The sequence below is a fragment of the Nylanderia fulva genome, unplaced genomic scaffold (assembly GCF_048542155.1).
Source record: "Nylanderia fulva isolate GAGA-0341 unplaced genomic scaffold, ASM4854215v1 Scaffold320, whole genome shotgun sequence".
Lineage (NCBI taxonomy): Eukaryota > Metazoa > Arthropoda > Insecta > Hymenoptera > Formicidae > Nylanderia > Nylanderia fulva.
In genome coordinates this window covers 5,393-123,669 of record NW_028190391.1, presented here as the reverse complement: position 1 = coordinate 123,669, position 118,277 = coordinate 5,393, and the positions used below count along the sequence as shown (strand labels likewise).

General features: G+C 38.7%; 6 protein-coding genes and 1 long non-coding RNA gene across 8 annotated transcripts; 4 read left to right on the top strand and 3 right to left on the bottom strand.

The window, feature by feature from the left end:
• Nucleotides 1-552: 552 nt before the first annotated feature.
• On the bottom strand, nt 553-2,009 carry LOC146722386 (uncharacterized). Its single transcript, XR_014925195.1, has 4 exons — nt 1,710-2,009; nt 1,561-1,620; nt 888-936; nt 553-803 (listed from the first exon to the last, which is right to left on the bottom strand). It is a non-coding gene; the product is annotated as an uncharacterized LOC146722386 (long non-coding RNA).
• A 29,330-nt stretch (nt 2,010-31,339) lies between these two features.
• LOC114943506 (uncharacterized) lies at nt 31,340-32,445 on the top strand. Its single transcript, XM_029319140.2, has 4 exons — nt 31,340-31,412; nt 31,486-31,742; nt 31,985-32,114; nt 32,285-32,445. The coding sequence occupies exons 2-4, from the start codon at nt 31,551-31,553 to the stop codon at nt 32,443-32,445; spliced, it is 483 nt and encodes a 160-aa protein (XP_029174973.2). The 5' UTR covers nt 31,340-31,412; nt 31,486-31,550.
• Nucleotides 32,446-37,474: 5,029 nt separating this feature from the next.
• Nucleotides 37,475-39,217, top strand: LOC114939886 (uncharacterized). The gene is made up of 5 exons (XM_029314325.2): nt 37,475-37,536; nt 37,753-38,218; nt 38,569-38,592; nt 38,702-38,836; nt 38,971-39,217. The coding sequence occupies exons 2-5, from the start codon at nt 37,803-37,805 to the stop codon at nt 39,215-39,217; spliced, it is 822 nt and encodes a 273-aa protein (XP_029170158.1). The 5' UTR covers nt 37,475-37,536; nt 37,753-37,802.
• Nucleotides 39,218-64,520: 25,303 nt separating this feature from the next.
• Nucleotides 64,521-66,231, bottom strand: LOC146722385 (uncharacterized). The gene is made up of 2 exons (XM_085484883.1): nt 65,768-66,231; nt 64,521-65,088 (listed from the first exon to the last, which is right to left on the bottom strand). Exons 1-2 carry the CDS (start codon nt 66,229-66,231, stop codon nt 64,521-64,523), a joined length of 1,032 nt encoding a protein of 343 aa, XP_085341009.1.
• A 31,422-nt stretch (nt 66,232-97,653) lies between these two features.
• Nucleotides 97,654-98,152, top strand: LOC146722384 (uncharacterized). Its single transcript, XM_085484884.1, has 4 exons — nt 97,654-97,667; nt 97,741-97,803; nt 97,892-98,029; nt 98,113-98,152. Exons 1-4 carry the CDS (start codon nt 97,654-97,656, stop codon nt 98,150-98,152), a joined length of 255 nt encoding a protein of 84 aa, XP_085341010.1.
• A 14,459-nt stretch (nt 98,153-112,611) lies between these two features.
• Nucleotides 112,612-115,074, top strand: LOC114930370 (uncharacterized). 2 transcript variants are annotated; one of them, XM_029302134.2, is made up of 6 exons: nt 112,612-112,711; nt 113,383-113,514; nt 113,799-114,011; nt 114,099-114,285; nt 114,383-114,561; nt 114,780-115,074. In XM_029302134.2, the coding sequence occupies exons 2-6, from the start codon at nt 113,511-113,513 to the stop codon at nt 114,998-115,000; spliced, it is 804 nt and encodes a 267-aa protein (XP_029157967.1). In that variant the 5' UTR covers nt 112,612-112,711; nt 113,383-113,510; the 3' UTR covers nt 115,001-115,074. The 2 variants fall into 2 exon arrangements, with proteins under 2 accessions (XP_029157967.1, XP_029157965.2); XM_029302132.2 differs by lacking the exon at nt 112,612-112,711 and adding an exon at nt 112,720-113,203.
• Nucleotides 114,419-118,244, bottom strand: LOC146722383 (uncharacterized). The gene is given in 3 exon segments (XM_085484882.1): nt 114,419-115,369; nt 115,371-115,841; nt 117,594-118,244. Coding segments are annotated over 3 exon segments (1,347 nt in total). The 3' UTR covers nt 114,419-115,144.
• Nucleotides 118,245-118,277: the final 33 nt, after the last annotated feature.

Below are 118,277 nucleotides of genomic sequence, written 5' to 3'. Positions count from 1 at the left end.
AAGTAAAATGAGACAATCGTTAAGAAACATAATGAAATATATTATGGAGCGAAACAAGATCGCACGTCTTGAACATTATTTTTAATTGTTTTTTAATGTATTATTACTGCTATTTATTTATACCTATGCGCTGAAGAAGGCTCAAAGAAAGAGCCGAAACGTTCGCACTTTAATGTCTTGTATATTAAATGTATTTCTTATGATTATTAAAACCTAATTAATCCTTTAGAAAAAATACGCGCCTCATTAACTGCGCTTGGCTCCTATAGCTAACTCATATCCTGAGACTAAAATATATTAATTATTATTTATATAAATATAAATATTACAATTATTATTTATATGACTAATAATAATTGTAATGTTATTATTAGACATATATAGTATTATTATATATATATAATTATATATATAGTTATAATTGTGTTATATATATATATATAAATGTTTTATAATATAAATATATATGTGTATACATATATGAATAATGATAAAACATTTTAAACATTTTTTTTTTAATAATAATTAAACATTTTTTTTAATAATAAAAAAATTTAATATATGTATGTTCTTGATGTTTCTTCTATTCCTCATTCCTGCTTGTGATTATAATAATATATTATGGCCATTGGTGATTCCTCTACTCTTTCTTCAGATAATAAGGCGCAACATTGCTGCCAACATGCACATTTAGAATGCGGCGCAACTATGTTGCCCATATATGTACCGCAAGCTTCCTGCTACTCTTCTTTTTGCTGTTCTTATGCTGTTTCTTCATTCTTTTGTCTCTCTGCTTCTTCATCCTACACATGTAAAAGTTTTTATTATGTAATATATATATTACAATGTATATAATATAATAATAATAATAATAAAGACACACATACACTCACCATGTGACTGCAATGTTCTATATTCTTTCCAAATATTTTTCTGCTACAATTTTTTTAATTAATATAATATAATATAAATAGAGAGATAAATAAAAAAAAAATAGCTAGATAGATAGATTGATAGATAGAGAGAGACAGATGACAAACACAGATGACAACAATATCTTATATCAAATACGTAAACTTGTACGCAGTTATAATTATGGCTTCGACAAATATATTAACTTTCTTATGGCTATATAAGTTTATACATTATGTAATTACAAGTAAGTTTATATATTTGTATAGCCTTAATTATTATTACATATGTGAATAATCTTTTGTAGTAGATAATTGGCTATGTAAGTTAATATATTTGTCTGCATTGCCATAATTATTGGTGCGTAAGCTAATATCTTTGTATAACTATAAATATATTTGTATACATATTTTTAATTAATTATATAATTATTATATAATATACAAATAAGAGAGAAAATAACTATATACATTTATACAATTATATATGTGGATATTTATAGCAATGTGACTACGCAGCAAATTTAATAGCAAATAAGTGGCTACGCAGACAAATATAAATTCATATAGCCATGTTATGACTACAACAGATTAATTATATTATTAATTATATTATATATTTTTATTAATTATTAATAACAAGACTTACTCGTTTTCTATTATTAATAATGTTTTCTTCTTCAGATATCTCCAAGCGAGTATCTTCTTCCTACATATAAATAAAGAAACAATAAATAAATAATAATAACAATATCCTAAATAAAGAAAAAAACAATAAATATAAAAGAAGAAACTTACTTCTTTATTTATATCTTCTTGAGATATATCCATAATAATACACTTCACTTAATATTGTTGTTGACAATAACACGCAACAGGTGACAGCTAACCTATCCTATCAGTCCCGCCATTATTACTTCGAGATGTATATACCAATGTCACCAACATTCCCTATCCGGATACTACAACGAATCTCATTGGTGAATCATTTTTTCCTCTTAGGTTCACACAGCAGCCAATGAGAGACCGTATTGACGAAATAATACTCATTTTTCACTTTTTATTAATAGAATAAATAACGATAATAATACGCTTTAAACCTTCCTTGATTAATAAGAAACTTATGTTCCAAAGTTGATATTAAACTATGCAGTAGTTATCGAGAATTAAGGTCACGACCGATCCGGGCTCGATGAAACGCATACTCCCTCTCTTTTCGCCAACCTACGGTTGGCAGCAGTCAGGAGAATGAGTAAAAAAATATAAAATATTTGAGATTACTAAAGCACACAGTTAAAATAAGATAATTTTCTATGATACATAAATTCTATCTGTAATACACAAATTAATTAATGTTTTAATTATATTGATAATACTTCTTGTGCAATGGTTTCATCATTCATTGGTTCCCAATCAATTTCTTCATATAGAATTTCTTGTTTAATCTGTTCTATTAATTTTTCTTTTGTCATATTATCGACATTTAATTCATTATTTTGTTGAATCTGTGATTTATTACCATTTAATGTGTTTCTATTTTTATACAATGAATCCTTTAGAATTTTGTTATATAATCTCGTAAATCGAACATTTTTATAAACATATGTCGATCCTAAGCTGTGATTGTCTGTGAAAATAAAACAATTTTTGCAAATATTATTGATATTAAAATATTTATTAACATATTTATTATTTTTTTTAAATATTTATTATTTGCAAATATTATTACATCAATAATACCGAAACACAATGCTGTAAATGACAAAACAGTTTGCAAACAACGATCAAGTAAGAAAATTTTAGAAACACCATAAATGAAAACAATTTGACAAAAAATGCTGTAAAAGTCAATTGTTGGAGATAAATCTCATCAGCAAAAATTTCAGCAAAGTTAACAAAAAATAAAATGAGTGTGATGTTTCTTTAAAAAGAACATCAAAATTGATAAAGAATGATGACTCAATATCTTTGGATAAAAATGATAATGAAGTAACAATAAAATAAATAAATAACAATAAGGTAATTTTTGGTATATTTTTAGATTCATTGAACTGGTAATTGCACAAAAAAATTATTAATGCTTGAATTTTTTTTTACATATTGCTCTAATACCCAGCAAGTTTTTCATTAAAAATCATACACATTTTTCAATTTTTTTATTTTTAATATTTTATGTACATTAGTAAATAATTTTTTCTCCGAGTAATCAATCATACACGTACTTGCTAGATATTAGAGAAATATGTAAAAAAAATTTAAACATTAATAATTTAATAATTTTAATTAATAATTACATTCACAAACATTAATAATTTTTTTGTGCACTTACCAGCTCACTGAATTTAAAAATATACTCAAAATCATCTTCACAAGCATGTATACAGACACAAAATAATTCAATTTTATTTTGAAAAAATTTTAAAATAATAATAAGTATCTGAGAAAAAATTTTACATTGTTAGAACTTGTAAAAAGTGAATATTCATTTTAGAAAAAAATAAAAAACTGAAAAACGTTAATTTCCATGATAAATGCAATTTGAACATTTGAAGAATTATTTTTAACCATGAGGAAGAAATAGTCAGAAAGGCAAATAAAAAAAATATTGTTTTTTTAAACCATCCTAATATAGGATAAATATATATATATCCTAAAAAAATCATAAAAATGAAAAGGTCAGGCCATGTTCAAAAGAAGGTACTCAAAAATTTAAACGATCTAATAATAAATTATCACGAAAAGTAACTGATATGTTATTCAAGGTGCCAGTTCAAAGTGAACATACGTAAAGTGTATATTATCTAAATTTAGTAATAATATATTACCATGAAAAGTAACTGTGATATTTTATTCAAGGTGCAAGTTCACATTGAATATACATACATATAAGTAAAACTGATTACAATTTGATTCTAGAAAATAAGTGCGATATGTTATTCTTAGTGCACAAAATATAATAGTCGTTTATAGAGATTTGATTTGAAATTCATACTAGCCCGTACAATGAAAAATAATTGCTCGTAATGCCAGAGTACCAATTTGTTAATGACTCAGAAAAATAACATGGCGGCCTGCTCTCAAAAAACTATGATGTTTCTCGATGTCCATTTAGAAATAATGTCAAAGCTCTTACAGAATAATTACTACAACATTTGAAATACGAAAAGTATTACATTAGAAGAAGATTAGATTAGAATAAAAATTCAACGTATTTTTAAAAGCTCTACACACACAACGAAGTGAATATACAAAACTATATACAAATACCTTTTTCTTCTGTGTTTCTGAAGAAAATTGTAAGTCAAATGAAACCTTGCACTTTGAGAACCATGTCACTTACTTTTCAGAGTCAAATTGATATATTTTTTTTGTATATTTTAATGATATTTATTTCTCACTTGTATCTTGAATAATTAATATGTAATTTTTTATTGTATATTACGACAAATAATCAGTAAACTTTTTAAGCGTATAGCTTTATTGTAGTTGACCTGAGAACTGTACATTTATAAATTTTACTTAATATACACCCGTTTCGAGCAACAAGGCAAAGTTTTCTGATCAATAACTTACTCCCTGAAAATACGGTATAACACAAATCGGAAGTTGATACGAAAATTCGAAATTTTACTAAAGAAAGATTGGAGGTTTTTAATTTATACAATTTTCACAACTCTTATTTCAATTATTTATTCTACCCATCGAAAGTTTTTTGAGAGCAGGCCGCCATGTTATTTTTCTGAGTCATTAACAAATTGGTACTCTGGCATTACGAGCAATTATTTTTCATTGTACGGGCTAGTATGAATTTCAAATCAAATCTCTATAAACGACTATTATATTTTGTGCACTAAGAATAACATATCGCACTTATTTTCTAGAATCAAATTGTAATCAGTTTTACTTATATGTATGTATATTCAATGTGAACTTGCACCTTGAATAAAATATCACAGTTACTTTTCATGGTAATATATTATTACTAAATTTAGATAATATACACTTTACGTATGTTCACTTTGAACTGGCACCTTGAATAACATATCAGTTACTTTTCGTGATAATTTATTATTAGATCGTTTAAATTTTTGAGTACCTTCTTTTGAACATGGCCTGACCTTTTCATTTTTATGATTTTTTTAGGATATCACTTACTTTTTAAAGTACAGATATATAGAGCAGCTTTCTAGTAATTCAAGTATTACAAATATATGTATTTTCGATTCTTATCACATAACTTTGTATAAGTAACAATTTATGCAATACAGTTCAAAATAATTGAAATATATGGTATATATGTACATATATAAAATATATAATTATATTATAGTATACATATATATTTTATTTAATCATATATGTAAATGTTTGTATAATTGTAATAACTTTTAACGATACATTGCACATTTATTTCAATTGCAACAGAATGAATTTATATTCTTGTATGAATATTGAAAATAAAGAATGGGCCCCTCCATCGCCCATTCTCGTGAGAACGCAACCATATATTTTTCTTCGTCTCTCCGATTTTAACACGACATACATATTTCTGTCTGATAATTTTTTTCTTGATGATACTTTTTGAAATGTCATGAAGCCTAGGTCAAATTAGAAACTTATTGCACTCGTTTTAATGCAGCGCTTACAGCAGCTTTTATAAAGCGCCAGAGCAGCCGATATTTTATTTTGGCGCTTACGGCAACTTTTATACAGCGCTAGAACAGTTGATGTTTTAATGTAGCGTTTACGGCAGCCTTTATACAGCGCCATTATTTAATCTGTTCTAAGAACAATATTTATGCCCCTTGTGCTCCTTTGGGCCATTTTTTCTTGAACACTTCCATATCATTAGAGTAATACCATTCCGATTTTGTGTCAGCTCTCAACATACACGTGTAGTGACCACGATTCATTTCTTCACCTTCGTGAAATATAGCGCTTATTAGCTTGTACTTTTTTTTATTAATCGTGATATTACTCGTCGGCACGGCGGTCATTCGATTGTTGATAATTTTTTTAGAAGCACCGTTTATAAAAGTATATAAATTGAGCTGTATTACTACGACGGATAAAGTTGATTCGATTACGGTTTTCTTTTTCAACACGGTGCCCTTACATTTGTTACAATTGCCGTTTATCGTTTCCCATTTAGAAAATTCTACATTAATCAAACTTTGTAGAGTGACACCTTTTTTCCTTTTTAATGTCGAATGTATAGGTAATATTAACAAACTACTGCTTTCCAGCTTAGTTACATTGTAATTACATTTGACATTCGAGCAACATGTTACGTGCTTTAATTCGAGTTTTAATACATCATTGATGTCGGAATACGTCGACATTAGAGCCGTAAAAAATTCCGAAACATCTTGTTGTGTTCGTTCCTCGAAGCGTTTTCCGACAGATCTTCTAACCGCTTGAATGTTGCAATATTTACGTTCACCATACGCGCAGATAGCATCAGTCAATGCATTCGATGCTTTATTTTTCAGTATTTGTTGCCTAATACGTACGCAATGAAACGCACATTGTAATATTACATTAGCGTAACACGAAACAGCATCGTTATTGCAAAGGCCATATATTTTCCACGTAACTATACTTTCTGGTTCCTCACAATCATAATTCTGCATATCATCAATGATATTAGGGATATCCCATCGACGATCGTACATTTTCACAACCTTTTTCTCGGACGGATTGATTTGTGGCAGTTCAGATTTGAATATAGATCTCAGTCGATTATATTCTACAATGGCTCTCGAGTTTGCTTTAACTGATGCTGGATTGAAATTTATCAAATGTAGGCCTTCCAATTTACTTACTCGTGACAAACCTACATAGGCTTGACCATCACTGAATACAGTCGTTCCTAAATCCATCATTGCATTGTTACATGTAATTCCTTCGATTATAAATAATTCGACATTCTTTAATTTGTCTCTCAAAGTTTTCAAGACCATGTCTGACAATTGCGTATATTTTGGTGTAGATTCATAACTAACCGGTAGTTGAAACATTCTATGGATTGTCAAGCCATCGATATTGAATGCTGCGATACCCGTGGGAGCAGATATGGCAGTCGTTTTTTCCAAATTTATTCTGATCCAATGTTTAATCGTTTTAATTAGAAAACTTTTCCCTGTACCACCCTCGCCACTTACGTACAGTCGCAGAATCTGATTCTTATCTTGTAAAACTTGGCATACTCCATCAAAGACTCTTTTCTGGTCGTTGTTCAATTGCGACATCATTTGCGATAAATCAATCGGGTCGTCAATCTTACCAAAATCTTCCAGATCTTTCATCGCGTCGTCAGCTTCTATCGGATTACAATCCAGTTCATCGTCATCGGATTTGTCTCTGTCTGCTGTTTTCAGATCATTTTCGCGCTTCTCGATTAATTCAGCAACGTTCTCAAAAGCTTTCTGTATTTCTTCGAGCCTTTCGTAATATTTCATTACCTTCGTTAAAACAGACTCTGAATTCTTAAAGGCATCCGTGTAAGTCTCGAATGTACCTTTGAGTTCACTCAAATCTCTCCATGGTTTGAACAGAAGAAGCAGCGAGTAAAAGTATTTTTCGGGCTCAGTTTTTATATTAAATCGATAATGGTTAATTAAATAACCCTTTTTTCGTTTTTTTAAAAATAAACCCGATGCCAGTTTGTAACACTTGACTTCGTCATTATTTGACATCTGTTTCGTAATTTCCCAGAATCTGGCAAAATCGTACAAATTCAATGATTCTAATTCCTGAGGTCTATTTGGATAGTAATCATCGATGAGTGACGAACAGTAAATATTCGTAGAATTTTCATCAAGAGCTTAAATTTCATTAAATGTTTTAACTTTTCTATTTCTCACCTCATTAACATCGATCCATTTGACCATGGTATCATTATCCGTACCGTACAAGGGATTCCCTAATAGTGTATCCGCAGCTTCTAAAGCACCGCATTCTCTGTTATTTAATGAACGCATTGCAAAATTCCACAGTTTCGATGCCAAGGACTTATTCGAATCTATCACTTCAAAGTCTGTATTGCATTTTTCCGACTTTGTCGTGTATTTTGTTAAATATGAGTTTAAAAACTCTGATTTTTCTCTAATAAATTGTATGTCCATATTTCCCTTCCAGGCTAATTTGATAGACGGATTATAATCATTTATAAACCTTTCCGACTCCTTGCGAGGAAGATCGTACAATCTGCTCTTACTGCGTAAATTTTTTCTACCGACTATCGAAGTGATAACGTCTCTTAAAACGAAATTCTCAGTAACTGGCCGAGGAAAATCGAACCGACACTTTCTGTATATATTAGTTTCCGTTTTTTTCGTACGCATGCAATACGAGTTATGTTTATGATTCTGATCACTTATTACCGTATCGTACAACGTTGGCGAAACATTTTCATCTGGAATTTCACACGTTACGTATTTTTGAATAAACGTAGCAACTTCTTCATCCGGCGATTTTCCTAATACTGGAGCATCTTTTATCCAAATCATACAATGCATGTGCTGCATACTTCTACGTTGATATTCCAGTCGCCAGAAGTAATGAATAATCCTTTCCTATAGGATTATCGGACGAACAAATAAAATCAATCATGGCTTTGAATTTTATGCACATGAATCTAGAAGTACTTACAGGATCGTATGCGATTAGTTCGTTGATGCCTAACTTCTCTTTATCGGGATTCATATCTCGTAAATATTCACCCAAATCGGACCATTTCCATTCACTAGGACTCAAAGTCAAAAACCACGTCGCTGGACCGTAATGCAAAGTCATGCATTTTACATTATTGGACGGTTGTCGCCAAAATTGATCCGTATTTCTCAATTTTGCGAAAATACTCATTAAATTCGATTCTAATTGGTAACCTTTCAATTCGTTCAAGTATCTACCAGCAGTGTATCTCTCTCGTGGGTTAGTAACCATCATCGTATAATAGATACCACTTTTCAACTGTCGGTAGTTAGCATCATTGAGAAGGAAGAACAGATACTGCAGATTCAACCTGAATCTACTATGTTTCGACATCAATCGTGTTCTAATAAATAAATATTCCGGCAATGCAAAGTTTCTATCTTCTCGTTGTCCATTGACACCATCAGGATATAAATCAGGGAAACACATGACATCCAGATATTTATAACGATTATCCATTGGAAAATCTTCAATTTTCACCATTTGATAAAGCTTCAATGCAGATTCGTTATCGATTCTTTTCGCGTGTATTGGGTATATTGTATACTGATCGTTAATATCCGAATGTTCAGTGATTTGTGTGAGAAAAGCCGTACGTTTTAAAACGGTTTGATCATTATTATTTTTGTTTTGCTGTACATTGTACAAATTCAATGCTGGTAATTCCTCAACCACCTCATTTATTTCGTCATTGTCGCTTTCCTCATCGACAATCCTATATTCTGTTTCCTGCAACTTATCCTTTAATAGATCATCAGATGACGCTGGAAGACGAATTTTTGAGTAATGAGGATTATTTTCTTTCAACCATTGTAAAGCCTTATACATTTTATTAATATCTACCAAATTTTCCCAAACCACTTTAGATTTCTTGGGTATACCTCGAACGAGAATGTGCAACTCGTGATTCAAATTTATAGGATCTTCCGGAGGACATACCTTATCCAATGTTTCTTGTAAAGGCAGAGGCAAATGAAATGTTCTACCTTTTTCTAAACAGAGTTCGATTATATAAGTTTCTTGATTTAAAATGTGCTATATTTAAATCATTTAATTATTTTTTTCGTTCAAGTACAATTAACAGCAAAAACTGCATATACGTAGGTATGTATTTGACTCTACTGCCATTACTTGAAACAAATACATTATTCGATATTAACAAATTGGAACTCTGGAATTACGAGTAATTATTTTTCATTGTACAGACTAGGTTTAAATTTTTGAGGACCTTCTTTTGAACATAGCTTGACCTTTTCATTCTTATGATTTTTTGAAGATAGGGTGAGAGAGGACGAATGAAGGTAAGAGAAGACGAGATAGGCGAAAGAGGGTGAAAGAGAACGAAAGAGGGTGAGAAAGGACGTACGAGGGTGAAAGAGGTGAGAGAGGGTGAGAGAGGACGAAAGAGGGTGAAAGAGGACGAAAGAGGTCGAAAGAGGGTGAGAGAGAACGAAAGAGGGTGAAAGAGGACGAAAGAGGGTGAGAGGACGAAAGAGGGTGAGAGAGGACGAAAGAGTGTGAAAGAGGTCGAAAGAGGATGAGAGAGGGCAAAAGAGGGTGAGAAAGAATGAAAGAGGGTGAGAGAGGACGAAAGAGAGTGAAAAAAGGTGAAAGAGGACGAAAGAGGGTAAAAGAGGGTGAGAAAGAATGAAAGAGGGTGAGAGAGGACGAAAGAGAGTGAAAGAGGTACGAAAGAGGGTGAAAGAGGACGAAAGAGGGTGAGAGTTGGAATGAAAAGAGGGGTGAGAGGGGAATGAAAAGAGGGTGAAAAGAAAGGGTGAAGAGAAGAAAGAAGGGTGAGGAGAGGACGAAAAGAGGGTGAGGAGAGGACGAAATGAGGGTTGAAAAGAAGGAACGAAAGGGGGTGAGAGGGAATGAAAGAGAGGGTGAAATAGGTAGGACGATATGAAAGAGAGTGAAAGAGGACGAAAGAGGTGAGAGAGGGCGAAAGAGGGTGAAAGAGGGTGAGAGAGGACGAAAGAGGGTGAGAGGACGAAAGAGGGTGAAAGAGGCGAAAGAGGGGTGGGAGTGGGGGTGGGAGTGGGGGTGGGGGTGGGTATGGGGGTGGGGGTGGGTGGGGGCGGGATGTGGGAGGGAAAGGGGTGGGTGGAAGTTGAGGGAGGTGTGAGTGAAAGGTGAGAAGAGATTTATACGCGGACAGAGAAGAAGAAGAAGAAGAAGAAGAAGAAGAAGAAGAAGAAGAAGACGACGTTACTTCATTTTTCATGAAAAACGTCACTTTTTGACCGCTTGTATCTCCAGAACGGCTTGACCGATTTTATTTTTTCTTGGCTCAAATTACTCGTGGCGATGCCGCCTTTCAGGATATATTACGTGCAATTCAAAATTTTTTATATTTTAGTAGTTCTACACCCCCAAAAAATGGACTTTGATGGTGCAGGATAAGGAAACTTGTAGTGTCTTTTAAGGTCTTTTAGGGTTTGAACATGGCCGGAGACACTACCGCGTCTCCTGATATATATATATTGATATATGTATGTATATATATGTATGTATGTATATATATATATATAAAGAGAGAGAGAGAGAGAGATATTATAATAAACTGGGTTGTTTTTCAAAATTGAATTTTTTAATGTTTGAATAATAAACATACCTTTTTCTTCTTTTCCTTTTTCCTTTTTTTTTATATTTATTTTTCTCTCCCTTTTATATTTATTTTCTATAACATATACCTTCTTTTTTCCTTTTCTTCTTTCTTCTTTTTTTTCTCACTATCTCTTTTTCTTTTTTTCTATCTTGAAATAAATTTTAAAAAGTTAATACATATTTATAGTGAAAATATGTTTTAATGTATGTATGTAATGTGTATGTGTATATGTATACATATATGTACATATATATACATATACCCAGTAAACGTTAAACATTCCTGAAATATTCATAGAATGTTCCTAAAATTCAAAATTAACATCTCAAGAATATTCCAAAACATTCTGAAATATATACAGAATGTACAAGGAATATTCAGATAAGCACAAAATGTTCTAATTTTTTTTCACTTTATATTCTGTTTTATTCCATTTTTTAAATCATTTTTCAATTCAATTCAATTCTTTATTCTTCCCCTGAGGGATTGAAGGCGCTTTTGAAGGAGCGTTCCCCAACCTTACACAAACTCTTACAATCTTTACTATCTACTTTTATCTCTACTCTTACATCTAATTTACAAATAACTTAATTCTACCTTAACCTACTTATCTACTACTTCAGAGAGAGAAAGAGCCGTCCCTACCTATCGCTTCGGCTTCCGATTTCCCATATATTCTCCACCACCGCATTCATACCTCACTCATTCTCCTCCTCATACTTCCTTCCTCCTTTTCCCCTCCCTCCCCCTTTTCTTCCGTTCTTCCCTCTTCCCTCTTTTTCTCTATTTCTCTCATCCATCCTTCCCCTTCTCCTCCTTCCTGCAATATTTCCTTCATTCTTTCCCACCAGTTTCCCTTCTCCCCTTCTCCCCCACATTCTCCTATCACATGCTCCCATGTTTCTTCTTCTATCCCACATAACCTACATCTTCTTTTCTCCTCTTCTTCCCAGTATCTTGCCCCTCTCATCTCATTGTTCCATTCTGAACCTAACTATCCTTCTCCATCTACTTTCCCCCCATCCCTTTCTCAGGTATTCCGGTAAACCCTCCTCCTTCCATTCCCCATACCATCTATTATATCTCGACTCTCTTATCCTCTCCCATCTTTCCTCCTTTTGCCTTTCCCTGTCTTTCTGCTCCCACCCCTCATATACTTCCTCTCCCCTTCCCCTTTTTTCCTCCATCTCTTTCCCTTCTATTCCTCTTTCTTCCCAGAATTTCTCCCTCTCTTCCTCCCACATCGTTCTTTCCTTTCCTCTTCTTATCCTCTCTTTCATATCCTCAAAACATTTCCTCGCTAAACTTCCTTCCCTTCCTTCCTCCAACTTCCTCTCATACCCTACCGCCCTCCTTCCTGCCCTTATCCTAAATTTGTCTTTTCCTATCTCCTCTCTTACCATATACCCCGGCGTGCACCAGTCTACTCCTAACGTCCACCTAATCCATCGCTCCTGCATTGCCTCCACCTCTCTCCTCTCCTTCCATCCCCATATTTCCGCCCCATATTCCAACACCGTCCCCACCAACCTTTCCATTAGCCATACTCTTTTCATTCAGTCTCCTGCAAACCTTCTCTTTCCCATTCCCCACACCTGTCTTATCACCGCTCCTGCTTTCCTAACTCTGTTCTTTACCTGCGCCTCCTGCCCCCCGTTCCTCTGTAGCTTATACCCTAAATATGTGAATTCTTTCACTTCCTCTAACCTTTTTCCTTTCCATCTCCACTCTCTTCATTCTTCCTCCTCCCTTTTTAAACCTCATTACCTTTGTCTTATCCACATTCACCTCTAACCTTTTCTTGTCCATATAACTTTCCATTTTCCCCAACATATGTATCATCCCTTCCTCATCCTCCGCCAACAGTACCATGTCATCTGCGTACGCCAAACAATGCACCTTTTCCCCTCCCAGTTTCACCCCCCCCCCCAACCTCCTTTTCTTAGCACTTCCTCTATCCGCTATCAGCAGACTGAATAAGTGCGGACTCATTGGGCAACCTTGCCTCACCCCCCTTGCCGTCCAAAAATTTTCTCCCTCCTCCTTCCCCACTCTTACCTTACTCCTCGTTTCCCTGTACACCTCTTCTATCCTACTCCTTAATCCTTCCCTCACTCCCCTCCCCTTCATTGCCTCCATTAACACCTCCCTATCTACCGAGTCAAACGCCGCCTTCAGGTCCATAAATGCCGCAACTACCTTTCCTCCCTTCTTATTTACCCTCTTATTCACCAGATAGTTCAACACATAGATACTATCCATCACCCCCATTCCCTTCCTAAAACCTGTCTGACTCTCCGGTATCATATTCTTCCCCTCCATTTCTTCCTTTAACCTTTCAGTTAAAATCCCCACGTATATCTTGTATAGCGTTGGCATCAATGTCACTCCTCTATAGTTTTCCACTTTATTCCCCGTTCCCTTTTTCAACAGTGGCACTATTATCCCTTCTTTCCACCTCTCCGGCCATCCTTCTCCTCTCCATACTCTGTTGCACATTTCCCATACCCACTCTTCTACCCTCTCCCCTCCATATTTCCATACCTCACTCGGTATCCGATCCTCCCCCGCTGCTTTTCCTTTCTTCAGTTTTCCCAGCATCCTCTTCACTTCCTCCTTGCTTATCTCCTGCTCCTCATCTCTCTCCCTTTTTTCTTTTCCTCCTCTTACAACTTTTACCTCTATCCCTCCCAATAAGTCCATGAAGTATTCCTTCCATTCCTCCGCCTTTATCTCCTCATTCACCCCTGCTCTCTTTTTCCTTTCCCTGTTTATAATCTTCCATACTTCTCCTTCCGTTCTTGCCTCTATTGCTTCCTTGTACCATCTTAGCCTCTCCTCCTCCCTTTTTCCTTTACACATTAGCCTATATTCCGCCCTTACTTTTCTATATCCTTCTCCTCCTCCTCCTTTTTTCCTCTATTCCCTTAACTTTTTCCTCACTTCTTTCCTCTTCTCCTCACATTCCTCGTCCCACCACCCTTTCCTTTTCCCTTCTCCACTCTCTTTTTCTCCTTCTCTCAATTCCTCTTCTATTCTTCCTATTTTTTCCTCTAGCTCCTCTTCAATCCCCTCCTTCCACCCCTCCTCTCCCCACTCTATTTCCTCTCTTATTCTTTCTCCTCCCCTCTTTGTCCATCTCCCTCTTTTTCTTATTCTTTTTCCCTCCCCCCTTTTTCCCTTTTCAGCTCCTCCTCTTCTTTCTAGCGTTACAATCAATGGGTGATGGTCCGATTCTATGTTATCTCTCACCTCCATTCTCTTTATCCTTTCCTTTACTCTATCCTCTCCCACCACATAATCTATTACCGATTCCCCTCTTCCTCCTGTATATGTGTACTCCCCCTTCCTATCCCCTCTTATCCCTCCGTTAAAAATTCCCCATCTCACCTCTTCCAACTCTTTTATCAACTTCTTCCCTTCCTCATTAACTTTCCTGTCCTTCGATCTTCTTTCTTCTTCCTCCTCCCCTCCTATCACTCCCCCCTTTCTACCTGTCCTTGCGTTGAAATCTCCTCCCAAAATCGTCCATTTATTTTCTTCTTTCTCTTCCATCCATTCCTTCATTTCCTCCAATTTCCTTTCCATGTCCCCGTTGATGTATACGCCTATTACCCTCCACTTCTCTCTTCCTACTTCTAAATCCGCCATCATTATTCCCTCTTCCTTTTCTCCCATTCCTGATACTTTTATCTTCCCCCTCTCCTCCCTTACCCCCATGATCATTCCCCCCATCGGTCTTCCTTTCTTCTTTCTCTTCTTTGTTGCTTGCTTCTCCCATCTATATCCTTTCGGTAACCTCTTTTTAATCGCCTCCCACCCCCTTTCCTCTATCCATGTTTCCATCATCACCACCACCTCCCAATCTTCTATTTCCTTCCAGAACTTTTCTTCCTTATTCTTCAGCCCTGCCCTATTCCAAAAACCTATCTTCCATTCCTCTCTTACTTCTCCTCCTTTTTCCTTTCTCTCCTGTTCCTTTCTCCTTTCTGCCTCCGTCTCCCTTTCTCCTTCCTCCTTTCTCCTCTTACTATTGTTCTCCCCTCCTCCTTTCTTCTTTCCTCTCTTCTCCCTTCTTCTATCCCTTTTTTTCCTCCATTCCTGTCTTCATACCCCCTTCTTCCCCCCTCATTTTCTCTATACCTTCTCTAATTTCTCCTTTCCAATTTTTAAGCACACCTTCCTCCTCTTCCCATCTCCACCATACATCATTGATTTTTATCTATATACATAATATAAAGGTAGCAAAAAGTAATAGGAAATATTTTAAAGATTAATTTGTAGTGCATTATAATGCACTACAAATTAATCTTTAAAATATTTCCTATTATTTTTTGCTACCTTTCTGATAAGTTTCCGTTGCGAAAAAAAACACATCTCGGTTTAAAAGCAATGAAATTGTCAAGTCATTTTTGTTGACATTATAATGCACTACAAATTAATCTTTAAAATATTTCCTATTACTTTTTGCTACCTTTCTGACAAGTTTCCGTTGCGAAAAAAAAACACATCTCGGTTTAAAAGCAATGAAATTGTCAAGTCATTTTTGTATCTCTGCTGACATCTCACAAACTGTCCAGCTAAAGCATGCTGCATCAACTGGAATAAATGATAATCCGAAGGCGTCAAATCAGGTGAGCACGAAAAAAACTTACCAGCTTAAGTTAAAGATAGTTTACTGAGTGATTTGAGCAATATATGTGACTTATTTTATTAGTAATTTTTTGGTCAATGCGGCATGCTTTAGCTGGACATCATAATTAAAATAAAAAAAAGACTAAAACTTTTGCATATATGTCTATAATGCTTTTCTGATTATTTACATCTATTTTATTTCTAATAATTTAATCTCTGCGCAGAAAATATTTGTAAAATCACAAATATCTTTTTAGCAAACATACCTTTGCACTGTATGTAATGGCCGCTCTCTCGAGAATCAACGCTCTATTGTACTCTAACGCTCTCTCCAACGATTCGCGCAGAAACACCCTTGTAAGTCCGAGCTGATATTGTGACTGCGCCTCCTTTGGCGCGGTTCTGTCCAAGATTATCCTGCAGAGCTCCTTGTTGGGCGATCCTCTAGGCAAATGCGTCAAAATGAGGTATCAATACCAATCCACAAAGTGTCCGAATGCGAGGCAAACCGGGTAGCCAGTCTTCCTGATGCGGATTGTTTCTAACATTCCAGTGTATCTCAGCTGCTCGAGTACACAAGGCATGTTAAATTTCATTGGTGCTTTCTCGGTGTTTGGCTTAATGCAACGGACAAACCACGGGTTACATCTATAGGCAAAATGAAAATTTTCACAACTATTCGTCTTTCCTGTCAGTTTTTAATATCTCACCGATATTTAATATCAATTGAAATTACTTACTAAGATATAGATTCCAATAGCTGCTGCAAGCTATCGTGAAATAAGAAGGGTTTCCATAAGAAAGATTTCAGAAGAAGAAGAATCCAAAATGTCCGTCTCTCACTATCTCACACTGCACAATGCCAGGCAGCCGGCCAAGCGAGAAGAAACCGGAACAGGAACATAAGCAGATAGCGTTGTACATACGTATGTACCGTTTCCATATTTAGCGTCAAACCTGAGATTATACGCGCGCGATAGAAAACCGAATCATACTATAAAAGATATTATAGGGTTGTTCTTAATATCTTATGGATGATCATAGTACAATAAATATAAAAATGGGATGATACGCATATATATTATGTATAAAAATATCAAAGTGATAAGATAATTTTCTATATAATTTTTATTATATTTTTATTATATATTTTAATATATAATATATTTATTATATTTTATTATTTATGGTATATTATATTTTATATATTATGTATATATAATTGATAATTTTCAACACGTCCAAGGAGAAAAGAGAAATCTTTAACTTGATTTTTAACATAACCTTCCATTTAACCCGGCTGTTACTATTAACCTTCGATTTACATAACTGTCAAAACGCGCGATCTTCGCTGCGACGACAGTTGCTCACGAAGTAAGCCCAACGAAAGAACCAATCAGCATCGCGGAAAAGCGACAACAATACTTTTGAGATATGCGAGAATCGATGTCATGCACTTTTTCAGATAGGAGGATTAGAGAGATTTATAACTCCGTTAGATTTGGGCATCATCAAATTTTCAGAGTTTCACATGATATTTTTAATCTCGTTCCTGAGTTTGTCTGTAACGCTTTCTTTATCAAGCAAAATGGTCCACTATTTTCATATTACATAAAAGAAAGTAACAGATCAAACAAAAAACTTGAACATTTAATTTTTAAACAACATAATTTCAACATTCAGAATATTCAATACTATTGTCAATACACGAATCAAAGGAACAAATCGGACAAAAATAAAAAACAATATTATTTTTTTTTTAAAGAAGAAAAACAATTAGTTAACAGGTCAAACAACATATTAGAAATTAAAATAGATCCTAACTTATATTCAAATAAAGAACATAATATTATGGAGGTCAGAGAAAATTGGTTTATAAATTTATCTAATGTTATAATTCCGAAAGACATGAGATGTTTATTGCAACTGGGCGAAAGTTTTAGTTTGCCTTTTACCAATAAAACTGATTTAACTATTGACTTCATAAAAAATTTAGAATATAATTTAAAGAAACTTCCTATTGACAAACGCATTACTATCAGAAATAGAGCTACACAAGTTTTCAACTCTATTCCTAATTATTCTTATCCGCGTAATAACAACAATAACATTTTAATAAAATTAAATTCGATAACTAACAAATTCTTGAAAGAAAACCCAAATCTCATTTTGACCAGAGCTGATAAAGGTAATGTCACTGTCGCTTTAGACAAAAATGAATACATAAATAAAATAGAAAACATGCTACAAGATGACAGCACATACGTTATTGTTAATAAAGATCCGACTAGGGGATAGGAAATTAACCACTAGCCTACGAGACCTATTACTTAGATGGAAAAATAAAAAATACATTTCTGTACAAACTTATAAATCTCTACTATTTACTGACGGCATTCTTGCAAGAGCATACGGTTTCCCGAAGATCCATAAAAATAATTGTCTATTCAGAATTATAGTCTCCTCAATTAATAGTCCACTCTACGATCTCGCTCTATTTCTACATAAAATTATGAAAAACAGCTTTCCAAAAGCTAACAGCCATATAGAAAATAGCTACGAACTGGTCAACAAAATTAAAGATCTTAATATTGACAATGATTTTAAACTAATATCTTTAGATGTTGTTTCTCTTTTTACGAATATTCCAATCGAACTGGCATTAAAAAGTGTCTCTGATAGATGGCAATATTTGGCTGAGAATTGTGACATTCCGAAATCAGAATTTATGACAGGATTAAACTTAGTTTTAAATTCATCATTTTTCACTTTTAACAATAGTTTTTACCGACAATCGTATGGCACTCCTATGGGATCGCCACTTTCACCTATTATAGCAGACATAGTACTTCAGAACATTGAAAAACAAGCGCTCAATTTTTTAACATTTACACCACCTATTTATTTTAGATACGTAGATGACGTTATATGTGCTGTTCCATCTCATCAAATTCAACAAACTTTAGACATTTTTAACTCTTTTCACAATAGAATTCAGTTTACATTGGAATATAACAATAATAATAGCCTGGATTTTCTCGATGTCACGCTCATTTTAGAAAATAATTCTATTAAGACTGATTGGTACCATAAATCAATTTTCTCTGGTAGATATTTACATTACTTTTCACAACATCCTCCTTGTCAAAAAAGAGGAACAATAATTGGATTGGTTAACAAAGCATTTTTATTATCGCACCCAATTTTCCATACCAAGAACTTAAAGCTGATAATTGATATATTAATTAATAATGGCTACCCTACTAAATTAATTTTTCAAACCATAAACCATCGTTTACAATTACTGATTAATAAAAACAACAACATTAACAATAGTATTTCTACTCTAAAATCACCTAATTCTTATTTTACCATTCCATATCTACCAACCATATCTGAACAATTTAAAAATATCACAAAGAATCTTAATACGAAACTCTCTTACTTTAGTTTAAATAAGTTAAGCAAACACATTAAAGTGCATAAAGATAAAGTTCCAATTTTTTCCAATACCAATGTTGTTTATAGAATTGAATGTGCTGACTGTAATGCATCATATGTGGGCCAAACGGGACGTAAATTAAGTACTAGGATTTCGGAACATAAACTTGACATTAATAAAAATACAATAAATAAATCTGTTATAACTAACCATAGGCTCGATTTCAACCACGAATTTAAATGGAATGAAGTAAAAATTCTTGATAAAGAAAGTTTCCTCGGAAAAAGATTAATCTCCGAGATGATTTACATTAAAAAACAAACAAATAGTTTGAACTTGCAAACGGACACAGAATGTTTACCTGACACATATTTAGACAGTATTGACAAACTACCGAAATTCTGAAAATAGATACACAAATATAATAAGTTAACACCGCTCATTTTTCACCTTTCGATCACTTTGTCTGTGACATTATAAGTGTGCGGACCTCAAGAATCGATGTTCCTCCTACACTACTGCTTTTACGGTGCAATCTAATCATATGTAAGTCTACAAACTTCTTAATTTTCGTACAACCTATTAAGCTTAAATAAATCAATAAATATCGAATAATATTATAGGAAAATCATTATGTGTCTATCGGGTCTAATAACCGGAGTAGAAACACAATTTAAGATTTTGAACCATTACATTATTACTATGTTGGAGGAATATCGCTTTTCTGCATTTTTACATCATGTTCTCTTTTTTTCTTACGATAATAATTGTTAATCATTATTGTATTTTAATGCGTTACATACTTTATGACGTTTTTTACTATACTTGATTTATATATTACCGTTATGACACCGTTTATTATTTATTAAATTCAAAATTTAATCAGCGTTGATAATGGTCAAAATATTGACCGAAACGTTCGCTTTATATTTGTATTTAAAGAGTACTTATGTTTAATTCTTTTTTGTCACCTTTTATTGTAATTTATTAGTAAACATTATATTAAAGAATACTATTTTTATATATGACTTTCTGTCTAATATAATTTAAATTTTTTTTATTTTTACTGCTCTTAACGACCTTTTATCAAATTTATTAGAATTTAATAAGAGCCTTGACTTACTACGATTTAATTTTAATTTTATTTTTTAATTAATCAAGAAAGTTATATAAAATAATTTTTTAATTTCCAACATCCTACAAAAAATAATATTAAAAATTTGCAATAATTAAAAAATAAAAAATAAAAAAATAAAAAAAAAATATATAGAAATTAAAAATTAAAAAAAATAAAAAAATAAAAATTTATTTTTAAATTAAAAAATTAAAAAACGTAGCACCGCTAAACTTTAATTGAAGGACATTCAAGCAAAGAAATACATTAATTTTGACATATTGTTTGTTTAATTACGCAGTGCTAAGTTTTTTTAATTTTTTAATTTAAAAAAAAATTTTTTTATTTTTTTATTTTTTTTAATTTTTAATTTCTATATATTCTTTTAAATTTTTTTAATTTTTATTTTTTTATTTTTTATTTTTTTAATTATTGCAAATTTTTAATATTATTTTTTGTAGGATGTTAGAAATTAAAAAATTATTTTATATAATCTTTTTGGTTAATAAACAAATAAAATTCAAATAATTAAAAATTTTTATTTTTACTTAGTATATTTATCTAAAAAATGAAACACACAGAATGTCTAACTTTTTATTAAAATATTATTGTTTTTATCTTCAAATAGCACAACCTTTCATTATTATTTTTTGTTTGGATTTGATAATATTTTGTAACTTATTTGATATATAAGTAACCTGGTAGCCAATTTTGGGTATTAGGCCAATTGTAAAATCCTATAATGTATAATAGATAAACTCTAATAATTAACCAATTAATGAAAGGTGAATATCCAAATAGGATATTATAAATGTAAATTATTTTATATTTAATTAGAATATTGTATGTTATAATTAACGATAGGTTAACGCCCGAAATTTAATGATATAAATATATATTATATTCTATTTAGGTAAATTTTATTTGAAATTTTGAATTAATATTTCAAAAGCAGAGGCGAATGTCTAAATATAGATAGTCTAAATATATTATTATTTAATGTAGCATATTGTAAAAAGCGGATAAATACAATGTCGACGATTTATGCATGTCTAAACATTATTGTTATAATAAATGCATATGAGTGAGTTGGATGAATGAAAAAGAAGTTAAATAAAGTAAAATAAGAACCCCTAAGGAGTGTTATTGAGTTACGGCAAAATAAATCTTTGATAGAATATGCGAGCATAAATAAACCCTTTAGTCAATTAGAATTTACGTAACAGAAAGTGATTTTTATATTGCCCATATCAAGAATATGTGTTATTAAAAAGAGGAAAAATTTTTAATATATATTTTATATATTAATAGTATATTAGCTAACAAGTGCGGGGGATCGTAAATCGGCCGAGAGTGCGGAAGTTTGGCGCACGAGGCGAAGCCGAGTGTGACAATCCGCATGATCAGCCGATTTACGATCCGCACATGTTGGCTACGATATTTTGTGTGACTGGTGCGTGGAAAGAGTCCTTTCTAAAATCCCATCAAAGGGCGACTTTCCGCGCGCCGGTTGCACAATAACTTTTTTTCTTTCTAACTCTCTTTTTGCTGTCACTATCGTAATCAACCTTAAAAGGATTATAATATTTTATACAACAAATTAATATTATAACATTACTATTCTTATTGCTCATAACACAATATTTCTTTTTAATTATATTGTTCAATAAAAACTTTTATTACCCTGAATGATATTTTAGAAGTAGTTTCTTCTTACTTGAGATATTTTCTTATATCTGGAGAGAGACATGCTAAAGTCATTATATATTATATCTATCTTTACAAAAATTCTATCAATAAACGTAAAATAACTTGATACTTTTAACAAATGTAATATATCGACTGCAGTATACCTAAAAGTTACCACAATCAAATAAATCAGTATAATGTTCTTATACAATACACATTTTAAAATAATCAAAGGAATAAAAAAAATATCCAAAAAAAGACAAATTTTAGAGAGTTGACTTTGGACGGTATTCATAAGTCCAAGCTTAAACATCGTCTTAAGATTTTCTTGATTAAGATCGTCTTGTTTGTATAAGTATGACTTGAGACTTCATGTATTCATAGTTTTAATTAAAATGAAACGATCTTCATAAAGAAATAAGCACTTCTTTTTATTTAAGATTTTTTTACTGAAGTTAGTGCTTAAGATGATCTGATTTACTTTCAGTAATCTTCGGGATTTTTCTGATGTATCAGCCAATGAAATATGTGTTTAAATATAGAATTTAACGAGTTGTATGTCTATACCATTTATTCATGTATCAAATTATTGCAGACTCTAAAGTATTGTTAGAAAGTAACTTTTTTGTAAAAAAAAAATGTCAAGCAAAAAACATTATATAGATCCCGAAGAGAATTCTTCCTTAAAATTTTAACAAAATATTTTCCTTGAAAAAAGTGATGCTACAACTTTGATGTGTGTGAAGTTAGCATCTCAAATGTCAGCATCTCACAAATAAACGTCAAATTTTCTTGCATCCAGCATAGTTCTACAGTTCTTGATAAGTTTTAACAATAGTTCCGTCGAATTAACTATTAATATATAGATTTGACGAAATGAGATGCCAACTTCCAAAAACACCTTATAGCATCTCATCATATTTCAAATATTTGGTCACAAAGCAGTAATATTCCGCAGAGTTCTATCGCTTACACACATTCTGTCAATAGTTCTGTCGATAAAACACCATAGAAAATAATTTGTCATTACAAAACGAATTTACGTACAGGTGTAAGATGCGTTTCGATAGTTCTGTCGATTCTAAAACAGTTCTGATATTCTTACATAGTAAAAGAATTAGTTTCTAAAGAGTTCCGAGCGATGGTTGCTTGAAATTATTTACAAAAAATGTTTTACTTGCGCGCGAGATCGCATATACGTGTACAGATGTGAGATGCCGGTCGATTTTCAACAGTTCTGTCGATTTTAAAATAATTCTGATATTCTTACTTAAACAGAGAATTAGTTTCTAAAGAGTTCCGAGCGATGGAGGCTTGAAATTATTTACGAAAAATTTTTTACTTGCGCGTGAGATCGCATATACGTGTATAGATGTGAGATGCCGGTCGATTTTCAACAGTTCTGTCGATTTTAAAATAATTCTGATATTCTTACTTAAACAGAGAATTAGTTTCTAAAGAGTTCTGAGCGATGGAGGCTTGAAATTATTTACGAAAAATTTTTTACTTGCGCGCGAGACCGTATATACGTGTATAGATGTGAGATGCCGGTCGATTTTCAACAGTTCTGTCGATTTTAAAATAATTCTGATATTTTTACTCAAACAGAGAATTATTTTCTAAAGAGTTCCGAGCGATGGAGGCTTGAAATTATTTACAAAAAATTTTTTACTTGCACGCGAGACCGCATATACACGTATAGATGTGAGATGCCGGTCGATTTTCAACAGTTCTGTCGATTTTAAAATAATTCTGATATTCTTACTTAAACAGAGAATTAGTTTCTAAAGAGTTCCGAGCGATGGAGGCTTGAAATTATTTACAAAAAATTTTTTACAGGCGCGCGAGATCGCATATACGTGTATAGATGTGAGATGCCGGTCGATTTTCAACAGTTCTGTCGATTTTAAAATAATTCTGATATTCTTACTTAAACAGAGAATTAGTTTCTAAAGAGTTCCGAGCGATGGAGGCTTGAAATTATTTACGAAAAATTTTTACTTGCGCGTGTGGCCTTATTTACGCGTAGAAAGTGACAGAAGCATTCGGACCGTCCGTTCGGACGTATCGTACGCCAACGTACGCTTGTGCGCCCCTCCACTCACGACGCGGCGGCGCGATTCCTTTTTTCTGCTTCGACTTACGGACAGCGGCGCGATTCCTTTTTTCTGCTTCGACTTACGGACAGAACACTCGTCCCACGAGTCTCATTTTCACTATCTCTCTTAACGTAACCTATATGTTAAATTTACTAATTTACATTTGATAGATTCACCGTACACAGAATACTTGTGTCCGTGAGCTGTCGAGATGTTCTGAGATTGTTTTATACAATATTATTAAAACATTATCTTCAATGTTCTTCCTAATTACTTCTTTGTATGCTTCAATTCACGTAATTAATTAATACAGTTGAATTGAATTGAAAAATATCAGTTTATTATACTTTTTAGTTCTAATATACATTTTATATCTGTTGTAAACTGATAAAATGCCGTACGATAAACTGATATTAAAAGAAATTTTATTGCAGAATGAATGCCGAACTCTCGATATTAATGGCAGAATCTTACCTCCATCCAACTCTGTTTATCGGTTGATTGCTAATCGTATGGCGTTACGTGGTTCACATATTGAACCACGTCACGTATATACAATTGTAAATGAAGATCGCAATGGGTTCAAAACTTTAATTACGACGACATATAACGTAAAACCAGAGGGTAAAAAAAGTTTCGATATAAGCGATAGTGTCGATGATTCTAATAATGTTGGTTCCATTTCCAATTCATCGGGGAGCGTTTTTTCCAAAAAAATAAAATTAATTCTATCGCCCCAAAAGTGGTTGGAAATTTGTCCAAAAAAGAAAATTTCTAGTGGGCGAGTTTATTGGAAACTTCAAAAAGGATGGGCTGATATTATTGCAGAGCGAATATATCAACAGCATGAATTGATTGACTGTGTATTCTCATTCAAAAATAATTTAATAACACCAGCAGCAACTGCTAAATGCTTTGCAAGAATTTTTGGTTATTGTACGGAATGCAAGGCCAAATTAACTGGGCTATTACACAAGTCCCCGATGGATGATGTTGACGTGATATTCACTTGTCGCATAGAAAATATTCGGCCGCACATCCATACTGGAAAACGAAAAAGACAATTGAGAGGCAAACGTCGCGAAAAAATCGCCAATCAATTAATTCAACAACGGAAAGACGCAATTACTTTCCAACGCGAAGAGGCAAGACGTTTGAAAAAATTTGGAGGAAAAAATCTTGCAATCATTCCGAATACTGCTACCTTACGCAAAGCAAAGGAACATCAATTATTAAAGCTACATGGACTGGAGTTCGTAAATCCTCTTATAAATCTGCTCCATCAATCGGAATGCGGAAAATATGCGGGTTGTATCCATAGTATAAGTTTATTAAAATTTTATTGCATCTATTGGTCGCCAGAACAACAACAAATATATACTTCTCGGTGTAAAAAAAATCGAAATGCTATCTTAACAATCGATGCAACAGGAAGTATAGCGACACGGATAACGAAGAGCGACCCGCACGTGTTTTTGTATCAGTGCATGCTTGTAACAAAGGAAGGCAGTGTGCCAGTTTTTCAGATGGTTTCTGCAGATCAAAGGTCGTTCATAATTGCCCATTTTTTACGTTTCATTTTAACAAAAAATGTGCCACGACCATCTATAGTTGTGTGTGATTTTGGGCGAGCTTTAGTAAATGCTGTTGCAGAAGTATTCGGCAGATGTTCCGATTTGCGTGACTATTTGCAAAAATGTTATGATGTAACTGTACAGGGTTCATCGGTATTACCAGCGGCATATGTAAGACTCGACGTGAGTCATTTTATTTCAATGGTGTCTCGGTGGAAATGTTTGGATAAAAAGATAATAGCGGCCCGGCGATTTTACATACGCTGTATTTCCCAAGCGTATCAAATGCAGGATTTCGACAAATTAACAGATTTTATAGAGTCGATGTTAGCTGTGGCGTTAAGCGAAACGATTGGCAATACGAGTGATGGAACGCCTGTACCAGCTGATATATGCATTCAATCTCTCAATAACATGATTAAGGGAATAGTTTTGATAGAGGACGAAGATAGTGCCCAAAATTCTAATGAAGATTTTGAAGAGAATAGTGATGAGAAGGACGACATCATTGATTCGGATTGGCAGATATGGACGAATAAAATATATTCTAATGCGGAGAATATAGGTAAAAAATCGAATACCGGAAACATAATTAACGGATGTTACAATCCCGAATTCGCTCGTTGTTTGATAAATCGTTTATTACCATATATTCCACTATGGACTGGCATTATGCGACGCTTCTTCGAAGATAGTTCGATAATCGCAACGTCTGCGTCAGTTGAATCCGAGTTTGCCGATATAAAACATCGAGCTTTTAACATTAAATTGCCAATGCGTATTGACAAGTTCGTTTTCCAACATCTTGATTATCTTGATGGGAAAATAAAATTGGCTTCAAACGAACATGATTTATCAGAAAAAAATGAAACGGACTTAAAGAATAGAATGATCACTCAAGGAGACGAATCTAAATCAGAAATCCACAGTTTTCTAAAATCCGAAATCGATTCTGCAACTGATGTGCTAAGCATATCATCCGTTAATGAATCAAAAAAAGATTTGGAAAACGGAAGATATAAAGAAAGCCACATATCACAAAAAAATGATAAGTCACCAGTAAATCAACATGAATCGACAAACAATTTTAACAGTAAAGTTTCTACTTTTACTAATGACGACGATGCTGATGAAAAATCGATAAGTGATTTGGACATGCACAGCATTGATATACATTCAAGTACAGCCAATGATTGTAATATATGGAATACATGCGAAAACTGGCGTGGAAAAGCCGAATTAAAATGTACTGCTGAATTAAATAACTCTCCGATAAAGAAAAGAGTAAAGCCTTCATATTTGGACAAATGTCCGGAATGGGAATTTATCAAGAACACAAAGGTATCAAAGCAGCCGGCATTTAAAAATGGCTTATTTTGTAATCCCGTAATTCTCGGAAAGCTTAGGCTTAACGTACGAAACACCTGCGCATTTGACTCTTTATTTCAAGTTGTTATGAGTGCAATAGCATCAAATCAAATTTATCGCGAAATAATTGATAAATCAGCGAACAAAACCGCACAATTAGCTATGAAAATACTTACAGATAAACAGAAACTAATGGCGGATGATAACCGAAAAAGAGCACAAATACTTTCCGACATAGGATTATTTAAAGTCGAATCATTCACAAGAACAATAAAACGGTTAGATGCTGAGTGCAATGTAGTCCATCTAGCACAGTACCTTTTTAGTGACCTGCCAAGCTATAAAACAGAAGTTTTCTGCCAATGCGGCTATAATTTCAATAGACAAAACATTACCCTCAATATTAACGTGGACCTTATACTGTCCCAAGGCTTTGGTATAATGCAACAGGCAATAGACGATGGACACAAAACTAAACGTACATGCTTAAAATGTTCTACACTGATTGAGGACAAAAATGAATACGGACCGCACATAATTATTGACACAACAGTTTTAACAGATGATAGATACAAAATCCCAAACAAAATTCTTAATCACACTCTTGGATCAATAGCTCAAACCGTCGTTGTTAACAACAGAATATACATATTAGCCGGAGTTGTAGGTTGAAAGCCGGGGCATTATATTGGTTATGCCAAATCTGGTTTGTACTGGCATGAATACAATGATCTTGGACCAACTTGTGAGAGCGTAAATCCAAACAAAAAAATCCAACCACATTTAATTTTTTATATATTTTCAGGCGAAAAACAGTAAGGGATTGTATGATGACACAAAGGTAGCAGGTCTCTTGCATTTCAGATCTGAGATTAAATATGAGACTTATGAAAAGATCACTATTATTATTTTTACTGAAATTACTATTGCTAATGGTACAATTTATATTATAATTTGTTTTATTACGTGATTTTATTTGTTTTATTACGTGAATTTTATTTTTGTTTAATTACGTGAATTTTATTTTTGTTTTATTACGTGAATTTTATTTTTCATTTATTACGTGATTTTTCAGTGCAAAATTTTAAGATAGCTAAAAAAATTTATAAAATATTAAAGCATAAAATAACACTAAAAAGAAAAAAACAAAAAAATATAAAAAATTAAAAAAAAAACAAAAAAATTTTTAAAACCCCAAAAAAACGAAAAAAATGGAGCCAAATCTTACCACGTCCCCGTCGTTGGTTCCGGGTAGTGCCAAGAGTAAGAAAATCCGACAAATAAAATATCAAAACATGCAATACATAGAAAATTTTAAAATACAAGCACAAAAATCAATTGGAGCATCTCACATCTATACGCGTATATGCGGTCTCGCGTGCAAGTAAAAAATTTTTTGTAAATAATTTCAAGCCTCTATCGCTCGGAACTCTTTAGAAAATAATTCTCTGTTTGAGTAAGAATATCAGAATTATTTTAAAATCGACAGAACTGTTGAAAATCGACCGGCATCTCACATCTATACACGTATATACGGTCTCGCGCGCAAGTAAAAAATTTTTTGTAAATAATTTCAAGCCTCCATCGCTCGGAACTCTTTAGAAACTAATTCTCTGTTTAAGTAAGAATATCAGAATTATTTTAAAATCGACAGAACTGTTGAAAATCGACCGGCATCTCACATCTATACACGTATATACGGTCTCGCGCGCCTGTAAAAAATTTTTTGTAAATAATTTCAAGCCTCCATCGCTCGGAACTCTTTAGAAACTAATTCTCTGTTTAAGTAAGAATATCAGAATTATTTTAAAATTGACAGAACTGTTGAAAATCGACCGGCATCTCACATCTATACACGTATATGCGATCTCGCGCGCAAGTAAAACATTTTTTGTAAATAATTTCAAGCAACCATCGCTCGGAACTCTTTAGAAACTAATTATTTTACTATGTAAGAATATCAGAACTGTTTTAGAATCGACAGAACTATCGAAACGCATCTTACACCTGTACGTAAATTCGTTTTGTAATGACAAATTATTTTCTATGGTGTTTTATCGACAGAACTATTGACAGAATGTGTGTAAGCGATAGAACTCTGCGGAATATTACTGCTTTGTGACCAAATATTTGAAATATGATGAGATGCTATGAGGTGTTTTTGGAAGTTGGCATCTCATTTCGTCAAATCTATATATTAATAGTTAATTCGACGGAACTATTGTTAAAACTTATCAAGAACTGTAGAACTATGCTGGATGCAAGAAAATTTGACGTTTATTTGTGAGATGCTAACTTCACACACATACAACTTTGAAAGACAAAGAAGAAGCATGGAATCAAACTTGCGATGCATATATCTATTGTTACAAGTAAGGTAAGAAATCTATAAATTTTTTCTAATTAGGTATGTTAAATGCTTAAAATAAAAATGTTAATTATATCTGAAGAAAATCTAATATGATATTTGCGGTAGATAGCTTCATTTTTAAGCTAGATTTTAAATACTTTTTATATTCAAAGTAATTTAATTTTTAACATTTTAATGTGTAATAAATTATTACAGAGAAGCGTTCAATTTAAAAAATTATAGAGTAATTTAAAATCAGTACAGAGAGATGTCCTTACGCAGGAAAAACATGCACGTTTATCAACAGGTGGTGGACCTGAACCTAAATCTGCAGATTGACCCGGACATTGCCGCAATAGCACCCAATTTAATGACAATTGCACCAACATTATTTTCATCAAATTTATCAGATAAAATATTAGAAGGTAATTTCATCGTTATTTTATTTATTTATATTATAATAAAAATTGAAAAAATAGTAACAATAAATATTTTTCAGAACGACAACAAAGAATATTAATCATTGTATTCCTGAGGAATTAATTGAAAATGTGGAAGGCATAGACTTTATTGATGATGATTTCCAAGAAGTTAATAATGATTCTATTATCACACTTCATACAAATGATAAAATAACTAATTTTATTGATATTTTCTATTAACATATTTGTTTATGAATAAGAATTTAGAATTGATGACAATGACAAAATTGAATGTTACAGACTCAAGCAGTGATGAGACTGATGATGCTGAAAAAGAAAATAATCCAGTAAATGCAATATTAACAAATAATAATAAAGATAAATTTTATTAATATATTTATATTTATTTTTAGACACACCTCTCTCTCTCTCTCTCTCTCTCTCTCTCTCTCTGTGTGTGTGTGTGTGTGTGTGTGTGTGTGTGTGTGTGTGTGTGTTGCGTAGTATCTTAAGCATATTAACAATTTGTATTGTACTGGTGGAACCGACAGACCACCGATTGTTAATTTTTGCTAATCCTTCTTCAATTTTTGTTAATATTCCATATAGGAGGAATCCTTATTAATCTATAGCGTCTTTTAATTGTAAATTATTATAAAAGGGTTTTAAAGTCTATCACGAATGTATCGTTTTCGTACACGTTCTCTACTTGAAAATCACGATCAATCAATATTTTCAATATCATCAATTTCTTCCATTAATTCCATAATATTTAGGGTATGTTCCAAAATTCACTGCCAGCACTGCCAGTGCTACAAATTGCGTTCCAAAATTCATGGCAGCATACTGCGGCAGTACTATTAGAGAGCAATGACATCATTAATTCTGTCGTCACTTCCTGCTGCAGTTACTGCGGTCAGAGAGGTGAAGCAGATGACGTAAATTACGTAATAAAGATATCTTTCTAACTGGCGAAGATCATGGAAGAACTGACATTAATCGATGCAGAAAACAACAAAGAATACAAAATTACAGTGTCAAAGGAAGATGCTGCGAGAACAAAAAGAGGTGAATTTTAAGTTTTTGTAGAATTGTTTTTATTTCAGAAATTCAGAATAGAAAAATTACATAACCTATAATATTTGATCAAAATTTGATTCAGACTATAAGTGTTCAAACTTATTATTATTAATTATAATGCAATTATAATTTTATTTGTAATTTTTTACAGATCATATATTTGCATATATACTCTCTATTGCAACAAGCAAAAAAATATGCAGCTGGAGAAATAAAAGATATTATAGATTCAGAAACAGGTTTATTTTAATACTTAATTTAATAACAATAATAATGTTCCATTTGTGATATCGCATTCATAAGATTGTCTGATGTATAAAAGATATACATGTTTACAGATGACACAACTAATTGCAGCACTGCAAGTAATTTAGATATGAGTGAAACTTCAGATACGAAAGGTAGTAGTAAAAGTAAATATAAGTAAAAGTTAAAATAAATATTTTTTCAAGAAAACAACATTATTCTGTTTAGATCAACATATATGAACTCGTGCTGAAACACTGTTACTTATTACTTTATATAAAGAACACGAAGAAATGTTCAATAATCCTAAGATGTTTGCAAAACAGTGTTGGAATAATATTTCCAAGAAAATGAAAGATGCAGGATATCATATATCTGGAATTAAATGTACTACTAAATTCCAGTGTTTAAAAAGAACATATAAATTTGTTACTGATCATAATAAAAAATCAGGAAATAATAGGAGGAAATGGGAATATTATGAGGTATTACTAATTAGAAGTACTATTTATAATTTATATCAATTTATATATAATTTTTAACTTTAATTCATAAATCATACTGATTATTCTAGACATTCTTTTATCTATAGTGAATGTGTTTAATCACATTGTGTCCAAATGTAACTTTTCTTATTAAAAAGCAATATTTTTCTTTTTCATCTTTTTTGAAATTTTTATAATTGTACAGATAATTAAATTAATTAAAAATAATTTTTCTGATATAGGTTATGCATGAGATATTTGGAACAAAACCTTGGGTTGAACCAATAGCAACAGCTGGAAGTAGCGTTAATACTTCTGCTAATATTAATGATACTACAAATAATACAGAGAACAATGACGCAATAAAATCAGGTAAACACATAATTACATTACATTTAAAATATATAAAGAAAAATAATAAATAAAATATTTGCACTTATATATACATTTTTGTTTTATATTTTCTATTAAAATATTTTGTAGTACATGCATTTTTTAATTTTTTCTATTTATTAATTTCTTAATTATTTTTTTATTTGCAGTGCCAAAGAAACGAAAAATTCAAAACGCAGTAGAAGATTATTTAGAAAAATCTTTAGAAATGAAAGCAGAAAAAGAGATAAATGCTAAAAAAAGACATGAAGAAAAAATGACTCGTCTAACAAGTATTGAAAATTTAATAACAAAAATACTTAAAAAGTAATAACTTTTATATAATTAATATTTTATTGGTTCTTATAAAAATATATAAGACTGTTATGTATTCTTAAAATATATAAGACTGTTATGTGCATATAAGACTGTTATGTCACTTTAATATAAAATTATGATGAGTTTAATTTTATTTTAAATAATGTAAGAAAAATTGTGATAGTTTCTTTAATAAAGTTTATTGTACATACAAATTAAATTGTGTATGTAAATTAATTTTGTATGTGGATAGATCCCGTAAAGTATTTATGCGTGCATTTATCTATAGTATATGTATTGTAAAAGCTCTAGTATTATTTAAAAGTAATAGAAATAGGATCACGGAAAGAACGTAGGAAAGTACTCTCTTGCTTTCCTATGTTATTCCTTGTTCCTGTTATTTTTTATTGTGCAAAAGCTTTTTACTCAGCTTCCTTATGATTGTATGCATGTGTGTGTAAATATATACATAATCTTATCTATTTTTTAATTGTATATTATATGGTATAGGGATCTAAAAATATAAAGATAATATAAGAAAAAAAATGTTTTATAACTTCATACAACTTTATTCAAAATAATTTTCATTTTGCAAATGATATACAATAGCGTTACGTTTCTCAATACCTTCTTCTCGTATAATTTGAGGTATATTTTCGATTTCATATTGTACAGGTTCATTTGGCTGTACAATAATTGGAATATCATCAATGTAATCATTTCGTATTAAGCAAATATTATGTAAAACACAACAAGCACAAATATATTTAGGTATCAAATCAGTTCTTCTCATAGGTAATATATCCAAAAGACTTCGAAATCTTCCTTTTAACAAGCCTATTGTTCTTTCTACCATCATTCTCGCTTCAGACAAACAAGTATTATATTTTACTTGTGCATCTGTTAAATGTCCATTATCTTTAAACGGAACTATTATATATTTTTGGATGCCATATGCGGCATCACCTAATAAATGGCTATTCTCTGGGAAGTTTTCTGCGGTACACATGTCTTCAAAGCCAGATAATCTAAAAACTCTCATGTCATGCACTGACCCTACTTGTCCTGCATAAACATGAGTGATTTTTAATTCATTATCACATATTATCTAAAAAAAGAGGAAATAATATTATTATTACATATGTCTGCAGAATTTTTATTCATAAAAAAATATAATTTAACATTTTTACAAAAATACTTGTGTCTGTATAGAGTGATAGCCTTTTCTATTTATGTAAGCTTCTGGATGTAATTTCGGTGCTGCAATTTTTATATGAGTACCGTCTATCGCTCCTATCACTTTTGGAAATTTGTATTTGTTTTTAACATGTGTCCAAATATTTTCTGCTCTTGCTCTGTCTGGCCATGTAATGAATGTATGAAAATGTGAATATAATGCATTCACAACTTTGTAAACACATCTCCAAGCCGTTGCTTTTCCGACATTGAATCGATCAGCAACACATCTATAGAGTTAATAAATAAATGCTAAATATTAATATAAATTATAAATGTTATAAATTAAATGCTAATGTCATTCAATAAAACTTACCTATACGAATTGGGAGTTGCCATCATCCATATTGCCAAGAGTAATGTCTTCTCTGGTGGAATAGTATGCCTCCCACATTCTTCAGACTGTTTCAATAATTGCGGAGTTAACAGCTCCAATAAAAAAATAAATGTTGGTCGACTAAGGCTATGGAAAAACATTAAAATATAACATTTTCTATTTAAATTAAACGTTATATAGTTTATTATGAATTATTATTTGTTATTATTAATTATTAAAAAACATAGTAAAAATATTTTATCTATTGTTTATTGCATAAATTAATAATAACAAGCAATTAATAATAATTTATTTTTATTAAATAAATAACTTACCGAAAAATGGCTTTTAAAAGCATTGCCAGTATAATGCCACACTACATTTTCAACATAATTTTGGCACCGTACTTTAGGTACACGTTTTACATTATTTTTCACTAATTTTAATACTTTGCCGAATCTGAATCATCGTTTGATGATTCATCAGATTCAGCTATTAAATTTATATATGTTGCAATCAAAAATATTTTCTGATCATTTCTCTCTATTTTATAGGTTAATCTGTTGTTTACTTTTGTGTTCACTGCCAGCACTGAAAGTAATGTTCCATTTTAGACATCGTATACGCATTTACAGCACGCTCACAAAAATGAAACGCTGTTGATAGCATACTTTTATGACGTCACGCTCACGGCACTGAATTTTGGAACATACCCTTAATCATAAGCTTATCTTAAAGTCATGTACGACTGACTTGAAAACAAACTTACTTTCTAATAAACACGATCTTATTTGATTCAAATAAGGCCATCAAGATTTGATTATGAATCTGACTAGTTTTGTAGATATGCTTAAGAAGAGAAAGGCATCTTAAAAGACTTTGTGCTTAAGACAGTCTTAAATATAAGAACGGACTATGGAATACCGTCCTTTATTTCAAAAAATGAGAGTTTAAATTTCAAAAGAGTTAGCTAAAATCTTTACTTTCGAAAAGTCACAGTTGTTTTCCAACATATTTGCTGACCAAAAATTTCTCCAAGTGATCTTACAATAAAATTCTGCGCTAATAACATAGTGTCCAATAATAATTTAATGGCACTCATTGGTCGTACATATGTATACATATATATTCACAAATATGTTTCGGCAATGCAACGCGTGGCCTTATATCCTCACTCAGCGGAATTCTAACTGCGAGAAAAGACGCCGCGTAGCGGCGAAAGCACGAACAAGTGCACGACTTTACGGACGGTTTTCCGCGAGTGCTTTCGCGCGCAGTCTTGTCTGGCGGTGTAGCATATGTTACAGGCGTTTTACTATGAAAATATAATTGTGGCTTAAGGAGATTCTGAACGCCTTTGAGAAGTCTGTTGTTTTTTTTCTGTTTTATCGTCAAAATGTGATGTTAGATAAACTATAAATCTATTTATTGGCTATATGGATTGTTTTTTACATAAAAATTGCTCAGAAACGTATATAGTGCTCGCAAAATTTAAAACTACACTGACTTTTTTCTTAAGGGTTTGAACGGCCAATTTCACATTTATTCGAAACATGATATGCTTTTTTTATTTTTGTGTTCTCCAATCCTCAGGTTGCAAAAATATATTTTCCTAATAAATTTTTTTATAACATAATTCTATTAATTTCACAACGCAATCGGTTTTAACATTTCCACATGAAAAAATATGTATGTAAATATATATTTGAAATATATGTATGTATATTTATATTTTTTTATTTGTTATTGCTTTATAATCATTACTATATTTGCAAAATATAATTTATATATATAAATTATATTATAGAATTATATGTATTTATATTAAATTTTTTTATTTGCTATTATATTTAAGTAATAACTCACTTAATAAAGTAATAACAAATAAAAAAATGTATAATTTAATTTTATTATTATTCGACACATTTGGATAAAAAATGAGAAATTCTAGAACAAAGGAACATTTTACTTACAGACAAGTGACGCAGTTTACTAAACTTATATTTTATTAACGCTCGTATTTTCATTTCTGATAATAATTCTTTCTAATTTGATAATAGATTTGTAATTAGCAGAGAAGTGCGTATATAAGTACAAATATGTTAGAAGAAATTCTGCTCGAAATTTACAGTACAAATACTCTTCTTTCTTCTGCAAGCGAAGGAAATGTTATCACTTTATCTTCTTTTTTATACTTCACATTTTACATGGTAATTTTTTATATTAAGAATTTAATATATTCGATAAATTAACAAATATTCTTGGAAAACTTGACTTCGACGTAACTAGCAAATTTTATTTAATTATTTCACGACGTTTCGACCATTTGGTTGTGGTCCTTTTCAAGTGAAATTTCTACAACATAATATTACACAATAGTTTTTAACATACGAGAACTCATTTAAGTGTTAAATTAATAAAATAAATATAAATTTTGTAAACAAATTTTGCTCTAAAATAAATGAAATTTTAAGTACATTTAATAATTATCATGAACGTTTAAAATTTACACATGAAAGAGAGACCAATTCTTCTATTAATTTTTTAAATTCTACAGTTATCCGCAATGGGAATAAATTGACAACTAATTGGTTTAGGAAACCTACATGTTCTGGCAGATACATCAATTTTCTTTCGAGTCATCCTATTAAGTACAAAATTAATACGATTTACAATTTAGTAGACCATGCAATTTTACTTTCTAACGAACAATTTCATAATACGAATATTGAGATTGTAAAGAACATTTTAATTAATAATTGTTTTCCGGGTCATATTATTAATAAGTATGTAAATAAAAGAATTAATGTACTGAATAACAACAGGAATGTTAACGGTCACAATGCGGATAATAACGACAGTTTGAGTAATAATTTAGATAATAACGTTAATGTGAATTCGGCTCAAGATAAGAATTATGTAATTCCACTCCCATACGTTAAGGATGTTAGCGACAGTATTAAAAGGTCACTTAAAAATGCTAACATAAATGTCGTTTATAGTTTGCCAAAAAAGTTGAATAGGCTGATAAAACGAGGTAAAGATTTAATAACTAGATTTGTTCGTTTTACCTACACTTTCTCCACTTTTGTAGAAAGTGTACACTATCACGTTTCTTTTAGAAGAAGTGACGTCAGAGTACGCTGTTTGTTTTGCGAGTGTAGCTACACTATAGTGGCGATTTCCCTATACTTTTTACACTTGGTCTTGAGGAGGTGTGAAAAGTGTATACCTACGATTCCCGCGAAATATAACCTACATATGATTAACACCAACGAGACCTGAACATAATTCTGAAGAAATATTTACCGGTAATAAACCTTTATAAAATAGCTAATGTATTACATTATTAAAATGAATGCTTTTATGATGTTAAGAGATATTCATAACATGAGATCATTAATAACATTTTTAATAATATTTTCTGTTTCATATTTTAGCTGTTCACTATGCAAAAAGAAAATTTGCAAGTAAAATTTGCAAACATTGCTCAAGATTCCAAAGGAAATTTTATTGTCGACGGTGACAATAATATTCTCTGCACATCCAAAGGTGGGAATATATATTATTCAATACAAATTATTCAATATGGCTAATTTAATTGCAATTTTAATTATTATTAAAACTGGTACTTTATTTTTCAAATCAAGATTTTTATTTTATTATTATTCAATTTTATTATTTTTTTATTGTGACAAATGAAATAATTGTGTGTTTCAGTATTTATAATAATTGCTTTACATTTTTTGGTATATTTAAATTGTTTAGATGGATTGAAGTTTATTTCTAAGAATTCATTATTATTGGACACTAATGCAATGATCTGCCCAGTTGAGGACGAGTTGTATCAGATTGAATTAGATAATTTAAATGATAAAGCAAACAATGCCTCAAATATTGACACTACTGATGAATCATCCACTTCAGCAACAACAAATGAATCTGCCATAATTAAAAAGAATCATGATACTGATTCTTCATTTTCATGGAATGATGAATCTACCAGATATTTTTTATCTTTATATCAAGAAAATAGAAAACTTGTTTCGTCCAGGAAGTTGAAAACATTAAAAGCAATGTGGATTCATATCGCTAATACAATGACAAAGTCTGGATATAATGTATCTCCGCTACAAGTTGAAAACAAATTTAAGACGATGGAACGAGCATATAAGAATATGGTGTCAAACAATAAAAAAACAGGAAGAGGACGGGCAACATGTAGTTACGAAAGGTACATAGTCAGTAGTTTTGAACTCAGGGGAAAATAATGATTGGAAAGATATCGAATTGATGTAGAATCAAAATGTCAAAGATATCTATTTGACATCAATTCGACGTCTTTTCGATTATCATTTCTCCCTGGGAAGTTCTTTTAAAAGTGAGTAGTATTATATAATTTAATACTTGACCTAATACTGACATAATACTTGACCTAATACTTTATCTAATATTGACATTTTATTAACAGTGAACTATCCGAAATACTGTGGGAAATAAACACAATATCTTACCTCTCGTGACTTCTTCAAATGATGGTTTAAGAATTCGCACGAACACAATAGATCTAACTACTGGTGTAAGTGCACCGCAATCAATACTCCATCCGTAAGTATTGCAGTACCTTTCTACTGAAGAATAAAATTATTTCTAAATTGAATTGATGAATTTCCAATTAATTATTAATTGTATTAATGATTTCATTTTTTATATATAGACTGCAGTCATTAGCATACAAGAAAGTGACGGATGACGTAGCAGTGACTAATGAAAATCCGATAGTTGACGAACATTATCTGGTCGACGATTTGTCTTGTTCTAGCAATGCCTCTTCCTCATGTAAAACAGTCCAGTTGAGTTAAACTTTTGTTTTTAAGTGCTAAAATATTTAAAATTTCTTTTGATAACGTACAATATTTTGTTACAATACTTTTGAAATTACTATAGTGTGAAAAACAATTTTTAATTATGCTTTATATATTACAGAAAACAAAAAACAGGAAGCACAGCAAAATTAGTAGCTTCATGCCAAAAAACTCTACAAGATTTAGCAGCTGACCGACGGGAAGAGACATTAAAAAAGGAAGATTTCTGCAAAGACTTTCGTGATTATATGAAAAAAACTCTTGAACAGCGTGAAGTCGCAAATAATCTTCGAGAACGCAAAAACGTGTTAGTAGAACATTTGATTAAAATGTTTGATAAAAAAAATGAAAACTTAGATGAAAAGTGAAAGAAACACATGTTATCATACTTTATATGATTTTTTAATTTTATTACGACTGTGATTTTAACTTGCAAACGCAATGAAGTTCATAAACATTAAAAGTTATAAAGTTACATAAAATAATGTTACATTCAAAATAATGTTACATTCAAAATAATGTTACATTCAAAATATTTTGTATTTAGCAAGATTTTTTTATTTAGCAAACGATTTTTTTTATTTAGCAAAAGATTTTTTTTATTTAGCAGAAGTTAAAAGAATGTAACAAGCAATTTGACAAAAATTTACTCTAAGTCTCATGTCTAGTAATAAGTATTGTGGTTGTGATGAATTTTATATTCACATTAAAATATATGATTTTCTTTTTATTTTTAGTTACAAAAATGTGATAAAAATGTTAAAAGTATAATATTTTATTGTAATAAATCTTATTTTTATATTAAAGTACATGATTATAAAATACATGAATATACAAGATTAATACACATTTTCTTATTGTATATTGTTGTCTTTTGTATATATTTATCGCATAGCTAGTTGACGGCATATTTCATTTTCTAAGATATCGTCCTTCACAATTATCTTCTATTTCAATGTTGTCGTTAATTGGAAAATGTCTTGCTTCGTCATCAGGATAATCATCTGCAATTGGATCTTCGAATAGTCTCAAATCGTTTTCGTTTGCTATATTATGCAGCACACAGCATGCGTGGATGACTTGAACAATTCGAATCATATTTCTCAATTTTAAATGGTACAGTTGACGGAATCGTTGTTTTAAGCAACCAAATGCATTTTTGATGATGACACGACAAGAACTTAACTTCTGATTGAAGTTTCTTTGTGCTCGTGTAAGATGACCGTTGTCTTTGTAAGGTACCATCAAACGTTTCATGCAGGGATAAGCGCTGTCTCCAAGTAAAAAACCATTTTCTATAAACAAATAAAGTATGTACATATTGGCTGGTAGTCATTGTTTGGGTCTTATATTTTTCTAATTCTTTGTCCTTGACTTTAAAAAATTACCTACCTCCACATATATCATCTAAGCTGTTAAATAAAGAGGATTCTCGTAACACTCTGGCGTCATGCACCGAACCTGGGTATCCTATAAAAACGTCAATGAACTTTTTTCGGTGATCTGCCACACCTTGTATTTGAATTGAGAAGTATTGCTTTCTATTTACATATGAATCTTTGTCATATAAAGGTTTATCAATTCTAATATGCGAACCATCAATAGAACCTAGATGAATGATAAATTGAATAACATTATTGAAAGTAACACTTAAAGAATTACAAAAGATATATTTCCAATTACATAATTGGTTTTATCTAAAGAACCTCTAGGAGAGAGAGACTTTCTAGTTTTACCTATGATTCCAGGAAATCCGTTTTTTTGTAAATAATGTTCCTTTGTTAGATTTCTCTCTTCCAGTGAAGGAAATTTTATAATATAAGGTGCAATTGATATTAAGAATGTCGTTACTCTGGATATTATTTTGTACAAAGTGCTCAAAGTAACACCAAATCTATCTGCCACATCTCTGTAAAATGCAGTTTGGTGCCCTACAAACCACAAATAACACAAAATGTGTTTCTCTGGTGACGTAGGCTCAAAACCAGCAGGACCTTAATAATAACATGAAATAGAAGAAAACGTGTTACTACAGTTAAAAAATATCTTATAAATAATGTGTTGTCTACAATGGCAGCAGGCAGTACAGAGTACAGCAGTATGAATTGAGATTTATCCATTTTGTTACTCCCGCTGAAATGGGTGAATCCCATTTTGTATTGCTCATTGCTTACTTTGTACTCTGTACTGCCTGCTGCAATTGTAGACTACACATAATATTTTTTTAAATACCTCTTAAAGATATGAATACTGGAGATCTTTCAAAGTGATTAATCAATGTGTATGCAACTTCTCGTGACAATCGAAAGTGCATGATGAAATCATTTTTGTTGTAATTTCTTGCCTGATTTTCTACATAATTCATTACCTTTATGCGTTGTCTTCTTACAATTCCTTGTATGACTACTTGCATCAAATTTTTAATCATGTCGAAATCTGTAATAAACATTGTACGCATCTACAATATAATAATTGTGTATCTTGTCCCAAGTGTTATATTGTAACAATGTAAAATATAAGTAAGAGTTTCACTCACTTTAAACATATACACAAAAAGGATTTTTTTACATAATTAAAAATTTTTTTATTTATGTGTAGTTAATGTAAACTTATATTGAAAGAGCTAATATTACATAATGATGTAAATAAGCAAAACTCTTGTTATGTGAACTGGGTACCTATTACGGTTTTTTAGGTGAGTTTGCTCACGAGGTGAAAATCACAAAAGTGAGAGATTCGCTAAGTTGTCTACGCTTTCATTGTCGAAATCTAGTAAATCTTACATTTTTATAATTTTCACCTCGTGAGCAAACTCACCTAAAGAACCATAATAGGCATCCTATTGCAGCTTAATAATTTTACTCTCACCATCATCCTCGATCATGAAATGTGGATCAGGAATGTTTTCATTTTCGTCATCGTCGTCGGAAGAATCCATTAGTATGTAACAAATTTCACGAATTCCTTCCATTGCCATTGTAGAGAGAACGTGTTATTTAACTTTGTTTTTCGTAGGTTATAACTTTGTTTTTCGTAGGCTATGTTTCGCTGTGTATGCAAACCACCATTTTTATTTCACACTTTCGCGTTTGTGCTACCATCACTACACTTGAAAATTTATTCTGTACTTAGTGTACACTACCCTAAATCTCTCTACACTAGTGAGTGTAAAAGTGTAAAACAAACAAATTAAATGATATTAAAACGAATGTAGTATACAAGATTAATTGTGAAAATTGTAATGCATCATACATTGGACAAACGAAAAGACATTTATGCACTAGAGTGAAGGAACATGCCAGCAATATTAAATTACATGAGTCTAATCATTCGGTTTTGAGCAAACACAGATGTGATTTTGGGCATAACTTTGATTGGAAATCACCGACCATTTTATTGTACATAATGAGGAACATGTAAGAAAGAGAGAGATTGCTGAAATGTTCTTTATAAAGAAGCATGACAATACGGTTAACCTACAGAAAGACACCGAGAATTTGACAAACATTTATGACAAAATAATAAAGATTGTTTAGTGGCGCGTTTCAAATTTAGTCGTTGACGAAACATCATAACGATGGGACGTGTTCCTCTTTTAACTTTTAACTTTCAACATCATAACGATGGGACGTGTTCCTCTTTTAACTTTTAACTTTCGATTTTAAATAACACCAGTGTGATGTTACGTTAACCTCGGTTTAATTGATGGGTATGTTTATAATATTTATATTTATTTTATTAATTTAACACTTAAATAAGTTCTCGTATGTTAAAAACTATTGTGTAATATTATGTTGTAGAAATTTCACTTGAAAAGGACCACAACCAAATGGTCGAAACGTCGTGAAATAATTAAATAAAATTTGCTAGTGTGCGCAACGGAAGGCAGGATAGGAAGGTCGGAAGCGAGAGGACAGCGAAGCACTGCACTCAAACACACACGTATCGTTTGATATAAAACTATATTTAAGACTAAAACAAAGAAAAATACAAGTATTGAAACCGCACAAAAATTGCCCGAGAATTAACTGACAGGAATAAACCAAAAGAAATAGCCGAGTCGGTAATTAATAACTAAATGTTCAGCAAGCAACGGTAACTAGACGTGATAAAACGAAAAAGACAAGCGATCTTTTTCGTACAGTAGAAGCACACTCTTGACGCGACGAGCAATCGGAAAAGAGCGCCGCGATCACGAGAGAGGAGGTTTTTATAGGCCCGTATTTCTAGAACATTCGAGAACAATTCTATTTATTTTATAGTTCGGCTGAGGGCGAAAGAGCGTTTAGTGTAATTATTTACTTTCAGGAAAATAATCGTTTTGTTATTATCGGGACTAAAGTGTATCTCCTCTCGCGCGACCGCGGTGTTTACCATTATCGGTGATTTGACGTAAGCGCTTCCTTTTCGCAGGCGCGGGGTATACGTATACCAGTGCGGCCGAGCGCTATTTGAAACAATATTAATTTAAAATTATGCATGATGCATGTTGCATGGAAATGAAACGGCGGCATGAAATTTAACGCAATAATGTTTTAAGCCTTTTCAGCTTTTTTGACGTTCGATTTTCGAACAGCTAGTTACGTCGAAGTCAAGTTTTCTAAGCTTATTTTCACCACTAGCGACCAATATTAATTTTGATTAATATTAATTTTAATTAACAAATATTGTTTGTAAACAAATCAATTATCAATTTCCAAAAAGTTATTGCATGCTTAGTTCAAACTCAAACATATAAAATTACGGAATATTAAAAAAGATATATTGAGATAAATAATTATAATATAATAAGAAAATATATAAATTAAGTAACAAAAAGCAAAAATTATAAATAGTGTAAAGTTTAATAATTTTATAGTTTAATATTTTAATAATTTAATCATTTATATATATAAGTTTAATAGTATATAATTAGTATATTATATGTATATATATATATATATATATATATATATATATATATATATATTGTTATGTCCGTGTCCCGCCCGTTTGACGATACGTCCCTGTATTATACGATCGTCAGGATTTCCTATTAGGATCTTCTATCAGGGTCTTCTATCAGGGTCTTCTATCAGGATCTTCTATCGTCGCTAAGAAGCTGTTTATGTCTATCGATGCGTTTTGTTCTGGTCTAGCTGTCGTGCGGTGAGGACGTATCCTCTGACAGCTGATCGGCGGATATATTTGCATTAAGATTAATGCACGTAATATTATATTGTATCGTTACGGTTTATTGACTTCTAATATTAAAGTTTATTGCTTTACTACGCGAGTGTATTCATTTCCGGCGTGTGAGAGTTTGAGTGCGCGCGACATTTCTTGAGATAATCCGAAGGGTGGTCGCGGACGTAACATTTTGGGGGCTCGTCCGGGATAGTTCGGACGTAACACGAGCCACGAGCCGTAGTGAAAAAGACAAATATTTTGTGTGTGTGTGCGGTGAAAAGGTTACGATGTCTTTGGTGCATTCTCCGAGGATTACTCGTTCGCAAGCTTCGTCACGAGCAATGATCGGCGAAGAACAACAGTCGACTCCACTTTGAGCGATTAACAGCGAGGAAACTTCCGAGCGCGTGGACGCTTTACAGGAGGCGTTGGAACAAATTAGAGAATTGCGAGAGGAACGCTCACAACAGCAGGCTCAATTTTTGACGATGCTGCAACAGCGAGACGAGGAACTGCACCGATTACAGGAAAGACTCGTCTCATCGGAAAATAACCAGCTAAGTCACATACATAATAGAATTCCGAACAACACCACACGTAGAAATAGCGAATCGAACAATGTTTTACACAATAATTTTGAGCTCGGATATAAGCTCAAACCCGAGAATTTTGACGGGAGTGTACCCTTGCGCGAATTTATTGCCCAGTTCGATTTTATAGCGCGAGCTAATGGTTGGAATTCGTTTCAAAAGACCTTGGCTCTTGCCGCTTGTTTAAGAGGGAAAGCGCGGACCGTTTTGGATGGAATTTCGGAGATTGAAAATTTAGAGTTCGCGGATTTAAAGTCAAAATTAGAATTACGTTTCGGTGAAGAGCATTCGGCTCAGTCTTATTACGCGCAATTTACGAATCGTAGACAAAAGAATTCGGAAGATTTGGCTTCTCTTGGCACAGATTTAGACAGATTGTCGCGATTAGCCTATCCTGAGTGTTCTCACGAAGTTAGAGATAAAATTGCTTGCGCACAATTTACTGCAATATCCGATGGCTTTTTGAAGAGAACTCTTCAATTAGAAAGCGTTATTTCATTAAAATCTGCCATAGAGAGAGCAATGGCAGTAAAAGTCATCCAAGAAAATAGTTTTCAAAAAAATAAAAATTTCCCAAACCAAAATTTTGAAAAATATAACAAATATAATAAATATAATAAATTTAATAAATTTAATAAATTTGAGAACAAAGAGAAAAACAAAGAGACAAAAGAGAAACATAACGAGAAAAAGAAGTCGTATAATAATAAATATTTTCAAAGGAACGGTCCGAAGGCGAAAAAGGAATGTTGGCATTGCGGCGCTGAGGGGCACTTCCGTTCTGAATGTCCGTCATTTACGGAAAACAAGGTTTAGTCGAACTTCGCGGGGCAGGTTCGGCTAATTGCGTGATAGCCCCAAATGTTTTACAATGTGCTAGAATAAGTAGAACTAGAAATAATTTTTATTATAAAGGAAATTTGGACGGAAAGATTTGTCGATTTAAAATAGATACGGGTTCCGATGTTTCTATTCTTAGTGAGAGATTTTTGAAAGAATCGAAAGAATATTTGGAAATAAACAATTGTTATCTTAAATATCCTACAGGGGAATTAATTGAAGTTAAATATAAAGTTAACGTTTTGATTGTGTGAATTAGGAAAGCATGAAGTAGAGATTCCTATAATTGTTGCTAACATTTCTGATGATTGCATTCTTGGGATAGATTTTCTTGAAAAAATAAATCTAGAAAAAGTTTTTGAATCCCAATTTGGAAATATTGAAAAGAATAATAGAAATGAATTTTCTTGTTTTCGAATTATTAAAGGGAAAGTCCCTGATTTTCTTGAGACATTTTTTGGGGAAAATTCTAAAAATTTGAATTCCTCTCAAAAAGATATTTTTGCCAATTTCGTATTAGAATTTCAGGATGTATTTTCTCAGGATTTGATTGCAGGAAACTGTGGAATTTTAAAACACGATATTAAGGTTACGGATTCTAGGCCGATTAAACAAGCTCCACGTAGAGTTCCGATTCATTTAAGAGAGGAAGTCAATAAAATCATTAAAGAAATGAAGTCTCAAGGAGTTATTGAAGAATCTAAAAGTCCGTGGGTCTCTCCTGTCGTAATGGTAAAGAAAAAAGATGGATCATTAAGATTTTGCGTCGACTATAGGAAGCTGAATTCTGTCACGGTGAAAGATTCATATCCATTGCCTCGAATTGAAGATATTTTGGATCAACTTTCAGGAAATTCTTGGTTCTCTACTCTGGATCTAAAGAGCGGGTATTGGCAAGTAAAGCTGGACTCCAAAGACAAGGAGAAGACGGCTTTCTCTGTGGGAAATGGATTGTGGCAATTTACTGTCATGCCATTTGGACTTTGCAATGCCCCCGCTACTTTTTGAACGGTTGATGGAGAAAGTTCTTCAAGATGTTTTATCGAAGATCTGTTTAGTTTATCTTGACGATGTGATTGTTTTCAGTGAAACATTCGAGGTGATAATGGAAAATTTGAGGAAAGTCTTTTTTCGCTTTCGCTCAGCAAATTTGAAATTGAACCCTAAGAAGTGTTCGCTTTTTGGAAGAGAAGTAAAATATTTTGGTCATGTTATCTCTGAACATGGAATTACGACGGATCCTAAAAAGATTTCTGCCGTCAGAAATTGGCCTGTTCCTCAGAATAGGAAACAAATTCGAAGTTTTCTAGGATTTTGTTCCTATTATAGGAAATTTATTAAAGGCTTCTCTTTGATAGCTAAACCGTTATTCGTTCTTACAGAAAATCAAGTGAAATTTGAATGGAATTCATCTTGTGAAGAGGCATTCAATGAATTGAAAGAGAGATTAGTTTCTTCGCCAATTTTATCTTTTCCGAAGGAACACGGACAATTCATTTTGGATACGGATGCTTCGAATCATGGGATAGGAGCGGTATTATCGCAAGTTCAGAATGGTTCAGAAAAAGTCATCGCTTATTTCAGTCGAGTCTTGAATAAAGCAGAAAGGAATTATTGCATTACACGAAGGGAATTATTAGCAATTGTGGCATCAATGAAGTCTTTTCATCATTATCTACATGGAAGGAAATTCCAAATTCGAACGAATCATATTTCTTTGAGATGGCTTTTGTCATTCAAAGATTTAGAAGGACAATTAGCTCGATGGCTAGAGAGATTGCAACAGTACGAGTTCGAAATAATTCATCGAAAAGGACGACTGCATCAGAATGCTGATGGTTTGTCAAGACGCCCTTGTTCAAAACTCGGTTGTGTTTATTGTGCCAAAGTAGAATTGAAAGAAAATTCTGTTGCTAGAATTATTCTTGGAGAAAATAGTTCAGAGAAATGGCGGAATAAACAATTAGAAGATCCTATTATTTCAATGTTCCTTCAAGGGAAAGAAATTAATAGACGTCCTGATTTACAAGAAATTAATAGAGATATTTCTGCGAAAGTTTATTGGTCCTACTTGGATGCTTTGGTTATTAGAGATGGAATTTTATATAAAAGATGGGAATCCCCTAACCTTAAATCAGAAATTTTCCAGATTATTGTTCCTAAGAACTTCATCAATCAAGTTTTGGAGGAGGCTCATGATTCTGCGTCTGGTGGCCATTTTGGTGTAAATAAGACGTTAGAGAAGATCCGAAAGCGTTTTTATTGGGCCACATGTAAGAATGATGTGGAGGATTGGTGTCGTTCCTGTAAGGTTTGTGTAGCAAGGAGAGGTCCATCAGGAAAAGGGAAGTCACCTCTTCAAGTATTTGATGCTGGATTTCCATTTGAGAGGGTACAAATAGATATACTTGGCCCTCTTCCGACTACCACAGCTGGAAATCGATATTTGTTAGTGATTATTGATTGTTTTACCAAGTGGGTAGAGGCATTTGCTTTAAAAAATATTAAAGTAAAAACGGTAGCTGATGTTTTCGTGAAACAATTTGTTTCTCGACATGGAGTTCCGTTGGAAGTGCATACCGATCAAGGTAAAAATTTTGAATCTAAAATTTTTCAAGAAGTAACACATCTTTTAGGGATTAGGAAGACGAGGACTACTGCTCTACATCCTCAGTCAGATAGGCAGGTAGAACGTCATCACCAAACGATTCTTAATTACTTGGCTAAATTTGTTTCAGAAGATCAGAAGGATTGGGATGACTGGATTCATATGTACTTGTTGGCATATCGTTTTTCGAAACATGAAGCTACGGGTGCTTCCCCTGCTGAATTGTATTTCGCACGAGACTTAAGACTACCTTTGGATTTATTACGAGGGAGTCCTCCAGTAGATAAAAAAGATAATTCTTCCGAAGAATATGTACACAGATTGAAGGAAAAGTTGGACAATATTCACAGAAGTGCTAGTCAACGTTTGAATCTTCAATCTCTTCGTTCTAAAATACGACATGATCGTAGAACTAGGAAGATTAATTTTAATATTGGTCAAGAAGTATGGTTTTATAATCCTCATAGAGTAAAAGGCAAATCTCCTAAATTACAAAGTAATTGGGAGGGGCCTTATAAAATAATCAAAAAGCTTAGCGATGTGGTTTTTGGAATCATAAGGTCAAATAAGCACAAATGTAAAATTGTGCATTCGGATAGATTAGCTCCTTTTTATAGTCGAAACTTGCATTAGAATCGGAATCCACGATAGGTTACTTATACTTTTAATAAAATTGTGTATTCTTCAATTTTTCTGCCGTAAGATTTGTTTTTCAAGAAAATCTTATTCGGCAACAAAAAGAAAAAGGACCTGATGAAGATGAGAGAGATAAAAGGGATGAAGACTACCTCACAAAAGGAACAAAGACTGCCTCACCCCGTGGTTATTTTGATCCGTGGTTTTTCCCGGGGGCTTTGGGCAAATGCCGAGACAGAGGCTTAAGGAGTCCTTTAAAAGGGCGTTGGGTCCACGGAATGTTACCCCTCTCTTGCCTGAAGAATTTTTGGGACTTTGAGGAAAATTCCTGGAATCAGTGAAGTCGATTGGACCCAAGATGGTGTGCAGTTCGTTGTACCTGGAACAGCAGTTCGGGGAGAACATGGAGTCACATCGGGGACTGTAATTCGGCGAGGTTCCTGTAAGGAATTGTTCTGGATCTGTCCTATTGAATTAATTGTCGGGACGACAATTTTGAAAAGGAGGGGGCAAGTGTTATGTCCGTGTCCCGCCCGTTTGACGATACGTCCCTGTATTATACGATCGTCAGGATTTCCTATTAGGATCTTCTATCAGAGTCTTCTATCAGGGTCTTCTATCAGGATCTTCTATCGTCGCTAAGAAGCTGTTTATGTCTATCGATGCGTTTTGTTCTGGTCTAGCTGTCGTGCGGTGAGGACATATCCTCTGACAGCTGATCGGCGGATATATTTGCATTAAGATTAATGCACGTAATATTATATTGTATCGTTACGGTTTATTGACTTCTAATATTAAAGTTTATTGTTTTACTACGCGAGTGTATTCATTTCCGGCGTGTGAGAGTTTGAGTGCGCGCAACATTTCTTGAGATAATCCGAAGGGTGGTCGCAGACGTAACAATATATATATATATATATATATATATATATATACATATATATATACATACATACATATATATATATATATATATTTTTATCATATATTTTATATATATATATTTTTTTATCAAATATTCCGATTTATATTATGTACGTGAAAGTGCGCGTCAGATCTTTCGTATTCGCGCGGTATCAGTAGTATGTATGTACCACAGTAATCCGCGCGTATTATACGTTGATATGATCTACTGCGCGACGCCTCACTTACGTCGCGGTGCTATACACGTTCATACGCGTAACAACAAAGCAGCGTATACTTGAGTTTATGTGTTGTCCACACCATGGGACGAAAATATGACGCCAAACATTTGCCCCTTTCGAAACGTAGAGTTTCCTTCAAGAAGAGCTGGATGTACAGGTTAGTTTATTTATAAACATTTTCTATATATGCATACATACACATACATACATATATATATATATTAGACTGTTTAAAAAAAAACATATTGTTTTTTTCATAAATAAACATATTTCAAAAGTTTCTTTGATTAAAAAAAAAAATTCTCCCAAAAATTCAGCTCGATATCTCAAAAAATGAGCTGGCGCATGAGGGGGTCCCCTTTTCCATTTAAAATACATTGAAAAAAAAAATTTTTTTTAATTCTTAAATAATTATACGTAAAAAAATTTTTTTCGAAATTTACCTTTTTATTATTTTGTAGAAAATTAAATTCTCTACAAAATCGATCTCTTATGTTTTTTACTCAAATTTGATAGGGAAAAAGTTATAGAGTGTCAAAGAATAGAAAAAAAAAATCAAATTGTTGAACCTTAAAAATAATTATCTTCTTAATTTTTAATGATTTGTTTTTAGCTGTAGAACATTTTAATATTATTTTCAGTCACTTGTATTCAATTGTAAGACCAATATCAATATTTATATATCACCGTCGATAAAATCATTTTCTTAAGTCACGACATCTATCAGGAAAGATAAAAACATTTAGCTGAAAATTGAATTATTATTCTTAATCGCTGATTGGTTCATTTTATTTTTTTTTCAAAATATGAATTCTCATTTGCTGAATTAAAGTTTCAAAATATAGCTTGATTGTATTGGTTTATTTGCTGCTTACGACTTTAAAGACATTTTCTATTAAGGTGATAGCTCTTGAATATTTTTTAATTTTGCTAATTTCTTACTATGTCTAACCTTGTATTACATCATTCGAATGTTCGTAGTCTGATATAAAAGCATTATTTATTAAAAATAGTCCAAAGTGCTTATGAATTAAAATTAATTTATTCATTTTTATATTTGTATATTATGTTAAAAATGACCAACAAAAACAAAATCGTTTATTTAATTGGTCTTTGCAGTAGTAAAATCAATTGTCGTAAATTGCCATCGAACCGACAAGTAATGAGTTTATTTTTTCATAAATATCTTTATTTAAAAAAAAGTATCCGTGAAAGTGCTATTGACGTTACTAAAGATGTAATTAATATTTGGAATCCTATTGGAATAACAGTTATTCATACTCAATTTATCATTGGTAAAATAGAAAAACTTTTTTATGAATGGAAAAATATAAAGAAAAGTTGTTCACGAAAAAAATCTCCAACCCAAAAATTGTAATGAACAAAATTATTGTACGAAATTAAATGAATTATTTAACATATGTTCAAAAAACAATTTCAATTTGTTAACGGATAATCAGAAACAAATATTAAATTATACAAAAAATCGAACTCGATCTCATCCAATCTCACCGGATGTAAACGATTTAAAAATAAGTATCGAAGATGTAGTGGAAGATAATATTGTCGAAGGTAAATAATCAATTTCTTTCATTTATCTTTATAAACTCATTAATGATTTAATTTTTTTTTAAAGAATTAAGTAGAACTATATCTGATGTCAGTGTATCATCTGAAGGAGTTTCTCGTTTTTCTTCATTTAATTCCGATAGTAGTCTGAAAAGAACTACATCGAATTTTGAAAATGAATTACCTGATCGTCTGAAACCCAAAAAGAAAGTTAATATAATTACTTCAGATATAACAGCTACTTTAGACCGTACGAAAATAAGTAGTAGAAAGGCTGCATTTTTAATATCTTCTCTTGCCAATGTTATGAATGTCAATATTGAAAGTATCAACTCTAGTGCGAGTTCTATTCATAGGAATCGCATACGTGCAAGAAATTCGATTGTGTCTAAAATGAAAGATAATTTGAAGATTTCTAACCACTTAGTACTACACTGGGATGGTAAATTACTTTTAGATGACAATTTGAAAACGGTGGATCGACTGTCAATTGTTATATCAGGAGAAAATACTGAGCAACTTCTTGGTGCTCCAAACCCACACAGCACGAAAGTTTTCTACGAAAGTTTTATAGAAAGGTTACAAAAAAAGCTTTTAAAAAGGTTACTGATAGGAATGCAAAACATTACAAAAACCTTTCATGAAAACTTTCTCCGAAAACTTTAAAACACCTTATAAAAACATTTCCAAAAAATATTTATAAAAAAAAAAGAAAGAATACATGAAATATTATAAAAACATTTGAGGAACTATTCGAAAAATATTTCAGAAAACATTAAAAAATGGTTATTTGAAATATGTCATAATATATAGTAAAAACCTTTCAGTAATATTTTGTAAAAAACTGAATAGAAATGTTATAACATCATTAAAAACACCTGTTCAGAAAGTTTTTGAGAAATATTTTAAAATTATTCCAAAGAAAGCGTAATGAAATATTTTTGAAAGGTTTATGTAATATTTATTAGAATGTTTTGTCCATAAATTCTATGTTTCTAAAAACCTTTTGAAAACATTACAGAAATATATCCAAATATATTTTAGAAAATATCATAGAAAGTTTTCTTGAAAAGGTTCTGGAAAGGTTATCAAAAGCTGTCTGCAAGGTTTCTTTGAATAAATTTGAGCCCAAGTCAAAACAATTAGCTTATTCTTAAAACGTTAATGGGGACTGAATGAGCATAAAAACCTTTAATTATATTACAGACAATTGATTGTCTATCTTTTTTTCTATAAGAAAAATAAGCGTTTTTTTTACAGCTCCCGAACAACATTCATTAATTATTTAATTATCAGCGTTTGTCCAACTAGTTTGTTTATACAATTTTTGTATAACTTTTTACAAGCAATCGAATGGGTTATTAAGCATAACGGTATGCGATAGTCATATTTTTCCACGTGTAGGCTTCCGGTTACAACGAAGAACAAACCAGTTGCCACAACATTGGCCTAATTTACATCGTGCACTTGATACGCGTACCAAGTACTATACTGACCAATCATAGCAATTCCTCTAAAGAATGGAATAGTTGTGATTGGCCAGTAGTACTTAGTACGCGTATCAAAGTATATATCGATATCATAGATCTTATAATCATGAATGGGCCATGGCGCGTGGACAGAGAGACAGAGAGGGGGTACCTGAGTTGAGATAGAATAATATATCCATCTCTGTCGATCCTTGCTCTTCCTCTTAAAAGGATGACAGAGTGGGGGTACTTCAGTTGAGATAGAATATATACCTCTCTGTCGATCCTCTTCGCACGATTTTCTCTGTGCTTCGTATATGGGAAGGGCCCATCCATGATTATAAGATCTATGATCGATGTAAACTAGGTCATTAGCCGCCAAATTCTTGCATCATCATTAGAATTCTCTGTGTAAGTATAATTATTTTTTACACTATCTCGTTTGTATAATTGTAGTGTTGTTTTAATCTTATCTCGCTGTAACATTTAGTTTTTATTATCCATTTTCTAAAATCCTTCAGTACGTTCACAGATTTTTCTTGTTTTTTCTTAACTTTTTTCTATTAATTTTAATATTATAGTGACATTTTTCTTTATGCTTATTTGTTGTTATTGTTAAGAATGACTCAGCAAATATTTGTCTCTTCTATGACTTCCACTCCTCATGTACCTCTTTTACACATCCTCTTATCTACATATTATCTTATGGTTAATCAATTTTTAAATATTTTTAATATTTATAGCTTCTACAATCATCTGCCACTTTACTCATCAGCTTTATCAGTAATTGCTCTTCTATATGTTTATCAACTGTTGAGAGTCAGTCTGTATCGGGAGCTCTACTGAATACTGTAAGTATAATTAACTTCAATATTATTATATATTTATGTGGTATAATTTTATTATCTCTTTTAATATTCTTTTCTGAAAACTTCTTCTTGCGTATTCAAAAACTTTTGCCTTTGTGTATAGGTTTATCTCTCTAGCTTTGGTGCTTTTATCTATTGTTATATATATTCTTATGATTCTTTTATTCTTCTTATTACAATTTTTGTTCATGTCTGTCTACATTCGGATAATCACTTTTTACAAAAAATTGTTTTCTTATTTCTTGCTTGTCATCTTTTCTCAATTCATATTTTATGATATTCAAATTTTAAATATTTGTTTCATATTTACAGTTTCTGCATCAATCGCATATAGCTATAACATCAAAATAGATTTCCATTTTTGCCTGAATTTGCTGCTTGCTATCTGTATTGGAAACTCTGTGTAAGTGTAATCTACATATTATTTCATAATCATTAATTTAATTATTACACAAGTATTATAAAGTAACTACTAAATTTAATTAGGTTTTGAAGTTGTCATGCATGTATTTTGTAGTTTTAAATTTTACAATACGAAAGTTAAATAATTATTAGAAAGAACTATTTTGTGGTCTTTTAACATAATAAAATGTTTCTATTTATAAATCTATGACATTTTAAATAAGTTACAAAGTCATTTTTTTTCTTTACTGTTCTAAAATTGATCACTTTTATCCAATCTATTTATGAATGATAAATATAAAGTAAAATATGCATCTTTATATCTGGCTTTCAGTAAATGCCAAAGACAAATTACAAAATAGAAAAATAATTTGTTATGTAGTTTTTCCTTCTCTCCACTTATTACATATTTTTCATTTTTTCTACAAAACATCATAGAAGTTAGACTAAAAGTTGTCAAAATATATATTAATTTTAGTAAATATCTAAAGTAAATTGATTTGGGTAGATGTGTGTGTTTGTGTGTTAGTTTAATGATTTCATCTTAGAATGTTACAACTAATACCAATTTCACAATTTCATCGGTTATTTTGTTGTCTTGAGTAAACATTTTATTGAGTAGTTGTATAAGGCATGTTTTTTAAGCATGTCTTAACAATCTTAGTGTATAATCGAAGAAGAGCGATTGTAATATAGGATAATTTGATCTGCAGAATAGCTTTAAAATGCCAAGAAAAAGAAAAGCGAAAGATAATCCTATATCCGAAAGACATATTAGAAGATTAGCACGTCAACGTATGGAAGAAGATTTACGTGATATTGATACATTTTCAACTTCTAGTCAAGATAATGATTCTGAAAATGAAGCAGTATCTATCACACTTTCAATGGAAATTAAAAATTCAGCGGTTGTAGAAAATAAAAATATTAGTTCCAAATGGGCAGTAGAAGGTACCGTATCCGAACAATCGTCTATGCAAAGTGAAAATTTGCAACCACAAATTCAAAGTGGCACCCAATCTCCAATACTCAATGTTGCACCGCATATATGCTACATCGATTCAAATTATACACACGAAAGTGACAACTCTGACGTTCAACAATTAAACGCAGATGCTTGTGTCTTATATCATTTAGATGGTGAAAATAGTAATCATGTAGACGATGAGAGTGGTATCTCTGAGGATGACGTTTATCGTTATAGCGATAGTGACGCAGAAAGCATTCCTGACATCGAAAGTAATGACGATAAAGATGTGTATGACTTTTTTAATCTAGTGACAAAGGATGATAAGTTTCGAAAAGAAATTGCTGAATGGGCAATAAATTTTCAAATAAAACATAACGCTATTGCTGCATTATTAATCATTCTAAAGAAATATACCGATACGTGGTTTTTCCCAAAGACTCTTGTACTTTATTAAAAACACCTAGAGTGACAAATATTGTTAATATGGAAAATGGACAATACTGTCACTTGAAAGTTAAACATTTTGTTCAAACAGTAATCGAATGTAGAATTTTACTCAAACACAAATTTGATAGCGTTAATCTTTCCGTTAATATTGATGGTGCTCCGATTACAGGAAGATCAAATGAAAAAGGTCTATGGCTAATTTTACTGAAAGATCTTCTTTTAAATATTGTACACCTTTCTGGAGTTTATTATGGTGAACACAAACCTGAAGATCAAAACAATCTGTTAAGATCGTTTGTAGAAGAAGCGAAACAACTTATAAATGATGGATTCTTGCATAATGGCAAAATGTACAAAGTCTTCATTAAAATTATCAATTGCGATGCTCCGGCTAAATCGTACGTTTTGTGCACAAAGTATCCCTCTGGCTATTTTAGCTGTAGCAAATGTGTTATTGAGGGTGACTACGGAAACTATGTATGCTTTCCAGTGAAAACCTTTAAAAGTCTTTTGCAGCTATGTAATGATTTACTAAGATCTGATAATGATTTTCAAAATTTAAAGTATTTAGGCGATTATCAACGTGGATCTACAATTTTAAATGAATTGCCTAAAGTAGGCTTAGTTTCCAATGTAACTTTAGATTGTATGCACTTGGTAGTAGGAATACTAGGCCGGTTCTAGACCAGGGACAGAGGCCTTCCTGCAAAACACCGGACGGGAAGCAAGGCCTGCACACCGGTGCAGAAGGGAGTCAAAGGAGTGGCACTGAACAAATTGGTTCAACCACCCAAACAACCTACATCAAGGAGGAAGCAAGCCCTCGAAGAGGAGCCGAAAGATATGGAAAAAATAAAGGAGGGAAAAGGTCAGGAAACAGCAGTTGCCACGTCAAGTGGCAAGGAAAGAACCCGACGCTTGGAAGAAGAGGAAGGAATAAAGGAATCGGGGACAAAGAGGAGGAAATTAAGGAGGGAACATCGTGGGAGCGAGGCAGACGATGAGGAGAATGGAATGGTAATCCAACGAGAGGAAAAGCCAGAGAAGGAACACCATGAATAAGGTGATACTGGCCAACGTAAATCACTCCGGGCTCGCACAAGATATGGTCTTGCAGCATATGTGCGAGCTCGACTGCGGGCTCGGGGTGTTCACGGAGGCATACAAGGCACTGGAAAGAGCAAACTGGGCAACCAGCACCGATGGAAGAGTAGCCATCTACAGACGTGAAACCAGGACCTCCCCGCCATGTAATGTATTATGGGCAGGGGAGGGGTATGTAGGCGTTTCTTGGGGGCAATTGGTGGTGGCTGGCATCTACATTTCGCCCAACGTCGCGGCCGCGGAATACGAGGCCAAATTAGAGGCCCTGGCGCGCGAACTGGATGGATGCCAGACACCATCAAATGTAATAGTCCTGGGGGACTTCAACGCTCACTCGGGCGTTTGGGGTTCCCCCCGGGAGGATTGGAAAGGAAGGGCAGTCCTGGACTGGGCGTCGCGGCAGACCCTCGTATTGATCAATGTGGGGAACAGCCATACCTGTGTGAGGCCGCAGGGGAGGTCCATAATAGATCTAACATGGGCAACCCCCTCTGCGGCCCGACTAATCGAGGGATGGAGGGTGGAGACAGAGAGGGAGACATTATCCGATCATCAGTGTATAACCTTCTCTGTCTCCGCTTATAAGCGGGGGGTGCTGCGGCGCCGCAGGGCTCTGGATGCCTTTCGAAGAAGATGGGCCCTCAAGAAAATAGACGTCGATCGGTGGATGGCGGCTATCATCGGTGCTGGTGCAACAATGGAGGGATTCGATGGGTGGGATCTGGCCATGCAACAAGAAAGGCTGTCGCAGGCCGTCGTACAGGCCTGCGATATAGCCATGCCAAGGGTCGGGTTCCGCCCATCGAAATGTATGTACTGGTGGTCGGAGGAGATAGCGGAGCTGAGGCGTGCCTCCGACCACCAAAGAAGGAGGCTCCGCAGGGATCCTGCGGATCCAGACTATGAGGAAGGATGGAGGGCGTACCGAGCCGCACGGGACGCCCTCCGTATTGCAATAAGAAAGGCGAAGGCGAGGTCCTGGGAGGAGCTCCTTCTCTCCCTAGATAAGGACCCGTGGGGACGCCCGTACCGTATGGTGTTAAAGAAACTTAAAGGAGCGGCGTCCCCCCTGACGGAGTCCTTGGACCCCCATTTTGTCAAACAAATAGTGGACATCCTCTTCCCGGTCGTGCACACAGGCATGCACCCCATGCGTGATAGGAGGTTTGACTGGGAGAAGGAAGAAATGGGGGTCACGGGGGAGGAGCTCATGGGCGCCATCAAAGGGATAAAAAACGGAAAAGCTCCCGGTCCCGATGGCGTCCATGGAAAGCTGTGGGGCCTCGCCCATAAGGAGTTACAGGGAGAGATGAGGCAACTGTACAACAGCTGCCTCAAGGAGGGAAAATTCCCCCCAGCCTGGAAGAAGGCGAAATTAGTCCTTCTTCCAAAGGAGGGAAAGCCGAGGGACCAGCCCTCCGCATACAGGCCGATTTGCCTGCTCGACGAGACGGGGAAAATCCTCGAAAGGATAATTCACCGCCGCCTCGTCGGGCACCTGTTCCGGAGTAGATCCACAGATCTGCACGAGGAGCAATATGGCTTCCGCACCGGGCGGTCGACAATAGACGCGATTAGTCGTGTCCGCTCGGAGGCGGGGGCCATTATGGAGGGGGTTGGGTGGTGCTAGCGGTATCGTTGGACATCTCCAACGCTTTCAACACCCTACCCTGGCACCGGGTATCCGAGGCGCTCGACATACACGAGGTGCCTGGATACCTGGCTGCCATCATAGTGGACTACTTCCGGGACAGGACGATAACATACATCGATGGAGAGGCAAATGTATGCGAGAGGGCAATGTACTGTGGGGTTCCGCAGGGATCAGTACTTGGTCCGCTCCTGTGGAACCTCACATACAATTCGGTCCTTCGGACCAACCTCCCCCCCGGCTGCAAAGCTATCTGTTACGCGGATGATACGCTGATATTGGCCGGGGGGAAAGACTGGGGGGAAGCAAGGGCGTTAGCGGAGGAAGCAGTGGGACGGGTCGTGCGCAGCATAAAAGAATTAGGATTGAGGGTGGCGCCTCAGAAGACAGAAGCTGTCTACTTCTACAATGGACGCAAAGGGGCGCCACCCAGGACGGAGATAATGGTAGAGGGAACCCCTGTCTTGGTGGGGGCTCAGATAAAATATCTGGGCCTCTACTTGGATGGGAAGTGGACCTTCCGCGAACACTTCAACCGGATCGCCCCGAGAGTGGAGCGGGCGGCGATATCGCTAAGTCGCCTCCTGCCGAACCTCGGGGGGCCGAATGCGGGTGTTCGCAGGCTGTACGCCGGGACAGTCCACGCAATGGCGCTGTACGGATCCCCAATATTGGCGGCAAAGCTGGAGGCCACCCGCAAATTGCGGGACACCATGTGTCTAGTGCAAAAGCGGATGGCAAACCGCGTGTGCCGGGGATACCGTACGGTGAGCTGGACAGCCGTGGGAGTGATGGCAGGGATTCCCCCCCTGAACATCCTAGCCAACATGCATTCGTATGTATATTGGCGATTGCGGGATGTTCGGAAGGAGGGGATAACTCCCACGGCAAAGGACCAGCGTGCATTGAAGGTCCACGCCCGGCAGAACGCTGTCGACCAGTGGATAGAGCTCCTGGAGAGACCGGGGCTCCCGGGGTAGCGGACTGTCGGGGCCATCCGGCCCTGTCTACGCGAGTGGATAGACAGGGCCAAGGGAGGGGTGACATTTAGGATGGCACAGGTGCTCACCGGGCATGGATGCTTCGGTGAGTACCTGTGCCGTATTGGAAAGGAGCGCACGACCCGTTGCGTCCATTGCGGGCACGAGCGTGACGACGCGCAGCACACACTGGAGGCGTGTGCTGCCTGGAACGAAGAAAGGAGAAAGCTCGTGTCCGCGGTGGGCGCAGACCTCTCGCTCCCGGCCGTAATTGCGGCTGCGGTCGGGAGCAAAGACAAATGGAGGGCCTTCTCCTCCTTCTGCGAAAAAGTTATAAGACAGAAGGAGGAGAGGGAGAGAGAGCGAGAACAGGAGGGGCAGAGGAAGAGGAGGAGGAGAAGGCCTCCCAATGAGGAGGGGAGCGAAGGGGAGGACGGGGATGAAGACTGGCTTCCCCCCCCCTCAAGGATCGGCGTCGGACGCGGAACACGGCGCCGACGTCGACCCGACCCGGGATGAAATTAATGGGGGGGGGGTGGGACGTACATACCGTCTTATCCCCATCTCCCCTCCCAAGCCCGGCGAGAGGGATGTGAAAAAGGGAGGTGATAAAAAGGGTGATGGAAACGGGGGGGGGGTCTTTCCCGGCGCAGCCGGGTGAGACCCTCTCCCCTGCGGGGGGGCGGAAGCTGCCGGTCGCCGGCCGCGGGACCTAGGTCCCTCGGCCGGGGGATGGGCGGCCCTCCGCCTCCCCAGGGTGCCGGCCCCACTCCTCCCCCTGTGGGGGGGAGGGGTGCTGGCTTTTTTCCTCCCCGGCGGTGGTGGCCGGCCCTCGATTCCCTTTGGAACGGAGGGGGGCTACCATCGACGGGGTTGTGGGGGCTAGCGTCGTCGGGCCTTAGGGCCCGGCGCCGCTGACCGCCCACGCGTGGGAGGGACGGGGGCGCCTGGCCGCTTACCCGCCTGCCGGTGGCTCATAGGAGTCGGCCGGCGGGGGGGTGGGCGGTCCTGCGCCCTCGTCCAGCCGGAGTCTCCTCGAGGAGAGACCCCAGCGTTAGCGCCGGATGCCGGCGGCCGAGCCCTGAACCCCCTCCGGGGAAAGGGTGATTGCCACGGAGGTGGGGATTGCGGGGGGGTCCAAGCCTCGGCTTGATCCCCATTGCACGCGGTCCCCCTCCCGCGAGGGTGCGAGGGTCTGTGTCCCGCCGAGAAAGACGCCCAGGGTCGGGCGTTCTGGAGGGAGCAACCCTCGCGAGGGAAGTCACCCCCCCGGGGCTGGCTTCCCTGAGAGGGCCCCACTCGGTTGGCGGTCGAACTCGGCTATCCTTTGGGTGCCGGGGAACCCCAACCGGGGGGGCGGGGGGTGACGGCTCGAGCGGGCATACTCGAGCCGTGACCCCGCCCCCCAAAACCAACGGGAGGGCGCGGCGTGGGGTTGATACCGCCCTGCGTCGCAACCGCGAAGACCTGCACTTGCGGGGGGGAGGGTGCCGCCTTCAGTGGCATCCTCCTCAGGAGAAATTAAGGCGGGGGGCGGTTAGTAGGCATGGGATACCAGCATCCTGGCCGCCCCCTAATAACGCCCGAGAAGGTATCCGTAGTGGTTTTAGTGAGGTATGTCTTGCGCCCCCTGACCGATCCATTCGTGGATCGGCCAAGGGGAGTAAGAAGTCCCACATAACCGCCCGCCCTCTACCCGGAGAGCGGGGGTATCCATGAGGATTTCCACTACGTAAAAAAAAAAAAAAAAAAAAAAAGGCCGGTTCTAGACCAGGTCCTCTGAGGGGGGTGCGGGGCGGGGGGGTTTTCGGGGGTGAGGGAGTATGACGTCACGCGGGCGGGGGGTCTTATCAGCAGATAAGCTTATCTTATCAGCTCAGGTTACCTGATAAGGAGCTCATGTTACCTTATATGTTTATAAACAAAAGATAAACATTCCAGCGATATTTATTAAAAGATAAGATAAACATTCCAGCAATATCTATTACAAAAGGACTGCCGCTGCCGACAAAGATAAACATTCCAGCGATATTTATTAAAAGATAAGATAAACATTCCAGCAATATCTATTACAAAAGGACTGCCGCTGCCGACGATCAAGGGGGTTGCGTTTCTTCCCTCATACGTTATCTGTATATTTCTAAGAAATATAATCAAATTTTAAGAAGGGCCACCGCTTGGCATACGCCGACAATCAAGAAGGTTGCGTTTCTTCCCCCATACGTTATCAGTATATTTCTAAGAAATATAATTAAATTCTAAGAAGGGCTGCTGCTTGGATCCGCGCGCCGACAATCAGTTCTCTGAAAATCAAAGATAATCAAATAAGAAGGGCCACCGCTTAGCATACGCCGACAATCAAGGGGGTTGATACATGATCTATACGTATATTTCTAAGAAATATCAGCGGGTAAAGTTTCAGGGCGAACGTGTCGCCGCTTGCGACCTCGCTGCCTGCAACCTCGCCGCTTGCGGCCTGCGACATGTATTTGCATGGGATTGTATATCACCCTCGCGGTACCTCCCCAATAAGCGGCGGTTCTTTATTGTTTATCTTAGAAAGAAATACCAGCGCCGATAACCAGCGGCTGCAGGAATTTATAAACAAAACAAGCGCCAAAAATTTACGTCATCTAAATTTTTCTCGTTCGTACGTTGACGAACAAAAGGTTGATCGGGATATATAATGAGGACCGATGCCGCTGCCGGGCTATAGTACCACTGGCGAGCGCATGCTTTCCTCAAGGAAAAATAGCTGTGAGAAAAAAAGTTTAGTGTGCAATTAAAGTAGTTATTTCTGTGCAGTACAAGTGAATTTTTTACAAAAATGGAGAACGCGGTAAAAGATCATTCGAGGTGTTTTGAGAATGTTGAGAGATGGTATAGACATGTCGATGAATGCTATTATGATGAAAAAAAAGATGACCCGTTTCATTTTAAACGTGAAGCGGTGACTTCGGTTGTGCAATTCGTAAGAAATCGCGAACTTGGTGTGCAAAAACCGCATACAAGAGATGTTGCCGATTTCCTAGAAATTCACGAAGACATTTTAAGAGTGACTGGTGGGTTATCCAAATGCACCAGATCGTTTAAACGACACAAGCGAGTCGCATGTTATCAGCGTCGCTACAAAAATTGCGCAGAATATTTCACTGTGGACAACCTTTATTTTGCCGACATGGATATGCCTTCACCATTGGTATCATGCAAAACACAATCATCTGATTATGATTCGGACCAAGAAATAGAGGAGTCAGATAGGAGAGAACCGAGACCATCACCATTGTTGTCATCATCATCATCATCGTCAGATTACTTGTTGCAACCTATTTATTTGTCTGATTAAATAGGTGTACAATATATGCGAAGAGTATAGCAGTGTTTATGAGATAAGTTTTATCACGCGTGAAAGAGAGGATTGTAGTGAATGTGTCGAGACATATTTTCACGAGGTGTAAACAGAACAATAATCAACTGCTGCAGCGGCTGCTCTTTTATGACCGATCATCTTTCTTTCTGAGATAAGTTCGATCGCATGTGAAGCACAAAGGGCTGAACGAGATATATATTGAGGACCGATGCCACTGCCGGGTCATAGTACGGTGACATTTGCGAGCCTAGTAGTGAGCGAGTGAATAGTTTTTTGTATAAAAAATGGAGAACGCAGCGCGTAAGAGCGACGATGAGATGAAGGTGATCACAATTGCTGATGACGAGATTGAGATAATAACAATCTCCGACGACAGCGACAGCGACAGCGATGTGGCAATGTACGACCCCGACTATGACAGGGATGTGAATATCCTACTAGATGATATTGAGGAGATGGAGGGCGATATCGTACCCATCGTCGATGAAGATCAAGAAGAGGATGATGATGATAATGATGGTGATGAAGAAGAAGAAGAAGAAAAGGAGAAAGAAGATTTGCACGACGATGGGTACGAAAGCGAAAACGCTGTTCGGGAGTCGTGCCACTCGCGCATGTTTGGCATACGAGCAGTTGCATCCCTCGACGAACACACGAAGGTATGCACTGTAACGTCGTATGTCATACGTCGTATGGCATACGTCGCACTATGGGGGTTAGTGCAAATCTGTATGCTCTGTTTCATGAGAAACAGGGACAGATTCATCTCGATCACGACTATCGAGAGCCACACGACATCGCGGTATGTTCACGCACCAGAACTGCGTTGCACCGATTGCCAGGGGAGATTATACGTATTTTAACTGGCCAACACATGTTCCACCTGTCAAGGACGTGAGTATATATAATATGTCAAAAAAAAAAATGACTATATTTTTAATTTAATATATTTCTGTGTGCAGGTGCCGAGGTACAGTCTGATGACAGCGATGATTAACGCGACTCTCTCTCTCGCAGTCGCAGCAGGCCCGCTGGCTCTCTCTCTCTCGCCGCTATCTCGAGCCGCCGGCTCTCTCACTGCTGAATCCAGGCGTGAATCCCAGGCCGCCGTACCTCTTTCGCCTCCGACGACCTTTTATATATATATATAATTTTATATAATTTTATATATTATTTATATGTTTATTTTATATAATTTTGATTTCATATATCTTTTTTATATTTGTATCTTTTTATAATTTTATAAATTTTATATTATAATAATTACACGTTCACGCGCACACACACACACACACACACACACACAAATGTAAATTTACACATATTTTATAGATTAAAAAAAAATATTATTATCAAATAAGTGTATTTATTTTAGATTAAAATGTCCTCCTTACCTCTTGTTCCCTTTTAAATATTAGGAAAATATAAAGAAATTATTAAAAATTATTTTAAAAGCTCTCTCTTTTTCTCTCTCTCTCTCCTTCACATCTTCTCTCTCGCGCTCGCATCTTATTTCGCCGTCTCTCTCAAAACTCGTATGTCTCTTTTTCTCTCTCTCGCGTACGTCTCTCGCTGCAACCCGTCTTCTTTCTCTCTCTCTCTCGCGTCTTAATTCGCCGTCTCTCTCTCGCCGCAGGCCCGAGCCGAATCTCTCTCACCGCAGGCCCGAGCCGCCGAATCTCTCTCTCTCGCCGCCGCATCCGTTTTCTTTCTCGCGCGCTGTCTCTTTCTTTTCTAGTGGTTGCTCTCTCGCAAAGTATGTAACGGGTGGCGCGCAAATAAAGTACACCATGATATACATATAAGTATTTATTTGTCTTATATTTAATACATAATTATATATAAAGTTTTATTACATATTAAAAACTAAAGCCACCAGCTCGCAATCGACAAGTTGGTGCATGTCAAAGGCGTTGCTAGCGCGTATCGCATTCGGCAATTCTCTCGCATTTGTTACAGTGGATGCAATATTGGAGAATTGCGTATGTTTAATATCGACCGTTGCGATGAGCCTCGTCAATCGATCGAACATTATTTCGATGCATGAATCGAGCTCGAACATACGACGTAACGTCGATTCGATCATCATCATGCGCGCGTCCGCCGATTCGAGACTTATGAGCTTGGTGTCGTTTATCTTGTGAAAACGTACTGTTAGCGGCCCGACACTTATGAAGTTATACACATCGTTGCTGGGAGAGTCATTGTTCAGATAATTGTAAATAGCGTGACGTTGCTCGTAGAGTCCTTTCCACGTTTCGAGAGATAGTATTAGCTGTTTTCCTCGATGATCTCCTATAGCGATCTCCACGTAACTCGGCGGATCCACTCTGATGCCGATTTCGAGGAATTTGAATTCCGTGGCCGTCAATGCGTATCGTCTTCCTAGTATACGAACCGCATGAGACTCCAGCGAAACGCTGTAAAATTAGGAAAAAGAAATTAAAACTAAATTAGGAAAAAAGAAATTATAACTCGTAAAAAAATATAAAAATAGAAAAATATAAAATATATAAAATAGAAAAAATTATACTTACTCGTCGCATTTCTTCTCGCACGTTTCATCACGTCTCGGCATGTAGTAATTCATGCTGCTGCTTTTTTTGATGCAGAATATTTTTTTCGAGGGTATTAAAAAGTGAACCACCAGTCAGAACAGTCGACAAAAGACTGATCGTATAAAGTACTAATAATCGAGTAACACTCATTTTTTAAAATATTAGGAGAAGGGGTAAATCGAATTCCTAGAAATATATATCTGGAGGGGGAATAAAGAGAAATATTTAAAAGTAGTGGGGATAAAAAATTAAATATTAGGAGAAAGGAATTCTTAGAAATATATATCTGGAGAGGAACAAAGAGAAATATTTAAAATATTAGGAGAAGGGGTAAAACAAATTCTTAGAAATATATATCTGGTGAGGGAGAGAAATAACAAAGAAAATAGTATGTAAACAATATGTTTATTCAAAAAACGGATGATCGTCGGATCCAAGCCTGGATTTTGCGGCCGACCACCAATTAAATAATTTAAATACATTTTGTAACGCGCAATTTTTTACATGTTTATTACACCGTAGAGTATATGTGGGATCTAACTTATTTAATGCAGGTACATCTTCATATATGGCATCCAAGGTCTCAATGGTGAAACCGCTGCTCGCATCGTCCATTATTTCGGCCAGCCATTCTCGCTTTTCGAGTCCTTTTACATACACGAGAGAGGACTCTTTATCGTCTTCTTGCTCATTTATGCCAACGATAGCTGCCGTAATCAAGCGCTGAGCCATGCCGTATGGAACATTTCCATCCTCCCATTGTAAGCTGTGATGATGTTGAGTTAGCCACGAGGCCTGACGCCTTTCCGACTTTATAAGCATGCTCCATGGCACAGGGCATGCGAAGAAATAGTGCGACAGGATATATCCTCTTCTCAGGATTGCCGCTTCCTTTACGATAAATCGTTTGTTTAGGATAAATCCTTGCAGGTCGACAAACGTTGGTGCGGACATGATCTCTTCGATGTAAGTCAGTCGAGAGGTATTACGATACTCTTCAGACATCTCACATCATCTTGATTATGTATCCTCCTCCCCCTCTTTCACACGCGTATTTGTGTAAACATTTTTTAGGTGATTTTGCGCACAACGTTGGTCAACGGGTTGTACTGGATCACACGATCGTGTATAATGAGGCAGTACGCAGTGGTATTATTAGGCACGTTTTCCTTACACTTAAATTCCAATCTCACATCCACCGTTGCGCTCTTGATCGATTCGTTTTGTCGAGAACAATCAATAATCACAAACGGACCGTTTTGTAAAAACCGTGTGATGGTGAGATTGGGCTCGAGGTATTCGTATCCGTAATAGTTCTTGTAGAAACGTGTGTAGGTGTCGTACAGAATTGACCATCTGTTTTTATCAAAATCCAGATTCATGTCGTCGTACGGATAACTTTCCGAGTTCAGAAAGAGTTTCACGTTGGTTAATTTAGAGTCGCCGAATCGACTGATATCCTCGGACATGACATTTTTACGCCCTGTCTGCAGAGCAAAAATTACATATCGCGGCTTCTCCAGTTGAGTCGCAGTCTTAATGGCCCACGAATGCTTGGTCGTACGCTGCAATAGCGGAAATTCGTATAGATCCCACGAGCGGAAACCCATGCTGAGGTAACGTCCGCTTTCCAGAGCGCGCAGCATCGACAGCTTCTTAATCTCGCTCAACAACACGTATGGCATTCGCCATTGTATCTTGAATATGTTGATCACAGGCTCCAGTGAAGAATTTCCATACAGGCAATTATTGTCGTTGCGCGATCGTATTAAGATCAACTCATGACGCGCATTAATCTCTACTCGTTTGTAGTCATCACAAAATCCCAGCAACATGTAGAGCGGTACGCAGAAATTGAAGTGTCCACTCGCAGAAATCGGATCACTCCAACCAGCGTTACTCATAACCATGCTTCTATCGAATGATATCGTTACATAGTTTTTGAGCAAACTTGTTATTCCTACATTTCTGTTGCGATCAATCTCCACACCATCGAGCTCATAGCGAATTTCGTCAAACATAAATGCGACACAATTATTTCCCAGTGTCACATTGGATCCCTCAATTGGATGGTTTATCTTTAGTTCTCCCTCGATATATAAGAAACTCTCGTACGGCAATGTATACAAATCCTGTTGTTGTATGGGTATTCTTATCTCATCGCTGTGTCCAAATGTTGTGTTGGCAAACGGGTTGTATGTGTGAGTCTCAATCTTGACGATGCGATCGTCAAAGACTGGCTCTTCCTCGATGTTGAGAATCTCAGTCATTGTTCAGATGGCACGCACCGCAAATCCCAAAGATTGTAAAAACGCAACGTTTGACGAGGTGAGTCTCTTCTTCGTGGTTGATTTGATATTAGCGAATGATGTTGCTGCTAGCCTGATTGTGTTCTTCGTGTCTTTTTTCAACACGAGCATCCCGTCGCACGAGGTGTCGCTGTCGCTCGCCGTCGTACGTGCAATCTAACTGTCATCTCTTCGCCTCGAAAATCGAGCAATCGTCTCTTCTGGTCGACAACGCGTAACACTAAATCAGTAATGCTCCGTACGAAGACCGGCAGGTAAATGATCTGCGCCGGCGTTTCCGATATCTTATATCCAGGTGGTACTCTCGGTGAAAATTCATGTACCGTGTGAACGAGTTTACCGTTGCTGTATGCACCCGCGGTCACGTTACACTCTATGCGGATAATGTTCACGTTGATAATATTAATCGGCATGTCCGATTCGTACCATTTTTGCGGTTGCAGTATACGATTCGAGAATCCCAGCAGCGATCCAATGTTGTTGGGCATGCTAAAGTTTATTCTGTATGCACATTTAATCTCGCTTTTCATCGTATTATAATTAGCGCGGAGCACGATTGGGTAATCTTCATCGTCGACACCTTTATCACTAACAGCATTATGTTTTCGGGAAAGTACGCGTTTCAAAAATTCATGTATCGCTTGCAGCTCGTACGATCCCTCGGGAATCGTAATTTCCGCGTCGTCTTTGCCGTAGTAAAATTTATTATTTGAGGAATTCACATTCGATATAGTGTGATAAGTTTCAAAGTCTGCCAGACCGAGCTCGTAGTCCGCATCGCTCAAATCTATGGGGGGAAAGTAGGTCGCCGCGAGGACACTACTCTTCCCAGTCAATGTTAGTGTTAGCGACATGTTGACAAAACTGAGTTAAATAACGCAATGTCAGTCTTTAAATTTGCGGCGAGAATTTAACCTCTCGGAGAAACTGCAAGCACAACTGTCCGCAGATACTCTGATCATACGTTTGATAAGAGGTGTAATTGTATTCCAATTTCGGCACATTTAAATATCGCACCAATTCCTCGGGTGGTCGAAGATTGCCAAAACTGTCGAAATAAATTGCGCGATTTCCTCTTTTTGCATACGCCACCCAATGAGTACCAGGACCGTCTGTACTGTCTAGATTAACGATACCACTCTCATTTTCTCGCGCGCCATTTATCGGTAAATTATTGCGCATAAATACACCTCTAATGTATGGAATGTGCATACGTTTTGCAAGTTGTAACAATTGCACATTTGTAGTTACACCTTTCGGCATTTTTAACGTTTTTTTGACGTTTTTTTTTCTTCGCTCCTCGTCCATATTTGTAAGGGGCGAGATACAGTCCGCGGCCTTCCATGGCGCGATTGTGGCGTAGTATCTCTTGCAACTGACGTTGCGCGGCTTTTCTGTCGTTTACCGCTTTTGCTACGCCAGCCGCTCCGCCAACCAGGGATCCGAGCGCGCCCAGTATTGGTAAAATCGGCAAAAATCCGCCTCGTTTCGCTGCCAAAAGTACCCTCCTCTTCGTCTTCCTCTTTTTCGTTTTCAAGCCCATGCCGAGCTTCGTCTTGGCCTTCATCGCTGTCCAGACAACTGTGGCCGCGGCTCTCTCACCGAGACTCGAGTCTTTCGCGACGATGCAAGTTTTTGCTTTCTCGGCGAGTACCTTATCCGCCGCGTGTCTCTCGGTGAGTTCGCTGCTCCGAGAGTACGCTATATCGTGTTCACGGCACGCCGCGTCCAATGGGTTGACACCTTGATCACCTCTAGCCAATCGCTTTTCCAAACGAGTTCCCGGGCCGCAAAATTGATAGCCGGGAATATGAAGCTCGACCGGAAGTGCGTTTATCGCACGATTTAATAGACCTGTGCCTATTTTCGTTGACATCCGTTGCAATCTCTAGACATTACTGAGCAAAGCGCGAGTCCGCGCAGCTATAAATAGGCGGACGTTGGAGGTCAAATCGGGAGTGAGAAAATGAAATTCGTGCAACAACCTCTGACGATACGAGTGATGAATTACGACGACAGAGTACGCTGCAGCGTGAACGAAGGTGTGCGCAAACACGGTAAGATGCTACCGACAACTATACGCGCGATCGTTTGCGGCCCCTCAAACTGCGGTAAAACCAACGTGTTGATAAGCCTGCTGGAAAGTCCGCACGGTGTGCGTTTCGAGAACGTGTACGTGTACTCTAAATCGCTGCAACAGCCGAAATATCGCTATTTGGAAGATTTATTGACGCCAATTGACGATATCGGCTACTTTACATTCTCCAATAACAGTGACGTCATTCCACCGAGCGAGGCATATCCAAATTCAATTTTTGTCTTTGATGACGTGGCATGCGACAAGCAAGATACGATAAGAGAGTACTTCTCAATGGGGCGCCACTCGAACATCGACTGCTTCTATCTCTGTCAGACATACGCGAGAATACCGAAACATCTTATACGCGACAACGCGAACCTGCTAATCCTATTTAAACAGGACGCCACCAATTTGAAGCACGTGTACAACGATCACGTGAATACCGACATTTCGTATGAAGATTTCAGTGAGTTATGTCGTACTTGTTGGCAGCAAAAGTATGGATTTCTAGTGATAGACAAGGACAGCTCGCTTTCGAACGGGCGATACAGAAAAGGATTTAACGAGTTCGCGATACCGCAGAGCCATTAGTCGTCGCCAACAATCCTCCCGGTCGAGAGAAACTCTAGAGAGTGCTGCCGACATGGATGATAATATTCGCGAGCGTGAAAAGGTTGCCATGGAGATTGCGAAGACGGCTGAATCGATCCGCAAGAAACACCGCGCTCTGAAGACCGGAAAGATCGATGATGATATCGCTGTCAAGACTCACTTTAAACCTATTATCGAGCCGCTACAAAAGATTGTCGACAACGCGACGATTTTGGTGAAAAACGAGCCTAACACCGACGACAACAACGACGACGGTGTGAAGATTGAGACATGGTATGAGGGGGAGACACAGAAAAAGAGAAAACATAAAACCATCAAGCGATATAAAGAGGAGGAGGAGGAGACATTGAAAAAAAGAAAATATGATATTTCGAAGCCATTGGACGTTTCATTGCCGACAACATCTACACCGAAAAACGCACAACCTGTAATACCCAAAACACTCGTAGACGAAAATGTTTTCGAAACCACGCGTAACCCGCCCGAAATATCCTTTCGACACTGGTTAAGATCGTCGGAAGGTCGACAAATGATGCGAAAGGATTGGGGGCCATTAGGACAAAAGTACATGGACGCTCTCCTTGGTGCTGATGAGAAGAAAGAAATTGATAATGTATACGGAGTCTATTTCGACGAGAATGAAATGCGCATCGAAAACGAGCGATTTGCGATTGACAAAGATGACAATATAATCATAGGCGACACGCGGTACATTGGAACGCCCGGATTGTACGAGTTGATCTTCAAGAAAAGACCTGATTACCAGGAGGATGATTTGCAAAAATACAAACATATATTATTGGCGACAAATGCGCATAAACGCAACTTTGATGTGCAAGGCCGTGTGAAGAGTAGCAAGGGGGACAAGTACAAATATATAATCGCACCGTTGACGCGGGTGGAATTGGACGACCCAAAATCTGGCATGGGAATGCCTCGCGCTATGACGCTAACCAACAATAAGATTGATTACGTGCACTGGGACAACCCCAACGAGCTAGTGGATCGCCTACGATTGCTCGATGCTTCGCACCAAGCTGGCAACAACGCGCATGACAACGAGATCTTGTCGATTATCGAGGAACTGCGGGAAGCGGGCATTATTATAAATTAAACAAGGTTCCCGACAATCTATTCAGTTCATCGTGTGACACTTTACAAAGCATTGAAAAAATGTCTATCAATAAATTTGGATTATTCGAGAGGAGAAATGATGCAACCCCTGGCACAAACGACCAATGGTATAGATTGATTAGAAAATGCGTGCGCAAAAACGCTCTGCATCGCGTCGCTACAGATTATGACGCGAGATCGCGCAAGTTCGTTATTCTCATGTTTTATCAGACCCGGCACCTTTTTATTCGCGAGCGGTATACCGTACGCATTATTCGCGGCGTAATCGCTGGTATCAAATCGAGCGATGTCGCGTTTCAAATTTTCATAGACATCCTGACATTTAATTTGATACATTAAACTATCCGTGTCGGTGTACATTACTCTACAATTGTCACGATAGAGCGGTGACATGTATTCGTGATGAAATTCATAAAGACATACTTTTGATACGTCGAGTATGCACATGCCGACGTAGATTGGTTTGTAGAATTTAACTTCGAGTTTGCGTAATTCTATGGCAACTAATTTTTCCGAAAATATGCTTGTACTATGAAAATTTGGTTTCGCGATCATTGCCTCCGCACCGTACCGTCCGTCCCATTTTGTTAATAATTTTACATCCATATGATTGCGCACATTTTCCATCGTCTTGCCGAATACCGCGTTATTCATCAATTTATATAAATTTTTTTCAAAATCGTTTCTCGCTCGTGTTCTAAACTGTGTGTTGAGTTCGATGTATTTTTGAAGCCATGTTGACTGCGTAAATTGTAGTATGCGATATATTTTTGTTATGCGTAGCCCGTGGCGCGTGCACTGCTGCAGATTACGATAGTGTATTACGTAGCGCTTCTTATCGTAAAGCGTTGCGAGGAGTTTATACTCCCGCTTGCCGGGCGGCTTATCGCACGTCGGGCAAAACGGTAGGTCAATGTGCGCGTCATGAAGATGCCGCGGATACTCTAAATCTACTTCGAGAACATAGCCTATAGGTGAATCGAACGCGATAGATGTCAAAATTCGATATATCGTCGACCCACCGAAAATCGGCATATGGCAATGGTTGACACATTGTCCATCCGTACAAATTATTTACATCGAAATACATGAGATAAGATGAGGGTTTCGATGGATCGTACGATTGCATGTACTTGTTATTTGCCTGTGCGTATCGACTTGAACATTGACTAAGGCCGCCGCGTATACCTCGTTCGACAAACATTACCATGTCAATGTCTGTTAATAATTCAAATTTTATATTTGTATGTTTTAACATGGCGTCCCATGTATATCCGGGGAGAGTATAATAATACGCGGGATCGAGTCCATAACTTTTTATACAACTGTCGCGAAAATTTTCAAATATGTCTGCCAATAACAAGACATCAATTTTTAAATATAAATCGCTATATTCGCCTAGCGTTCGAAGGGAAAATCGGCTCCAGACGGTTTCGGCATGCGCGTAATCACTCTCGGATACTGTGTGGCCGGTCAGGGAACTGTAAAATGAGTCGCGCGGCGGTAAACGTGTGTCTTGTAATCTGTCCACGCAGTCTATGTATTCGTATGGAAAGACACCCTTTCGTGTCAATAAATTGAATTTTTCACTGGTTAAATTTTGATATTCCGAATGTAAAATTTTTAGTTTATCTTTATCCAAAAATGACGCTAATTTGTCAAGACTAGCACTGAGAAACTTATACGAATCGATAAAGCGTAATTTGATATAATTTTTTGCATTGTTGTCTTGTGTCAATCTAACAGTTTTCGAGAATGATATATATTTTTCCTTTGTTATCGGCAATAATTCGATTTCCCCTTCGAACGCTGTGGCTAAGTCCTCGATAATGAAATGCGCGTCGTAGCCGGACAGACTGTAAAAGACTATAGGAATACAAAATGATTCTTTGTAATTTGTTACAATTTGAGTGCGCGGGGCCTCTGTACCGCCCGGTGAGGTGGCAATGATCGCGAACGCGTGTATCGTCTTCGTCAAACGGTTTTTCGCATATATGACAATGTGTTGCGCTGCGAAATTTTGCCCACTCGTCAGGCGTTAAATTTATCATGGGGACATTGGTCGTTAAAATATTTTTTACGCGGATTGCTAAATTTTTAAGCTGTTCGGCGAACCACGCGACGCAATCGACACTACGGCGGGAATTGTATGTGGACAACGAACTGTCATACGAACACTGTACGTAATACGCGATGCTGAATACTTGATGGTGTTGATAATTTTTGACATCTTCGGTCTTTGCCAAAACACACTCGAGGTCGGCGTACACTACAAACGGCTGCCGCTCCTTCCTCGTGTAGATGTCGAAGCTGAGCCACTTGTCCTTGTCGCTCGGCAACCGGATAGCACAGTCGTTCAATTTCCCGCAATCTTCCGTATGCGCTTGCAATTTATCCGCCGCTCCGAAATAGTGTAAACATCTGTAAAAAATAAAAAATTTAATTAGAAATATTTTAAATATAATTTAAGTTTAATAAATATATACTTACCGATCGCAGATAAATTTTTTATGAGCTTTTTTGCTCAGTTGTGAGCTCACGAGGCGAGACAGATTTTTTATCAAAACAAAATGCCCGACGCTGTTTTCGTCTTCCACGTACAGCAGATTGACGTGTCTGTCTTTCTTTTTTTCCGAAAGACGTAGCGGGACGATGTTCTCGTTCTCGATGATGTATACGTTTACGGAGATGTCGTTTGCAAGTTCGAATTTTTTAATTTGATTCACAGTCACGGGAAACTCAATGTTTTGGAGATTCAGCACTGTGGTGTAATGCGGATAGGAGGATTCCCGATCCACATGTATATCAGCGGGGTACAGAGCGGCCACCACTGACCATGCGAAACATGCATTGTCCGCTGATCGCACATTAACAACCGCTCTCTTTGTTACAATTTTTTGCGGTAATGTGATACGACATCCCGCGCGCATAGGATTATACTTGTTGATATTCACAGTCAAATCTATTATCCGCGACAATGCCCAGCCGCTATCGCGTTCCTGGAACTCTTCTAGCGATGCTAGCGTGGGCTCGATTACGCGGCGCACGTACCACTCGCGTACATCGGACGTGCGAAAGAGTTCAAAGTTTCTCGTATTGATACTTTTATTGGCACGCTTGTCACCGGACACAAATTCGCCGTTGAAAACGGTGTTCACTTTTACACTGATGTGTCTCTGCAGCACATTCTCCACGTTCTCGACTATAATGTCTGCTGCATTTTCCAAAAATTGACGCGGTTCGATGTAGTCTGCGTTAATTACCGCACCGGTCAGTATACGGCTATCGAACGCCGTATCGATCTCGCGCCAAACAAGGCTTTGCGCGTTATTGCCGCCACCACTAAATCCACCGCCGCTGCCACTAGGCATGGATCCACCACTGAATCCAGGCATGGATTCGCCGACATAATGTCTCTGCAAGCGCACCTTCGCACCTTCGAGTCGCGCTATTCTTGCCACTAGAGATTGCCTATGTCCAATCGAAGAGACGCGGACGCTTGACACGGCTGCGTTCTTCCAGCTCTTCGATAAACCGTTCGCACTCTTGCAGCCATCCGAAATATTCGCCCAAGGTGGCGACTTGGCGGGAACGCTCCAACAGGTCGCGTTCAATATGTTCTGCGTTTTCCATTTTTTTATGTCTGGCACTTTTTCACACTTTTTCACACTTTTAACCTCAGCCTATTTTCGCTGACATTCGCTGCAATCCCTGATCATCGGTGCTGGACCGTCAATATGCGTTCGCATCCACGGCCGATTGTAATGTTCGAGGCAGCGACGATATGTCTGAACCTCCGGATCCGTCTTGATATGCTCCGGAAGCTTGTCCCACAAATGCTCTACGAAATATCCGCACTTTTGCAGTAAAACAATCTTCGGAATATATTGTAACTGTTCGGCACTTAAACTGAGAATGTCGGAAGCACTTGATAGTATTACAAACATTCTGCACCCCAAATGAAAAGAGCGTGCGCTCGCCAGTGGTACTATGGCCCGGCAGCGGCATCGGTCCTCATTATATATCCCGATCAACCCTTTGTTCGTCAACGTACGAACGAGAAAAATTTAGATGATGTAAATTTTCGGTGCTTGTTTTGTTTATAAATTCCTGCAGCCGCTGGTTATCGGCGCTGGTATTTCTTCCTAAGATAAACAATAAAGAACCGCCGCTTATTGGGGAGGTACCGCGAGGGTGATATACAATCCCATGCAAATACATGTCGCAGGCCGCAAACGGCGAGGTTGCAGGCAGCGAGGTCGCAAGCGGCAACACGTTCGCCCTGAAACTTTACCCGCTGATATTTCTTAGAAATATACGTATAGATCATGTATCAACACCCTTGATTGTCGGCGTATGCCAAGCGGTGGCCCTTCTTAAAATTTGATTATCTTTGATTTTCAGAGAACTGATTGTCGGCGCTCGGATCCAAGCGGCAGCCCTTCTTAGAATTTAATTATATTTCTTAGAAATATACTGATAACGTATGGGAAGAAGAAACGCAACCCCCTTGATTGTCGGCGTATGCCAAGCGGTGGTCCTTCTTAAAATTTGATTATATTTCTTAGAAATATACAGATAACGTATGAGGAGAAGAAACGCAACCCCCCCCCCTCCCTGATTGGGGTAAAAAAAGGGCCCCGGAACAGGTGGTTTCTTAAAAAATGTTTTGATTGTAGGGGGTTAAATGGGAGTGCCCCCCCTGGAAGGGGGTTTGGGGGAAATGGTTACCCCCAATTCCAAAAACGGACCCCCCCAAAAAAAATTTTTTTTAAATCCCGTTTGGCTTTGATTGCTTCCGGGAAAAAGGGAGGGGGGGGAAGGGTTGTAAAAAAGGGGTCTTCAAGAAGGGGGGGGGGTGGGGTTTAAAAATTGGGTGGGGGGGAAATTTATTTTTTTTCGGGGTTCCCGGTAGGGGGGGGGGAAGTGGGGGACCCCTAAAAACCCGGGCTGAGGTGTGGCCCAACCCCCCGGTTTTTGGAAACGGCCCCCTTTTCCTTTTTTCCTCGATCCCTAGGGCCCCGGCTATTAAATTAACTTCTTTTGGTTGGGGGGGTTTAAAAAGGGCAGGGGGTTCCCGGGGTGGGTTTGGGGGGGCCCGGTGGGGGGGTGATTAACGGGTGTTTTGCGGAAAAAGGGTTGCCCCTTAGGGAAAAAAGGGGGCCCCCCGTGAAATGAATGAACGTAACAGGAACCTGGTTTCGTCCCTTCTAGGGGGCACCTGGGGGGAAAGTTCTTTTGAAAAAAACCCCCTCCCACCGTATTTTGGGTTTTCTTTGGGGAGTTTCCCGAAAGGATGAGAACCCACCGCCCCGGAAACCCCGAAATTGGAGGGTTTTAAAGGGTGGTGGATATGGGGTTCCCGGGGGTTTGGTCCCCTTTTGGGCAAAAGGGGGGACCATGGGAAGGTTGGAAACCCCCCGGGGTTTTTAACCCCTTTTTTAAATTTTTTTAAAAGGGGGGGGAACTGCCCGGGGAATGGTTCCCCCGCTTGCCCAAGGCCCCGGGAAAGGCCCCGCCCCCCAGGGGCGTCAAGCGGCCCGAGGAAGGGAAAAAAAATGGGGGGGAGGAGGCCACCCCCGTTTTTTTTCCCCCAACCAACCCCCCACCCCCGCGGCCCCTTACCCCCCCATGGTAAAAACGCCGGGCTAGACCCCCGCCCCCGGGGCCCCCCAGCACCTCCCCCCGGGGCCTCCCGCGCTCCCCGACACCCCCCAAAAAAACGGCCCGGGCCACCCCCCCCCGCGGGGTCCCAGGGGAACTTTTCCTCTCGCCCCCCGGGGAAAAAAGGGGGGCCCCCGGGGCATCCCCGGGCCCAAATCCCCCCCGGGCCGATTAAAAGCGTTTTAAACACCCCCCGGGAGGGTTTAAAGGGGGGCAAAACCCTGTAACCGCCCCATCCGTCCCGGTTTCCCCCCCGGAGGGATCGGACGGAAACGGGGGGCCCCAAAAAGGGTCCTGCCCCCCCCCCGCCCCCCGGGTTTTCCCGGGCCGGGGGGGTAGGCCGGAACCCCCGGGGCGTCCCGGGGCCTCGGGCGCGGCCCGCCCGGCCCCCCCGGGGGGGGCGGGGGGGGGCCCGCCACGGGCCCCTCCCCCCCCCTCGGGGGCGCCCCCCTCCCTTTCCCCCGGTTTTGGGGGGTTTTGGGGCAGGGTGGGGGCCCCCCTCCCCCCCCGAAAAAACCCCCCCCCCCCTTTGGCTGGAAAATTTTCGCCCGTTTGGCCGCCCTTACTGGGGGGGGGGGGGGGCCCGTTTTTACCCCCTTTGCGGGGAAACCCCCCCCCCCCCCTTCGGGGCCCCCTGGGGCCCCCCAAAAAAAAAGTTAACGGTCCCCAACCCCTGCCCCCATCCCCCCCGCCCCCCACTTTTGCCCCCTTCCCCCCCAAAACCCCTCTTTTAAAAGGGGGAACCCCCGGGAAAAACCCCCGGGGCCCCTAAGGGGCCGTCCCCCCCCCCCCCCAGGGGGGTTTGGACCCGGGCCGTTTTGGCCCCTACTTTTAACGGAAACTTTTCCTTTTACCCCGGGGTTTCCGGTTCCTTTTTTTCCCCAAAAAACCGGGTTTTGGGTTTCTGTCATTACCCTTTTCCCTTTGGGGTTTTCCTGTCCCCCGGGCCGGGGTTCCGTTGTCGCCTTTTTTCCCGGTTGGGGTTTCTTCCTTTTTTCACCGGGGGGGTTTCCTTCCCGGGTTTTCCCGGTTTTCCGGCCCCCCGACGGGGGCGGGGTTCCCGCCCTTTTTCCCCCTTTTCCCGGGGTTTCCGGCCCAAATTAGGCTTTCCCTTTTCCGGGGGCTAATTTCGCTCCGGGTCCGAAGCCTTCCGGCCCGCCACGGTTCCCCCGGGTAACCCGTTCTTAATTTCCCGGGGTTTTTTTAATTTTTCCGGACCCGCTACGGGCTATACGCCTCCGTATTTTTTTTTTATCCCGGTTTTTTTAAAAATTTTCTTTCCCGACCAACGCCTTTTTTTCTTTTTTTTTGATCCCGTTTTTAATAGGATCATCGTTCCCCCCCCAAGGGACCCCCCGGGATCCCGCGGGGGAAAGGTAACCGTTAAAAATCTGTTCCGTTTTCCGGGCCAAGGGAAAACGGGGTCAAATTTTCCTTTTTCACATTTAACATCTGTGGTTTTTTTTAGGAAAAATTTCGAAAAAAAAAAAATTTTCACTTTTTGTTTTAAAATTTTTCCCTTTAATTTTAGGGGGGTTTTGGAATAAAAAAATTGGTACCCGGAAAAATCTTTTTTTGTTTTTTAATTTTTAACCCTTTTTTTTTTAATTTTAAAACTTTTATTTTATATTTATAACTTTGTTTTAATTTTTTTTAAAAATTTATATTTTAAACCCGGGAATAATGTTTTTAAAATTTCACCCGAAATTTTTGGGGGTTTTTTGCCCCCGGGGGGGGAATTTTAAAAATCGCCTTTGTTCCGTTTTGGCAAGGGGAATCCCCTGGTTTGCAGGGGGGCCCCGCGCCGATGGATTCGATCCCCCCTTGAATTCCGGAGGATCCTAGCCCTAATCGGGAGTTAAAAAAAGTCCCCCGGACGCGAAAAAACCCCCGGGGTTTTTTCCCCCAAGCAACCCGCGTTTAATTTTCCCGCAAATTTTTAAAAAAAATTTGCTTTTTTAAAAATATTTCTCCACCAAAATTTTCCCCCTCCATTTTCTTCTCACCCGTTTTAAAAAATTAAATTTGCCCGCAAAAAAAATAAGGGTCTCCCCAAAAAAAAAGGTTCTTGCCAAAGTAAGTCGGGGCAAAAGGAAAACGGAAAAGGGACCGTTATTCTCGGGACGGAAAAAAAGGCGGGGGGACAATGAACCTCGTTTTAAAAACGATTGCAAAAAAGAACGGGAACCAAATTTTGAGTTTTCGAAAAAGTTAAGCTCCGATTCACTCGTAAAAACCCAATTCGCCCCTGGCCAAAAATTCTTTTTAAAAAAAATTTTCGCTTCCAGCCCCGTCGTTAACTCCGTGGCCCGTTTCGCCCCGAAAATTTTCTCTTTCGAAAAAATTCCCTTTTGACATGGTCTTGGAACCCTCGGCGCCTTTTTACGCCCCGACATTTTAGTGGTCTCTTTCGAGACAATTCCCCGTTCCAGTCAGGTTTCGCAAAACCTGCCGTCGGCCCCTTTACGCGCCCCCAACCGGGTTTTTTGAACAAATTCTCGCTTTTCGAACAGGGTCGCCCCAAAAACTTTGCCGTCCGCGCCTTCACCGCCGCAAATAAAAGGTCTCAAGTAAAACTTGAAAAAAAACCGTCTTTTTTGATAAAGGAAGGGCCGGGGAATTTTTCCGCTTTTACGACACGCCCGGGAAAAAAAAAAAAGCCCACGCAAAAAAATCTTTGATCGCGAAAATTTGACACATCTCCCCAAGTAAAAAAGCGTGCATAAAATTCAAAAATTTTGGGAAAGGTAAAATTCCCCTCCAAAATTAAAGGGACTTTGGGGCCGACTTCGTCGCTCGGGGGCCCCCGCAGGGGGCTCCACTTCAAGCTTTCCCAAAAACCTACGTCTTCAAATAAACGGCGAAGGCTGCCCTTCGTCTTGAAGATTTTTTAATCGCTGAGGGTCACCTCGAGGGGGCCCATACGCTCCGTGATATAATTTTAAATTAAATCTTTTTTAAACCGCCTTCCTCGATCGTACACTGACTCCCCTTTTTTTTGCGACAGTAATAATAATATTTTTTCATTTTTCCTCTTTAAACCCCTTTTTTCCAAAAATTTTGGGGGGAATTTTTTTGAAGGGGAAAAATTCAAAAATTTTTTGGTTTTCCGTTGCATTAAGGGACGCTCACAACCCCCAAATTTTTTATTCCAAAACAAGTGCCGGGGTGACGCTGCCTTAAAATAAAAAAATTTTTAAAAGTTTTTTGGGAAAAAATTTAAAAATCGGGGGGAACTTTAATTGAAAAAAAGGGGGATGATGGGGGCACCTTGATTAATACCCATTTGGCTTTTGGGTTTATGAGCCCCTTTTTAAAAAATTTAAAGCGAAGGGGATTAAAGAGATTGGGGAAAACGGTGGTGATGCTGGCCGCGCTGAGAATTTGAGTCCCCCCGGGGGTTTTTTTTTGGGGGAAAATTTTTTGGGTTTTATTGCATTGCAAAAAGGAAAAAACCCAAAAACCGGGGGAATTAAATTTTTTTTAAAAAATTTAATTGGGGTAAAAAAAATTTTAAAATTTTTTTTAGATAAACCGGGTTGGGGATTGGGAATTTTCAAGAAAGTTTTTCCCAAAATTAAAAGCCGCTTTTTGAATTTAAAGCCCCCCCCTGTAAATGATAGGCTGCCCCGGAATATTTCGGGGAAATTTGGGGTTTTTTTTAAAAATTCGTTGAAACAAAATGGGTTAAAAAGGGGGGGGGTAGGTTTAATTTTTTTGGTGGGGAATTTTGGGGGAAATTCCCCCGGGGAACCGTTTGAACCACGGGTATTGGGGTTATTTTTTTTAAATTGAAAATTAAAAATTTTCCAATTTTCACTGTCAAAAAGGTTGGAAGCTGCAAAACCCAGGGGAAAAAAAATGCGAATGAACCTTTGGGGGGGTTAAAACCGGGGGCCCAGCCAACAAAAAAGGGGACTTTAGATGGGGGTTTTCCAACCGCGGGGGGAAACCCCCACACCGTTTGGGGGGCCAAACGTTTTAAAAAGGTTCGGGGAAAAATTTGGGCCCCGGGATTAAAATTTTGTTTTAATCGGAATCTTTCTGAAAAACCATAGGGAAAACCAGGCGACAAAAAACCCTTTTTTTACAAAAAAAGGGGTTGGGGGAAAAAAAATACAGGGGTTTTTCCGCAAAGTCGCGCGTGTCCTTGCAAGACTCCGTGGGGGGGGAAAAACCGGGCCCCGGGTTTTTTCCCAATCACTTGTACGTTTTTCCCCAAGATCACGTGTACGGGGGCTTCGCGATTTTCGACCTGTAATCGGGGGCCCCCCTTGAAGGGCCTTTTTGGGATCCGGATCCGCGAGCAAACTTTAAAATTCCCTTTTTTTTGGGAGCCGACTTTTAAATGGCTCATTTTTGGGAATGCGCGTTGGGGCAAGGTCCGCTCAAAAACCCCCCCACCCCCCCAACCAAAACCCCGCTGGGTTTTTTTTTTCCCCGGTCCGACCAAAAATAAAGGGAAAGGGGTTTCAAAAAAAACCCCTTTTTAAAAGCGTTCTCGGTCAAGAGAAGCCCCCCCCTTTCCCCCAGCGGTTCTGGGAAATAGGAAATCCCCCCAAAATTCCCCTCCGGAGGAAAAGAGTTTTTTTGACGACATTCGGGCAACGCATAGTGGGTTTCCGGGGGCGTCGCCCCTTCGACTCCCCCTTTAAAATGTGATCCCCGATCAAAAACGGAGATCCTTTCCATTGCGGGGGGCGCTTTACACCGAATGGAAAAAATTTTGGAAATCGATGGGAAACGTATTGAAATAAAAAATTTTTCTAGGGGGAATCGATTCCCCGGGAAAAAAAGCCCAAACGTCCCAGTGGGAAAAAAAACCGAGTATTTGCCCGTTTACATTCCGCACCACCCCGTAATTCGGGAAGATAGTTGCATGACTAAATTACGGGTCGTTTTCAACGCGTCGTGCCGAACTAGGAATGGCACGTCGTTGAATGACTTTTTATTAATAGGGCCCAAATTACAGCAAAATCTACCTGCCGTGTTATCGCGATGGCGACGGTGGAGCTTCGTCTGTACGGCCGACATCGCCAAGATGTTTCGGCAAATTCAAATTCATGAGCAAGATTCAGACTACCAAAGAATTCTTTGGCGTCTTCAAGCGGAAGCGCCCGTTCGACATTTTCGCTTGTTAACGGTCACTTACGGTCTCGCTCCCGCTCCGTATCTCGCGATGCGCGTATTGAAACAGCTCGCCCTTGACAAGGGAGAAAAGTTCAAGGCCGCGGTTCCTATCCTAGGAGAGTCTATTTATGTAGACGACGCCCTGTTTGGCGCGGATGATATAAAATCTTTAAAAAATACTCGCGTTCAATTGATGCAGTTAATGGAAAAGGGGGGATTTCAATTAAGGAAATGGGCATCAAATTTGATCGAACTTCTCAAGGATTTGTCAGTTGACCAATCGGAAGTAACCGATCATCTAATCCTGACGGAAGATTCACTTAAAGTTCTCGGCCTGTCATGGATGCCTAACGAAGACTTGTTTCGCTTGGTCGTGAACCTCGACCACCCCCAGCGTTCCTACCAAACGCTCAATTCTTTCATTTATCGCGAGGCTTTACGACCCTCTCGGATGGGCCGCTCCCGTCGTGATCGTGGCAAAAATAATACTTCAAGAGCTGTGGTTGTTACATTGCGAATGGGACTCTCTCATCTCCGATGAGTTAAAGTCCCGTTGGAATTATTTTGTATCAGAATTTCACAAATTAGAAATGATCAAAATTCCACGGTGGACTGGTCAAGGTCCACAAACTCTCGCGCTAGAGATACACGGTTTCGCTGACGCGTCAAATCGAGCTTATGCCGCCGTCGTATATCTTCGCGTCTATCATTCGCTTTCAGACTTCGCAATAAATTTAATCGCAGCAAAAACAAAGGTCGCGCCCGTGAAAACCGTGAGCATCCCGCGTCTAGAGTTAAACGCGGTAGTGTTATTGAGTCGCCTCGTAAAGTGGACTGTTAATTCGTTGCAGTTAGTTGGAACTCCCGATCCATTGTTGGACGGATTCCACGATAGCTCTGGCGTGGTTGCGCCAGCACCCATCAAAGTGGAACACATACGTGGCCAACCGCGTGGCTGAAATACAGAACAATTTGCCATCTACTCGGTGGAGTCACGTACCATCGGCAGAGAACCCGGCGGATTGTGCGTCGCGCGGGCTATCCGCGTCTGAGTTAGTGTCACATTCGCTATGGTGGACGGGACCACCATGGCTTCGGCAACCTTCAACGGCTTGGCCGATTCAGGATATGACGAATACTAGACTCACTAATGAACTACAGCAAGTTTCAGCTGAACTGCGAAAAACCAAAGTTCTTCACATTGAAGGTGAAGAAGAGTGGGATCTACTTTACAAATTTTCAAGTTGGACGAAGCTCGTCCGAGTGACGGCTTACGTCCACAGGTTTCTCGCCTTACTGCGGAAGGAAAAGGTTCGTAAATTTAACAAAAATTCGACACTGAGCGTCGACGAGCTTAAACGGGCCGAGCAATTCTGGCTGTCTTATGTCCAGCGGAGAGCTTTCAAGGTCGAATTCAAAACTTTGCAAAAGACTGCCACGATTTCAAAAAGGAGTTCCTTCCGAACTTTTGCTTCATTCTAGGAGAAGATTCGGTACTCCGGCTTGGCGGGCGGTTGCGACACTCCGCTCTTAGCTACGATGAGCAACATCCCGTAATCGTGCCGCGCGGACAACTCGCTTACTTTCTAATCGCTCAAGCTCATAAGAGTACACTCCACGGTGGAGTTCAAATCGTGCTGCGCACCCTTCGTCAGAATTATTGGTTAATGGGAGGGCGAAACTCCGTCAAGGGATATATAAGACAATGCATCCCGTGCGTACGACACTCGGCTAAACTTTCGAGCCAATTCATGGGAGACCTCCCGTCTCCACGCGTCAATCCGTCTTCTCCATTTGCTCATACGGGGGTGGATTATACTGGTCCTTTCTTAGTCACGCCGTTCGTTGGCAGAGGCCAAAAAACCAGAAAAATTATATAGCTTTGTTCATCTGCCTCGTCACGAAAGCAATCCACGTAGAGCTAGTCGAAGACTACTCTAGCGCTGGGTTCCTCGCCTCCTTTCGGCGATTTGTGAGCCGAAGGGGCTTGCCGTCCAAGCTATATAGCAATAATGGAACGAACTTCCACGGGGCTGACAAGGAATTGAACGACGCGTTCAGCGCCTTGATGAAGGATTCGTCACTGCACGACATCCTTGCAAATGACAAAATTGAATGGAACTTCATTCCGTCTGCGGCTCCTCACTTCGGTGGGCTATGGGAGGCGGGAATCAAAAGTCTCAAGTCGCACTTAAAACGAGTCGCCGGTTCACGAACTCTGTCACAGGCCGAATTCGCGACGTTATTATGCCAAATCGAGGCGTGCTTAAATTCTCGTCCGATCGCGGCATTAAGCGACGATCCGAGTGACCTATCGGCACTCACTCCGGGTCATTTCCTGATCGGGCGCCCCATAATTGCGATACCGGAGGAGTCAGTGCTCGAAAGTAATGCGAATCGACTCTCGCGATGGCAGATGGTCCATTCTTTAGTCGAACAGATTTGGCGCTCGTGGTCGCAAGACTACTTGCACTTCCTGCAGCAGCGGCGTAAGTGGTCGGAAAAAACGTCTTGTTTTCGCATAGGAGAACTCGCCTTGTTGAAGAATCCCTTGCTCCCTCCGAGCAAGTGGAACCTAGCGCGAGTCACGCAGATTCATCCCGGCTCAGATGGACTCGTGCGAGTAGTTACGGTGAGAACTGCGAGCTCGATCCTGAAACGACCAATTACGCTACTGTGCCGGCTGCCAATCAATAGCAATATTTGAAAATTGTACTTGCGTTAAAATTAGATTGTAATTATTTGATAAATTTCGGGTGTGATTTATGTATTTAGCGTCAAAATCTAATATGTTAGGCAATATTCTCCTCTTCGGCGTGGTTTTCGAGCCAGGTATCGCATTTATGACTTTGTTATTCGACCCATCGCGTTGTCGGTAGAATTTCGAAACATGTATAATTGTATTTGCGTGCTCGAACAGCCGAAAGAAACGAATATTTGCTAAGGCTCAGTGTCTATTGAAAATTGAGAGCGTCTTTATAATTTAGAAATATTTACTCGAAAATCGTAAAAGGTGTTTTCACCTTCTGATTACTTGCCCTCGTTATTCGATCGCAAGGAATTATTGCATTGATCTCTTGTTTGATTTCTTGGTTGATTGAAAATTGATTTATTATTTTCATCGTACGTTGAAGACTACCGTTGGCTATATTTCGCATATTCGCATACGTTCAAATGCGAGGCGGGCGGTATGTTTAAAATTGTCACGTATTTTCGAAACGACGAAGCAAGGTCAATCGTAGAAATTGAAAATATTCGACGCCGAGATGTTATTCTGGTTGTTTTCGATTCCGCGAGCGAGGAATCTACAAAAACTCGCCTTTGTCTCGCGTTTCGGAGCATGATGGGGCAATCGTCCGCGAATAGGATTTCAGCACGTGTGCCACGCGTCGATCGGATGATCGATCGCCCCCTTAGCTGCCGAATTCCGCGAGGATCAAAAATGAGTCTACTCGAGGAGTCTGAACTGAAGAGACGTCTCCGTGTATATCAGCGAAAAGAGCATCGCGCGAATTTATCTCGCTCTAGAGCAAACTTCCGCGTTTTAATTTTGTCTGCGAGAATTTTGAATAAAACTGCTTTGCCTCAAAAGTGAATTTCTCCACCTTACAATTTTCTCTGCATCCAGTCTCCTTCGTATCTGCGAGCCGACTTATAAATAAATAAATTTGCCTCTGCGCGGAAAATTAAAATAAATCGAAGGTTCTCGCACAATATTTGATTTTTATGTATTGAAAAAGACTGTAGTACAGTCGAAACGTTTATGCTGTATATTGTTTCTCTAACGGAATGAGAATTTAATTATTAATAAATCTTTAGATCTTATTTAATTGCTCGTTTAGTTGGCCTACAATATTTACCTTTTTTAAATTTTGTTAATTTATACGAGCCTTTCATTAATTAATTTTATTTTTTATATTATATTTTGACAGCATTAAAATTATTTCCCTATTTGAATATTAATTTAGCAATGATAATATTTTTTTTAAATATATAATATTATAGGAGTGTCTGAATTGTATCAAAGCTCCATTTTTACGCGCGCAACCAACGCAAGCACGGTTGGACAATATATGCTACCAATCCACATTGCCAATTGGCTAGTTTTGGACTAGGATCTTCTGATTGGTTAACTACGCTGGCGCCTTAAGTCGCGAATGATGTGTGCAGTGACTTAACGAGATCCTCCTAGCGCGGCGATTTTGTTTTTTCGCTCTTTCTCTGCGATAACGTGAACCCATACGGACGTGTATTTTGTGCCTCCGATATTTGCGAAGTTATCTCGAGGAATTCCATACTTTCTACATCATTATTTTGATTTATCAAATATCCGCAGTGAGTACCTAACAACATGTAACAATTAAATTGATAATTTCTTTTTTATTTTATGATGATTAGAAATCATTCGAGAGAAAGAGATTCGCGGTATTTTATTTTCAAGTTTCTATATATTTTATTAATATTATATGTTATATTTCTTATTGCAATATATTTGTCGCGTTCTTTTGGTATTATACAATAATTAAATAATTTGTTAAATAATATAGAAAGATGGGAATTGTTGCATTTGGCTCGATTTTCGTAACTTAGCAACGAGACGTCGGCGCGACTAACTAAAGGCCTGCGCACAAAGGCGCGCCAACTCGTTGTTAAATTCTATACTTTTTACATATTATTTTAATTTATCAAATATCTGCAGTAAATATTTAACATCGTGTAACAATTAAATTGATAATTTTTTTTATTTAATGATGATTAGAAAAATCATTCGAAAGAAAGAGATCGCGATTTTTTATTTTCAATTTTCTATACATTTTATTAATCTTATATATGTTATATTTCTTGTCGCAATATATTTGTCGCGTTTTTTTGGCATTAGACAATAATTGAGTGATTTATAAAACAATATAGAGAGATAGGAATTGTTGCATTTGGCTCCATTTTCTTAACTTAGTAACGAGACGTCGGCGCGACTAATTAAAGGTCTGCACAGAAAGGCGCGCCAACTTGTTGCTAAATTAAAAAAATGGAGCCAAAATATGTAACAATTCCCATTTCTATATTATTTAACAAATCACTCAATGTTATTATTTAATAAGAAAATGATAACATATTCTTTTATATGTTAACAATTTACAAGTCAAGAATTATTGCGATTTTTTGTCAAGCCCTCATAATTCTTAATATATAAAGTGTCTTTTCGATTTTTTTTAGGATCTATAATATTAAAAATACATGTCCACTTTTATACAAAAATTTTTTAATGATGTTTGAATATATTTTTAATATATTTTTTTCCCTATCGTCATTGATCACACTATTTTCGAGTGTACGTTTCTTATGTTAGAGTGGTATATTCTAAATATAGCAAATGTTTCGAAATCTTTTGTTAAGGGATTAGACTGTACTGACCGGTCAAAAAAATAAATAATTTTAAAGCATGAGTTACTAAGAAATAAAAAAAAGCTATAAATTTGTAATTTAGTACTTTATTTAAGTATGCGAGGGGTATAAAAGCATGTAAAAAGAAAACGTAAATAATATTTTTAATATCATTATTAAATGTTAAAAAAACTAATTTTTTTTCACTAGTGTCGAAAATTTTTCGGTATGTACTCATTGGATCGACTTAAAGTTTTTTTTTTTTTTATTAACCTTTCTCTAAACATTGACATAGGATTTTTTCAATATCATTAGTTTGCAAAATATTAACAAATTAATTAACAATTTTTATGCTAAAAATCAAACCAAAATTTCAACAAATTTTTTTATTGTGTACTTAAATAAAGTACTAAATTACAAGTTTATAGTTTTTTTATATTTCTTCGTAATCCATGCTTCAAAATTATCTATTTTTCCGGTCGGTCACAGTAGTCTTTAAAGGGGATCAACGCTGTGATGGCTAAAAAAAGTAGCTCTTTTTTGCGAATTTTTTGGGATGCCCATAAAGCAGGTAGTTAAATAAATGTTTTTGCATTGAATTTATTGTTCTTTGAACTATTAAAAAATATTTTTTTATTTAGTTAAATACATTTTTATTTTAATATAAAATGTATTTGTAGTAGACTCTGTATTATCTATCGGCCTTGCACGTGGAGTCCTTAAAAGTCATCTAAAATTTAAAAAGTCAAAATTTTTTTGAAATATATAAATATATTAGTTTCAGTTAAGCGTACAGAAATTTTAATGTCTTCATTATTCGTAAAATGGTGCATTTTTAAATAAAATTTTAAAATTTTTCAAAAAAAGAAAACCGTTTTTTATCGTACAAATCATAAAAATAGGAAATTTTAATTGTAAAAAGAAATCTGTACGCTAAACTGAAACTACATTTATATACTTAAAAAAAATCTTGGGTTTTTTAATTTCAAATGACTTTTAAGAATCCCAGGTGCAATAAAACCGATAAATAATGCAGAGTCTACTACAGACACATTTTATATTAAAATAAAAATGTATTTAATCAAATAAAAAATATTTTTTAATAATTTAAAGAATAACAATTCAATGCAAAAACATTATTTATCTATCTGCTTTATGGATGTTACAAAAAATTCGCAAAAAGGGTTACTTTTTTAAGCCGTTACAGTATTGATCCCCTTTAAACAATTAACATATTTAAACTAGGTTTTATACTATTTCTATATAAAACTTCTATTAAAAATTTACAGTATATAACTTCATTATGTCATGAAATTGTTTGTTTTCTTGAATTTTTTTTGTGTATTTTTGAAATTTTTTTCTTCAGCAATTACATTCCTACATAATTTTATCATATGTCATAGGTTCATAATTATATGTATAAACATTTGTATTATTTGTACATGTTTAAATGATGTTTTTATTTGTTTTGGAATAAATATACACCCTAATTTTTTAAAAAGTATTAAAATTTACCGGAGCACATCACAAAAGTTATGGATCTAATTTTAATACTATTGTTATATAATTTTTCGCAAATAGTACACTGTAAAAAAAATAGTCAATCTAACAGATAATTTAGTTCAATACGCACAACAAAATATTCATTTAAATAAAGCAAAAATATATTTGAATTGATAAAGTACCTACTTAATTGTAGATAGCATATTTTATTGATTTAAATATATTTTTACTTCATTTAAATAAATATTTTGTTAGGCGTATTGAACAACATTATCTGTTAGATTAACTTTTTTTTTACAGTGTAACAATTTGTTTAAAGTTTCGGCAGATGCCTTTAAAGTTTGTGCAAATTCCTTCATTTAATCTGAATAATATTGATGATATTTTGAAGTATTGTTATTGTTAAATTCATTTGTAATTCCAAATCAAAATCCGAAAACTTTTTCAGCAAAATATTTTTTGAGCTATCTGTGCATGTTCCTTTTTCTTTCAGATATTTTAATAACCCAGAAATCTTTTTTATTTATAATGACACACACACACATATATATATATATATATTCACAAATTAAAAATTTCCTGACAATATATATGATTTTTAATTAAAAAATATATTCATGTAAAAAATTAATTATTAACCCTTACTCCGTATTGTTATTTTTGGCACCTATAGACACCGTACAGGTGGATCAATTATTTTTGATGCATCTTATTAATTAGTGAAAGTGTTTAAAAAAATTTTTTTAAATTCATACACCTTCTTTGATCTTTCTAAATAGACTAGAATAATAAATTTGAAAAATAATTTACTTAAATATATTGTTCTTGCAAATATGTGAAGTAGAAATATAATACTTTTAGAAATTACACGGACATAAATCGCCCACCAATACAAATTAAGAGTTAATTGCATTTTAATTTTGTGGCATTTGTGAGCATTTCTGATATTAGCTATTATATATTTAACATATTAAATAAATTAAATTAAAATATATTACGTATTTAAGTAATATATTAATTATTATAATTATTAATTGCATTTAATTGTAGAAATGGAAGATGATAAATCATTGCTTAGAAATAATAGTACAAATAATGCTCTGAAAAAAAAAGATAATAGTGAAAAGAATGTCTTCGAGGAAAGCTTTTGCTTGCCTGCTGAGCTAAATAAAAATTTAGATTTGGTTGATGTAGAGAACAAACCACCTGCGAGAATAGCATCACTGGCTAAGTACGTGTAAATATTTTATTTAATATTTCCTATTGTAAATTTCTTATATATATATATATATATAAGAAATTTACAATAGGAAATATTTTGGGTGATAAATTAAATGAGTCACCCTGTGTATATATATATATATATATATATATATATATACAGGGTGATTCATTTTAATCTATCACCCAAAATATTTCCTGATAGATTAGTCAGGGTGATAGATTAAAATGAATCACCCTCTATATATATATATATATATATATATATATATATACATATACAGGGTGATTCATTTTAATCTATCACCCAAAATATTTCCGTTTCTATGAATTTTATGAAGAAATGTTTCAGACAAAAGTTGTATGGTTTCGAGGGGGACATAAGATGGTATTCATTGATTTAACTTTGGATAATCATATGAAGATCACGTGAAGGTAACCTTCAATTTCTTAAATAGAACCTACTATTTTTCATTACATATTCTTGTAGCTTACCTCGAGAGCTTTCCAAAACACTACAACTAAAATATTTTTTCATTAAGTATTTTTCGAGTTATTAAGGCTGCAAATTTGCAGTATTTTGACATAAAATACAAAATATCTTGGGAAATATTCATTTTTCGATTATCATACCTTAATACTTTTATGCACAGAATAATGAGACAAATCAGTTGGTGTAAAGAAAACACATAGTTACTTTTAAAAAAAATATGAAAATTGCAATAAGCAGTTACATAATTTTTCTTTAAAACAACTATATGTTTTCTTTACACCAATTGATTCGTCTCATTATTCTGTGCATAAAAGTATTAAGGTATGATAATCGAAAAATGAATATTTCCCAAGATATTTTGTATTTTATGTCAAAATACTGCAAATTTGCAGCCTTAATAACTCGAAAAATACTTAATGAAAAAATATTTTATTGTAGTGTTTTGGAAAGCTCTCGAGGTAAACTACAAGAATATGTAATAAAAAATAATAGGTTCCATTTAAGAAATTGAAGGTTACCTTCACGTGATCTTCAAATGATTATCCAAAGTTAAACCAATGGTACCTTCTTATGTCCCCCTCAAAACCATATAACTTTTGTCTAAAACATTTTTTCGTAAAATGCATAAAAACGGAAATATTTGGGGTGATAGATTAAAATGAATCACCCTGTATATATATATATATATATATATATATATATATATTTATTGTTATGTCCGCGGATCCGATTTCGCGATATATTGATATCAGCCGCGACACGCAACGTCGTTCACTTGCGAACCGTGAAAGAAATCGTACTCGTATTTAGAGGAACGAAAGACTTTTATTAAAAGATATTAAATAGAAGAAATACAATAAAGGGAAAATGGGAAATTATCGAACGAAAGCCGAATCCGCTCGTGACAGTTGCGGAATTCGAACTCAGAAGACGACAGCTGTTGATCAACAACCCTTGACGACGCCTTGACAAGGACGACGTTCGTAGATCTCATAGAAGACTCGATGACTCGATGTTCGAAGACAAATTCAGGGATCGTAGTATAACACGGACGTTACAATATATATATATATATATATATATATGTATCTAATGAAAATATTATTTACAGATTGCAAAAGAGAAAAGAAAAGATTCCAAAGCGGATTAATATCCGTTGCAAAGCTGATAGAGCAAAACTGAATGGCTGGGATTGCTGGCAATGCGAAAAAGTAATATTATATTAATATTACACCATTAATATATTAATATTACAATAAAATATATTTCTTGATAAGAAAGTATTAATTGTTATATATAATTTTTAGTATTACAAGGCTTTAACCCTATCTGAAGAGAATTGCAAAAGCGAAGAAATCAATGTTCGCGGCATCGGCACAAGTACGAAAGACCGCGAACACCAGAAGGTACTCATATATATTTTACGTTTCTCATTATTTCATATATATACATATATACATATAATACATTTATTATATAAAATACAATGTAATCTTTTTTCTTAACAGGTTTTTGGGATCCAGATTTTCCCGAGTTGTCTCCGTCTCCATAAGACATTGTGAAATTTTATATATTGCTATTAACAAAAAGATTAACAAGGATTAACAAATATTGTAATTTTGTAAAAAATAAATAAAAACATAAAAAATAATAAAAATATTAAAAATAATATAAAAAAATAATTATTTTATCATTTGCAAATTGACCAAAGAATCTGCCATTAGTACGTTTTTTCCCTCTTTTCTCTCTTCTCCTTGTCCTCCTCGTTCCTCTCCACGTTCCTTTTCCATCCTCTCTTCTCCTTCTTCCTCCTTCCGAATCGTTCTCCCTTCTCTCTGCTCTCCTTTTCCTCTCTTTTCTCGTCTCTCTCTCACGCTCTCTAGTCCACTATCGCTTTCTTTCTCCATCTACCGCCTTTCCTCCTTTTCTTCTCTCCTTTCTCCATCAATACGTTTTTTTTCTCTTCTTCAGTCCCCTCCTGTCACCATCCTTCTCCATCCACCGTCCTTACTCCTCTTCTTCTTCTCTTCTTTCTCTACCGTTACTTTCTTTCTCTCTCTTCTTTCTTTCTTTCTTTCTCTTCTACTCGTCCTCCTTTCTCTGACACTCCCTTTCCATCCTCTCTCTTCCTTCTTCTTCCTTCCGTGTCTTTCTGTTCCAGTCACTCTTTTCCTTCCTTTCCTCTTTCCTCTGTTATTCACGCCTCCTATCACCTAGCCTTCTTGTTCTTCTTATCACGTGTTCTCTCGTTATTGTTACTCCTATCTCCATCTATCTCTGCATCTCTTCCCTACTTCCATCCGTGTCTCCTCACACTCATCCGATCTATCTTCCCGCAGGGGACATTTGAAGTGCACAAGTGTCGGGGTTTAGCGTTCCTCCGGTCCTGAGCTCAGTACATTGCACAAAATCACGAACATTTACACTAGCACCAGCGACAGATTAAACATTTTGCCGCCCCTAGGCAGCGTACATTTTGCCGCCCCTAAAAGCAAAAAAAAAAAAATTAGTACAAAATATCAACAATTTTCTGTTACCCCTGCATTAGCTGGTGAAAACGTAATATATTTTTAAATATTTTCACGACCCCAAAGTGCACCACGAGGAGGTTTGCAGATAAGATTTTACACTCCTTTTTTTTACTTTCTTTATGTTTGGGAAAAAATTAAATTTCCGTGATCCCCGCGCGCCTTCGATATACGCTACTGAGAGCTCTCTGTAATTGTGTACATCGACAGTTTGTTATTGCGTCCACAAGGGCGAAGCGCCGAATTAGGAGAGAGTTTCCGCGTCTTTAAAAAGGAGCGATGCGGCACGGAGGGCGAGTCTGGTACGACGAGCCGTCCGGTAAACCCGAGAAGAACATTTGTGATCCGAAGAATAAAAATTACGTATTCTTACTTAGAATAAAGAGACTAATTCCTGCTATCTATCCTTGCCTATCGACGCAGTCCACAAGAGAGAACTAGGCGATAGCTCCGATAAAACCCAAAGGAGAAAATATACAAAACACTTTATTTTTTTTACTTTTTTTTCGAAAATTTTCTGTCTTCGAAAATTTGCCGCCCCCTCCAATTTGCCGCCCTAGTCAAATGCCTATGTTTGCCTCTAGTGTTAATCCGTCGCTGACTAGCACATGCTCATTACTCTACTCTTACCGTTCGACTTCCCTTATCCCCCATCCAAAAGAAAATTGGAAAGCCCTTTTTCCTTCCCTTCCTTCTTTTTCCTTTCCTTTCTTTCCTTCTTTTCCATCCTACCTCCTCCTAATCATTCTCCCGTGCTACTGCTTTTCATCTCTTCTTCTACGTTATCCTCATCTTTGTTCACGTCAATCTTATTTGAATTTTCTTTCCTGTATAACTTCTTCTCTCTGCCCTCCTCCACTTGTCCTTCATTTCCTCGCTTCACTCACTATCCCGTCATTCTTTTCCCTCATTTTTTCCGCCTTCCTCCGCCTTTCACATACTTCTTTCCCACTTTCCTTCACGATTCACAATCCTGCTTATCCTTCCCGCCTGCCATTTCCCCCCTCTATTATTATTAATATTATTTAATAGTAATATATTTTTCAATTTTTCTAGCCAGCTGTGGTCTCCAAATACACTAGCACACAAATATGTTTATTTCTATGTATTTTCAATCATTTTATACAATACCATACACTATTTATTTGTTTTCTTAATTCACAGGTTAGATTGCTGGCTGAGATATTACTTACAATAAATAAGGGACGAGGTTTGTGTAATTTGTATAGTATAGTATTTTTCTTTTTAAGTTACATATTTTTAAATTTTAAGTAGATTACAAACTTTTGTCTTTCTTTATTTCAACTTTTTCATTTTTTTCATCTCATTATCATTTTTATTCGTTTCTTCCGTTTATATTTTATTTCAATATGTTTCGTTTAGCGAAAAGGCGCAGTCGCAAGCCTTTTCATTTATTATCTATAGTTCATCGTCGTCGTTTAGAAAAATTAGAAAGAGATGCGCGTAATGAATTTCTACAGGAGAATTTAAAGATTGCCAGTGCTAGAGTCGATTCAGACTTTGTTGATGAAGGTCAAATTCTTGCGGAATCTAGTCAGCCAGGAAATGAGGAAATTGCATTTTATTCTAATGCATCATCTGATGATATGCAGTCTGATGAGGCATCAAGTTCTTCAGATGCTGCTAAATCTACTTCAGATAGTGATGATGCATTAGATACTGAGCCTTAAAATACTCGCGATAATTTTCAAGAACGCCTTGCTGAAGTCTTCGTACGTAGTAATATGTCTCATGCGCAAGCAAATGCTGTTTTACAGGTAGTTCGAACACATCCCTGTTTATCCACATTGCCAAAAGATTGTAGAACGCTTTTAAAAACTCCACGGATCACGCATCTCACATTTAACATTGCAGGAGGTGAATATCTTCATTTAGGGTTTGAGGCAGGAATTCTTTCCATTCTTGAGCAAACTTCTCCGGATCTGATTCCACTTGACACTTTAATAATAGACTTTAGTACAGATGGTGCGACATTAGATGGGCAGGGCAAAATTCAAATGTGGCCGATACAAATTAGAATTGCAAATATTTCGCGAAGTAAACCTGAAATTGTAGGTCTTTGGCGAGGTACATCGAAACCAAATAGCGCGAAAGAATTATTTCAGAATTTTGTAGATGAAGTTCGAGATGTATTAAATCGTGGAGGAATTGCTTTCCGTAATCAACTAAAAATAGTTCAATTAAGATGTTTCATAGCTGATTCTCCTGCGCGAGCTTTTGTTTTGGGTCATAAAGGTCACGGTAGTCTATTTCCGTGTTCAAAATGTTGGATTCGGGGAAATTGGCTTCGTCGTGGATGCGTAGCGTANCGTGGTATTCAGCATAGGCCCCGTACAGACGAAGAATACAGAAATAACATTGATGGAGAACATCATACTGAGTCAGAATCTGCTCTGCTTCCTTTAGAGATGGGATTGGTAACTCAAACGGTTTTCGATTACATGCATACTGGTATGTCTTGGTGTTGTTCCCAAAATAAATAGTGTTCTCGTCGATGGAAAATATAATCCAACTTTAAAACTTTCTGCTAGATCACTTGAAATTATGACTGCACGTCTACAACAAGTTGCGAATTACATCCCTAAGGAATTTTCACGAAAACCGCAATTAATGAAAAAATATGGAGGGTTTAAGGCCACGGAAAATCGTCAACTTCTTCTATATACTGCCCCAGTTATTTATTACGGACTTATAAATCCTACTGCATACAAACATTTTCTTTTATTACATTCCGCAATTCGAGTTTTGCTTAGTTCTTCCTTATCAGAAGACCGTCTTGATTTTGCATCTACAGCATTAAACATTTTTGTAAATAGAGCAGAAGATATATATGGTCCAGAATTTCTCTCATACATTACTCATTGCCTTTTACATCTCGTAGATGACGTTAGACGTTTTGGTTCATTAAATGAATTGTCTATGTTTCCATACGAAAACAATATGATGTATTTCCGCAAAGCTTGCCGTAAACCTCATCAACATTTGCAACAGATTGTAAATAGGCGACATGAAAATTTACAAATCACACAAAAAATTGTGAATGATCACAATAAAGTCATACATTCCGGTAGACCTTGGGTTAGTCCTACAGTTTTTAATGTTCCCTTAGATAGTCGCCAGTTTCAGATCTTAGACACAGGAAAATTTCGTCTATCAGTAAAGGATCGGGATAATACAATAATATTAAAAAATTCAAAGATTTGTCTTGTTCAGAGCATTTTCTTGCGTGATCATTATCATTTAGCGGTTAAAGAGTTTTGTAGAGTTGAAGATTTTTATGATATTGGTTCGTCATTGTTATCATCAGTAGGTACCTTTCGATGTTCTTTATTATCTGATGAAATTATTATAATAGATTTGAATAAAGTGCAGAATAAGTGTTTCCGTATACCTTATTGGCACACTGAAGGGCATATAGATCCTATTACTGATGTCTGGGTAGTTGCAGTTATTCTACATACTATGGATTAGGAACATCATTAGGTAGATTAGAAATATCAGTTCTAATTTCAGTAGGTGCATTCTCTCTAAAGCCTTTAAATCCATACATAAACTCTTACTACAACGTACAAACAAAAACGGAACATAGTTTTACGATTTTTCTTATCGATTCAAGTTTATATGCGGGTTTAAATTTACAATCAATGAATGTAACGTAATGCATTAATTATGGAAGAACATGTGCGGAGAGTTTTTTTAAAGATGAGTCAAGAGCGAGGACGAGGAAGAGGAAAAGGAATGAACACCGAAGGGAAGACAGCGTCTGCATTGCAATTATTAAACAAGGACATCGAAAAATACCGCACAAAACACCTACACAAACCTAACATAACTACACTTCACAAAAATACACAAAAACAAGCAGCCTCAGCATCATCCAAGTATCATTCACAATCTCCAGTATCATCATCCTTGCATGTTCCATCACCATCATTCTCATCACAACACTCAAATAAACACATCACTCCTCCATCAGCACCATTACAACATAGATCCATTGTATCACATTCACCTTCAGTAACCACTCAATTATCCGCACAAGACATTACACCAGTACAACGCAAACAAACATTATCACGCTCGTCTTCATCAGCATCTATACAATCATTCACGCAAAAAGTCCAGCCATCATTCAAACCACCATCACAACAAACAAACAGTAAACAAACATTGTTACGCTCGTCTTCATCAGCATCTATACAATCATTCACACAAAACATCCAATCATCATTCAAACCACTATCACAACAAATAAACAGGAAACAAACACAATCAGGATCATTTGTTCATGATGTACGCAGCCATCGCCTGTCCACACATAGAGAAGAATTAATAAAAGAAAAGGAAATAATGCAGTCTCTAAAGTAAGTTTTAAAAATAATTACAATAAAAATAGTCATTTATGTGCACGAATAAAGGCATTAAATTTCATTTTAGAATCATTATGGATCAACTACGTCAAATGGAAGAACGACAAATTTCTATAGAAAATAAAACCGAGTAAGTATATTAATGATTTTATTAAAGAATAGCAAGCAAAACTGAATACTTATAAATACATTAATTACATAATTTTATTTTTTTACAGTGAAAATGCAAAAACTATAAAAAGATTATTAAAAGAATCTACAATGAAGAGACCAACAAAGCCACAGGAGGTCTCATTTAAAACTGTGGATGATTTCTTGGCCTTTGAAGAAGTTGATGAAGAAATTTATAATGATTTGGTAAGGATATATTTTGAAATATAATATTTTCTAACACAAATATATATAGTAATTTTTCACTTTATCAAAAATTTTGTATTAGGTGGGATACTTCATTTATCTTGGACGAGCCAATCCAATAGATTGCGCCGCGGAATATTTTCGCAGCGTATTTCCAGAAGACGAGGAGGTTTCATCATACCTCACTCTAAATGGAAAAAGTGGACAACGAGGGGGCTGTAAATTGCGGGACAGTCGCTTCGCTCAGACATGTCAAGGTTTGTAAAAATACTGTCAGTGTATGATGTGCATGTGTCCTACATTAATTACGTTTACACGTCAAACTTAATTGAATTTAGTAACTTCCGTTTTGAGGTAGGCTAATCACAGTCATTCTTCTAAAAAATAAAACAGCTGTCATTGACCAACCTTATATGTCGTCTACAATGGGACTTTAAGAAAGAAATTTAAGATTTAAAAAATTGACTAATATTCATTATTCTTCTCTAAAGTTGTAACGGGACTCCTTTCCCGACGCCACGGATCGGCTCGTCGGTGCCAGGATTCGGGAAGAGGGGGGAGACTCAGGTTCGCAATAACCACGCCAATCGTTCTGGTAAAAACAGAGTTTATTGAAGCCGCCCTGCAAGAGTTGGCTTATTATCTAGTCTACGCGTACAGAGGAGAATCGCAGGAAGTGCGGACCGCGACCAACTTATACGGACGCGGACACGATTTATAACTAAGGAATACAAGGAATGCAACGGACGAAGCGTGACCAAGTCATACGGACATGGACACGCCTTGGAACTAAGGTTTACAAATGATAACGCGACGGACGAAACGCGACCAAATCATACGGACGCGGACACGTCTTATAACTAAGGTTTACAAATGATAACGCGACGGACGAAACGCGACCAAATCATACGGACGCGGGCACGACTTATAACTAAAGGTTTACAAATAATAACGCGACGGACGAAACGCGACCAAATCATACGGACGCGGACACGTCTTATAACTAAGGTTTACAAATGATAACGCAACGGACGAAACGCGACCAAATCATACGGACGCGGGCACGACTTATAACTAAAGGTTTACAAATAATAACGCGACGGACGAAACGCGACCAAATCATACGGACGCGGACACGACTTATAACTAAGATAGTAGCGTGGCGGACGAAATTTACCCAACGCGGCGTGGATACGAGCGCCCTAAAAAGGGCGAGCTCCGTAAACCGCCTTGGATTCGGGCGCCCTGAGAAGGGCGAGCTCCGCAAGATGTCGGTGGCTCTCGGAGGATCCGGTGACCGAGGAAACTCGGCCTTCCCGACGAGAACGCTCGTCGGCCGGGGTGATGTTTGGAGTGGATCCGGTGCCCGAGGACGCTCGGCCTGCCCGACGAGAACGCTCGTCGACCGGGGCGATGTTCGGAGAGGATCCGGAGACCGAGAATGCTCGGCCTGCCCGACGAGAACGCTCGTCGACCGGGGTGCTGTTCGGAGAGGATCCGGTGACCGAGGACGCTCGGCCTACCCGACGAGAACGCTCGTCGACCGGGGTGATGTTCGGAGAGGATCCGGAGACCGAGAATGCTCGGCCTGCCCGACGAGAACGCTCGTCGACCGGGGTGTTGTTCGGAGAGGATCCGGTGACCGAGGACGCTCGGCCTGCCCGACGAGAACGCTCGTCGACCGGGGTGCTGTTCGGAGAGGATCCGGTGACCGAGGACGCTCGGCCTGCCCGACGAGAACGCTCGTCGGCCGGGGTGATGTTCGGCGAGGATCCGGAGACCGAGAATGCTCGGCCTGCCCGACGAGAACGCTCGTCGACCGGGGTGCTGTTCGGAGAGGATCCGGTGACCGAGGACGCTCGGCCTACCCGACGAGAACGCTCGTCGGCCGGGGTGATGTTCGGAGAGGATCCGGTGACCGAGGACGCTCGGCCTGCCCGACGAGAACGCTCGTCGACCGGGGTGATGTTCGGAGAGGATCCGGAGACCGAGAATGCTCGGCCTGCCCGACGAGAACGCTCGTCGACCGGGGTGCTGTTCGGAGAGGATCCGGTGACCGAGGACGCTCGGCCTACCCGACGAGAACGCTCGTCGGCCGGGGTGATGTTCGGAGGTGAGGAGTGGTCCTTGAGTACGCTCAAGAGACCAGGACGGGACTGGTGTCGAAGTCTCGGCTGCGCCGCTTTATATACCCGTCGGTCAGCCCCCTCCAACTAACTTGGAGTGGGGCGGTCCGGTCGGGTGGGGCGAAAAGGCAAATTCCCACGTGTTCGATGTGTGGTGGCCCCGACAGGGGCCGTTTATATGAGCGCGGGCGGACGGTCGGCCTCGTGCTTGCGCGGCTTCTAGTGACGACAAAACGGGTCGTCACATCACCCTCCCTTTTTACGGGGGGTGAGGTAGTCGGCGGATCATCCGTGGCTGACCACGCCGATTGAATCGGATGATCCAGCGGCCGTCCGGGGTGCGCACTTTATATCGCCGCGAGATGGTGGCGGCGTAAAACGGAACGTCGACCGTTCGTCCGTTCCCCAGGGTAACCTGCACGGGGTGCGGTTGGCCCACCGCTGTAGGGGGCGCCGGTCGTTGCGCGATGGTCGGCGGCACGGCGGTGGAGGGTGCCGGTGGACGCGTGGTCGATCGGCACACGGCGTCTGATTGATGTGTCGGTCGTGATGGTGGTCGGGCTGGGCGACGTGCGTCGGTCGGTGTCGTTGTAGGCTTGGTGGCGGCGGCGACGGTGATGACGGCGGAGGCTGGCGAGTCCGAGAGGACCCGTGGTCGTCGACGGTGGCTCGGGGGTGGCGGAGGTGCTGCGAGAAACGCCATTTTCCGGCTCCGTTGTTCCACGTCGGACCGTTGGATGTAGGTCCCCACCCGAGGCACCGGCCGGTTGGTTCGTCCGGAGACGGACGGGTTGTTTCGTCCGGAAACGGACGGATTGTTTCGTCCGGAAACGGACGGTTGGTCTCCTTGAGACTGGTCAGCTTTTGGGCTTCCCATCGTGGCGAGGATAGACTCGGGGCTGAGAGCGCCCGTCTTTTATACCTCTCCGGAGTATAGCGCGGACCGTGGAGAGTGCCGCTCTCGGTGTTCGGCCGGACAGCCACACGAAAAAAAAGCGCGGACCATGAAGAGTGCCGCTCTCGGGGCTCGGTCGGGAAATCACGAACGTGTAGCGAAAAAGCGCGGACCCTGACGAGTGCCGCTCTCGGTGCTCGGTCGGGAGCTCGCGAACGTGTAGCGAAAAAGCGCGGACCCTGACGAGTGCCGCTCTCGGTGTTCGGCCGGACAGGCCACGCGAAAAGAAAGCGCGGACCATGAAGAGTGCCGCTCTCGGTGCTCGGTCGGGAAATCGCGAACGGGTAGCGGAAGAGCGCGGGCCATGAGGAGTGCCCTCCTACGGTTCGTCCGCGGGCGGCGGTTCTGAGGCTGGCTTCAAATCTCGGACGTGGACATGTCGGTGCCACCGACCTCGGTCGTCCTTCAGGTCCATGATGACGGGGGAGATGATGCGGCCAACCGTCATCGGGCCACCAAATCTTGGTGCCAGCTTGGCATTAAAGCCCCGCTCTTTGTTCGATAGCGGGTGTTCCTTCTTCCACACCCGGTCCCCAATTTTTGGACGCCAGTCACGCCTGCGCAAGTCGTAATTTCGCTGCTGGTGTTGGAACGCGCGAGCCAGGTTGATCCTGACGATTTCGTAGGCGTCTTCGAGGCGGCGTCGGACTGCTCCGGGGGCGGCGTTGGCGGTTACCGGACGTCGGTCGTCAGGGTACGGCGACTGTAGCTCCCGGCCGTATATCAGGAAGGCCGGGGTATATCCCGTGGATTCTTGCCGCGCGGTATTGAAAGCAAACTGGAGCTGGGGGATGTGCTCATCCCAGCGGCGGTGCCGGCCCTCCACGTATTGCGCCACCATAGTTTTTATGGTGCGGTTGGCTCTCTCGACCGGGTTGCACTGTGGGGCGTAGGCGGGAGCGGTCTGGTGTTTGATCCCGAAGGATCTTAACAACCCTTCGAGCTGGTGCGATCGCAACTGAGTCCCGTTATCAGAGATGATGGTGTCCGGGCAACCATGGCGATATATTATGCGCCCGGCGACTTCTCGTGTGACGTTGGCGGCGGTGGCCTGGCGGAGGGGTGTCATCTCCACCCACTTTGAGAACCGATCCTGCATGGTTAGCAGCCAGGTATGCCCACTGGTCGACCGTGGCAATGGTCCGACCAGGTCAATCGAGACTTGTTGCCACGGATGCGTGACATTGGTGGCCCGAAGTTTCCCGGCTGGCCGGGTTTGTGCGGCTTTATGGGTGGCGCAGTTCCGGCAGTCACGGACGTATCGAGTGACGTCGCGGAACATTCCTGGCCAATAATATAAGCGGGCCACCCGTGCGATGGTCTTTGTGATTCCGAAGTGTCCGGCGGTCGGGTCGTCATGTAGCCGGCGTAGTATTTCCGCGCGTTGGGGCCTCGGGACGCATTGCTTCCATTGCTCCTCACTGGGCGAGTCGTGAAAGTTGAGATCGTGCAGCAGGTGCCGAAATAGCCGGCGGTTCTGTATCCGGTAGTCCGCATGGTCGGCCGGGTGTTGTTGCACCTCGCGATACATGCGACGGTACCATCGACAATCTGGGGCGGTCTGGAGGACACAGGCCTCGGGTTGACGGGAGAGAGCGTCGGCTACGATGTTCAGTTTTCCTTTTCTATATTGAATCTCGTAATCGTACTGCTGGAGCTCGAACACCCATCTCCCTAGGCGGCCGGTGGGAGCCTCCAAACGTTGCAACCATCGGAGTGACTGGTGATCGGTGACGACCGTGAAGTGATAGCCCTCTAGATAGTCGCGCATTCGGCGAATTCCCCAAACCACCGCCAGGCACTCCAATTCTGTAGCGCTGTAGTTTCTTTCGGCGTTATTTAGGGTGCGACTGGCGTAGGCAATGACGCGTTCGCCTTCGGGCAGTTCTTGGATGAGTACAGCCCCGAGCCCACAAGCGCTGGCGTCGGTCTGGAGGGTAAACGGTCGGCTGAAGTCGGGACAGGCCAGAACCGGCGCGGTGGTGAGTGCCCGTTTCAGCTCGTCGAACGCCTTCCCTTCCTCCGGTCCCCAAGTAAAGCGTGCCCTTTTATGGGTCAGGCGTGTCAATGGTGCGGCGGTGGCGGAAAAGTCTGGTACAAAGCGACGGTACCAGGAGGCGACTCCAAGGAATTGGCGCACTTGACGGACAGTGGTAGGTGCTGTCCAGGCGGCCACTGCACTGACCTTATCTGGGTCAGTTCGAATGCCGTCTTTGTCCACTATATGCCCCAAGTATTTGAGGCGACTGCAACAGAAGTGGCACTTCTGTGGGTTGAGGCGGAGGCGCGCTTGTCGTAGCCGTCTGAAGACTTCGGCCAGGTGTTCCATATGAGCCTCTAATGAAGGACTGACCACGATGATGTCGTCGAGATAGACCAATACATTGGGCTCCAATTCTGGGCCGAGGACGCTGTCCAGCAACCGCTGGAACGTGGCCGGTGCTGAGTGCAACCCAAAGGGCATGACTCTAAATTGATAGAGTCCTCGCCCGGGAATCGTAAAGGCGGTGGCGGGGCGGCTGGCCGAGTCTAGTGGCACCTGCCAATATCCGTCTTTCAAGTCCAATGTAGATAGATACTGGGCTCCACGGAGCTTGTCGAGCGTAGCGAGGATGTGCGGCAGTGGGTAGGCGTCCTTATCAGAAGCTTGGTTCAGTTTGCGGTAATCCACGCAGAACCGGTGGCCCCCATCTTTCTTTTTTACGAGGACCACGGGGGAACTCCAGGCACTGCCGGAGGGCTCGATCACCCCGGCGTCTAGCATCTTGTTAACCTCGCTATCGATGACGGCCTGCATGGCTGGATTACGCGGTCGGTACCGCTGTTTTATCGGGGCCCCGGGTCGTAGTCTGATCCGGTGTTCGGCGCGGTCGGTGGGTTCCCGCACGGATTCGAATAACCGAAGCTCGGTGTCCAGAAACTGCCGGAAGCGCTGGTCCTCTTCGGGCGAACGTGGAGAGATCCCGGCTGATAATCGGCCGTGGATAGTTGCCAAATAGATTGGGGCCGTCTCTTTCGGCCGATCGGGTGGCGGAGGCGGCAGGGTGAGGCGTAATCGAGCCCACAGGTCGACCCCGATGAGGACCTCGCTGCTAAGGTTATCCAAGACCTGGAAACGGTGGCGGACAGAGCGAGGGCCGATCCGGAGGGCGAGTCGGACTGAGCCGGAGGTGGATGCCCTGGAGCCGTCGGCCAGGTTGACCGGTTCTTCGGATGGCCGGATCTGGAGGCCGTGTTCGGACAGGCGGTCGGCCATGGTGGCGTTTATAAAGGACACCTCCGATCCGGAGTCGAGAAGCGCCCAGGCGGTGAGTCGGCGGATCCGGACTAATAGGTGCGGCCGTGGCGTGTACTCTAACTGGACGCGGGTCGGGCGGTGGCCTCCTCGGTTCCGACCCGCTGACCGTTTCCCGCCGGAGGATGGCAGTCCCGTGTTAGAACGCCATCCTTCCCGCACTGTGAACAGAACTTTCGTGCTGGGCGGCGGCAATCGAGTCGGGTGTGTCCTCGCTGCTTGCACCGCCAGCAGCAGTTCGAGCGGTCATATGTGGCTGCAGCGAGGTTTGCCTCGGTAGATCTGGAGACCTCGCGACGTTGTTCTTGACGGCGCCGGTGGATCTCCTCCCACTCAGCGGCGCGGCTACATAGTTCGGAGACGGTGTGCAGTTCGTCTAACCGAATGTATAGCTGGAGCTCTGGGTCAGCGTTTTCGTACAGCTGTTCGAGCTGGTCCCTGCGGGTGTAACCGCCGGCCCGACGCATCATGGTTTGCACGGCGGTGGCGTATCGAGTAAAAGCCTCCCCTGGCTTTTGTCGCCGGCCTTGTATTTCTCGCCGCAATTGTCGCTTATACCCGGGCGACAGGTATTGGGCGAGGAAATCTTTTCGGAATTCGGTCCAGGTGGACCACTGTTCTCTGGTGTTCCTCCACCACAGGAGGGCCTCGCCTTTTAGCAGCTCGGCTAGCCCGATTAAGAGATGGTGGTCTTCCAGACCATAGGCCACACTGAGTTCCTCTAGATGCTCGAGGAACGCGAGGGGGTCTTTACCCTCGAAATGGCAGCCCCACTTGCGTATCTGGTTAAGGGCCTTCGCCGGGTCGGCTTCGGGTGGTTCGGGGGTTCCTCGTGCACTCCGATAACGGTCTTCGCGGCTGGGTACTTGGAGTGTTACGGACGCTCCGGTGTCGGCGTGGGTAGCCATCACGTGGTTTCTGATGCGGCGGCGGAGGTCGACTAATCTCCCTTCCGGGTCGAGGTCGCGGTCGGCGAGATAACGGGCGGCTTTCTCTTTGTCTAGGTGGTAAATCCACCCGAGCATATGGATTGCGAACCGGAGTCTCAGACGGTCGAGTCAGGTCCCTGTTCGGGCGCCATGTAACGGGACTCCTTTCCCGACGCCACGGATCGGCTCGTCGGTGCCAGGATTCGGGAAGAGGGGGGAGACTCAGGTTCGCAATAACCACGCCAATCGTTCTGGTAAAAACAGAGTTTATTGAAGCCGCCCTGCAAGAGTTGGCTTATTATCTAGTCTACGCGTACAGAGGAGAATCGCAGGAAGTGCGGACCGCGACCAACTTATACGGACGCGGACACGATTTATAACTAAGGAATACAAGGAATGCAACGGACGAAGCGTGACCAAGTCATACGGACATGGACACGCCTTGGAACTAAGGTTTACAAATGATAACGCGACGGACGAAACGCGACCAAATCATACGGACGCGGACACGTCTTATAACTAAGGTTTACAAATGATAACGCGACGGACGACACGCGACCAAATCATACGGACGCGGGCACGACTTATAACTAAAGGTTTACAAATAATAACGCGACGGACGAAACGCGACCAAATCATACGGACGCGGACACGACTTATAACTAAGATAGTAGCGTGGCGGACGAAATTTACCCAACGCGGCGTGGATACGAGCGCCCTAAAAAGGGCGAGCTCCGTAAACCGCCTTGGATTCGGGCGCCCTGAGAAGGGCGAGCTCCGCAAGATGTCGGTGGCTCTCGGAGGATCCGGTGACCGAGGAAACTCGGCCTTCCCGACGAGAACGCTCGTCGACCGGGGTGCTGTTTGGAGAGGATCCGGTGACCGAGGACGCTCGGCCTGCCCGACGAGAACGCTCGTCGGCCGGGGTGATGTTCGGCGAGGATCCGGAGACCGAGAATGCTCGGCCTGCCCGACGAGAACGCTCGTCGACCGGGGTGCTGTTCGGAGAGGATCCGGTGACCGAGGACGCTCGGCCTACCCGACGAGAACGCTCGTCGGCCGGGGTGATGTTCGGAGAGGATCCGGTGACCGAGGACGCTCGGCCTGCCCGACGAGAACGCTCGTCGACCGGGGTGATGTTCGGAGAGGATCCGGAGACCGAGAATGCTCGGCCTGCCCGACGAGAACGCTCGTCGACCGGGGTGCTGTTCGGAGAGGATCCGGTGACCGAGGACGCTCGGCCTACCCGACGAGAACGCTCGTCGGCCGGGGTGATGTTCGGAGGTGAGGAGTGGTCCTTGAGTACGCTCAAGAGACCAGGACGGGACTGGTGTCGAAGTCTCGGCTGCGCCGCTTTATATACCCGTCGGTCAGCCCCCTCCAACTAACTTGGAGTGGGGCGGTCCGGTCGGGTGGGGCGAAAAGGCAAATTCCCACGTGTTCGATGTGTGGTGGCCCCGACAGGGGCCGTTTATATGAGCGCGGGCGGACGGTCGGCCTCGTGCTTGCGCGGCTTCTAGTGACGACAAAACGGGTCGTCACAAAGTCAATTGCAATTGGTTAATTTCTTAAATTTTAAATCTTAAAATCCTATTGTAGATGACGCATTAAAACAACTAGGATGTTATTAAATTTGATTAAAGATGACGTAAATGTAATTATTATGGGTCGTAAAAATAAAAATGATCATGACCTTATACTTCAATTTTTTAAAGCAAATTCTGAAAGATATATGATTGTAATAATCATATGTATAACTTTAAGAATTTGCTCCAAAAAATTGAAGTATTTATTAAGTTAATTTTTATTAATACGCGGGGGGGGAGTCATTGAATACAAAACTAAAGTGTTTTTTGTCTATATTTTTTCAGATGCTATGAACTCAAACAAATATTTTATTAATCCCAACAACGTCGAATTTTATGACGCCCTGGAAAAGGCTTTAAAAAGTCTTAAAACCAGAAAATGGCGTTACAATAAGAAACGACGCCAAGAAAATGAGGAGGACGTCCCACCAAATCGACGCCGCCGAATAGACAACGAAGATGAGGTCTGTGTTTCTTATTTTTACTTTTACTTTTTATTTTTTTTAGTTGATAATTCTTCCAATGTAAAGAAAAAAAGATAAACTTTGAACCAGTGCAACTAGTTCTAAAAAGAATAAACTTTATGATTACAGAAAACTACAGAATTTGAAGATATCGTGGAGACTGAGCAGGAGATCGATGATGACGAAAACTTAGAGAACGATTCACTTGGTGGCAACGATGAACTAACAGAGACTCAACACACGGAGGAAACTGAGGAGATTGAAGATACGGAGGACGCTCTCTGGTAAAAATATTTATATTTTCAAAATTTCATTAATTTAGGAATTTTACAATTCATCTATATATATAAGCACCGTCTGTCTGTCTGTCTGTCTGTACGCGAACTAGAGGAGGGTATGTTTTTGCGAAAAAAATCTTTTTTTGCAATATTTCTGAACACATGGTATCAAAATGTTGCAAAATTTTTGGAGATAGCGACGATGCGGTTTTTTCAAGTGAAACACCTCCACCCACGCATCCACCCACACGCATGCGCATTTATGGACCAATTTTCACGAAATTAGTACCAAAATGTTGCAAATTTTTCTGACAAAGCTGGTGTTTTATTTTTTTAAGTTTACGCCTCCACCCACGCACCCACCCACGTAATCGTATATTTATGAACCGATTTTTTTTAAATTGGTACCAAAATGTTGCAAATTTTTTGAAGATGACGACGATGTAGTTTTTTCAATTGTTACACCTCCACCCACGCATTCACCCACGCGCGTGCGCATTTATGGACCAATTTTTACGAAATTGGTACAAAAATGTTGCAAATTTTTTTGAGAAAGCTGCTGTGTGGTTTTTTAAAGTTTTATCTCACCCACGCATTCACCCACGCATTCACACATTTATTCACAGACTTTTTCGAAATTTGTACTCAAATTTTGTTGGGGATGGCTACTATGATTTTAACAAATTTTTATCATCCTATTTATCCACCCACGCACCCATACACCCATGTGCATACGCATTTATTGACTTGGTCACACCAATAAGTAATTTTAAAAAAATTTGTGTACATGTTTGTGATTGCAAAAATTTGCAACATTTTGGTACTAATTTCGTGAAAATTGCATACAAATTAAAGGTTTATTTACACGAATTGCACACATAATCACAAATACGTACACAAATTTTTTAAAAATTACTTCTTGGTGTGACCAAGTCAATAAATGCGTATGCAAATGGGTGCATGGGTGTGTGGGTGGATGAATAGGATGATAAAAATTTGTTAAAATCATAGTAGCCATCTCCAACAAAATTTAACTACAAATTTCAAAAAAGTATGTGAATAAATGTGTGAATGCGTGGGTGCATACGTGGGTGGGATAAAACTTAAAAAAACCACACAGCAGCTTTCTCAGAAAAATTTGCAACATTTTGGTACTAATTTCGTGAAAATTGGTTCATAAATGCGCATGCGTGTGGGTGGATGCGTGGGTGGAGGTGTAACACTTGAAAAAACCACATCGTCGCCAAAAATTTGCAACATTTTGGTACCAATTTTTTAAAAAATCCGTTCATAAATATGCGATTGTGTGGGTGGATGCGTGGGTGGAAGCGTAAACTTAAAAAACCCCACACACATACACAGAGAGAGAGAGAGAGAGAGAGAGAGAGCGTGTGTCTTAAAGAAAGAGGGAGGGAGAGAGATAAGGAGAGAAAGAGCATGTGTCTTAAAGAGAGAGAGAGGGAGCGCGTGTGTTTTAGAGTGAGAGAGAGAGAGAAAGCGTGTCTTAAAAAAAGAAAAGAAAATATCTGAGAGAAAGAAATAGATAACATAGTAATCATCTACAAAAAAATTTAAACATTTATTTTGGTATAAATTTCGTGAAAGTCGAACAACAAATGTGGAAGTAGTTTGCGGTAATACAAAAAAAGAATTAATTTTTTGTGAAAATCTCTCCTCCAATTTTAAAGTCGACCAGACTGGCAATAATTTATTTTAAATAATTAGTTTAATTTACAACGTTTCGGCTGTCATTGCAGCCCTTTTCAAGTAATCTATAAACAATTATATACATATAAATATAATCTTAATGCGCTTAATCATACAAATAATTATAAATTTACAAAAATATATATGTTTACATACCAGATTAATACAATAAATCATATTTACAGCAAATCCCCGACAAAATTCACCATTGTTTTGATGAACAATGTATAACTGACAGAAGTAAGCCCGAAATAAATAGATGTTGACTGTTAGTAGAAAACTTAGTCATTACGCGTTGAGGAAATATAAAACCAAAGTACTGTGTCTTTCGCAATTTTTAAACCGTCAATACAAAGTCAAATAAATAGATAAATAAATAAATAAATAAATAAATATGTAACATATGACAATATAATATATTAAATAGCTTCAAGAACGCGATCATAAATCCCACTGAAATTCTCCGTATCTTTTTGTAAATTAATGCTTTTTCTTTGGTTTTTTATATAGAACATTTCTGCTATTTCTCTTTTTCTCGTTTGTTTTTCTTGATGCAGAATCACAGGAGAATCCCAACGGAACTCATGATCGTTACAAGTCCGATGCAAACTAACAACTGAGTGTGATGTCGTGTCTTTTTTAATGTTATTTTTATGTTCCTTAATACGTGTTTCTAAATGTCGCTTTGTTTGTCCAATATATGTAGAGTAGCAATTCGCGCATTCGATCTTATAGACGACATCGGTTCTTTTTAAGTTATCAATACTATCTTTTCCTCTTTTTATCAAAGTGTCTAATTTTTTTGGAACGGTATATACTACACCGATTCCATTTTTGTTTATGCAACGAGTAATATTTTCGCTCAAATCTCTAATATACGGCAACACTATAACATTTCGTGTATCAAATTTATCTCGATTAGACGCACCAAAATTACCGCCAAATTTAATCACCCTAAGTCTCCTGTTAACAATTTTGTTTATGACTGTTAACGGGTAACAATTGTTACGAAGAATTCGTTTGACTAAGATGATGGTTTTCTCGTGAAACATAGGGTCAGCGAGTAAAATAGCCCTGTCCACGAGACTTGTGATCACACTAATTTTATAACGCATCGGATGGTTCGAAAGAAAATTTATATAACGGCCTGAAAACGTAGGCTTACGGAACCAGTCAGTCGTCAATTTGCCATTAACTCGCATAACGCTTGTGTCTAAAAAACTTAAGGAACAATTGTTCTCCAATTCAAACGTAAACTTTAGTCGAGTGTGAAAACTATTAAAAATCGTAAGCATATCCTCCACTTTACATTTCGGAATAATTGAAAAAATGTCATCAACATATCTGAAATAACAAAAGGGCTCAAAATCCAATTGACATTTAGAAACACGTATTAAGGAACATAAAAATAACATTAAAAAAGACACGACATCACACTCAGTTGTTAGTTTGCATCGGACTTGTAACGATCATGAGTTCCGTTGGGATTCTCCTGTGATTCTGCATCAAGAAAAACAAACGAGAAAAAGAGAAATAGCAGAAATGTTCTATATAAAAAACCAAAGAAAAAGCATTAATTTACAAAAATATACGGAGAATTTCAGTGGGATTTATGATCGCGTTCTTGAAGCTATTTAATATATTATATTGTCATATGTTACATATTTATTTATTTATTTATTTATTTATCTATTTATTTGACTTTGTATTGACGGTTTAAAAATTGCGAAAGACACAGTACTTTGGTTTTATATTTCCTCAACGCGTAATGACTAAGTTCTCTACTAACAGTCAACATCTATTTATTTCGGGCTTACTTCTGTCAGTTATACATTGTTCATCAAAACAATGGTGAATTTTGTCGGGGATTTGCTGTAAATATGATTTATTGTATTAATCTGGTATGTAAACATATATATTTTTGTAAATTTATAATTATTTGTATGATTAAGCGCATTAAGATTATATTTATATGTATATAATTGTTTATAGATTACTTGAAAAGGGCTGCAATGACAGCCGAAACGTTGTAAATTAAACTAATTATTTAAAATAAATTATTGCCAGTCTGGTCGACTTTAAAATTGGAGGAGAGATTTTCATTATTTATTACTGGCGACTCTTAAGGATTATCATTTATTAATTTTTTGTGTTAAAACGGATTTAATATAGACTATATATACCGAAAAGCTAGTAATTAATTAAAAATAAATTCTGAAAAATTATTACAAAAAATTTAGATTTTTAAAACGTTTTTGAGGAAATTATAAAAAAAAAATTTAAGGAATATTTAACATTTATATGTATACATGTAAAAAATTTTTATAAAATTTATAATATGCAAAATAATTCAATACTATTGTCAGAATATTTATGGATAATTTTAAAGTGTTCTATTTAATATATATATATATTAAATGTATATACATTTAAATGTACAGACCTGGAAACTGCCATATAGTTCTAGATTAAATGTACAGACCTGGATATATAATATATATATTATGACGTGGTCTTTTTGAGCCCGTCACAAGGGCGAACGCGCCCGGCCGGGAAGCGTCTGAGAGCGCTGTACAATTTTGTGTTTCGTGCGGGTGAGCAGCGGCCTTTTCGCTAGCTCGCCCGCACTCAGTATCGGGATCGAGGTGGTAGGCCAGGAGAACGGCCATTGTTTTAGGGAGAAGAGGACCTGGGCAGACGACGGAGGAACGACCTCGGAGGGGGAGGAGCGGAGACTGAGCGACCGGCCCGGTGAGTATTAAGAACAATAAAATATACGCGGTACCGAGAAAGTAAGGAAGGGATACTGCGAATAAACTCGTTACAGCCTCGATGGGACGAACAGGAGCAGTCCAAAACAGGGAGGAAAAGGCGCCTACATTCCGCGACCAGGATGATTCCCCTGAGGGTCCCGCCACCACACATCGAGAGAAACACGGAGATCTAACGGGACTGATCATCCCGAGACGACTTCCCTCAGCAAATAAAGGTCGTTCGGAACATCATACGGCCATACGAGGTGTGGACGGGACCGCCGAGAATGGACCTGCTGCACCGTCGCTCCCGAGGGCTGAAATTTGTATTTGGCGGCGGAAGTCCGCGACCAGCCGCGAGACACAGGAATCGATACGAAGATCGATTCCGGGTCCGGCGCGGGGCGCAACGCTGCCGCGAAACCTGGCAACCGGGCCGGGGTGGCGCGCATTGTCTTCCCCCTCCCCACCAGCGTACCTTCCGAGGTCCCGCCGGCCCGAAAGGAACTCACTGTTCGGCAAGCCGGTGTCCTGCGAGCACGAACAAGGACGAAGACCCACAGCGACCACCTGCGACGGCGAATAATTGTAAGGCCACCTCCTCGATCGTCCGGTAAGCGCGGATTCGGCAGAGACCCGTGAGTTATTAGAGAAGTATAACGATACCGAGCAATTATGCTGTAAACAATTTAGTACCGAGAATTAGTTGAGAGACTCACGGGACTCGCGTCGATTTCCGCGTCATTAAGTTATTGCGTAAATCTTTGCCTTCTTCGCCTCTCCGAGGGGCACCGAAACGAGTCGACAGTCATATCGTAATATATTGTAATATTAGCATTGTATCGAGTCATTGATTAACAATCCTTGAGAATAAGTTACGCTAGATTAGAGTATGATCTATTCGATTCCGAGCCGGATACAAAGGGAGAAGAGCAATCATAACTAAGGGTGCGATTACATGGACGCGCGGAAACGCGGAAACGCGGAAGAGAAAGTAACTAGATTCCGCGTTTCCGTCGTTTCTTCTCGCGTGTTTAAGCGGAGATCGCTTTGCCGGACGAGTTTCCAATGGATAATCCTGTAAGTATTTAAATAATTTTCAGTAGGTAGTGAATAATAAGAGTTCTGTTATTTTTGCAGAAAGATTTCTGTAATTTCTATACTTTTCAAAATTATATGTGATATAACACCTACTGAACGAAATCATAACCTCACTTTATTTGAAATAAAGATAATTGAACAATTGTATTTATTCGCAGGCAACAAAGTGCGGCTACTGTGGTTTCATTTTGCGAGGGTCGTGTGGAATAATTTTGGATCATGATTGCTTTGCCGCATACAATGAAGATACTGACATTATAAGTGTTGACGAAAATGCCATCGCACTATGAGTACGTTAAAAATAATGCTTGATGATATTGACGTTTCAGTGCTTGCTATTATTGATACACTTGCTATTATTAATAGCAATTACACATTAACAATTTCTAGTTTTAATAATATATATTTTTATACATGAGAGATAGTGTTATATGACTTAAAAATACAAGGAACTGTTAAAGGTGCGCATCAAGCATTGAAAGGTCGTAAAAAATATAAATGTCTCACTGATCCAACATATTGACCAATTAAGACATTTCACAGTAACTTGAGTCATTGCGTATTTATTTTAAAGGGAAGAGACTTGAAACTGAAGTTGTACAGCATTCAAAGGCTGGAGCTGAACAGCGTGTGTCCACACACTCTACGCACACTCTCACACAAGATGAATTACTGATTGAGTTGGTTCGTGTTCGAAGAGCTTTATGGGATCATTCCATTCCAACTAGCGAAAGAACGAAGTTAAAAAAAGATAATCTGTGGCAAGAGATTGTAAACGCATTTAGTGGTAAGATCATTTTTTATTTAATTACTTATATGAAATATTTTATCCACGTGAAAAAATAAATGATAACTGATTCTCTGTAAATTGTAGAATCCCTCACTTTAGAAACAGTAAAACAAAGATGGAAACACCTTCGAGATTCATATATGAAAGCTAAGAAGAAAATGCGAGGATATATACGAAGTGGATCGGGGGCGGAATCAGGTCATCCATTAAAAAGTTCTTTCTACCATTATGAACAAATGAGATTTCTCGACAATATTGAAAAGATAGCTCCGTAAGTATTAATTTACATTGTTTTTAACTGAGATTTTACAAACGTTCAAATTGTGTGCTATTGAATTTAATAATTTTTAAAATCGTTTTTATTTCAGAACTGCCAGCTCCATTCAGCACTTTTTAGAAATGCCTTCATCTCATAATGATGTGCAAATGGATACTATGCAAGACGATAACTTTGACAGTTTTGACGATTCTATAATGGATTCTGCATACCCACCATCAGAAACATCACAAACTTCATCATGTTCCTCGGCACGGGCTAAAAAGAACAGTAAGTGACAATTGTTTATTTCAAAATTAAAAAGATAAGATATGGAACTACGAGCTAATCAAGATCTTAATGCTAAAATATTAAACATTTATTGTTCAACATTTTAACATTAAAGACCTTGCTTGGCTCACAGTCCTATATCTTGTCTTTTTGATTTTCCTTTGGTTTTGTATTTTTTTAGACACTCACCATGTATACGTATATATTATTAATTACAGATGTCCAAAAGCAAACTGAAATAGAAAAGAAATTTTTAAGCATGATTGATGAAGAATTGTCGCAGAAAAAACGTGATGCAGTCGACAGTTATTTAGAACAGCTTGGCGACATACTACGTCGATTGCCCTATATACGACGCAGAAACCTACAAAGAAAAATGCTCGATATTGCCATAGAAGAAGAGGATGCCATGTTTGCAGAGAGGGAGAATGCTAATTAGAAATATTTCTTTAATATTATAAATTTTTAATGTTTTGTATTACTTCGTAAAAATAAAATATATTTTTCTATTTATTACATAATTTTATTTAAAGTTTTCAAGTCATTACGTAATATTTAAAACTTATAATTTATACATAATGTGTCAAAAGTCGTTATTTAGAACTTTGTCCAATTGCCACGATAAAGGATTGACATGCTCAAAATAATAAGTAAAGTTGTCTCGAATTTTCATTGCTATAGACCTTTGTGAAGAATTTGTATAACTTGCACGTCTAAGTCCGTTACTTGTAGCCAGAAAGTCATGTTCTTGTATATTACTGTATCTTCTTTCTGCAAGTTCTACTTCCATTTCCTTATTAATATTAAAAATTATGCAAGACAATCGTTGCCTGCACAGCTTTTACGACAGTAGATGTGTTTGCAATAATAGGTTGACGATATATTCTCCATCTTGCAACCAAAATCCCAAAAGCACATTCAACAGTTCTCCTTGCTCGACTCAAGCGGTAATTGAAAATTTTTCTACTAATATTTAGTCGCCCACTACGAGGATATGGTCGCATCATATATGTGCTCAAAGGAAAAGCCTCATCTCCCAGCAAAACGTACGGAAATTCCAAATCTGTATCATTCAAACGCCTTGGTAGAGGGATATGAAGAGCATTTGTTTCAAGTATATATGGTAATCCACTGTTTTCAAAAACGCCTCCGTCGCTTTGCCTTCCTTCAGCTCCAATATCAACAATGACGAAGCGGTTCTTGGCATCACTTACTGCGAGCAGATTTATGCTGTGATTTCCTTTATAGTTGTAGTAGCACGAACTACTACGAGGCGGTGCCTGCAATTGAAAACCATCATTGTGATGAACACATTACTCATTCCAAATCATACATCTGTAACGAAGCACCTTTCCCGACGCCACGGATCGGCTCGTCGGTGCCAGGATTCGGGAAGAGGGGAGACTCAGATTTACAATGACACACGGTTGCTCTGGTAAAAGTAGAGTTTATTCGGGGCCACCTTCCTGTGGTTCTCCCGTGATTCAGACCATTATACACAGCACAGTATAATCGGACGAAACGCGACCAGATGATACAGACGCGTACACGACTTATTGCTAGGATTGACAGATAGAAATATTACGGACGAGACGCGACCAGATTATACGGACGCGGACACGACTTATTGCTAGGATTGACGGATAGAAATATTACGGACGAGACGCGACCAGATTATACGGACGCGGACACGACTTATTGCTAGGATTGACGGATAGAAATATTACGGACGAGACGCGACCAGATTATACGGACGCGGACACGACTTATTGCTAGAGTTTCCAACGCGGACACGCGTACGGGCGCCCTGAGAAGGGCGAGCTCCGTCGGGCGGGGCGCCGGTGACTTTCAGGTAGGACCCGGTGACCGAGGACGCTCGGCCTGCACGACGAGAACGCTCGTCGGCCGGGGTGATTTACGGACAGGACCCGGTGACCGAGGACGCTCGGCCTGCACGACGAGAACGCTCGTCGGCCGGGGTGATTTACGGACAGGACCCGGTGACCGAGAACGCTCGGCCTGCACGACGAGAACGCTCGTCGGCCGGGGTGATTTACGGACAGGACCCGGTGACCGAGGACGCTCGGCCTGCACGACGAGAACGCTCGTCGGCCGGGGTGAGTTACGGACAGGACCCGGTGACCGAGAACGCTCGGCCTGCACGACGAGAACGCTCGTCGGCCGGGGTGAGTTACGGACAGGACCCGGTGACCGAGAACGCTCGGCCTGCACGACGAGAACGCTCGTCGGCCGGGGTGATTTACGGACAGGACCCGGTGACCGAGGACGCACGCTCGGCCTGCACGACGAGAACGCTCGTCGGCCGGGGTGAGTTACGGACAGGACCCGGTGACCGAGACGCTCGGCCTGCACGACGAGAACGCTCGTCGGCCGGGGTGAGGTTACGGACAGGACCCGGTGACCGAGAACGCTCGGCCTGCACAAAACGAGAACGCTCGTCGGCCGGGGTGATTTACGGACAGGACCCGTGACCGAGGACGCTCGGCCTGCACGACGAGAACGCTCGTCGCCGGGGTGAGTTACGGACAGGACCCGGTGACCGAGGACGCTCGGCCTGCACGACGAGAACGCTCGTCGGCCGGGGTGAGTTACGGACAGGACCCGGTGACCGAGAACGCTCGGCCTGCACGACGAGAACGCTCGTCGGCCGGGGTGAGTTGGAGTGTGGGATTGAGGAGTGATCCCCCCTGAGTACGCTCGAGGGACCAGGACGGGACTGGTGGTCGAAGTCTCGGCTGCGCCGCTCTTTATACCCGTCGGCCACCCCACTCTAAGACTAGCTTGAGGGGGTCGAGTGACGGGTGGGGGCGAAAAGGCGGATTCCCAACGTATTCGTGTGGTGGCCCCGAAAGGGGCCGTTTACACGAGCGCGGGCGACTAGTGACGGCTAATCGGGTCGTCACATCACCCTCCTTTTCTAGGGGGGGGTGGCTATCGACGGATCGTTCGCGGTCTTCCTCGTCGGGTCGAATCTGATGATCCACCGGCCCGTCGGGGTGCGTACCTTATACCGCCGTGAGATGGTGGCGGCGTGGTACGGTATGTCGACGGTTTGGCCATCCCCCAGAGTGACCTGGATGGGTCGTGGCGGTCCCGGGCGTGGTGCTGGCACTGGTGGGGCCTGGCCGGTTGGAGGTCGGGTCGGCGTGGTGCCGGTTGGGGTGGCTCCCTGGCTGGTGGCGCGACAAGGGATCGCACCTGTTGGCCTGTGTTGGCGCGATGCGCTGGCTGGTCCGCTTCGTCAGGCGTCGCTGACTGGCGCGTGGGTGCTGGCGGTGCGACAGCGGATGGCGTGTGTCGGCGGGTGCCGGTTGAGGGAACCGATCGGTTCGCGGATGGTCGAGCGGGCTGGCGTACGCTGGCTGGTGTCGTCGTGGGCCTGGTGACGCCGGCGACGGTGGAGGCCGGGAGTCGGAGAGGACCGGTGGTCGTCGATGCCGGGTGTTCGCCGGGATAGGTCGGCGTCTGCCCGGGGGAGGCGGAGGTGCCTCCAAGAGCACCAAGTCCCGACGTCGCTGCTTGGCGTCGGACCGCTGGATGCGGGTCCCTATTCCCGGTACTGGTACTGGCCGGGTGGTTCGCCCGGAAACGGGCAGATTTCGTCCGGAAACGGACGGATTTTCCTTTGAGCGCTGGTTTGCTTCTTCGTTTGATGTTTCCATCGTGACGGGATGAGTTCCGACCCAAGGATAAGC

Excerpts from the sequence above, each read along its gene's own strand:
- LOC114930370 (XM_029302134.2), top strand. Across the intron at positions 114,286-114,382 it reads AATATTGAAAAGATAGCTCC|AACTGCCAGCTCCATTCAGC; the intron begins GTAAGTATTAAT and ends TTTTTATTTCAG. Across the intron at positions 114,562-114,779 it reads GGCACGGGCTAAAAAGAACA|ATGTCCAAAAGCAAACTGAA; the intron begins GTAAGTGACAAT and ends TATTAATTACAG.
- LOC114943506 (XM_029319140.2), top strand. The coding sequence starts at position 31,551 with ATGTTCAATAATCCTAAGATGTTTGCAAAACAGTGTTGGAATAATATT. Across the intron at positions 31,743-31,984 it reads GGAAATGGGAATATTATGAG|GTTATGCATGAGATATTTGG; the intron begins GTATTACTAATT and ends TTTCTGATATAG. Across the intron at positions 32,115-32,284 it reads CAATGACGCAATAAAATCAG|TGCCAAAGAAACGAAAAATT; the intron begins GTAAACACATAA and ends TTTTATTTGCAG.
- LOC146722384 (XM_085484884.1), top strand. Across the intron at positions 97,804-97,891 it reads TCTATAGAAAATAAAACCGA|TGAAAATGCAAAAACTATAA; the intron begins GTAAGTATATTA and ends ATTTTTTTACAG. Across the intron at positions 98,030-98,112 it reads GAAGAAATTTATAATGATTT|GTGGGATACTTCATTTATCT; the intron begins GGTAAGGATATA and ends ATTTTGTATTAG.
- LOC146722385 (XM_085484883.1), bottom strand. The coding sequence starts at position 66,231 with ATGTCTGAAGAGTATCGTAATACCTCTCGACTGACTTACATCGAAGAG. Across the intron at positions 65,089-65,767 it reads GATGTACCTGCATTAAATAA|CGTTTCGCTGGAGTCTCATG; the intron begins GTTAGATCCCAC and ends CTAATTTTACAG.
- LOC114939886 (XM_029314325.2), top strand. The coding sequence starts at position 37,803 with ATGATCTGCCCAGTTGAGGACGAGTTGTATCAGATTGAATTAGATAAT. Across the intron at positions 38,219-38,568 it reads GCAACATGTAGTTACGAAAG|TGCACCGCAATCAATACTCC; the intron begins GTACATAGTCAG and ends TACTGGTGTAAG. Across the intron at positions 38,837-38,970 it reads TCCTCATGTAAAACAGTCCA|AAAACAAAAAACAGGAAGCA; the intron begins GTTGAGTTAAAC and ends TATATATTACAG.